We start from the raw sequence: 144,179 nt of genomic DNA on the forward strand, positions 1-144,179 counted from the left end.
CAAGCAACAACTAATCTAATAAACAGACAGGTACTCCTGTTTCTTTTTGGAATATTAGCAGTCATTGCGGAGAAGGCAATGGCACCCCACTCCAGTGTTCTTGCCTGCAGAATTCCAGGGACGGGGGAGCCTGGTGGGCTGTCGTCTATGGGGTTAACACAGAGTGGGACATGACTGAAGCGACTTAGCAGTCACTGATGCTCGATGAGTATATCCATTATTCATCAGTGGTTGCAAAATGGTGATATTCCATTTCTATCATTTATGAAACGTAATAGTTGGAGTCTTTATAAGGAGAACTTCCCCACATCTCTTTGGTTCTCCAATGGTAGAGTTCATAGAAGAAAATTAAGATAAATGTCTAATTCTTTCTCTTTGTTTTTATCAGTTTTAAAGATGATGAATTGGTTTTCTATCAGAAGGCACCTGAGGTTTAAAGTATTATTATACTCATGAAACACACACACACACATATAGATATATACATATATCTACATGTGTATACATGTGTGTATATAGACATATAACACCACATTCTGATCTTTAAAACTTTAAAAAATTATTTATTTTTTACATATATATGCATTTTGGTATTTAAAAATATATATTTAAATATTTTAGTTTTGGCTGCATTAGGTCTTAGTTGTGGCATGCAGGATTTTCTGTTGCAGCCTGTGGGCTCCAGATCACATGGGCTCTGAGGTGCAGATTGAGGGCTTAGTTGCCCTGAGGCAGGTGGGGTCTTAGCTCCCTAAGCTGGGATGGAACCCTGTCCTGTGCATTGGAAGGCTGATTGTTAACCACTGGACCACCGTGGAAGTCCCTAAAACTGTTTTTCTTCACTGTTTTTTTTGTATCCTTCCAGTAATATTCTACACATACAAAACCACTTATAAATGTTGATAGTTATTTGTTTCACTATTTTACTATTAAAAATATGGAATATCTTTAACATTTCCTTATATATAAATATATTTGTGGGATAACTTTCTAGAAGTGGAAATACTGCCTCTAAAATTTTCATAGATAATGCCAAATCATCTTCCACAGAATTCATACCAATTACATTGCCATCAGCAATGTATCAGTGATAAGGCATCTTTTCAAAAAATACTTTGGGTTGCAAGGCCAAAGCAAGGGGTCAGAAAAGGATTGGATTTTAATAGAGAGAGAAAGATGGGAAAAAGCCACGGTGGAGGTGAGAAATTGAAGTTGGGTAAAGAAATTATAGCCACAGGAGAGCAGATACTAATTCGAAATGGTATCCGAAGAATAAAGGGGTAGGTGAAAGCAAACAGAAAAGTTTAGTCTAGTACTGGCAGGTGTGGTGGTGTGGCAGGAACTATGTCCCACAGGTATTGTCACAGTAGCTTTAAGAGGTATTATTTCTGTTTTACAAATAAGAAAGAAAAGGCTATAAGGATAACAATACCTACTTCACAGGGTTGAAAGAAGGTTAAACAGTGTAATGTATGTGACCTCATGCTTCTTGATGGCATTTTTCTTGAACCTAGTGCAGTGGTAGGTACCTTCTAGAACTCAACAATTTGCTGAATGCTTTTAATGAATGATAGTAAAAGCGAAAGTCACTCAGTCATGTCTGACTCTTCACGATCCCATGGACTATCTAGTCCATGATTCTATGAGTATCTTCCCAACCCAGGGATCAAACCCAGGTCTCCTGCATTGTGGGTGGATTCTTTACCAGCTGAGCCACAAGGGAAGCCCAAGAATACTGGAGTGGGTAGCCTATCCCTTCTCCAGAGGATCTTCCGACCCAGGAATCGAACCGGGGTCTTTCTGCATTGCAGAGGGATTCTTTATCAACAGAGCTTCCTTAATGAATGATAGGACCTAACAAATAAGTTATGATTATCAAGAAATGGATATCGACTCTTTAAAGATCAGCAGCCAAAAGAAAAGTCTGGTTGGCTACATCACATTAGATTCTGGTACCTGTGCATAAGGGCTTGCCTGATGGCTCAGTGGTAAAGAATCTGCCTACTAAGCAGAAGTGGGTTTGATCCCTGGTCCAGGAAGATTCCCTGGAGAAGGAACTGGCAACCTGTGACTCATATTTGATGATTATCAAAAAAATTGAGAAAATGAATAATCCTGATTGAAAAAAACCACATATCTAAATTTCTCCTTTAGATAAATTTAGGGGTCTATATTTTATGTTTTACTTGGTAAAACACTTTAGGGGGGAAAAAACAGCACTTTACACATATTTTATTCATTCAATGATAGCAATCTCAATGAGCTGAAATTTAAATAGGTTTTTAAATTTGTATAAAAATTTACTTCACTTCCTTTCAAACCAATATAAGGCACTTTTATAATAAACAACACTATGTCATAATGTTAATAAAAATAGAAATAAAATTCAGATTACTTAAAAGGAGGGAGAAAACCATAAGGCCCAGTGCAGTACCTAAAACTGAGCATCATGTTTGGTTTGGGATTCCTTACAAGAAAAAGCAAAAACAGTCAACGATGCAGTTCTCATTATTAGAAAATAATTAAGCATATCAGTTTTAATAGGAGACGTCTCTCCCCACCCTCATATGAAATTATAAACAAAAAATTTTGTTGTACCTTGGGTAGAGGATCCAGAATAGGCAGTGACTTTAAAGGACAAATGCTAACTAGATAATACTCAAAGTTTTCCATCAGCTTTCTCTCCAACCTTAAGTTTCCAGAGTGTTTTTCTATGAGTCATTTTCCATTGAATCATTCTATCATCAATGGAGAGTACACAGAAAACAATTGATGTTTGTTGTATGAATTCTTGAATTAAAAGAAATGATATTGCCAGTCTTTATTTAACATTCAATAATAAAGGAGGCAGAATGGGGTAATAGACTCTGGGAGTTAAGAGTTATGGTCCCTCACATACTAACCTCAACTTTGTGTAAATGTGCATTTTGGGAAGACTTTTAGCACCTTTGGATCTAAGGTTTAGATCAGTGCTTTTTAACCTTGGCTTCACATTAGAATCACCTAGAGAATTTGAGAAAACTACTGATATGTGAGATTTACCCTCACAAATTCTGATAAATCTGGTCTGGGATGGGATCTAGTCATCAATATAATTTTAAAAGGTCCCAAGTTATTTTCTTTTTTGGTCCCAAGTAATTTAAAGAAGAAGCCCGTGGATGAGAACCACTAATTCAGATGTTTTCCATGGTCCCTTCCAGGTTGAAAATACTAAGAACTGATGAAACCCACTATTTAGAAATGAAATAACTGTCTTAACAGATTAATAACGGTAGTTGTAACTTTGAGGGTGGTTTTTAAAAATTATCTAAAAGAGTAAAAATCCTGGGACTTTTATTACTAAATGGTAACTCATGGAAGGTGACATGTTATAATATGTTCACAAATAATTTATCCATAAAACAATATGCTTAGGGGACAACAAAACAAAACAAATATGAACAAAGACAAAACTAATGTAGTACATTAATAATTAGATTTTAGGGAAAAAAGCATTAATAGCAATGAAACAAGACTTTAACCTTGAAATTGAGTTGTGTAGGTCTGTGCTTTGGCTCCCATTGGTCTGTGTTTTCCAACTCTTGTACTGTCTCTCGTCTACAGACCCCAGATTTGTGAGGTTAGGGACATTGTTCTTAACTCTGTCTGCCTCCCATCACTAGCACCAGGGACATCACTCTACCCTCTCTGCAGGTTCTGCACTGTTTGTCAGGACAGGCCACCTTATCCAAAGCCTTTCAAGACTGTTGCTCTGCTATGCCAACTGGCTCTTCCAATCAGTGTCCTCTTATTTCTAACATGCGACATTAGACATTAGACTGATGGTGACATTTTGCTCTCTAGGCTTGGGCTTAAGCCTTGCTGATGGAGAAATGGACATTCCTTGCACAAATGAAACCATTCTTGCTTCACCCGTGTACCTCTGGATTATTCTTCCTGGGTGCAGCTAAGAGGTCACAGGTTAGGAATGCAATAACTATAGCCTAAGAAGTTCTAGAGAAGACATGATTAGAATACATATTCTATGTTTATGTTAGAAAAGTCCAATGGCTAAATATAACTAGGAAATGACCTATTATTCACATTTTCCTGCATTCTCTGGGTAAGACTTGCATTTTTGGTAATTATCGATGAAACAGAGTAATAATCTTTGTTACTGGAAGCCAGTACTCATAATGGCACAATGGATGCATCATCATGAGTAAAGATGTAAAAGTGAAAGTGAAGTCACTCAGTCGTGTCCGACTCTTTGTGACCCCATGGACTGTAGCCCATCAGGCTCCTCCATCCATGGGATTCTCCAGGCAAGAATACTGGAGTAGGGTGCCATTTCTAACTTCTCCAGGAGATCTTCCCAACCCAGGGATCGAACCCAGGTCTCCTGCATTGCAGGCAGATGCTTTAACCTCTGAGCCACCAGGAAAGCTGAGTAAAGATGTAACCAGCATTAAATAAATGATATTAGGGAACCGTAGAGTTAAGATCTAGGAGAAGGCAATGGCACCCCACTCCAGTACTCTTGCCTGGAAAATCCCGTGGATGGAGGAGCCTGGTAGGCTGCAGTCCGTGGGGTCGCCAAGAGTCAGACACGACTAAGTGACTTCACTTTCACTTTTATGCATTGGAGAAGGAAATGGCAACCCACTCCAGTGTTCTTGCCTGGAGAATCCCAGGGACAGGGGAGCCTGGTGGGCTGCCGTCTATGGGGTCACACAGAGTTGGACACGACTGAAGCGACTTAGCAGCAGCAGAGTTAAGATCTATATAGTTCAGTACAATAGTAACTGTACTACTACTCTAATCACAGTGGGAGATATGAAATTAGCCAGGAATGGCACATTTGATAATAAAGAACATGAAGAGACTATATCCTTGGCCTATATACTAGGAAGACCCTTCACATCACTGATTGGGCAATAAACATACATCTTTTCCTTATCCATTATTCTAAATATTCACTGACAAACCACTATACCTTATATGGGACCATGGATTTTATTGTCCATTTAAAAATCAAATTGTTTATAAAAGCCCTGTAAAAAGAAAACAAAAAACCCTGCAGGCATGCCTGATTAGAGTCTAGGAGAAACCAGAAACCAAAAAAATGTTATCTTGGAAACAGAGTGCAAAGAGATCAAATAGAATACGGAATGACAAATCCGTTGGATTTGAGGGTTAGAAAACTACTAACACCATAGTCACTGGAGGTGGGGAGAGAGAACAAATTTCAGTAGGTTGAACAGTGAGTGACGTGAAATTTGACAGTGACTTTTTTTTTTGGTCAAGACTAGCTATATATTCCCTCACAGCTCAGTTGGTAAAGAATCTGCCTGCAATGCAGGAGACCTGGGTTTGATTCCTGGGTTGGGAAGATCCCCTGGAGAAGGAAATGGCAATCAACTCCAGTACTCTTGCCTGGAAAATCCCATGGACAGAGGAGCCTAGTGGGCTACAGTCCATGGCGTCGCAAGAGCTGGACACGACTTAGTGACTAAACCACCAGCTATAAACAATAATAGGCAGAAATGTGGGAGCAACTATTACATGGAGCATCAAAAAGAATAATGAGTGAAATTGACTGCATATCATTGAGAAAATAAAAATTCCTGAGTAAATACTGATGGAGAGTGGGAAAAACAGATTCATCTACCACTGGTAGACAGCTGTAGCTTTTTTTTTGGCCATGCTGCGTGACTTGTGGGATCTTAGCTTCCCAATCAGGGACTGAATCTCAGGTCCTCAGAGTGAAAGTGCAGAATCCTAACCACTGGACTTCCAGGGAATTCTCTAATACTGACTGTACTCTTTTTTTGGCTGTGCTGAGTCTTCACAGCATGCCTGGGCTTAGTTGCCCCATGGCATGTGGGAGTTTAGTTCCCTGACCAGGGATCAAACTTGTGTTCCCTCCACCGGAAGGCAGATTCTTAACCACTGGACCACCAGGGAAGTCCCCTGACTCTTTACTCTTAAAAAAAAGTACCCGAACAATAGAGATCTGGTGGGCAACATAGTAAGCAAGCAATCTTATTATCTGACATCACTAATAGTGGGGCCACTTGACATTGTGTCTCCTAATGTAATACAATATGAAAGGCACAACATAAGCCTATGAAATATCTCCGCCAAAATCCTAAATCTAATTATGTTCTAGAAAATGAGACGAGACGTAACTGAAAACCATGGAGTTACTTTAATGAAATCCTGGTTAAACATCAACAATTACAAGATGATGTAGGGACAAGTAAAAAAACTTAAATATGGGCTAGACATTAGATAATATTGAAGATGGGTATAATGGCAACAGCCCAAACAGAAAGGCAGGAGGCGGTGTTCATTATTTTCGGAGATTACAGGATAAAAGTTGTGGGTGAGGAGATATAGACAAGTCGCAAAGCATGGGTGTGAGAAGGCAAGGGAATACCAGGTGATCTCCATGAAGTACGAGGCAAGGAGAGTAGGTTGGTCGGTGGCATGAAGAGTGAAGATTTGGAGTAGCTGCTGTGGGGAATGGCAAAAGCAGCTGACCGGAGACACATAAATTTTTATGGGGTGCATGGACTTCCCTGGTGGTACAGGGGATAAGAATTTGCCTGCCAGTGCAGAGGATGAGGTTTTGATCCCTGGTCTGGGAAGATTTCAAATACCACGGAGCAACTAAGCTCATGTGCCACAACTACTGAACTTGAGTGCGGCAACTACTGTGGCCTGTGTGTCCAGAGCCCGTGCTCTGCAACGAGAAGCCACTGCAGTGAGAAGCCTGTGCGCCACAATGAAGAGCAGCCCCTGCTCAGCTACTACAGAAAACTTGTGCACAGCAAGAGATCTTTACAGGGCACAGGTGATGTGATGCTAAGGACTTGAACGTCTGGAAACTATTCCTCATTTTTGCTCATTATTAGCCCTTTAAGAATATCTTCCTATCATAGAACTCATTGATACTAATTGCTTGTTTATTCTTCTAGATCATGAAGAAGGGCCTTGAGGTAAAGGGCCTGGACTTTTGAGTTCCCAGCACCTAGCATGTAGTAAAGTGGAGTTGCTCAGTTGTGTGTGACTTTGTAATCCCATGGACAGTATAGCCTAGCAGGCTCCTCCGAAGGATTCAAAAAATACAGACTAAATAAAATAGTGACAGTTTCACATTTAATTGTCTTTATTGACCATTCTTCTGAGTCAAAGCCCACAGATGCTGCTGGGTTAACTGATTATCTACCATGCCCCCAGAGCAACATAAATGTACTATCCATTAAAAAAGTTCCATCATTGTGTTTATTGTATTACATTGAAATTGTCCATTATATTTCTGTCTTACCTAGTAGACTAAAATCTTTTTGAGATCAGTGATCTTGTAGCTTTGTATCATAAACCCAACAGTAGCTGGCAGGCATTTTCTGATCTAAGTTGAAGAACTTAGAAAGACTAAGTTTTGGTCTGCAAAAGCTTTATTTCTGCATGTATGTGTGATTTAACAAATACTTTTAACAAGCAAAATTAACAATATTACTTAAGTACAATCAATACAAGATAAAGTGCCAAATTATCTGAAATCAGATCATTCTGGATAAAACGCTAGGAAAAACAATGGCTTCCCTGTTTATAGGCATAATAGCACCTCTTTTCTATTTGCGTCAAGTCTTCAAAATGGTAAGTCTGCTTTCCATGACATTGGAGGCAGAGTTTCCAAAGAGACGTACCTTTAAAAGCTCAGAAATTGGGTTTAGGTGATATTTTGTGAGAACAATTCAGGAGACCAAGCACTTTTAGCTTCAGGTGCTGAAGGTGACCAATTTTCTGAAAATGGAAGGCAACATTTGACTTCCGCACAAGAACCACGTCCCAAAACTGACTCTTTAGAAATCCAGCCTGACCTTTTATTGTTACAGTCAGGAGTTTTCTGTTTTATAACTGCTGCTGTAAGCATATTCTTTAAATTTAACTCCTTCTTAATTAAGCATTTACCAGTTCTTTTCTTTACATATTTCAGTTTTTTTCTTGGTAACTCATTTTGATCAGGAGAATTATAAGCAGCATGGCATTTCTTTAGACCCATGGCCCGGAATCCAAGCATTTCTGAAGGAAACACTTTTTGTGTGGTAGGAGGGACCCATTCGTCAGCATCAGTTTCAAGGCATTCAGTGACAGGATGGTTGTTGGAGATCTCTGGTGGTGTAATACCAGATACAGTAGGGTTTCTGGATTTCTGGCTAGGTGTCTTTATATTTTTTTGACAGATAGGGGTGGCTTGCTGTGCATCATTTGCAGAGGAAATCCTTGTTTTTTTATAGTTGGCATCAAGGTCCAAATAAAAAGCAGGTAATTTTTGGAAAGCTCCTTTCATCCCATGAATCCTACTTTGGTGGAATCCAGTAACTGGAGTTGACTGTGAACATGGAACAAAGTCTTGGCTATATTCAAAATCATATTCTGAATCTGACTGAAAATGAGGTGGAGAGGGACAGGTTCTTGGATAGAGAGAGGCAGATGTGTTTTGCAAGGATAATTTTTGTGGTGACTGGCTGGAATTTTCAGAAAGTGATCTCAGTGAAAAATCAGATTCTATATGATGACTTTCTGCCAAAGACTTTCCCCACTGTAATAAAATATCCTGTGACCTTTTGGTCATTTCTGTTACAATGTTCATCTCTTTAGGACTATCATCAAAAAGATCCACAGAAGCACTGTAATTGCCTTCATGACCAGTAGAACAGTTCTGTGTTAGGTTATTACCAGTGTGTTCATAAAGCATTGCTCTCAATGTATTCATACTTCTGTCTGGAGTACTGTGAAGAGCTTCTAAAGGATATGTGAGTTTCCTGGAAATTGTCAAACTGTTGCCCTGATTCTTTGGCCACCTACAGCATTGTTTATTTTCTAAGCTGGGAAAGTTGGAAACAACATTATACCTCCCAGAATGCAAAGTTGTCAACTTTTCACTCATTTCTGAAAGTGATTTTTCTCCACATCCATTATTATATTTGCTGCTGAGACAAGAACGGTCAGCCTCTGAAGTATTCTGCTTACAGGAAATTTCAGTCTCATGTGGTAGAATTCTCGTAGACTTAAGAGCAACTGTTGTGCCTGAGCCTTTTGAAGATGGAAACAGAGCTGACAGATGAACATTTGGTAGAGAATGTTCAGAAATATCTCTTTTATTACCACTAAATGAGAGAGCCTCTGCTCTGTTCTCTGGCTGTGATTCCTTATGAACGCTAGGACTTGGATTTGCTTCATGGTTGGAAAGGAAGTTATCTCTGCTGGAGTTTGCTTTGACTGTTGCTGGTGGTGACCTTAAGGCTATATGTGGTGTATGCAAGGCTCCAGGGGTTCTTTGTGGAGTCAATGATAACCTGCTGTGGTCCACATGTAGTTTACTGATGTCATTATCTAGACAACATTTCCTGCTACTGGCATCTGTCTGGTTTATAGCGATTTCACTTTCGATAGCTGCCAGAAATTTGTTTAGGCTTTCAGAGAGTGGCAGGTCATCCCAGATTTTGAGGTCACAGTCCTGGGAACCACTGGCTATTTCCTCAAGTCTGAGTGATGAAGATGGATAACACATACATCTCTGCTGAAACGTGGTGGGGGTATCTACCTCCTGATTCTGGTGACATGTTATCTCATGCTGAGAATATGTAACTTCCACTGCACTGTGGAAGGATTTTGTATTCCTTGGTTCAAATCGCTCCTGTACTTTCATAGGGAATAAATTAGAGTCAGGAACTCCAATTTCATGATGATTGCTATGAACTGCACTTGGCTGATTAGCCTGTAGGCCAGGTTCTTCATCTAACTTTTGTGCTGAACTCTTTTTGTCCATATGTGAAACAAGGCTCCACGAACCCTGAATGGTATCAAGGCAGCTATTGGAACCAGTGGCCTCTGCAGAGGAGATGCACTTTCTGTTCTGGTGAAGAGTACCAATGGCCTTGCTTTGTTCTGAAGCTGAAAAACCATCATCTGTTAGTTGTGAAACAACAGAAGTGAGTTCTAGTGATAGCTGCCAGAATCCTGGAAAATAATCTTTGTCATGGGGCTCAAAACAAGAACTGCTGTCAGGGCCACATAAGTTGCTGAGATCGCTATTTGAACTTTCTAAAGCAAGTAAGTGGCTATTAGGTGTCTGGGAGCCACAGTGAAGTTTCCTGACAGCAGAAAGCTGCAAAAGCCGACGGAAATAGTCAATGACAGTGAAGCCTACAACACTTGGGTCTGGTGGAATGATCTGGCAAGCTACAAGTGCTTTAACTACTCTCTTGCGGTCTGAGCACTGCTCTGAGAAGTTACTGGAACCTGAACCATTTCCATGCTGGTTTTCAAAATTCTGTGAAAGAAGGAAATGAATTTAAATGAGAATAAATTTTTTTCCCTTTGACTTAAACATGAAACAGGGATTTAAAAGGCTAAAACAGATGTAGCTATAACTTTCACCCCCATAATTCAATTATTCTAGCATGATAGGGTTATATAGGGAATTGTAATTATGGGGAAATAAACCTTGGAGTAAAGAGACTTGTCTTCAAATTCTGTTCCAAACATTTCCTAATGTGGGGACTTTAGATAAGTTATTAGGAGCCTCAGTTTTTTCATTCATAAAATAAGGATAAAAAGGCAGGATTATTATATTAGCAATAACATACAAAAAATTGTGGTGCTTAGCAAATAGTAGTTGTTCAATAAATGGTAGTTACTATTACATTTCTCACTAGCTTTGAATGTTTAAAGGAATGTTCTTATATTGTTAAAAACAAAAAAGGAGAAAAAGAGGCATCTAAGATTTTAACACAGAAAACCTCTGTAGCTCCTAGTTTCAACTTCCCTTTGGGTTTTCTCACTGTTCAGTTGTGAAGTGCTGTGTTCCCTTTTTTAAAGCCCTGATTGCAATACAGGCAAAATATTCATTTGCTCCCATTAGCATACAAGAGACAGAAAAGGATTATTCCTTAAGAGTCAGCACATTCTTTAGACCTTTTCTACAGTACTTTTATATTTAAGACCATCCCTCCTAACCTATTCTGAGAGTTATCAGTACTCAGTTACTTTGCTTTTAATGTTACTTCCCTCCTCCTTTTTGTAGATAAGAGTTGATGAAAGTTTTACTATAGAATCTAAACCGAATTTAGAGAGCACAGTGAATACCAAATATCAAAACAAAATATCTAACACTTGTGAATTTATAATAAACTTAGATTTCTAAAGCTCTGAAAGCCTTTCAGCAGTGCTCTTCTAGCTTTTGAAAGAGGAACTTGTCATATACATGATGTTTTAAAGGATCACTTATAGCCTATTTTTATGTAGTTTAAAGGGTTTCTACAGGCCCTCACATTTATGACTCCTAAAAACTATTTAGAAAATTAAAATAGTTTCATTACAATGGAAATATTAGCATAATACTAAGAACAAAACTAGTCTCAATTACCGTCACTCCAAAAACAAAGTTTTGTCCAACAAAGCAAGTTTCCACTGCTTTAGTTAATAGGTTTTGAGTTGTATCACTGCCCAGAGTTTCTGGAATTTCACTGGGATCCTGAATGTACCTTAATTGAAAAGAAAATAAAAAATGGGAAAGCATGAAACTTTTGAGTTACATATAGAAAAAAGAAGTGTGACTTTAACAGCTAGGTGTTCTGCAATGGCACCCCGCTCCAGTATTCTTGCCTGGAAAACTCCATGGACAGAGGAGCCTGGTAGGCTGCAGTCCATGGGGTCACAAAGAGCCGGACACGACTGAGCGACTTCACTTTCACTTTTCACTTTCATGCATTGGAGAAGGAAATGGCGACCCACTCCAGTGTTCTTGCCTGGAGAATCCCAGGGACGGAGGAGCCTGGTGGGCTGCCGTCTACGGGGTCGCACAGAGTCGGACACGACTGAAGCGACTTAGCTTAGCAGCAGAAAGACAAAAGCAGTTGATCAAGTGTGAATAAAGTAGATGCCTGTCTAGTAACCAGGCCTAACAACTATTCCAAAAGTGGCAGTGGGAGAAGTGGTGGGATTATTAGCCCTTCTCCTCAATGCAGAGGGAAGTCTTTCCTCATCACTGGCAATCCTGGCTGTGATCCTCGGCTTTTCCTTTCTTCAAATCAGTCTGCTCACAGCTACAAGGAGATGGACAGAGATTTTCTCTCTCTCTCTATACACTTACACTGTCAGGACACCATCTTAACAGGTCCAATTATGCAGATGAAGTTGCAACACAAAGGAAATAAATGACAAAATTCCTACTTCTGATATGTAAATGTTCCTTCAAATAGCTTCTTCTTCCTCAAGAGACCTTAGCCACTTGATTTGAATAATCCTTCAGTTTGAAATGATTTTACTTTCTTCATCTGTATTTCTCTAACTCAGATCAAAGTTCTGTAATTTAATACTCTAATTACCGTTTAGTTGGTCTGAATAAAAGGAGCATGGTTTAACATCATCACAATATGTATTCAGAAAATAAACATCTTTTTCTTTCTTTCTTATCTTTTTAAATGAACTGATGATTTGAGGTTGAGTGGTCATCTGTTTACTAAATGCATATTACTTTAAAAACACATATCTTCAAACTTGACGTACGCGGCTAGGAAAAAGAATGCTTTAAATATTCTTACCTGTGCAAACCAGTGGCCGTGAGACCAAAAAATGCATCTAAGCAGCTTCCAAACACAGTAATGCCAAATAATTTGTCTGATTCTGCAACTTTTAAGGAAAGCTTGTATCTGTAAATGGCATTTTCAGCTTCACCAGTAGAGCCACATTTTGGACAGTTAGACCTGGAAAAGTGCGGGGAAAAAAGAGATGTTCACTAACTTTTTTTGTGATGTAAAAGAAATCTGGCAAAGTAAAGGTTAAAAATATTTTCTGTACAAAATGTACAACTTACATTGTAAAATGATTTCAGATCAACCTCCTTTAAATTTTCTCTAAGTTACTTTTACTGGTGGGGGCAAACTAAATATAGTGAAGTAAATGCCACACCAAGAGAAGACCTAAAATTTAATGTCTATCTTCTGTTCAAAGAACAATGAGTAATCTTTAAATATTTATAACGTTCCTAGTCATATTTTTCTCACTATGATAAGGATAACTTAACTTTTTAAAAATTCATTGAAATATGTTGAGAATTTATTAGATTACAGAAACTAGGTACAAAACATCTTGTTTAACTTGTGTTGCAATTATGGTCAAAGTCTTTCTTATAAAAAAATACTGTGTTAAGTATAACACTACTGTAATGTACTAGCTCTCTGGTCTCGGGATACATATTAAGATCTTTAAACTTAAACTTAATCACCTGTGAAATCCAGGATTGAAGAAGGATAAAATGAGGCAAAGTATAAGAAAAGAAAGTTAAAGAGTCTAGTACAGATCTGGTCAAGTTACTGTGTTTAGTCTGCTGCTCTCTTATAATTAAACATTGCTTTCCTGCCACTTCTGCTTCTGTTTCCCTCTTTTCCAGTTGTTTGTACTGCTATCCATCTTTAACATTCTTAGTTTAGCAAACTGACCCCTTAAAACATCTATGGGAATTGTTAATCCTAGAATGTTTTTTCTTCATGTCGCTAGTGATTTGGCTTAAAAAAGGTGTAAAAGTGCAAACAGAAAATAATGTTAAAAGACAGCTGTATAAATTTGATTGCTTCCAGATAGCCACTGCTGCTGCTGCTAAGTCGCTTCAGTCGTGTCCAACTCTGTGCGACCCCATAGACGGCAGCCCACCAGGCTCCCCCTCCCTCGGATTCTCAAGGCAAGAACACTGGAATGGGTTGCCATTTCCTTCTCCAATGCATGAAAGTGAAAAGTGAAAGTGAAGTCGCTCAGTCGTGTACAACTCTTAGCGACCCCATGGACTGCAGCCCACCAGGCTCCTCCATCCATGGGATTTTCCAGGCAAAAGTACTCGAGTGGAGTGCCATTGCCTTCTCTGAGATAGCCACTAGGGGGAGCCTAAATTCCATGACTCACAAGGTTGACTATTTGAACAAAGGTTAATCCTTCATAGAAGTTACTGATTCACCTTCATTATATCTGTGCTAATTATTTTTTTATCCACAATGATAATGGAGCTGTGACATCCATTCATATAATCTTAACCAAACTGGCTGCAGTTTGTGTTGTATTCTGGTCATAGAATAAGTGAAGGTAATCCACTTACTAGGGTGATAAAACCTCACCAGTACCAAGCTTTAGTGAAATGAATTAGTGTTTTAAATGTTTTAAACATATATTAGAACTTGTTCAGAAATTATGTATTAATAATGCATTAGAGTTAATGCAAAATTCTTAGCAAATCTTAGAATTAATATGCATCAGTGTTTTACAATTTACAAACGTTTTCACGTCCAAGGTACGAGAAACCCAAGTAAGATGGTAGGCTCTGAAAGAGGGCATCAGTGGGCAGACAGACTGAAAAACCACAATCACAGACAACTAGCCAGTCTGATCATACGGACCACAGCCTTGTCTAACTCAATGAAACTAAGCCATGCTGTGTGGGGCCACCCAAGATGGATGGATCATGGTGGAAAGGTCTGACAGAATGTGGTCCACTGGAGAAGGGAATGGCAAACCACTTCAATATTCTTGCCTTGAGAACCCCATGAGCAGTATGAAAAGGCAAAATGATAGGATACTGAAAGATGAACTCCCCAGATTGGTAGGTGCCCAATATGCTACTGGAGATCAGTGGAGAAATAACTCCAGAAAGAATGAAGGGGTGGAGCCAAAGCAAAAACAAAACCCAGCTGTGGATGTGACTGGTGATGAAAGCAAGGTCCGATGCTGTAAAGAGCTATATTGCATAGGAACCTGGAATGTCAGGTCCTAATGAATCAAGGCAAACTGGAAGTGGTCAAACAGGAGATGGCAAGAGTGAATGTCGACGTTCTAAGAATCAGCAAACTAAAATGGACTGGAATGGGTGAATTTAACTCAGATGACCATTATATCTACTACTGCAGGCAGGAATCCCCTAGAAGAAATGGAGTAGCCATTATAGTTAACAAAACAGTCCAAAATAGAGTACTTGGATGCGATCTTAAAAATGACAGAATGATCTGTTTGTTTCCAAAGCAAACCATTCAACATCACAGTAATCCAAGTCTGTGCCCTGACCAGTAATGCTGAAGAAGCTGAACAGTTCTATGAAGACCTACAAGACCTTTTAGAACTAACACCCAAAAGATACCTTTTCATTATAGGGAACTGGAATGCAAAAGTAGGAAGTCAAGAAACACCTGGAGTAACAGGCAAATTTGGCCTTGGAGTACAGAATGAAGCATGGCAAAGGCTAATAGAGTTCTGCCAAGAGAAGGCACTGGTCATAGCAAACACCCTTTTCAGACAACACAAGAGAAGACTCTACACATGGATATCACCAGATGGCCAACACTGAAATTAGACTGATTATATTCTTTGCAGCCAAAGATGGGGAAGCTCTATACAGCCAGCAAAAACAAGACTGGAAGCTAACTGTGGCTCAGATCATGAACTCCTTATCGCCAAATTCAGACTTAAATGGAAGAATGTGGGGAAAACCACTAGACCATTCAGGTATGACCTAAATCAGATCCCTTATGACTATACAGTGGAAGTGAGAAATAGATTTAAGGGACTAGATCTGATAAGAGTGCCTGATGAACTATGGACAGAGGTTGGTGAAATTGTACAGCAGACAGGAATCAAGACCATCCCTAAGAAAAAGAAATGTAAAAAAGCAAAATGGCTGTCTGAGGAGGCCTTACAAATAGCTGTGAAAAGAAGAGAGGCGAAAAGCAAAGGAGAAAAGGAAAGGTATACCCATTTGAATGCAGAGTTCCAAAGAACAGTAAGGAGAGATAAGAAAGCTTTCCTCAGAGATCAATGCAAAGAAATAGAGGAAAATAACAGAATGGGAAAGACTAGAGATCTCCTCAAGAAAATTAGATATCAAGGGAACATTTCATGCAAAGATGGGCTCAATAAAGGACAGAAATGATACAGACCTAACAGAAGCAGAAGATATTAAGACGAGGTGGCAAGAATACACAGAAGAACTGTACAAAAAAGATCTTCATGACCAAGATAATCATGATGGTGTGATCACTCACCTAGGGCCAGACATCCTGGAATGTGAAGTCAAGTGGGCCTTAGGAAGCATCACTATGAACAAAGCTAGTGGAGGTGATGGAATTCCAGTTGAGCTATTTCAAATCCTAAAAGATGATGCTGTGAAAGTGCTGCACTCAATGTGTCAGCAAATTTGGAAAACTCAGCAATGGCCACAGGACTGGAAAAGGTCAGTTTTCATTCCAATCCCAAAGAAAGGCAATGCCAAAGAATGCTCAAACTACTGCACAATTGTACTCATCTTACACACTAGTAAAGTAATGCTCAAAATTCTCCAAGCCAGGCTTCAGCAATACGTGAGCTGTGAACTTCCAGATATTCAAGCTGGTTTTAGAAAAGGCAGAGGAACCAGAGATCAAATTGCCAACATCTGCTGGATCATCAAAAAAGCCAGAGTTTCAGAAAAACACCTATTTCTGCTTTATTGACAATGCCAAAGCCTTTGGCTGTGTGGATCACAATAAAATGTGGACAATTCTTCAAGAGATGGGCATATCAGACCACCTGACCTGCCTCCTGAGAAACGTATATGCAGTTCAGGAAGCAACAGTTAGAACTGGACATGGAACAACAGACTGGTTCCAAATAGGAAAAGGAGTACATCAAGGCTGTATATTGTCACCCTGCTTATTTAACTTATATGCAGAGTACATCATGAGAAACGCTGGACTGGAGGAAACACAAGCTGGAATCAAGATTGCTGGAAGATATATTAATAACCTCAGATACACAGATGACACTACCCTTATGGCAGAAAGAGAAGAACTAAAGAGCCTCTTGATGAAAGTGAAAGAGGAGAGTGAAAAAGTTGGCTTAAAGCTCAGCATTCAGAAAATGAAGATCATGGCATTTGGTCCCATCACTTCATGGGAAATAGATGGGGAAACAGTGGCTGATTTTTTTGGGCTCCAAAATCACTGCAGATGGTGATCGCAGCCATGAAATTAAAAGATGCTTACTCCTTGGAAGGAAAGCTATGACCAACCTAGACAGCATATTCAAAAGCAGAGACATTACTTTGTCCCCAAAGGTCTGTCTAGTCAAGGCTATGGTTTTTCCAGCGGTCATGTATGGATGTGAGAGTTGAACTATAAAGAAAGCTGAGTGCCAAAGAATTGATACTTTTGAACTGTGGTGTTGGAGAAGACTCTTGAGAGTCCCTTGGACTGCAAGGAGATCCAACCAGTCCATCCTAAAGGAGATCAGTCCTGGGTGTTCACTGGAAGGACTGATGTTGAAGCTGAAACTCCAAAACTTTGGCCACCAGATGTGAAGAGTTGACTCATTTGAAAAGACCCTGATGCTGGGAAAGACTGAAGGCAGGAGAAGCAGACGACAGAGGATGAGATGGTTGGATGGCCTCACCAACTTGATGGACATGGGTCTGGGTAAACTCCGGGAGTTGGTGATGCACAGGGAGGCCTGGCGTGCTGTGGTTCATGGGGTTGCAAATGTCGGACATGACTGAGCGACTGAACTGAACTTACATATTTTATTTGTTTTTGACAGGTAAACAAGGCATTTAGCCCCATTCACATAACTGGGAAATTGTGGTGAATTGTTACCCAAGGTGACAAAGTTAGTGATTTTTATGACGAAATCCAAGGCTTTGGATTCTTTGCCAGGAGTTCTTTCTTGGATGAAAAATATAAGAATGGTATGGTTAAGAATGAACTATCTTATAAATAGAGAATATCAACGATAGCCTAAGAAAGACTAGGATTAGCACATTACTAGTGTTAATGCATTATTAGCAATTATGAATATATATACTAAATTATATATTTTTATATTAAAAGTAAAATGAAAGTATTTATTTATACAATTTCCTTTAATCCTTTTGGGAATAAGCTAAGCCTTAACTGAAATAAATGTTAGTGTGGAGTAGATTAGAGCTTTACAAACTTCAAGACGCAAACCAATCACCTGCTGCTAAGTCGCTTCAGTTGTGTCCGACTCTGTGCCACCCCATAGACGGCAGCCCACCAGGCTCCCCCCGTCCCTGGAATTCTCCAGGCAAGAACACTGGAGTGGGTTGTCATTTCCTTCTCCAAACACCTAGGGATCTTGTTAAAAACAAAGATCCTGATTCACTATTCTGGGACAAGGCCCAAGTTTCTGCGTTTCTAACAAGCTCCCAGGTGATGCCAATGCAGCTGTTCCTCAGACCACATTTTGAGAATCAAGGGTAGAGACAACACATTCAAGTCACAGTCCCTGATTTAATTTCTAGAGGCACTCCTATACCCAAAATGTCACTTGTTATGGAATAGCAGTGCACTGAATATGCCAGTAAATTTGGAAAACTCAGCAATGGCCAAGGGACTGGAAAAGGTCAGTTTTCCTTCCAATCCCAAAGAAAGCTCAAATTACTGTACAATTGCACCTATTTCACATTACCAAGATTATGCTTAAAAGCCTTCAAATTAGGCTTCACCGGTACATGAACTGAGAACTTCCAGATGTGCAACCTGGATTTAGAAGTCAGAGAAACCAGAGATCAAACTGCCGACATCTGTTGGATCACAGAAAAAAGCAAGGCAATTCCAAAAACACATCTACTTTAGTTTCAATGATTATGCTAAAGCCTTTGACTATGTGGATCATGAGAAACTAGAACATTCTCAAAGAGATGGGAATACCAGATCACCTTACCCGTCTCCTGAGAAACCTGTATGCAGGTCAAGCAGCAACAGAACTGGACTTGGAACAACTGACTGGTTCAAAGTTGGGAAAGGAGCACATCAATGCTGTATATTGTCACCCTGCTTATTTAAATTATATGCAGAATATATAATGCAAAATGCCAGGCTGGATGACTCACAAGCTGGAATCAAGACCGCCAGGAAAAATATCAATCTCGGATATGCAGATGATGGCACTTTAATGACAGAAATCAAAGAGGAACTAAAGGACTTCTTGATGAGGGTGAGAGTGAAAAAGCTGGTTTAAAACTCAACATTCAAAAAACTAAGATCATGGCATCCAGTCCCATCACTTCATGGCAAATAGATGGGTAAACAATGGAAACAGTTGCAGATTTTATTTTCCTGGGCTCCAAAATTGTTGTGGATGGTGACTGCAGCCATCAAATTAAAAGATACTTGCTCCTTGGAAGGAAAGCTATGATAAACCTAGAGAGCATATTAAGAAGCAAAGACATCACTTTGTGCCAAAGGTCTATATAGTCAAAGCTATGGTCTTTTCAGTAGTCATGTACAGATGTTGAGAGTTGGACCATAATGAAGGCTGAGAGCTGAAGAATTGATGCTTTCAAACTGTGGTGCTGGAGAAGATTCTTTTAGAGTCCCTTGGACTGCAAGAAGATCAAACCAGTCAATCCTAAGGGAAATCAATCCTGAATGTTCATGGGAAGGATTGATGCTGAAGCTGAAGCTCCAATACTTTGGCCCCCTAATGTGAAGAGATGACTTGTTGGAGAAGATTTTGATGAGAAAGATTGAAGGCAAAGGAGAAAAAAGCAGCAGAGGGTGAGGTAATTAGATAGAGCATCACCAACTCAGTGGACATGAATTTGAGTAAACTTCAGGAGACAGTGAAGGACAGGGAAGCCTGGCGTGATGTAATCCAGGGTTGCAAAGAATCAGACACGTCTTGGCAACTAAATAACAATTACTAGTTTGAGCTGGGTGGATGGCTTATATGGACAAATGAGTTGCCTTCTTTGCTTGTAATTTATGTATATGTTAAGTTTGTTCCTTCATATGAAATTATCATATTCATACACACACACACATATGAATATGATAATCTTCTCAAATGAAGGACCAAACTTAAAAAAAATTTTGAGGGTTAGTTTAAGTTTTGATTTATTTGGCTGTGTTAGTTCTTAGCTGCAGCAAGCAGGCTTCTTTGTAGTAGTGGTGTGCGGCCTCTAGAGCACGCAGGCTCAGTAGTTGTAGTGTACAGGCTTAGTTGCCCCACTGCATGAGGGATCTTACTTCTCCGACCAGGGATCAAACCTGCATCCCCTGCATTGGAAGGCAGATTCTTAACCAGTGGACCATCAGGGAAGTTCCCCCCAAACTAACTTTATACAGCTGACCCTTGAACAACACAGGTTTGAACTGCAGAGGTATACTTAACCATGGATTCCACCCCCCCGCCCCCGACCCCAACAGTGAATACTATGGTACTGTATATTCTGTGGTTGGTTGAATTCTTATATTTTCCTTCTCAAACTTTCAGGCTTTATTTTTACCTTTTGGAGACCAGGATTAACCGAGAAAAGCACTTTTGACATGAAGGATATATAAAACTAGAATTCTGGAGAGCAAGAACTGAGGCAAGAAGAAATTTTCTTCTTCTATTCATGTGTTCCCACTGTGGTCTGCAAAACAAAGTAGCCGTGGGATGAATGGCAAATCTTTAATTACATGTGAATAACTCAATTCTTAGGAAAATCACCTAACCTTCACTACAAAGTCAATAGATGTTTTTTGTAGTAAGTGTCAGTATATTGGAAAACTAATTTTCTTTTTCTACATAGTTAAGAAAGTAAGACTTAAAACAGAGTAGCTCAAGCAAATATTGGTAATTTAAGAAAGAAGAGCTATACAGAACTTGTTCCTACCATTAACAGGAAAGAACGTAAATGAACTTACATGAATGTTTAAACCTGAACTGGTGGGAAACAGTTCTTTTTAGCGGGAAAATATCACTTCATTAGATTTCAGTATTTGGGCTGGGTACATTTTTATACAACCTGAAGAGGGAAAAAAAGACATTTTAGAGTGTACAAATAGAAAAATAAAAATCAAAAGAGAGTTCAAAGTGCTTTATGAGCCTTGTATAAAACACATCAGAGAAGTAAAACAATAAAATACCAATTCACCTCTTTTATATTTTTTAAAAATTCAAATGTTGGTTTATCAAAATTTTAAAACTGATTAGTTTATATATAGCATAATGTAAATGCCCTGAAATAAACATCTCTGTAGATGTTCAAGATAAAGCTATATCAATAAATTTTCATTTGTAAACACATGGCAAAAGCTTTCAATTTCTGAAAATGGGTGAAACGTTCTGAGACTGGCATCAGTAAATTTTGATAAAGTGGAAGTCATTAGTCTAAAATCATAAAAAAATCTTTTACATATAGCTCATCCTGAGGATGATCGCAAATTTATAAGTGTGATTTTGGAATGGATATCTTAAAGTGACATTAATCCTGTCTATCAATCAGAATATTTCTGTGAAAATAAAAATCTTGCCACTGAAGGCAGTAAGATGGAAACTTACAAAGATTATAGATAAATGGATTTACATAAATCACTGGTTTATGTTATTAAAGGGGGCATAGGAAACAAAAAAAAAAGAAAAAACAAAGACATTTCACCCTGCTTAATTCTTGTTGAAGTCCTTGCTTCTGTACCCTTAGGTATACATGACTAATAAGGTTCTACCAAAAGCAGATATGTATTCCTAGATTTGGCTGTCACCTTAGGCCACATGGCAATCTCTAAGGATAAGGTAGAAGAGGTGACACAGTATAAAGGCAGGCCAGGGAACACTGCTATTATTAGTGCTACTGACTTCAAGTTCCTTCTTGCCAAGTGGCAAATGATGGAATGTACGTCAGTAAATGCATCTTCTCTGAACATCTCTAAAATTCAGTTTGGGTACAGTGTTAATATGGTGGTACAGCTACCTATGTGCTAAAAAGTGAAGTGTTAATTGTTCAGTCATATCTGACTCTTTGCAACCCCATGGACTGTAGACCACCAGGCTCCTCTGTCCATGGGATTCTTCAGGCAAGAATACTGGAGTGGGTTGCCATTTCCTCCTCCAGGGATTCCTGACCCAGGAATTGAACCTGTGTCTCCTGCACTGCAGGCAGATTCTTTACCATGAGCCACAGCAGAAGCCCATATATGAGCTAGGGGAGATAAAACAGGGCAAAACTCCCTCCTGAAAATGTGGTCTTTTATCTGCTTAAAATCTTGTAGTTTGAAATGAAGCCTCAATTCCCCACAATGCCTGTAAGGCCTTAGCTCATCTAGCACCACCTCTTTGACCTCACCTTGTCCCACTTGCCCTCTTTAATCACTACACTTCAAGCCAAGCCAGCCTTCTTTCTGCTCCTTAAATGCACAAAATAACTTCTCTTTTCAGGCTTCTGTTCTTACTTTTCTCTTTGTCTATAAAGCTTTTCCCTTAGTTCTTCAAATAGTTGGCTCTCATTCTCGTCATTAAATCTTTAATGTTAACCTGAAGAGAGCCCCTTTTCATTTCAATAAATACTCTCTTCTGCTTGGTTTCCATGATATCATCCATTTTATTCCTTTAACCACACTTGTGATATATGCCATCATGAAAATGTACATATGCTCCCTTGTTTCTGTTAGTTCTACCCTCATTAGTCTGAAAGTTTCATGAAGATGGCGGCCTGGTCTATCAAGTCACCAGTAAATGCAAAACATATATAAGCAGAAATATTTGGGAATTAATTTCTAAATTAATTGTGTAAGCACTAATTGCTATATTTTAAAGGCAAGAAATTGGTTAAACTGTTATTGTTTAAGGGTTTATTGCCCTCTAGTGGAGAAATAGGCTCAGAAAACTATAACAATGGTAAATTTGAGAACTGAAATGTAAAAGGTCATTAAGATATTTTTATTATTTGCGTTTCATTTGGTAGACTCAGCAAACGGCAAAAAGACTTTCCATCCATTGGCAGTGGACAAATACGAAATCAGATCCTTTTAGGCAGTCACTATTAGTCATTCCCTTTGCTGTTTTCATAGTATTTCCTTATGATTTTGGTCATCTAGTTTGTTTTGTCTCTCTCTCTCTCTAGTGTCTGATTTCAAGTATTGAATTTATGTTTGATGGACAACTGAATGAACCATGAGGAATGAGCAAACACTAAAGTTAGGAAAACATGATCACAGACTTGGGAACAATTCCATATGTGGTATCCACCTGCGGTTTATCTTTCTTCTTGATTTTATTGGGGAGGATGGTAATACAGCATTATATTGCTTTCAGTTCCACCACAGTCAACAAACCATATTCCAATTTAATAAGTTCAATATGTGCTCAGTCACATCTGACTTGTTGTGGTCCCATGGATGTAGCCCACCAGGCTCTTCTGTCCATGGAATTTTCCAGGCAAGAATACCATAGCAGGTTGTCATTTCCTATTTCAAGAGATCTTCCAGACCCAGGGACTGAACTTGCGACTTGTGTTTCCTGCATCGGCAGGCAGATTCTTTACTACTAGTATCACCTGGGAAGTCCAAGTTCAATATACTTACTTATTTATCAATTTATTGTGCAGCTGATAAATACCAGCTGATGGGAATAATATAAGTGATCAACAAAATAGACAAGGTCTCTACCTGGTCACTAGATCTATAGCCTAGTAAGAGATAGGTAGAAAATTCTATACAGGCAAAGTACATTATACCATGAGAAAATATAACAGGAGACTCATTTAGTCTAAGATTGTGACCAAAGGATGAAATCACTCCTTTAAAAAACTGGGCCACACTTCTGACGGCATACAGAAAAGGAGATATGACTAACTCCTCTCCCTTTCTTCATTCCTCCTCAAACTGCTCTTGCTTTGCAAGAAAATCTTTGTCATTCTGTTGCTCTCAGATTTCTCATTTCATATATTATAGGACAGACTCTTCAGCTATGGAAATGGTAGTTACTTTGAGTTGCTTTATTAAAGCTGTCTAATGGTCTCCCTCCAAGGGTGCATACTTTGTCTAATCTTTCTAAAGGCAGTCATAACAAGTCCCTGAGAAATGATCTTCTGACATTAAAATGAAAATTCTGGAAAAGGGAGAGGGAGGTAGGAGATTAAAAAAAAATCAAATAAGCAAAAAAGACAAAACCTCTTTTGTTTGGAGAAATACTGATGAAAAATATTTTTAAAACATTACTCAGGAAACTCTTAGTGAGTATCAAGCACAGTTCATTGCACTTACGACAGGTAAAGTTCCAGAGATGGGGAAGGGGACAGGGTTACAGATAGAAAAAAATCACCTCATGCAGCTGTCCTTTCTGAATACATTTCAGCAACACTGGCCTTTTCTTAGTTTCTTGAACATTAAGATGCTAAGTTCTTTCCTGCTTTAAGGCCTTTACATAACCTGTTCACTCTGGAATTTTCTTCCTTTCTTCTATTGCATGGCTAGATCATTCTCATCTTCTAGGCCTCAATTTAAGTGTCAACTCCTCAGAGGCCTTTCCAAACAAACCTAACTCAAATAGATTCCACTTCATTCTTTTTAAGCCCACACACAAAAAGTTTAAGTTCCGAAGGATTCTCACATCTTGTTCACCATTGTGATCCTAGTACTTAGAAGTTCTTGGCACAGAGGGAGACAGTTAAAAAAACTATCTGTAGAATGAGTAAGTAACTACTGGGTGCTTTGTGACCCAATTTTGCAGGATGATGAAAGGCCTCCTGATAGAAAGCTTCATAAATTGAGACCTAAACAATGATTAAGAACTAGGTGGGATGGGATTCAGATGGGGTCTGAAGGTGAGGGAGAATGGTGCATTTGAGGGACTCAAGAGGACATTCCATGTGGTTGGAGCATAGGGCTGGAGGGGTGAAAAAAAGAGCTGGAGTACTAGGCAAAGGCCAGACAAGAAGGGCCCTGTTAACCACTTTAAGGACTTTAGACTTAAACCTGAGGGCAAACAGGAGTGACCAAAGGAAAGGTTTTTAATGGGGAGTGCCCTGATCAGATTTGTACTTTATCAGCCTAGCAACGTGGAGACTGGATTGGAATGTAAGGAAATTGAAAGAATCAGCTGGGAGGCTACAGTCATAGTTATGAAGCAGTTGTGCTGAACCAAAGTAAAACTGGCGAGAAGCGTATGGTTTGAGATATTCAAGAGGTTGGTGTGGCTTGATGTGAGAGACAAGGAAGGTACCTAGAAAACTTGTTTCTGGTTTGAACACTCTGCTCAGTGAGCACTTGTCCCTCTGAGTCATCAAAGCAGTTTGGAAAAGATCCCTTTTCAGCAGGTACTACTGGGCATAGCCGCCCGCTGTGTACGAGCCTCCGAGCACCTCAAAAATTGCAGTAGCACCTTTTCCCTCCCTGTATTTCGGGTTCCAGACACTTACTCGTTTCCAGGTCGGTGGCACACAAACGCTCTCTGACTGACTGCAACAGCACCGTCTAAAATGAAAAGAACTGACCTCACTCTTCTCTCACAACCGCCCGTTTATAGACGAGACTGACTCCTGAAAAAAAAAAATAGAATGCTCCGAATGCTCACTCAGAACGACGTTCAAGGGTCTTCTTAGGAGTCTCCGGCCCTTGCTCCCCGAGAATCTCCTCCCGCACCTTCTCACCTGAGGCAGAGGACCAGGAACCTGCCCGGGCGAAGCTCAGTGACGCGGACCCCAAGACTCAAGCGGCTAGAGAGTGTCTTCCAATCGAATCTCCCGCGCCTCCTTCCGCCGGAAGTGACGCCATGACCGTCTGGCCTTAGAGCCAATCAGAAGACGACACCGCCCAGGTTGGCGATGTAGCTCGACAACCTGTGAGGTTTTGGGAACAACCATTTTTGTCCGAGAGGCTTAGGCAAGTGTCCTTTCCCAACTGATTGAGCAGTAGTACAGTCTGTACAGTTGGTTTTGAGGCAGCGTTGAGCCAGCCAGGCGTAGGTGGGTGGGAGCGCCCCTCAGACCGAGGTTCACCTGGCTGACTGGAAGGAGAAGCGGAAGTTGGTGGTGAGGGAGTCACGAGGACCGAAAGGGACTCCGCCCGCTGGGGCTGGGACTGCTCCCAAGGAGAGGGGAAGGCGGGGTCCGAAGCTGGGTGCCGGAAGACGGAAGGGGGCGTAGCTTGGAAGCTGGGACCGGGACCTCGTGGGATTCCGGGGCGACCTCCGTTGAGAAGTGGACTGTGTGGATTTCACGCATGTGTAGGGGTGACTAACCGACAGAGTGCCCTAGGAGGTGATTAGGCTGACATGGAGGTGGCGGTGCAAAGGAGCCAGACCTAGTGGGGATAGCTTAGTAGTATACATGATTTTAGTGAAAAAGGCAGGGTATGAACACATTAACACGGATTGGCAGATGCCGCTGCCAGTCAGGAGGAGCAGCTCTGTACCCTGAGCTCCTCTTTTCAGGGTGTTTTGACTGTCAGGGCTGAGTGACTAGTGAATGATTTAGTCCTTGTAGAGCTGGTGGCGAGTGCCAGTTTTAAGTTGGCAGTAGCCCTTCCTGGGGCTTCCCTGGTGGCTCAGACGCTAAAGAATCCGCCTGCAATGTGGGGGACTTGGGTCAAATCCTTGGGTTGGGAAGAATCCCCTGGAGGAGGGCATGGCAACTCCCTCTAGTATTCTTGCCTGGAGAATCCCATGGACAGAGGAGCCTGGCAGGCCACCGTCTATAGGGTCGCAAAGAGTTGGACACGACCCAAGCGGCCTGGCACGTTTGCACGCATGCACACACTATTATTATGTAGGATTTGCGGAGGACAAGGATGTGGCGATGAAATAGAGGTGGACAGGGCAGGGTTTGGCAGTGACGATAAAGGGGGAGGATATAGGGTGCGGAGAAAGTGTTTGTGTGTGTGGGGGGGTGATATAGTTAAGAATGGGGTTCAGAGGTCAGATAGGAGGGGCCCTGGGATGGTAAAGGTAGGCTTTGAGTTGGAAGGGAATAAAGGTGAACTCTATATAATAAAGAGGGGACGGTACAAGAGGGAAATGAAACCTGGCGGCGCCCTGTGGGACTGGGACGGGGTTTGGAATGGCTTTGGCAACTCGAATTTGAGAGGCTTTGCTGAGGGGCGGGGTAGCATTGGGTTTCCCCCGGGAAGGAGGGGCCTGTCTCTGGGCAGGAGCTGTGGGCTGGGCGGCGCTGCGTGCATCTGCCTGTCTCCCTCCTACCCGCTCTGCAGCCACGGTCCTGAGCCATGGGGCGCTGCTCCCTCCTGCTCCTGCTCCTAGCTTCCCTGACTCCTGGGGCCGCCAGCCCCGTATCGCCGTCACTGAGGGCCCCTAGCAGCCTACCCTGGTCAACGAGCTTCAGATCTCGCCCTACTATTACCCCGAAGTATTCGATTCGCTACATCCAACAGAAGGTAAGGCCAAAAGGGTTGGGGTGTCCGAGTGGGTGGCGAGGACTGGGGTTTTGTGGTTTTCAGGCACCGAAGCTCATTGAAATTGTAGAACCCTAATGCTGAAGACTTGTCCGGTGGCCCAAGTCCCATCTGTTTAAACTCACCTTCCATCACCAATAATTTATTGTCATTTCTGGCTCTACACTCCCTTCTGTGATTGACCATCACAGTCACTTCAACTCCTGCTTGCAGAGGATGCCCTAAAATTCCTTTGACCTCCCGCCAAATTCAAATTATTTAATGCCAGCTCTGGAGCCTACTTCGCGGTGACAGTCATCTTTTGTCCCAAAGCAGCCCCTAAGTTCAAGTTTCTAATATCTTACCAGATAATATATAATATTTTTTCAATCTAAAATGTCAGTCTGTTGTCTTATGCTCAGCTCAGAGTTGCTTTTGTAGCCCTTTTATTAAGAGTTTTCATCTTTCCCTGGAAGTTGTAGGAGTCTGTCAAAATTTGGAGTGGGGAGTGAAGGTGAGCATCTCTATAGTTCTGAATTTTGAGTTCAGAGGTTTAAGGTAGGCATGATGCCTTTGTGCCTGGCTGAAGCATGAGGTAGGTGTTCCCTGAGAAGCCTGGATGAGGAAGTACATCTTTTGTGAAATGACAATATCATTTACAGTTCTGGGAGCCTGTGAAAAGATAAATGACCTTCCCAGGTGGCACAGTGGTAAAGAATCTGCCTGCCAAGGCAGGAGATAAAAGAGACGGGGGTTTGATTCTTGGGTGGGGGAAGATCCCCTGGAGCAGGAAATGGCAATCCACCCCAAAATTCTTGCCTGAGAAATCCCGAGGACACAGGAACCTGGTGGGCTACATTCAATGGGGTCTCAAAGAGTTGAACACGACTGAGCAACTGAGCATGCATGTGTGCATGCATGTGAAAAGATAGGCAAAGATTTGGGAAACATTGGGATTAGAACTTCAAGAGTCTGAGGTTTGGCTTTAGGAGTTAGATAGATCAGAATTCCAATCTATTAATACTAGCTCTCTGACCTTGGGAAGTTTCATATACCTCTCTGAGCCCAATTTCTTGACCTCTGGGGGATTTGGTGGTGGTTAAATGAGAATAGATGACATATCCCTAACAAAGTATTTGGTCTTGAGCAGACATTTAGTAAATTGATGGTTCCTAACCCAAGTCAGTTTTGAATGGGAATTTGATAGAGAGGGATGACGTGAACTTCTAGTATAAGAAATCATTTTTAACCCAGAAATTTAGAGATTATGAAGAGAAAGCATTCTAGTTTTAGCAGGAGTACTAGGAAACATCTTTTTCTTAGGCAGTTCTCTAGGCTTCAGTTTCCTCATTTGTAAATTGAGAGGTTTGGACAAGAACCAATGTGTTTCACATTTTACTGAAAAATTAAGGCTTTGGGAGAGCTGTCTCAGAGGGATGGTGAAGGCCCATATGGAAACCAAGTTAGGGTACCCCAGAACCCCTCCCCCTGACTTCTTTCAGCCTGAGATTTATATTTTTATTTGTGCTATATGCTGGGATTTTGCAGAGTTCCATAACTAAAGTTAAGTTGAAGGGAAACTACTGGAATGGATATCTATAATCCTTTTAGGAATGGTGAGAGAACTGTCAGCAGAAAAGAGGGAGAATGAAAAGGTAGAAGAGACTGAATGATCTCTTAGGTCCTAATTTATATTTCTTCATTGTAAATTTCTTTCTTGACCACTTCACTCTTTAGATATAAAAGGCCAGTTCTTTTTCCATTTGTGGTGATTTACAAGATCTGTTTGGCCTTATTCAGCCACGTTTTGCCCTCTGGCTTATATTTAGTTCACATTTTAGGACTCAGATTCCACAAATGGATTTATTACCATAATAGTAATTTTATTTGCATCAACTCCAATTGAGTTTTATTTCACTGTTTTGAGAAAGACTTTCACATATATACAAATGTGTTGTATAATAATTATTGCACAATAATCGTTTTATAGTAATTGCCAGTTTTTCTGCACCATAAATTTTTAGTTGGGATTGAAAAGTATGTGTAAACTCAACTTTAATTTTTTTTTTAAGTTAGAGCAGATGAAGTACTTTCATGCCTTTTAATGATAAACATTATTATTGTACTTAAGACTTAGTCTTTATTCAAGGTTTAATTTTCATTCAACTTTATAATGATTTCTTTATCTGTGTTATATCTGTCTAAGCTATTCCCAATTGTTATTATATTCATGCAAACTCCATGAATGGTCTCAGTATAAAGGCTTAGCCCTCCTTCGTAACTCTGATTACTTGCAGAATAAAGGTCGAAGTCCTTCGTATTTTTTCTTATCGCATGCTGGTCTTTCAGCTTCATATCCTGCCATAGATCCCCACCTCCTTCCACCTTCTCCACACTTTTAGCAACATAGAACATAGACTCAATTGAAGTTTACTGTGTCAGAAATTCTGTCTGGAATTACCCCCCTTTTCTCCGCTAGTTAAATGCATACCTCTGTCCCAGCTGAAATATCACCTTTTCTGTGAAACTTTCCTGATTTTAGTTGGACTTTTTTCACATTTACTATTTTGTGTCTCCTCAGCTAGACAGCATTATCCATTACCCAGAAGAGCCCATAAAAATATAAAGTACAAAATAAATATTTGTTGAGGAATTAAATGGATGACTACCCAAAAAAAGCCCGAACAAGGTCTACTGTCATTTAATTAATGACACAAATCATCTATTTATTTTCCTTTTTAATCTTTTCCTTTTAATTTTTTTTTACCATTTATATTTCCTTTTCTTTCACAGTCTTCAAATGTTGATTTAGTAGGAATGTTTGATTTTTTTTTTTAATCAAAAATAACTGAGTCAGGAGACCAGAGAAAGGATAACACATCATTTGGGCACATCAAGGGCTCTGCATGTATGTGTGATAGGGCTTCCCTGATAGCTCAGCTGGTAAAGAATCTGCCTGCAATGCAGGAGACCCCAGTTCAATTCCTGGGTCTGGAAGATCCTCTGGAGAAGGGATAGGCTACCCACTCCGGTATTCTTGGGCTTTCCTGGTAGCTCGGCTGGTAAAGAATCTGCACCTGGGTTCGATCCCTGGGTTGGGAAGATCCCCTGGAGAAGGGAAAGGCTACCCACTCCAGTATTTCTGGCCTGGAGAATTCCATGGACTGTATTTTAGTTCATAGGGTCGCAAAGAGTCGGACCTAACTGACTGACTTTCACTCACTCATTCACTCGTGTGATGCGAATGTTGTAAAGGGCTCCTTGAGATGCGTGACTTGTGTTTATTCCATTTCCATGGTTCTCATTACTCTCTTACTCCCATGCTAGTCCCTCAGATCTGAATGTGAATCCTGAAGGCATTTTACTGTGTGATGTAATGGGGAAGGAGAATGGGTCTTTTCAGGCTGTTACTTTCCTCACTGGTGAAAATAGAAATCAGTATCTACTTATTAGTCAGGGATCTCTAGAGAAACAGTTAGTAGGGTGTGTGTGTATATCTCTTTCTTCACAGAGAGAGATTGATTTATTTTAAGAAATTGACTCATGTTGTTGAGGAGCTTTGTAAGCTGCAGCATAGGCTGGTGGACTGGAGACCCAGGGAAGAGCTGCAGTTTGAGTCCCAAGGCAGTCAACTTGCATAATTCCTTGCTCAGGAGTAGTCAGTCTTTTGTGCTCTTCAGGCTTCACCTAATAGGATGAGACCCACCCACATTATGGAGGGTAAAGCTGCCAGACTCTAAGTCTACTGTTTTAAATGTTAATCCCATCCAAAAAACCCACCTTCACAGAAACATCTAGAATGTTTGAGCATTCTGGGCACCACGGCTCAGCTGAGGTGACATGTAAAATTAACTGTTACATCTACCTACGGCTGTTGTGAGCGTTAAATATGGTAATTCAGGAAAGCACATGCACAGTGCCTGGAACATTAGGAAATTGAGGATCTTAATGAAGTAAATGGTGGTTCCTCCGCTACTCTGTCTTTAAACCACACTGTCTGTAGTGCCATGCGTTTCAGGTTGATCTACATGCTGACACTTGTGGTAATGCCTCTTCTAGAAACCTAGTGGTCAGTCATCTATACTCAACTATTCTTATTTAACTACTGACCAGTGTTTATGTGAGAACTGTGCATCTTGGCCCAGCACTGAGCTCATGGCTGCTGACTCCTGCAGGGCCTTCCTACAGCTCCTTCCTCGTCTGTGGTGAGACCATCATGGTAGATGAAGCAATTTTGGTTTATAGCTTACAGTTCTCCTTTCTACCCTTACAGTTCTACTTTCAGTTCCTATTCTGGGTTTCCCTTTCTTGTCATGGTGGCCCTAGTGAATGTCTAGTAAAATGGAACTGTGTCAGGTGCCTTGGAACGGCCTATCGCTTTTTCTCCTCCTGTTCTTCTTTTCATTTTTCCTTTCTCCTCTTCTTACTGGTTCATCTATTGATGACCTTTTCCTTAAGCCTGGCGCATACTGCCACAAATATTATATGAATTCTGAACTGATTTCTATTTTTATTCACAGAATCATTGTCAGAGGGGGTCATGTAGTTCACCCCTAAGCTATGATAAATTGATCTTGATCAAAACTTTTGAGGATTAGGAACTTGATAGAGCTTGACAATCATACAGGTTTGAGAATGCATTCTGTTTCTAACACTACCTGAGTAATTTCAGACAAGTTACTGTGAGCTTCTATTTTTGTAATCAGCAAAATAGGGACAATTATACTATTCATCTCACAGATTTGTTGTGAAATAAGCTGATATGTGTAAAGTGTTTATTTAGCACAGTTTAGATCCCTTGGTAAACACTTAGTAAATGGTAAATGCTATTTTTATTTTATCTTGCAGTTTTTTCATATGGCTTTAATTTCTTCTCTGGGGGCTTCCCAGGTGGCTCAGTGGTAAAGAATCTGCCGGCCAACGCAGGAGCTGCAGAAGTTGGGGATTTGATCCCTCGGTGGGGAGGATCTTCTGGAGGAGGAAATAGCAACCCACTCTAGTATTCTTGCCGGGATCATCCTGTGGACAGAGGAGGGTGGGTTACAGTCCAGGGGGTCACAGAGAGTCGGACATGACCGAGCAACTGAGCACGTACCTCCTCTCCACTCAGAATAAAATATATAAGTCATTCCGTATCATATCTAAAATAGTTATTCTGGTAAATATGAAAGTCTTTGTGAATTCTTTTCTGTTGCTTAACTAGTACAAATGTTTCTTTTTTTTTTTCCCAGTGGGATGTAGTATAGTACACTTGTAAATAAGGCATAGAAATTAACTTTTTTCCTCACTGAAATTATTTTCTTTCACATAAGACTGATACATAAAAAATGGCATATGAAGCTAATTCCACTTTTTTCCTATACTATTTTTAGTTTTGGTAAATTGTGGAGAGAAAAATGTATGATAATAATTGTATCCTTTCAGATTTTTTCAAATACCTCCTTGATAATACTAAATCTAACACTGTCTTTCTAATAGCTGAGTTTTTAATATTTTACCAATTAATGCTAAAATGTAGTTTCAGCAGAAGTTAATTTTAGAGTTTATACTGTCAGGTGGTACAATGGTGAAGAATCTGCCTGCAATGCAGGAGACACAAGAGACTCAGGTTTGATCCCTTGGTCAGGAAGATCACTTGGAGTAGGAAATGGCAACCCACTCAAGTATTCTTGCCTGGAAAATTCTGTGGAGAAAAGAGCCTGGTGGGCTACAGTCCATGGGGTCACAAAGCGTTGGACACACTGAGTGACTAAGCATGCATGTTTATATCTATATGCATATTACAGGGATTTTATCCTTTAGGTACATAAAACACAACATTTTCAAAATTTGGTTGCTAGTATCAGCCCTGCTACTAACTTGTATTACTATGTTGGGCAAGTTGCTTCACTCTAGATTTCAGTGTACTAATATGTAAGATGAAAATATTAGATCTGCTGATCTCTGATGCACCTGTAATTCTGTTCATGAGTGCCTCCTATCTATAGGGAATTATATCAAGAGTGGATATATATTAATATATCAGGTAGGGATGTGGGCACAAGTTCTGTTTTTTGCCTTACCATTAATTGTCTTTGGTAAATGCTGCTGCTGCTTCTAAGTCGTTGCAGTTGTGTCTGACTCTGTGTTACCGCATAGACAGCAGCCCACCAGGCTCCTCTGTCCCTGGGATTCTCCAGCAAGAATACTGGAGTGGGTTGCCATTTCCTTCTCCGGTGTATGCATACATGCTAAGTTGCTTCAGTTGTGTCTGACTCTGTGCGACCCTGTGGACAGGTGAGACCTAAACGATTCTTCCATCTCAACTTTGAGTAAGATACAGACTCAGATCATGTAAAATATTTTTTAAATTAAAAATTAGCTCTCCCACTGATACAATATTTATAACATAGAGCATTGTATTTATGTTTATGTAAACATTTCACACATATTAGCTCATTCATTCTCCCGTTGATCTCATGTGGTTATGGTACTGTTATTCCCAATTTACAGATGGAGAAACTGAGGTACCAAGTGTATTCTAATCACTACCTCACTCTGCCTCCTAATATTTCTACTTGAATCTGTAGTTCTTTTTTTTTTTAGGATTTGTTTTGTCACTTAATTTTTTTAATTGAAGGATAATTGCTTTACAGAATTTTGTGGTTTTCTATCATACATCAACAAGAATCAGCCATAAGTACACCCATGTTCCCTCCTTCCTGAACCTCCCTCCCGTCTCCTTCCCCATCTCACCCTTCTAAATTGTCACAGAGCCCCTGTTTGAGTTCTCTGAGTCATATAGCAAATTCCTGTTGGCTATCTAGCTTACATATGGTATTGTAAGTCTCCATGTTACCATCTCTGTACATCTCACTCTCTCTCTCCTTCCCTCCCCCCATAGGTCTGTTCTCTATGTCTGTTTCTCCATTGGTGCCCTGAAAATTAATTCATCAGTACTATCTTTCTAGATTCCATCTATATGCATCTGTATATAATATTTATATTCCTTTTTCTGACTTACTTAACTCTATATGATAGGCTTTAGGTTCATCCATCTCATTAGAACTGACTCAAATGCATTCCTTTTTATGGCTGAGTAGTATTCCATTGTATATATGTACCACAGCTTCTTTATCCATTCATCTGTCGATGGACATCTAGGTTGCTTCAATGTCCCAGCTATTATAGATAGTGCTGCAGTGAACATTGGGGTACATGTGTCTTTTTCAGTTTTGGCACTCATGCCTAGGAGTAGGATTGCTGGGTCACATGATGGTTTTATTCCTAGCTTATTAAGGAATCTCCATACTTCTTCCATAGTGGCTGTATCAACTTACATTCCCACCAGCAGTGTAGGAGAATTCCCTTTTCTCCTGGATCTATAGTTCTGACTCAGAACTGGACTCATCTGGTTAAATGACGACTTTCTCCTTGTGGCACTGTTACCATTTTTTAAATGATCCAGAGAGATGATATGGGGTGGGAGGTGGGAGGGGGGTTCAGGATTGGGAACTCATGTACACCCGTGGCTGATTCATGTCAGTGTATGGCAAAACCAATACAGTATTGTTAAGCAAAATAAAGTAAAAATAAAAATTAAAAAAGAAAGAATTACTGAGAGTCTATATATATGGCAGGCATGGTTCTTGAGACAATAGTTGGACTGCTCATGTGGAACTTATTTTCTGGCTAGGAAGTAGATAATAAGCAAATAAACATTAAGTAAATAAGATAATTATAGACTGTAATGATTGCATTGAAGGAAATAAGCAAGGTGATGTGTGCTCGGTTTTGTCTGACTCTTTGTGACTCCATGGACTATAGCCCACCAGGCTCATTTGTTCATGGAATTTTCCAGGCAAGAATACTTGAGTAGGTTGCCATTTCTTACTCCAGAGCGTCTTCCTGACCCAGAGATCGAATCTCTGTCTCCTGTGGCTCCTGATTGGCAGGAGGATTCTTTACCACTGTGACACCTGGGAAGCAAGGTGATCAGTTCAGTTGCTCAGTTGTGTCCTAACTCTTTGCGACCCCATGGACTGCAGCATGCCAGGCTTCCCTGTCCATCACCAACTCCTGGAGCTTGTTCAAACTCCTGTCCATCAAGTCAGTGATGCCATCCAACCATCTTATCCTCTTTTATCCCTTTCTCCTCCCACTTTCAATCTTTCCCAGCATCAGAGCCTTTTCCAATGAGTCACTTCTTCCCATCAGTGGCCAAAGTATTGGAGCTTCAGCTTCAGCATCAGTCCTTCCAATGAATATTCAGGAAAAGAAAAAGAAAGTGAAGTCACTCAGTCATGTCCGACTCTTTGCGGCCCCATAGACTATAGCCCACCAGGCTCCTCCATCTATGGAATTTTCCAGGCAAGAGTACTGGAGTGGGTTGCCATTTCCTTCTCCAGGATAATAATCATGAATATTCAGGATTGATTTCCTTTAGGATGGACTGGTTTGATCCATATCAAACTGGTTGCAGTCCACGGGACTCTCAAGAGTTTTCTCCAACACCACAGTTCAAAGCATCAAATTCTTTGGCACTCAGCCTTCTTTATGGTCCAACTCTCACATCCATACATGACTACTGGAAAAACCATAGTTTTGACTAGATGGACTTTTGTTGGAAAAGTAATGTCTCTGTTTTTTAATATGCTGTCTAGGTTGGTCATAGCTTTTCTTCCAAGGAGCAAGCATCTTTTAATTTCATGGCTGCAGTCACCATCTGCAGTGATTTTTGGAACCCCCAAAAATAGTCTTTCACTGTTTCCATTGTTTCCCCATCTATTTGCCATGAAGTGATGGGATAGGATGCCATGATCTTCATTGTTTGAATGTTGAGTTTTAAGCTGACTTTTTCAGTCTGTCCCTTCACTTTTATCAAGAGGCTCTTCAGTTCCTCTTTACTTTGTGCCATAAGAGTGGTGTCGTCTACATATTTGAGGTTATTGATATTTCTTCTGGCAGTCTTGATCCCAGCTTGTGCTTTGTCCAGGCTGGCATTTCCCATGATGTACTCTGCATATAGGTTAAATAAGTAAGGTGATATGTATATATACATATGGGTGTACAGTGGAATGGAAAGGCTTATCTCAGTAAGGTTTCCCTGAATCTTTTTTTTAAAAAAATATTTGTTTAATAATTGTATCAGGTCTTAGTTGTGACATGCAGGTTTAATTGTTCTGTGGTATGTGGGATCCTAGTTCCCCAACCAGGGATCAAACCCATATCCTCTCTACTGCAAGGTGGATTCTTATCCACTAGACCACCAAGGAAGTCCCTGGAAGAGTCTTAACTGGTCCTCCTTGAAACCTGTTGTTCCTCCTCCAGTGCAGTCCCCATGGGCCACATTAATCACCTCCCCTTCAGTCAAACCACTCTTCTTCTCAGGACCTGCAATGTTTCCTGATTTTTTGCTTTCTCAAGAAAAAAATCCTGTAGTGTTTGAGGCCTTCCACTCTTTGGCTCCAACCCACCTTTCCAGTTTGCTAATCTGTTCTCCACACATGCCCATCCTGTTTCTGTGTTTTAACCCACATTGTTCCCTTTGCTTGGAATGCCTCTCCCGTGCCTCTTTCCTCCTTTATCAACCCCTTCCATTTTTTAAGCTCCATCTCAGACACTCCTCCTCCAGGGGCCAGAAAGTGTGTGATTGGTCAGATCATTCTTTGTACTTCTCTCATGGCATTTGTCTTAACTCTAGCCTTGTGTTAAAACCTTTTGTTCCCCTTTCAAAGCAGGAAGCGTGTCTTGTAAGTATCCATACCCCTTCACAGCCCTTTGCCAATTGTTTTACTTAGAATATCGTCTGCACAAATGTTTTTTGAATCAATATCTCTCTCCTTCCCTTTTCCTGCTTCCCTGCACATTGAGGTAAGGAAGGGGTGTGTATGCATAGGGAAGGGAAGAGTATGGAAACTTGATTCCTAATCTTCTAAGATGCTTTGATGGAACAAGGTAGGAAGCCAGGCAAATAACAGTCCTACTTGTTTTCATCCTCTTATTTTGATGATCTGGAGGTGAACTGTACTGACCTTTTTCTCAGCATGTCTACAGAGAAGGGTCATGGGAGGGAGTGCAGCAGTCCCTATATGTATATGAATGTGGGCTGAGGAAGGGTGAAGAATGAACATTTCAGGAACAATTTCTCCTTAAAAGCTACTTCTGTGGTGATTGTGAAGTGCCTTTGTTTAGAGAGCTAAAGTAAAGGCAGTATTTTTATGTTGTTTTTTTTTTTTTTTTGCTTTTCATTTGCAAACAGAGGCTAATTAACCATGTGTGTTTGTAAATCCTTGCTATCTGTTGTGTATGAGTCAGTTAGTTCCAAGTTGCCTGTGGTGCTGTGAATGGAGAGAAACAACTGCTGTGTCTCTGTCAGGCTCATGATGTTTTCTTTCTTGCTATTTATATTGTGAGAACTGTCCACATGGCATAAGGAAAAGACAGTTTTATTAAAGTCAGATTTCTTTAGGAACTTTCCCACAGCGGCCCTGCAGTTTGGTTGTGTGATAGAATTTACATGTTTGAAAGTATAACTATAATAGAAGTTATGAATCTAACATTAGTAAAGCAACACAGTTATATATTCACTTGACACGTATTTATTGAACTCTTCCTATGTGCCATATTCTCAGTAGTTAGGGATAAGGGGAAAGCAAAGACATACCTCATGAAGCTTACATTTTAATGGGAAAGAAGATAGTGATAAGTAATTACAACTATGATGTGTGTTTTAAGGAAATAATATGTTGTGGGAGCCACAGTAGGGTCCTGAGTCTTGGATATTAGGAAGTCCTCTGATCAGCAATGGTGTTAAAGCAGAGGCAGGAAGCTGAGGAGGAATTATTGACCAGGAGAAGGGAGGTGATTGAGATTTCTGTCCAAGTAGAGGATATATTGTGTACAAGATACTAATTTAGAAATGAGTAGGAGGAATTGAAAGGAGGTCAGTAAGACTGAGACAGGGCAGAGGTGATGAGGCAAGAGGTGGGCAGTCAACACTGTGAAGTCAATGTTACTATTTCCACTTACACACTCGTGGTGTGGATATTCCTTCTTTGAAGTTTTCATTGACTTTAAGAACATGACTTGGTGTTGAGTTGCTGTGAGACATCGCACTGCTCTGTTCACCAGGATATGACACAGTCACCTTGTGACAGGTACTGCTCTTCATATGCTTATCTTTAACCCTGCACAGAGCTACTGCATCTTTTTACAGAGGAATAAAGGGCTCAGAGATGAAGTAAATTTATCCATGATCACATAGCTGATAAATGATAGCATCAGAATTTAAACTGAGCTTTGGTGTCATCAAAGCCTGTATTTCACTTTGCCTCTTTACTAGCTGTATTTCTGGAATAGATAGAAGATTTTATAATTTATGATTTAGAGATAGTTGTAGAAGTCACATTTGTAAGGAAATCCAGATTAGACATTAATAAATAATGTCTTATTATCTTTTTTACTAGCAAGTTGGGTAATTTTGGAGAGTAAAAAAAATCATAACAGAGGTTTTAACAATACAGAACTTTCTTCTGGCCTTGGTTTTATGTTATGGAAAGAAGAATTTAAATGAATGAGTTTGAAGGATCATATGATAGTTATATTTTAAATGGAATTACCATATGATCCTATAATCCCATGCCTTGGCATATACCTGAAGAAAATCATAGTTCAAAAATATACATGTACTCCAAGTCACCTAAATGTCCGTCAACAGAAGAACAGATAAAGACATGGTGTGTGTGCATATATATACACGCACACACACATACACATACACACACACACAGTGGAATATCACTCAGCCATAAAAAACTATGAAATAATATTATTTGCAGCAACATAAATAGACCTAGAGATTGTCATACTGCGTGATGTTAAGTCAGAGAAAAACAAATATTATATGATATCATTTATATGTGGAATCTAAAAAAATGTTGCAAATGAATTTATTTACAAAACGGAAATAGTCACAGATGTAGAAAACAAACTTATGGTTATCAGGGGGGAAAGCGAGGTAGGGATAAATTGGGAGATAAGGGATTGACATATACACTCTACTATATATAAAGTGGATAACTAATAAGGACCTTCTGTATAACACAGGGAATTCTCAATATTCTATAATGACCTACATGGGAAAAGAACTGTGAAAAAGAGTGGATATATGTATATGTATAACTGATTCACTCTGCTGTACATCTGAAACTAACACAACATCGTAAATCAACTATACTCCAATAAAAATTAATTTAAAAAATGAATGGGAACTATTTTAGTAGCAGAAAGGGACTATGCCACCTAGGGTAAAACATACTAGGAGATATATTTGGGTGACTGTATACATTCTAGAGCAAAATATGTTAAGAGACATCCATTGATGATCACTAAAAGGCACTCTGGAAATAAGAGGACATCCCTGATGTCTCAGATAGTAGAGAGTCTGCCTGCAGTGCAGGAGACTGGGTTCGATACCTGGGTTGGGAAGATTCCATGGAGAAGGAAATGGCAACCCAGTCCTGTATTCTTGCCTGGAAAATCCCACTGATGCAGGATCCTGGCAGGCTAGAGTTCATGGGGTCGAAAAGAGCTGGACACAACTGAGCTACTTCACTCTCTCTCTCTCCATGGGAATAAAGAAATAAGATCACTACTGTAGAATTTTGTCCCCTTAAACTTGGCACTTAATGTAGTTTACCATAAATGCGTTAACAGATCCTCCATTTTAAGCTTTTTAAGCAGTCCATGTACAAAATTTGGCTTGGAATAAGTTAATTAGAGTTCCTATAAAGGTCCCTAATCTATGCTACATGGACTAGTCCCTGGCATATCTTTTCCACTCCACTTGCAGAGGTCCTTGAATGTCCCCCCTCCTACCCAATAACTCCAAAGGACACAGGTCACTGTTTGGCACTCTGCTTTTGAAAGTCTCCCAGTCCATGGATTAGGGAGTCAAGTCCAATTAATTCTACCTAAGTATTTTGTTTTCTTTAAAAGTCTGGATATTAGTCTCATCTTTAAACATAGTGTTTAGAATAATAGTACTATTCTCCCATTTATTTAATAAAGTGTTATTGTTTTAAAGGATGTTAGACTGAAAATTTAAGCTAATCTCTTTAATCACTTTTATGAGAAGTCCAGCTGTTTGAGCCATTGTTTTCCCACCTGGGAGGAAATAAGTAGTTCCTTGAGATAGGGATTTATAATCTTTAGCATATGAAGTGATGAAGAGGATATCACAGATTATTTAATTTCTTTATAAATCAGTTCAAAAATCTAAAATTGCCATGTTTCATTGCTGCAGTATGTACCTTTCCTCAGAGCTACATTATTTGTACAGCAATGAACGTGTACTCCTGGGTTCAACCCCTAGATTGGGAAGATCCCCTGGAGAAGAGACTGGCTACCCACTCCAGTATTCTGGCCTGGAGAATTCCATGGACTGGATAGTCCATGGGGTCTCAAAGAGTTGGGCACGACTGAGCGACTTTCACTTTGCATACTAAAATATATTGTGCTGTAGCACTGGTTACTGGTGATTGGACAGAAAGTCAAAAGCAAAAGCATATCCCATACTAGACCACAACATATTTGGTGTTTAAGAGGCTCTTAATGTTACCAAGTCACTACCCAAGAGAGCTGAAAAGTTTGTTTTTGTTAAATTTTACTTTGTTAGATCATTGAAAAAAAATTTTTTTTTAAATTAGTTTTGGCTGTGCTGGGGTCTTTGTTGCTTTGTATGTGGGCTTTCTCTAGTTGCTGAAAGCGCGGACTACTCCTCATTGTGATATGTGGGCTTCTCATTGCAGTGGCTTCGCTTGTTGTAGAGCTCTGGGTGCTTGGGTGCTTGGACTTAAGTAGATAAACACAGGCTCAGTAGTTGTGGTGCACAGGCTTAGTTGCCCCATGGCATGTGGGATCTTCCAGAGCAGGGATCAAAACTCGTGCTCCCTGAATTAGCAGGCGTGTTCTTATCCACTGTACCACCAGGGCAGTCCAAGGTCATGGTTTTTTAAGTGAACACTAAGAATAAATTGCTAAGGTTTCATATTACTAATTTCTTCCTCCTAAGTGGCAATATTAAACACATGACACAAATCATTGTGTATGTTTCTGTGTGTGTTTGAAAGTGGTTTCAGAGTTGGGAGGTGAATGCTAATAATATACAACAAAATATATAAATATACCAAGTTCTTACTTCCTGTAGGCCCTTGGTGGGCACTTGCATGAATTTATTATCCAAGTTAATCATCACAAGACACATCTGGGTCAGGAACAAGACAACGGTGCCCACTCTCACCACTACTATTCAACATAGTTTTGGAAGTTTTAGCCACAGCAATCAGAGAAGAAAAAGAAATAAAAGAAATCCAGATTGGAAAAGAAGAAGTAAAACTCTCGCTGTTTGCAAATGACATAATCCTTTACATAGAAAACCCTAAAGACACCACCAGAAAATTAGTAGAGCTAATCAATGAATATATTGCAGGATATAAAATTAACACACAGAAATCCCTTGTATTCCTACACACTAACAATGAGATAACAGAAAGAGAAATTAAGGAAACAATTCCATTCACCATTACAACCAAAAGAATAAAATACTTAGGAATAAATCTATCAAAAGAAACAAAAGACCTATATATAGAAAACTATAAAACACTGATGAAAGAAATCAAAGATGACACAAATAGATAGAGAAATATACCATGTTCATGGATCTGAAGAATCAATATAGTGAAAATGAGTATACTACCCAAAGCAATCTATAGTTCAATATAATCCCTATCAAACTACCAACAGTATTTTTCACAGAACTAGAACAAATAATTTCACAATTTGTATGGAAATACAAAAAAACCTTGAATAACCAAAGCAATCTTGAGAAAGAAGAATGGAATTGGGGGAATCAACCTACCTAACTTCAGACAATACTACAAAGCTACAGTCATCAAGATAGTATGGTACTGGCACAAAGACAGAAATATAAATCAATGGAACAAAATAGAAAGCCCAGAGATAAATCCATGCACCTGTGGACACCTTATCTTTGACAAAAGAGGCAAAAATATACAATGGAGAAAAGACAATCTCTTTAACAAGTGGTGCTGGGGAAACTGGTCAACCACCTGTAAAAGAACAAAACTAGAACACTTTCTAACACCATACACAAAAATAAGCTCAAAATGGATTAAAGATCTAAATGTAAGACCAGAAACGATAAAACTCCTAGAGGAAAACATAGGCAAAACACTCTCTGACATAAATCACAGCAAGATCCTCTATGACCCACCTCCCAGAGTAATGGAAATAAAAGCAAAAATAAACAAATGGGATCTAATTAAAAGCTTTTGCACACGAAGGAAACTATAAGCAAGGTGAAAAGGCAGCCTTCAGAATGGGAAAAAATAATAGCAAACAAAGCAACTGACAAATAACCTCAAAAATATACGAACAGCTCATACAGCTCAATATCAGAAAAATAAACAACCTGATCAAAAAATGGGTCAAAGAACTAAACAGACATTTCTCCAAAGAAGACATACAGATGGCTAACAAATACATGAAAAAGTGCTCAACATCACTCATTATCAGAGAAATGCAAATCAAAACCACAGTGAGGTACTATCTCACGCATGTCAGAATGGCTGCCATCAAAAAGTCTACAAACAATAAGTGTTGGAGAGGGTGCAGAGAAAAGGAAACCCTCTTACACTGTTGGTGGGAATGCAAACTGGTACAGCCACTATGGAGAACAGTGTGGAGATTCCTTAAAAAACTGGAAATAAAACTGCCATATGACCCAGTAATCCCACTGTTGGGCATACACACTGAGGAAACCAGAATTGAAAGAGACATGTGTACCCCAATGTTCATCACAGCACTGTTTACAATAGCTAGGACCTGGAAACAACCTAGATGTCCATTGGCAGACAAATGGATAAGAAAGCTGTGGTACATATATACAATGGAATATTATTCAGCTATTAAAAAGAATGCATTTCTTTTTAATAATGCATTTTTAAAAATAATGCATTTCATCTGTTCTAATGAGGTGGATGAAACTGGAACCTATTATACAGAGTGAAGTAAGTTAGAAAGAAAAACACCAATTCAGTACATTAACACATGTATATGGAATTTAGGAAGATGGTAATGATGACCCTATATGTGAGACAGCAAAAGAGACATATAAAGAATAGACTTTTGGCCTCTGTGGTATAAGGTGAGGGTGGGATGATTTGAGAGAATAGCATTGAAACATGTATATTACCATATGTGAAATAGATGACCAATCTGGGTTCAGTGCATGAGACAGGACACACAAGACAGTGCACTGGGACAACCCAGAGGGATGGGACAGGGAGGAAGTGGGAAGGGGGTTCAGGATGGGGGACTCATGTACACCCATGGCTGATTCAGGTGAATGTATGGCAAAAACCACCACAATATATGTAGAGTAATTAGCCTCCAATAAAAATAAATAAAATTTTAAAAAAAGGATTGAGAGGGAGGGGATATATGTATACTTATAGCTAATTCATGTTGTACAGCAGGAACTAACACAATATCATAAAGCAATTATACTCAAATTTAAAAATTAAAAAAAAGAACATCTGGGATAGTCATTATTATTTTTAATTTTACTTTTAAGAAGACAAGCCCAAAGATATGAAGTACCTTGTTGAAGTTCAGATACCTCTAATCGATGGCGGAACTGACATTCAACTCAAATCTGTCTTCAGATTCCCTTCGCTTTCCACTTCATCACAGAACATTTGTGATTTTTAGGAGGTTAAAAAAAAATAACCCAGATTTTTGAAAGATGTCCTTGGTACTGGCTAGATTTTATTAGTGCAAAAGCACTTGTGTATGTGTGTTTAGGCCTTGACACACTTTGGCATTTTTGATAAGTTTTCCTGTTATATGACTGGCATGTTTGGTCAGCATCATTGTGATATAATAACCTAATTTAAACAAGGAGCTGCAACCCAAACAATGGCTGTGATTCAGCAGATAGGAAAGTGAGGAAGTACTTGTTATCATTTGTCCGTTAATTTTTATTTTTATGCAGTTTGAACCAAGGGTCACACTGCAGACACCGTGCTTGAAAACTGTCGGAAACCTCTGTCACTTCCTGAGCGCTGATGGCCTCTTCCTTTGAGGGCGCCGCTCATACAACAACTTTGGAAAGCAGTGGTGATGACTCCCTTCTCCTTGGCATCGGATGCTTCCTTTCTCTCAACAATGTCTGGCACAGCCAGTGCAGAGCAAAGCAGGCTTTTTTTTTTCTTCTTATATAGTCTGGACTATTTAAATATTCAGAAAATGACCACACTTTAAAAGAGAAGGGAATTCATATTTACTGAGCATCTCTCCATGGTCTCCTCAAAGGCAACCTTGAATTTCGCTAATCTGTGGATCTGAGAGGACACAGCACCAAGCTCTGTACATGTGAGACTGAGCTGATGCAGTGAAACTGCATGTTATGTCCTGTTTTATTGCAAACATTAAATGCAAATATCTGACCTTAGGCAAGGTGTGGAAGGATCTGTTGCTGTTACTTATATACCCCCAGTGCTTTGGTCTATCTCTGGAGAATGTGAGTGTTACTGTGGTGAAATAGATGTTGGCTGAGATTCCAGGGGAATTACTTTCCAAAAAATATGGATCATGGTCTTTAAAGATTTCCAGAAAGGGTTTTTGCAGTCAAATGTTGTAACATTGCTAAACCCTTTTAGTAATTTGCATTGTTAGTCATTTATCTGTAGTCTCTCTTCTTCATGTGACCTTTCTCCACTCCATATCCCAGACATACTTACTCTTTCCTTTTGGTCTTCTTGCAAAGCTTTATTCTCGAAATACTTCTTCAATTTTGAATGTATCTGGTCTGTTTAACACTCACTTGTTCCCTTCTGTTAAAAAAAAGTTCCCCTTTCAGGAAACTAATGGAAAAGTAGTGATGTCCTCTGTTGTTATTTTGCTCCTAATGCATACTCCAGTTCATTTACTGTCCTACTCTTATCTTTGATTACATATATCTAACAAGTACAGGCAACTCTAGTTGATGTGTGGATTCCATGTTACTTCATTTTAAAATAATAAACTGACTGACCCCATGCCTCTCAGGATACCTTGACTGTTTCATCCCTTGCTTAGCTCGTGTAGGCTTAGAAAATGGAAATGAATTTTAGGCTTAACCTTTAAAAACATAGCAGTTCAGTTCAGTCACTCAGTTGTGTCCGACTCTTTGTGACCCCATGGACTGCAGCACGCCAGGCTTCCCTGTCCATCAACAAATTCCGGAGCTTGTTCAAACTCACATCCATTGAGTCAGTGATGCCATCCAACCATCTCATCCTCTGTTGTCCCGTTCTCCTCCTGCCTTCTATCTTTCCCAGCATTGGGGTCTTTTCCGAGTCAGTTCTTCGCATCAGGTGGCCAAAGTATTAGAACTTCAGCTTCAGCATCAGTCCTTCCAATGAATATTCAGGACTGGCACTTGTAATTATATTTTACCTAGTGCTACCAACATGGCATAGATACTGCCCAGTCAAAGCAGAAATGAGTCATAGAGCTGGGACATCTTGCAAAAGGTTAATTCTTTAGGTCTGCAGATGTGGAGAAGAAACTGGGACGGCATCACTTGAGGTGCTAAGGTAATTATTTTGCCAACAGATATGGTGTTTCAGTATCTTAAGAACTGGCTGAGTGTCAAGCCTTGGTTCTTCCAGATAGTGAGTGCCTAAGAATAGTATGCTGCTTATATTGCTTAGTAGCCCTCACATGGCTACGGAGGTACAACTCAGGGGTATAAGCATTCAGAACAAGATAAACTTTTATAACAAGCATTAATGTTTTATTACAGATTGCATTAGACTCCCTTCTAAATTTCCTTTGATTTTTTTTTTTTTTTTTTTTTTTACGTTGCTGTTAATGGCACCACTCTCTTCCTGGTCATGCAGGATAAAAAACTTCTGAGTTATTTGATTGCCTCACTTTTGCCTTTATGCCCAAAATCCAGTCAATCACCAAGACTGTCCATGATTCCTTTCTAGTTTTTGCCCCTTCCTTTACACCCCCAGGGTTCTTACCTTGTATGGGCCCAAAGTAAACTACTATATTAGCCTCTTGAGTTTCTCTGTTCTTTCCGCTTCAGTCCAGGCTAGCTGGCATTGTTTGTTTTTTTTTTTTTTAACCCTCTTCTCCTGTTTTCTAATGCAGGTCTCACTGGGAGTTCTTTAAGCCTCACTTCCTCAGGAAAGCCTTCCATAATTGACTCAGCTTAGCATGAGCTATCCTTCTCTGGGCTTCCCTGGTACTTAATGTCTGTAATATTTGTTTGGCTGTTAGCTATGCTCTACGTTGTGAAATGGCTCTTGTTGCCTGAATTGCATTTACATCTTGGAATATGATTTAATAGGTAATTCTCCCTCAAGTAGAACGTCTGAGAATTAATATACCCACAAGAGCATAATGATTCAGGCTATAGATTTAAAAAAATTTCTTAATAGACATAAATTCTGTAGCTGGCTTTCTGAATAATGTGCAGTTTTGTTAAAGAGAAATGCTGACTGTGACCCACTAAATTGAGTTTATAATCCACTATTAGATCACAACCTCCATTTTATAAAACACTAAACTATATGGGCCTTACAAAGATGAATCTTTGTCCTGTAATGGAGAGGTTAAGTCCTGGAAGCAAAAATCTTTACTACAGGGTGAGTGTAAAGTATTGCAGGCATGGTAGGTAGCAGGGTAGTTCAGAGGAGAGAGAACTTCAGGGTAAAAGCTGCTTCCTACTGTAGGAAGATGAGTCTCTTTGGGGAAGAAGGGACTTTGGTATCCCTTACAGATTTTTCCTTTGGTAGTTAAATAGTCCCTATCAGGTTTTTTTTTTTTTTTTTTTCTTTTCACAAGGGCATGCGAGAATAATACATATTCATTTACTCTTTACTTACTTATTGTCTTATTTTCCTCTTCAACATTTATGTGCTTGTATAATAACAGGACTTGTAATTTAAGTTTCCTGATGTGAATTGTATTTCTATTTTTTTTTGACTTCTCATATTGTTTATTGTTTTTAATCACAAGACGCAGGATATTTTGCATTCATATCAATTACAGAACTGTCAGAGGATATTGATGTTTCACATGGTTTTTTAAAAAAATATAAATTTATTTATTTTAATTGGAGGCTAATTACCCCACAATATTATATTAGTTTTGCCATACATTGACATGAATCCGCAGTGGGTGTACATGTGTTCCCCATCCTGAAACCCCCTCCCACCTCCCTTCCCATATCATCCCTCTGGGTCATCCCAGTGCACCAGTAAGCAAAAGCAGAATACCATAAGGGAGAAGATTTATTTCTTGTTTTAGACTCATCCATTTTGTGGATGAACCAAAAAAAACTTTTTAAAATGGGAAACTCTTAAGAGGTACTAGGCTCTGAGATGAAAACACCATCACTTGCGAAGAGTGTTATTTACCTTTTCACTGTAAGCTTCTTGAACTGTAGTTTTAAAGGGAGGGAATGTTGTATAGTAAGTAATATTGACTTGAATTCCTACTCCTGAGTAATTTCCCTCAGAAGATTTTATTTTCTATTGATTTTTTTCCTTTTCTTTTTTTTTTTTAAATTTATTTATTTTTGGCTTTGCTGGGTGTTCATTCCTGCCAGCTTCAGTAGTTGCAGCTCAGAGGCTCAGTAGTTGTGGCTCCCAGGCTCTAGATCCTAGGCTCAATAGTTGGGACACACGGTCATAGTTACTCCTTGGCATGTGGGATCTTCCAGAATCAAAGATCGAACCCATGTCCCCTATATTGGCAGGCGTATTCTTTATCACTGAGCCACTAGGGAAGCCCTCCCTTTTCCTTCGTTCTTTATTTTTTTAAATCAAATGAGACTTTGAAGTGAAGCTTTTCTTGGTTATATACATTGTAGCAGACTAGACCTTGGCCTCTTTGAGAGCAAAGATTGTACCTTTTATTCTTCTATCTAGTGTAGCCATGTACTTGCTGCTCTTCTACCCTTTCAAGGTTGAGCAGGATTTTAACTTGATAATTTTAGGATCTGTTCACAGTTCCTGAGGTTATGTTATGTGTGTTAGTTGCTCAGTTGTGTCCAACTCTGTGACCCCATGGACTGTAGCCTGCAGACTCTTCTGTCCATGGAATTCTCTAGGCATGCATACTGGAGTGGGTTGCCATTTCCCACTCCAGGGGATTTTCCCAACCCAGGGACTGAACTCTAGTCTCCCTCATTGCAGGCAGGTTCCTTACCATCTGAGCCATCAGGGTAGATCCTCCTAAGGCTAACACACCTGATAGAAAGCTAACAGAGCCTTACTGGTGGCTCCAGGGGCCCAGAGCAGTGTTAACTGATGTGGCCCTCGCCCAGCCTGGGTTACTTGGTCTTTTGATGTTACATCACACTTCTCCCTTTTTCTCCTTAATTGAGCTCAACAGTCATTGATGAAGCAAGTCCTATGCCCATTGTACTTTTTGCTGTGGGGTTCAGGCATGAACAAGTAAGGGGAGACAGTATGGCATGGTGGGAAAAATGCAGCCTCTTTACTTCCTTTGATGAGCAAATGAAAGAATGTACATTTAGCCCTTAGTGCAGTCCTTACCCTATTCACAGGGCAGGTGGGAATAACACGCATGGTTTTAATCAATAGATTCTAGCATCTTATTGGATTACTTTAGAGTTTTTAATAGTATAGCAGGTGTACAACATATGTAAATAACTAACTACAGAGCAAAAGCTACACTTGAAAAGCATTATAATAGAGCTAAAAGTACCATGGACACACAAAGCAGGAAGGCAAAGGAATGCTTCGTGTAGGAAGTGGCGTTGAATAAAATCCCCTTTTTACACGGTTGACATACCTGACTGAAAGGCTGTGGAGATTAAAGGCTTCATTAACTTTTGCCTGCTCTGAGACCTCTTTTCTGACCACCCTATTAAAATTAAGCTCTCTGTTATATTCTGTGCAAAACTACAGTTTCTTAGTATTTCTTTATTGTATATTTGCTCCTTTATTACTTGCCTTTCATTAGGTTATAAGCTGTGTGAAGGCAGTAGTCATATCTAGCTTGTTCACTGTTTTATCTCTAGCACTAACCATTGGTAGGCACTAGAGAAATACTTATTAAATGAATGAATGTCTTTAACCACTGACTGTCATTTATCTGTATATCCTATTAGCACCAGGGCAGTTGCTATACAGGATGGTGGCACAGTGACAGAAGCACCTGAAAGTAATCAAAGGAGCTACTCGGTCATGTGTGAACTTGCTGTCATTGTTCTGAGCTTTTTGGTTTCAGCTGAGGATATCCTTTTCCTTTCCTTTATCTTTCTTACAGTGCCCTTATCATTCAGACCGGATGACTGCTGAAAACAATGAGTAGTTTATAGAGTATATTTTTAAGGTGATGATTACGAGTCTCTAGAACCCATTTTATAGTGACACCGGGACTGAAAATTGGATGTTGGAGTTCCCCGGAGGAAAACTGCTGCTACTTTCTTCAGTTGCTTTCTTTTGTGGAGGATCTTCATGTGGACATATTGTAAAGTTTAATTTGGAATGCTAAAAACCTTTAAAGTCATGTATTAGTTAATATAAGAAAAACTTATTTTAAGTAATCTCTAAAGAGAGAATGCTGTAAGTTGTCTGTTTCAGCAGTTCTTACAGTATTATTCACAGAAGATCCTTTGTGGGGCAGGAGGAGTTGTATTTTAGCATTGTGTAGTAGTATCTTATTGTATGCATTACTTAAAAAAACAATAGTTTATTTATTGTTTTGGCAGAGGTAACTAGGTAGAGATTGTGGCCCCTGATGTCTTTTATCTCACCAGAGAGAAACAGAGACAGTCAAGTTTGAGAACAATTAGATTCTCACTTTGTATAATTTCTTGAAATAGGTTTTGAATAAAAAGGGTAGAAGTAAAATCTGCTTTGTTAATTTCCATTAAGTGCTACTGGGAGCCTGATGGCCTTGGAACTCTTTCACCATTTACTGGAGTTCTTATATTTATAGTGGACAGAGTCAGTGCAGAATCAGTTATTAAAGGATGATAGTGGTGGTTACAGCTGTTCAGAAGACTTCCTTTTTGCTGTTTTGCAAATACTGCTGATGTCATACACTGGGTCCTTTTCTAAACTGTGATCTTTCCTGGGTGTTTTATGATTTTAGAAAGTGGTGTATTATGTTATATGTGTTATATATAAAGAAACCTGGCTTACTAGCCTTGCCATAATCTCTCACCTGGAACTTTCAGTAGCCTTCTGTTTACCCTTCTCCCCGCCTTTTTTTTGTCATCTCATTCTACAGGCCAATCTCTACAGTATAGCCAGAACAATCTCTTTAAAATACAAATGAGAATAAGTCTTATAACTCTTTAACACTTTGTCATTGCTCTTCATGTTAAATTTAAGCTCCATATTGTGGCCTGCCTGGCCCTGAGTCTCATTCCATTCCGCAGTGCTTCCCCTTGTTCACCATGCTAGAGAGACTCTAGTCTCCTGTTTTAACAACATGCCAAGTCTCTGAGCCTTTGTATTTTCTGTTACTTCTCTCCAGAGTTCTTCCACTGGCTGGCTCCTTCAGGCTTTACTCTCAATGCCGCCTCCATGGAGGACCATCTCTGTTAGTATTTTAGGGCTGCTGTAACAAAGTACAACAAACTGGGAGGTTTAAAATAACACACATTTATTTTCTAACAGTTTTGGAGGCCAGAAGTTCAAAATCAGGGTGTTGGTGTAATTGGTTCCTCCTAGGGAGAATCTGTTCTCTCTCTCTCCTGGCTTCTGGTGGTTGCTGGCAATGCTTAGTGGTTTGTAGCTGCATAATTCCAGTGTCTTCTGTCATCACGTTGTTGTCTGTCTTTTGTAGTCCTTCTCTGTCTTCACATAGCCTTCTCTCTGTGTCTGTCTGTGTTTCTTTTCTTCTTAAAAAGGTAACCAATTATATTCGATTAAGGGCCAAGCCTACTCCAGCGTGACCTCATCTTAATTAATTATGTTTGTAATGACCCAATTTCCAATAAAGTCACATTCTGAGGTTCCAGGAAGACCATGAATTTTGGGGGATTGCTCAATCCAAAACACCTTCCCTGACTCTCAATTTAAAGTAGGCTGTGTTGGTGGAGCTATACCTATAAACATACTCACAGAGTTATTGGTTTCTAGCCATGGGTGAGCATGGCACTTCATTAGACCACATTTCACGTATAACACTCAATTCTGGGTATGCCATCTGTGAGAGGGAAGATAAGTGTACTAGGACGTGAATGGAGTTGTGAGGATTTTAGAAATCATGCTATATGGGTAAGAACTGGGGTTTTGCTCAGTTGGAGAGGTGTAGATCTGGGAAGTACTCATGGCCCCCTGCAGGAGGACCTTCCTTCAGAGGAGGGGATATAGAAGACTGGATTATAGATTACTTGTATCGCAGGTCTGTATCCTGAACTTTAGAAGCATGGTTTCATCTTTTTAGGGTTGGGGGTCTTTATCCATTACATTTGACTAGATACCAGCCTCATCTCTTCCATCATGAAGAAAGAAAAATATTAGTAATATGCCATACCATACTTGACAAAGTAAGAGAATATAAACCTGTGAAGCTTCGTTTGATAATATTATATCATTTTTAAAAGATTATTAATGAAATGTTTATATACTGTCCCCCTCATCTGTAGTTTTTCTTTCCACAGTTTGTTACTTGCAGTCAACCTTGGTCCAAGAATATTAAATGGAACATTCCTGAAATAAACAATACGTTTTAAATTGTATGCTGTTCTGAGTGAGTAGTGTGATAAAATCTCACACCTTTTGCTCCATCCTTCCAGGACCTGAATCATCCCTATGTCCAGCATATTCATGCTGTATATGCTGTCTATTTGTTAGCATAGGAAAAAAAACATAGAATATATTCCCTTGGGATCCACAGAGGATTGATTCCAGAACCCCTCTAAGGATACCAAAATTCATGGATGCTTAGGGTCCTTAGATATCATACTGTACAATGGCATACTACAACTGGCTCTACGTATCTGTAGATTCTGCACCCATGGATATGAAGGGCTGACCGTATAGGGTTTGCTGACTCTATAGGATTCAGCATTATTTGCAGTTTCTGACATCCTTTGGGTTCCAGCAAGATTTTTCACTTTTTAAAATGGAATAAATATAACATAATTTAGATTCCCTTACAATTCAACAATGACATTTTGGCAGTATTTGCCTATGAAGGAGAGGACCTCATGGCTTTGGGTATGGTTGCAAGGACATCAGGGATGACCTCAACTCTCTTGTCTCTTGTGTATTATGTCACAGTACTTTAGGAAGTTCCCATCCGGGTTTTATCCAGCCACTAAACTTCTTTACTATCCTGGGTGGTGGATGTTTGCTGAAGCAATCCCACAACTGAAAAGTTTGCCTGCAAATTTAGCCTCTGAACTCAGGGATCCAGTGGAGGCCTGAGCACCAGTTCCTTCTTCCATGCTGTACTTTTATCTTCAAATCATTGCTACACTGTACCCTTCTATTCTCCTTTAATAGATAGCTTTGCTCCCTACTTCACTGATTAAACAACTTTGTTGTTGTGTGAGAGATGTTTTAGCTATAACCCCTTCAGTTTCTTCCTTCTCCACCTAGAGATGTAATTCCTTCTGCGCCCATCTGTTTCCCAGCAGAGGAGGGGTTCCTCCTATCCAAATCAAATCCCTCCGTCTGTGTCTTTGGCACCATTTTCTCGTGTCTCCTTAGAATCTCCAGGCATTACTAATCCCCCTCCCACCTAGAGTCTTAACTATTCCCTCTAATTACTTTTTGCCTTTGGACCTTATACCTCTCCCATGTTTCTTCTTCTTTGTAAACTCTTTGCTGGAAAAATGTATCTTACACATTGATCAAATCGACGTTTGGCAGCACATTTGATTTACTGAACACTAGTATGCTGCTCACCCCACTCCAGTACTCCTGCCTGGAAAATCCCATGGACGGAGGAGCCTGGTGGGCTGCAGTCCATGGGGTTGTGAAGAGTCGGACATGACTGAGTGACTTCACTTTCACTTTTCACTTTCATGCATTGGAAAAGGAAATGGCAACCCACTCCAATGTTCTTGCCTGGAGAATCCCAGGGACGGGGGAGCCTGGTAGGCTGCTGTCTATGGGGTTGCACAGAGTCAGATACAAGTGAAGTGACTTAGCAGCAGCAGCAGCAGCAGTATGCTGCTGAATGAGCCAGTATGATAGACATTTTATAGGAAGCTGTCATTCAGGTTAAATAGCTGTGCAGTGGTCAAGAACCACAGCTTTAAGTGCTTTCCAGCACTAGAAAATGTGACTATAACCCTGTCACACCTACTGCACAGTTGCACTCATTTCCCAAGCTGGCAAGGTAATGCTCAAAATTCTCCAAGCTAGGTTTCAACAGTACATAAATCAAGAACTTCCAGATGTTCAAGCTGAATTTAGAAAAGGCACAGGAACCAGAGAACAAATTGCCAACATCTCTCTGTTGGATCATAGTAAAAGCAAGAGATTTCCAGAAAAACATCTACTTCTGCTTCATTGACTATGCTAAAGCCTTTGACTGTGTGGATCACAACACATTGTGGAAAACTCTTAAGAGATGAGAATACCAGACCACCTTACCTGCCTCCTGAGAAATCTGTATGCAGGTCAGGAAGCAGCAGTTAGAATCAGACATGGAACAACGGACCGGTTCCAAACTGGGAAAGGAGTATGTCAAGTCTGTATCTTGTCACTCTACTATTTTAACTTATATGCAGCGTACCTCACATGAAATGCCGGGCTGGATGAAGTACAAGCCGGAATCAAGTTGCCAGGAAAAACATCAATAACCTCAGCTATGCAGATGACACCACCCTTATGGCAAAAAGTGAAGAGGAACTAAAGAGCCTCTTGATGAAGGTGAAAGAGGAGAGTGAAAAAGTTGGCTTAAAACTCAACATTAGAAAAATGAAGATCATGACATCCAGTTCCATTCCTATCTCTTCATGGCAAGTAGATGGCGGAAAAGTAGAAAGAGTGAGAGACTTTATTTTCTTGGCCTCCAAAATCACTGCAGAAGGTGACTGCAGGCCTGAAATTAAAAGACACTTGCTCCTTGGAAGAAGTGAAAGTGAAAGTCTCTCAGTCTTGTCTGACTCTTTACAACTCCATGGACTGTACAGTCCATGGAATTCTCCAGGCCAGAATACTGAAGTATGGGTAGCCTTTCCCTTCTTCAGGAAATCTTCCCAACCCAGGGATGAAACCCAGGTCTCCTGCATTTCAGGTAGATTCTTTACCAGCTGAGCCACAAGGGAAGCCCAAGAATACACGACAAACCTAGATAGTTCATTAAAAAGCAAAGACATTATTTGCCAACAAAGGTCCAAAAAAACATAGTCAAAGCTATGGTTTTTCCAGTAGTCATGTATGCATGTGAGAGCTGGACCATAAAGAAGGCTGAGCACCGAAGAACTGATGCTTTTGAACTGTGGTGTTGGAGAAGACTCTTGAGAGAGTACCTTGGACTGCAAGGAGATCAAACCAGTCAATCCTAAAGGACATCAACCCTGAACATTCACTGGAAGCTGAAGCTCCAATACTTTGGTCATCTGATGTGAAGAGCCCACTCATTGGAAAAGACCCTGATGCTGGGAAAGATTGAAGGCAGGAGGAGAAGGGGACAACAGAGGATGAGATTGTTGGATGACATCACTGACTCAATGGACATGAGATTGAGCAAGCTCCAGGAAACAGTGAAGGAAAGGGAAGCCTGGCATGCTGCAGTCCATGGGGTCGCAAAGAGTCGGACACCATGAGCGACTGAACAACAAAAACCCTGTCTCAAAGTCACCCCTAACCTTTTAGCTTATATACTTCAGCAAAATGCTGAATAGTCCTTCCCCTGCCCATCTAATCAGATTTGCCTGCATTAATTTGGACTTATTTATCTTCCTGTTTCTCCTCCCAGCAGAGGGCATACAGTTCTGGTTCCTCAGCTGCCTGGGTAAAGCTAAACTATTATGAGTCAGGTTTAGATTTTATGTTTGGGTTCTCCCTCAGAGATGTGATTTGTCTGGGCAAAAGGTACATCTGACTACAGCATTCTGTAACTCTTCCAAAGGCAGTAACAGACCCTTGCAATAAATGAACCTGCACAGACTTGACCCTGGGAACTTTGATTTGCATTCTCATTGCTTTGAGTCATGTTTTTCTCTGAAGCTGTGTTGGGTTTGTTTTAATACCAATTGCAGAGCTAGGATGTGTACATTCATTCTATGTGTATTCATTGATCCCCCTCCCCCCGCCTTGGTGGCATCCTGTGGCAAGCAGGATCTTAGTTCCCTGACAGTGGATTGAACTCAGGACTCCTGCAGTGGTAGCGTAGATTCTTAACCCCTGAATCACTAGGGGAATCCCTATTCATTGATCTACCATGTGCCAGACCTTATTCTACTCACTGGGGTCTTAGCAGTGAACAAAACAGACAAAAATCTCTGCCTCATTGAAGCTCTATTGCTCATGTACCTATTTCACTTACTGTTGGTTTAGAGAGGCAATCTCAGATTTCAGGTTTCTCTTTATAGGGAGATTTTAGGTATTAGCCTGGTGAATCTAATCTCATCATCTCTTAAATTATGTATCCTCTGCAATCTCAGATTTCAGGTTTCTCTTTATAGGGAGATTTTAGGTATTAGCCTGGTGAATCTAATCTCATCACCTCTTAAATTATGTATCCTCTGCTACAAACAACAGTAGTTCCTGAATATGCTTGTTCTGCAGAGTTCATCATACTCTTTGCTTGACACGCTTTTCTGTACTTGAAAAAATTCTTGTTACTCTTCAGAGTTCAACTCAGGTATCACTTCCTCAGTGAAGCCTTCCATGATTCCCTTGGGTCAGACTGTAACCTATCAGCTCCCACAATACTTTGTATGTGGAACTTACCATCTTGTGACTGTTAGTTATGCTCATCACTTTTTTAGATTAAAAACTTGAGAAATGGAATTGTGTCTTAGTTCTCTTTCCTAATGCCTGTTACTTAATGAGTACTCAATACACATTTTTAAGTGAAAGAGAAGTTAAATATAGATGTGATTTAGTATAATTTATGTATGACTATAGTGAAATAGGAGCTTCCCTGGTGGCTGAGACAGTAAAGAATCTGCCTGCAGTGCAAGAGATCCAGGCTTAATCCCTGGATTGGGAAGATGCCCTGGAGAAGGAAATGGCAACCCATTCTTGCCAGGGAAATCCCATGGACAGAGGAGCCTGGTGGGCTACAGTACATGTGGGTTGCAAAAGAGTGGAACACGACTTAGTGACTAAAGAACAACATAGTGAGGTAGAAATACAGGCATGTACATTATAAAATAAAAAAATGTATCTTAAATGTAGTCTCAAGTGTTTACAAATCTATTTGCTAATTATCTTACTAAGTCTCTTCAGTCATGTCCAAGTCTTTGTAACCCCATGGACTGTAGCCTGCCAGGCTCCTCTGTCCATGGGATTCTCCAGGCAAGAATACTGGAGTGGGTTGCCATGCCCTCCTCCAGGGGATCTTCCTGACCCAGGAATCGAACCCACGTCTCTTTTGTCTCCTTCATTGTCAGGTGGGTTCTATACCACTGAGCTACCACGGAAGCCCTAATTATCTTACAAGTATAGAAGAAATGCACCAGCTTAACTCTAGAATCCTCTAATTCTCTTTTAGAGTCACCTTCCGCCTACAAGAGTAATCACTATTCTGACTCCTAACAACAGGTATTTTGAACTCTGATATTAAGCTATGTGAATACATCTTTGTTTGAAAAGAAAGATGTAAAATAATTGACATCTCTATAACTCAGGTTTTTTTCATTTCAGACTTAGGACTTGAGATTTAAGTTCCCTTCCTGTCCTAAAATTTTATGACTCTAATATTTAAAACGTAACAGTTCTCCCACTTTATTGCTTATACAATAGTGCCCTCTGATGATGTAATATTTCCTAAAATTTAAATAGATGATTTCAAACTTGAGAGCTTAGGCTGTGGTCAGGTAGTTCTAGTGGCACATAGCTTCCTGAAGCCACAGTAAGTTATTGACTGTGTGGTGCTGTCATAGAGTTGTTTAGCCAATAGATGGTACCGGAATCTTGCTCTGCTGGAACACTTGACTATTCTTTGACAAAACGTGTATTGATTTACTGGAATGTTTTGGGTCTTCTAAAGGACAGGACATAAACACAGCATATTAAAAAGGAGAGACATTACTTTGCCACCAAAGGTCCATCTAGTCAAGGCCCTGGTTTTTCCAATAGTCATGTATGGATGTGAAAGTTGGACTCTAAAGAATGCTAAGCGCAGAAAAATTGATGCTTTTGAACTGTGGTGTTGGAGAAGACTCTTGAGAGTCCCTTGGACTGCAAGGAGATCCAACCAGTCCATCCTAAAGGAGGTTAGTCCTGAGTGTTCATTGGAGGGACTGATGTTAAAGCTGAAACTCCAATACTTTGGCCACCTAGTGTGAAGAGCTGACTCATTGGAAAAGACCCTGATGCTAGGAGGGATTGAGGGCAGGAGGAGAAGGGGACAACAGATGATGAGATGGTTGGATGGCATCACCAACACAATGGGCATGGGTTTGGGTGGACTCCGGGAGTTGGTGATGGACAGGGAGGCCTGGCATGCTGTGGTTCCTGGGGTCACAAAGAGTCGGACACGACTGAGCGACTGAACTGACTGAACTGAAAGGGCAGGATATCTTCATCTTTTAATATTAGAGTGCAAAATATTATGATGTCATAGGATTTTGGTAATTTAGAATATGATTTTCCTTTTGGGGTTCAAAGTCCTGGTTAGGGGAAAGAAGGCTTCCTGAGCACTGTAAAATTTTGCTGTACCCATTTTCCGACCAAGTATGTACTGTTAAAAATATAATTAGATGCTGTTGTGATATTTTTTATACCATTATTGAGTTTGTAATAGCTTCTCATATTTTCTCAAGCACTAGCTTGATATATAAAATGTCTATGAAAATTTAACATTAACAAGAGGTCCTTATACACAGAAATGTGGGAAACCACATTTAGAAGATTTGAACTGCATTCATTTAATAATTATAAAGTATCTGTCTTGTAGAGGGGCACTATGGTAGCTATTGTGTTCTTGCCTTTCTAACAATCTCTTTATAGGCGCAGGAAGTTGGATAGCCAAACTTTTTTCCGCAGTGGAGTCTCTCATATCCTTTTATTCTCTTCCCAGTTTGTTATTTTACCTTTAAGTAAATAATTTATATCTAAGAGTTTCTTCTTTGAGACTAAGAGCAGGTTACAGATAATATGTAGAAGGAAAGAATACAGTTCTCTTGTGTATATTAATATGCACAGAAAAATGTTTGAAAATATGCCACATCTTGTTACATAGAAGGATGATTTGATTTGAAGGATATCTCTGAGCAAACATCCACCTTCCTTGTTAAAATAAACTAGATCTTCTATGATTGGCAATGAAAGGAGCATCCCTGTGGGGAGGGAAGGACATTCCTGTTTCTTAGACTCACCTTCCTCTTGGAGGGACTTGTGATGATTTTCTTTATCACCATCTCCACTCTGTCATCAAGGGACACTGTTTCCTTTTAAATTCTTTAAGTCAAATTTACCCTCCAGTCTTTCCTGGTATCTTCAGAATAAGCAACAGTTAGAACCAGATGTGGAACAATGGACTGGTTCCAGATTGGGAAAGGAGTATGTCCAGGCTATCTTGTCACCTTGCTTATTTAATTTACGTGCGGAGTACATCATGAGAAGTGCCAGGCTGGATGAAGCACAAGCTGGAATCAAGATTGCTGGTAGAAATATCAATAACCTCAGATATGCAGATGACACCACCTTTATAGCAGAAAGCGAAGAGAAACTAAAGAGCCTCTTGGTGAAGGTGAAAGTGGAGAGTGAAAAAGCTGGCTTAAAACTTAACATTCAGAAAACTAAGATCATGATGATAGGAAGGTGTAGTCGCTCAGTCGTGTCCGACTCTTGCGACCCCGTGGACTGTAGCCTACCAGGCTTCTCCGTCCATAGGATTCTCCAGGCAAGAATACTGGAGTGGGTTACCATTTCCTTCTCCAGGGGATCTTCCTGACCCAGGGATCGAACCCGGGTCTCCCACATTGGAGGTGGACGCTTTAACCTCTGAGCCACCAGGGAAGCCCAAGATCATGATGATATCTGGTCCCATCTCTTCATGGCAGATAGATGGGGAAACAGTGGAAACAGTGAGAGACTTTATTTTCTTGGGCTCCAAAGTCACTGCAGATGGTGACTATAGCCATGAAATTAAAAGATGCTTGCTCCTTGGAAGAAAAGCTATGACCAACCTAGATAGCATATTAAGAGGCAGAGACAATACTTTGCTGACAAAGGTCCATCTAGTCAAAGCTATGGTTTTTCCAGTAATCATGTATAAGAGTTGGACCATAAAGAAGGCTGAACACCAAAGAATTGATGCTTTTGAACTGTGGTGTTGGAGAAGACTCTTGAAAGTCCCTTGGACTGCAAGGAGATCAAACCAGTTCATCCTAATGGAAATCAGTCCTATCACTGGAAGAACTGATGCTGAAGCTGAAGCTCCAATACTTTGGCCACCTGATGCAAAGAGCCGACTCATTAGAAAAGACCCTGATGCTGGGAAAGATTGAAGGCAGGAGAAGAAGGGGACGTCAGAGGATGAGATTGTTGGATGGCATCACCAACTCACTTGACATGAGTTTGAGTAAGCTCCGGGAGTTGGTAATGGACAGGGAAGCCTGGCGTGTTGCAGTCCATGGGGTTGCAAAGAGGCAGACACAACTGAGCAACTGAACAGCAAGAACTTCAGAATCAGTTCAGTTCAGTTCAGTTCAGTTACTCAGTCGTATCCGACTCTTTGCGACCCCATGAATCGCAGCACACCAGGCCTCCCTGTCCATCACCAACTCCCAGAGTTCACCCAAACTCATATCCATCGAGTCGGTGATGCCATCCAGCCATCTCATCGTCTGTCGTCCCCTTCTCCTCCTGCCCCCAATCCCTCCCAGCATCAGAGTCTTTTCCAATGAGTCAACTTTTTGCATGAGGTGGCCAAAGTACTGGAGTTTCAGCTTTAGTATCATTCCTTCGAAAGAACGCCCAGGACCGATCTCCTTTAGAAAATACAGATGAATAAAGGTAGTATTGCCGAAATCTTGACTCTGTGCACCAATGCTGAAGATAAATACAGAGACAGAGTTTTGGAAGGATAAGAAAAATGGCTTTATCTTTGCCCAGCAAAAGGGAATACACAGCAGTCTAGTATCTCAAGAACTGTGCCCCTTTTCCCTCGACAATAGGTAGTTTTATATCATTCTGAAGGTCTTGTATTTATTTATTTTTTTTCCTTCTGCAAGTTTTCAAAATGGCCACAGCTGGCTTTAGGCAACCCAGCAACCAGGACTGGTGTCACTGAAGTTATCTAGCCCATGGCCTTTTTGAAAATGCAGAATGTTACAAGACAGTGTAGGGGGAAGAAGAATGTCAGGTGCCAAGTACAATCAGAGAGTAATTCGTTTTGTTTAGCTTTGTCAAGGGCAAGTCTAGCTATAAGTGTTTGTTAGTAGTAATAGCTAGAGAATAACCAAGGTTGTTTAAATTTTTGCAGGCCTGTTTGACAAGTATGTATGTAACAAAGGCTGTTCACTCATTTTTGTTTTTGCTGCAACAATAGAACATTCAAAGGATTCTTGAAATCTTCTGACATAATCAAGTGAAAATAAGCCCAGAGTCACCCATGATCTGATTCATAATATATAGCTTGCTCTCCCGTCTAGTCCCAGCTCGGGGGCTCCTCCTGGGTGAGGGACAGCTCCACTTTTCTCCACCCACAGACCCGGAACCTGGCAAAACCCCACCATCCTTTCAGATTTTGGTTCATTCTGGAAGTTGTGTCCTTCTACCATGAAGGTGTCTACCTCTTCAGGGGAGGTCCAGCTTGCCCAGAAACAATGTTAGTCTCCATTTAGGAACTCTAGTTCCAAATAGGAAAAGGAGTATGTCAAGGCTGTATATTGTCACCCTGCTTATTTAACTTCTATGCAGAGTACATTATGAGAAATGCTGGGCTGCAAGAAACACAAGCTGGAATCAGATTGCTGGGAGAAATATCAATAACCTCAGATATGCAGATGACACCACCCTTAGAGCAGAAACTGAAGAGGAACTAAAAAGCCTCTTGATGAAGGTGAAAGAGGAGAGTGAAAAAGTTGGCTTAAAGCTCAACATTCAGAAAACGAAGATCATGGCATTTGGTCCCATCACTTCATGGGAAATAGATGGGGAAACAATGGAAACAGTGTCAGACTTTACTTTGGGGGGCTCCAAAATCACTGCAGATGGTGATTGCAGCCATGAAATTAAAAGACACTTACTCCTTGGAAGGAAAATTACGACCAACCTAGATAGCATATTGAAAAGCAGAGACATTACTTAGCCAACAAAAGTCCGTCTAGTCAAGGCTATAGTTTTTCCAGTAGTCATATATGGATGTGAAAGTTGGACTGTGAAGAAAGCTGAGCACTGAAGAATTGATGCTTTTGAACTGTGGTGTTGGAGAAGACTCTTGGGAGTCTCTGGGACTGCAAGGAGATCCAACCAGTCCATTCTAAAGGTAATCAGTCCTGGGTGTTCTTTGGAAGGACTGATTATAAAGCTGAAGCTCCAATACTTTGGCCATCTCATGCGAAGAGTTGACTCATTGGAAAAGACTCTGATGCTGGGAGGGATTGGGGGCAGGAGGAGAAGGGGACTACGGAGGATGAGATGGCTGGATGGCATCACTGACTCAATGGACGTGAGTCTGAGTGAACTCCGGGAGTTGGTGATGGACAGGGAGGCCTGGCGTGCTGCAATCCATAGGGTCGCAAAGAGTCAGACACGACTGAGCGACTGAACTGAACTGAACAGAATGTCATGCCATAAATCCAAAATTATTACAGGAGATGCACATCAAATGGAGGAAAGGAAGTCTTATCTCATTTCAATGTCTCTGGTCTAGAACTGGACACCAGAGAGCCCTCTTTCAAGCTACCTTAATTTGAAGTGTGCCTTTTTTTTGCCCTGTGTATTTTAGTAAAATTTTGTTGTTATTGTATATCTGGATATGTAAATGAAATCAACTATAAACCAATTTTTCTAAAACTAAAGCCTACTGAGTAAGAGTCATCATTGTTTTCTTTTTATATAAGTAGCCTATTTAAATGAGTTAAAAACAATATAGTAACAATTACTGAGTTAAGTCAGTGAAAACACCATGTTCTTCAGTAAAACTGTTAGTATATGGGTGGTAATATGTACTTCATTTTGCAAATCTAGGAGAGAGATGCCCTAGTGCCCCCTGCTGACGATTGAAGTTTGTAGCCAGCCCTATCTGCAGTAGTGTGTTACAATGAAAAAAGCAGACTGGATTTTGTGAGAGGTAGGATTGGGTAGTGAAAAACACACATGAAGAAGAATTGTATTTACTTTTATTTATTAGTTATATTACCTTAGGCAAGTTATCTGACCTCTCTGAGCTTTCATATCCTTATTTATAGGACTGGTGTAATGAACATGCCCCAGAGACTGATGGGGAGGATGGTAAGGTGATCTGTGTAAAGCACCAACACAGTACCACACCCAGAATAGGTGTTCTGTGTTACGTACCTCCCCCACCTTTCTCCAGGTTGCCACCAAAACTGCTTCTAGTAGGTGTGATGTTCTTACAGGCTTTTCTGGATGTAAATTTTATTTTTGAGCAGTTTTAAAGTCCACGTAGTTATTGTTGTCACAATAAACTATTTAAAGGATGTTCCCTTTGTTTCTTCCTGTCTACCCATTCTCATGGATCTCTTTATCCTCTACAAGGTGAAGGAGGGAAATATCTCTTGAAATAGGACCGTATTGTAGAGAGAACTGCTGCATGTGACTAGAGGTGTTTTCCCTTTTTGAGATCATGTTTGCATGGCTTTTATGGTGCTATTATTTTAGTTATCTCAATATACCAAATTGAAAAGATAATTAAAAATTCCAGGTTTGCCTCTGACTTGTAACCTTGGCCAAGCCACTTGACCTCTTTGAGCCTGGTTTTTTTCAGTTGAACAGTGCAGATCAACTGGCTTCTAAGTCCCTTGTCTCTGTTTCTGTTGTTGTTTATAAAATTTCTATTCAGGATCAAATAGCTGAAAGTGGTATGCAGCCCTCAGCTCTCCACAGCAGAGGGCACACTGTACCTAGTGTGCCAGGCCATTAGGTATTGGGATCTGTCTACAGTTGTATAGTCTGAAGTGGGTATCCCTGATGATTAGGAAGAGTCAAGAAAATTCTGTAAATGAATATTTTGCAAAGGATATTTCACTACTTGTTTCTAGCTCTTTACTATTTAGCTGAAGCACTCAAGAAATAGGAGGTTTTGATGTTCTAGTGGGATGTCCTGTAATTCTATGAAGAGCTTCGTCACTCTCCACCTCACTTACCTCATCTTGATATCCCATTCTTGGAACTGGTGTGCAGATGGGGTGGAGTGGAGAGCTAACATTCCTTGAGCATGCATTATACATTAGGGACTCTTCCTGGTACTTTAGTTATGTTTAATCTTCACAGTAATCCTTTGAGTTGTGTGTTATTATCTTTATTTTATATAGGATGAAAATGGGGCTCATACAGGTTAAGTGGCTTGCCTGAGGCCTCACAGTAACAATTCAAGTTCACATCTGTTAACTCCTGAATCTGCTTTCTTTCTGTCATACCAGAGTTCCACCCACTTTCTCCCAAATTAAACAATTGGGGATTGCTAGGAGCAGGATTGCCCTGAGAGTGGCCATATAAGGAAGTTTGGCTTTCTCTAAAGTTTTTGTGGCTCTTGTAATTCTAGATATAAGCCTTTTCTCAAAGCTCGGCTCTAAAGTCAGTGGGTAAATTGAAAATCACTATGGCAGAATTATCTTTGAGAATACCAGGAGGAAGTAGTCATCTTGTTAGAGAGCCATGTACTTCCTTTCTTTAACTCCAGCACAGCTAGTCTTTCTTCCTTTGTTGAAACAGATCATGGTTTTTCCTGTTGAGCTTCAAATGATGCAGTTGGCATGTATTTAGGGGCCATGGTGGGTGGTAATTCACATCTTCGAGCATCAGAGTCTCATTCAGCATTGTGTGTGTGTGTGTGTGTGTGTGTGTGTGTGTGTGTGTGTGTTAGTCACTCAGTCGTGTCTAACTTTGCAACCCCATGGACTGTAGCCTGCCAGGCTCCTCTGTCCATGGCGATTCTCCAGGCAAGAATACTGGAGTAGGCTGCCATTCCCTTCTCCAAGGGATCTTCCCCACCCAGGGATTGAACCCAAGTCTCAGCATAGTGAGAGGCTTACATATTAAAAGTATTCTGAAACTTCAATCAAGAGAAGGAAGAGCAGATTCATGTCTTATTTAGGGGCTTAACTCATTTGTTCTCAGAACATTAGTTGTACATCAGAGTTAACTTGGTGTGCATGTGTGCTAAGTTGCTTCAGTCATGTCTAACTCTTTGTGACACTAACGACTGCAACCTGCCAGGCTCCTGTCCAGGGGATTCTCCAAGCAAGAATACTGGAGTGGGTTGCCATGCCCTCCTACAGGGGATCTTCCTGACCCAGAGGTTGAACCTGTGTCTCTTAAGTCTACCTGCATTGGCAGGCGGGTTCTTTACCACTAGCGCCACCTGGGAAGCCCCAGAATTACTCGGAGGCCATGTTAAAACACAAGTTACTGGGTTCTACTCCTCACAGTTTCTAATTCAGTAGGCCTGGGAATTTGCATTTTTAACCAGTAGGCCAGAGAATTTGTATTTTTAACAAGTTCCTAGATGAAGCTGATGCTGGTATCTAGGGACCTTACATGGAGAAACACTATATTAATTTGAACGGAAGCAAGTGGAATCACTTGTCTATCTTTCCTTCACTGTTTGTCTATTTCTCTTGCTCTTTTTTACTTTGAGGCTTAGTGAGTGTAGTTGAATTAGTTTGAGTTAAATTAAGGAGCTGTGGCTCAGTCACTTCTTTATCTGGTTGCTTAGTTTACTTCTTGGCTTAGAACAAGTACTTGGCCCATTCAGTTGATGCTTGTTGAATAAGTGATTGAGTGAGTTAATGTATGTCATGTGTGCTTGCTAAGTCGCTTCAGTCACGTCTGACTCTTTGTTGAACCTATGGACCCCACCAGGCTCCTCTGTCCAGGGGACTCTCCAGGCAAGAATACTGGAGTGGTTGCTGTGCTCTCTTCAAGATATGTCATAGGAGGGTTTTTTGTTTTTGTTTTTTTTTAGCACATGGATATCATTATTATATACCTGCCCCATACAAACTGCTATTTTACTGAATGGTAAATAGTCTTTATATTAGAATAGCCTATACTTTAAGACCATATATGGTAAAGATTGTGGACATTGGGAAGTGTGCATAAGGTGTAGAGTTGAGAAACTTGCATTTTGGAACTTGTGGTATGAATGTGAAGCGTGTGTGTGTGTGTGTGTGTGTGTGTGTGTGTGTGTATAGATGGAGTTCCATTTCTTTTGGAATGGTCTAGAGAAATCTTGCAAGGTCTGGGTTGCTGCTGCTGCTGCTGCTGCTGCGTCGCTTTAGTCGTGTTCGACTCTGTGCGACCCCATAGACAGCAGCCCACCAGGCTTCCCTGTCCCTGGGATTCTCCAGGCAAGAACACTGGAGTGGGTTGCCATTTCCTTCTCCAGTGCATGAAAGTGAAAAGTGAAAGTGAAGTCACTCAGTCGTGTCCGGTCTGGGTTAGGTCAGAACTAACTCCTGCCCCAGGGAGGTTGGAGCAACACTGGGTCAGCCTATGTGTACCCCAGACCAGACCCTGCATTCTCACTCGTGTCCCTCTGGAGTCCTGAGGAATTCAGACCCTGTGATCCTAAAGGCTTGGTAGGCTCTGTCTGTTGTAACTCTTTAAATTCAGATAGTTGTATGTGAACTTTACCATGTTATAGCATTTAACAATTGTATTTTTTAAGTGGTGAGTTCATTTAGTGAAGTTTGAGTTAAGCTCAAAATTGTGTCATTTTGACATAATTTGTATTGTATCTGGCAAAGTCTCAGTATCCAGTGTCTTTTTGTCTCTTTTAGTATAGATTAAATTTTTTTCCTTTAAATTCACTTTACTTTAACAAAAATTAAAAACAATTTTTAAAAATACTTTTTGGCTGCATCTTACAGCACGCAGGATCTTAGTTCCCCAACCAGGGATTGAACCTGTGCTCCCTGTAGTGGAAGTGCGAGTCTTAACTGCTGGCTCAGTCTAGGACGTTCCCATTTTACCTTTTCACTTTTTTTATGCTGAAGTATTTTTTTATTCTTTTCTTAAATAATTTTATTCATTTATTTGGTTGTGCTGGGTGTTCATTGGTGCACGGACATTTCTGTTGTGGTGGCGAGTGGGGGCCGCTCTTTAGTTGCGGTGTGTGGGCTTCTCATTGCTGAGCACAGGTTTTAGGAGTTGTGGCATGTGGGCTCAGTATTTGTTCTGAGGCATGTGGGATCTTCCTCAACCAGGGATCAAACCTGTGTCCTCTGCATTGGCAGGTAGATTCTTTACCACTGAGCCACCAGAGAAGTCCTAAGCTGAAGTATTTTCAAGTAAATTAAAACAGCATGATATTTTCTCTCTAAATCCTTTATATACAGCTGTAAAATAGAAAAACTTTTTCTTATGTAGCCAAAACAATATCACTTCTAAGAAAATTAATGTTAATAAATCCTAGTTTGAACAAATAAGATATAAATCACGATTTAGGGACAACTGGGTTAATTTAAATATGGACTAGGTTTGTCAAATACCATTTTTCTAATTCTGTCATTGCTTGTGCATTTGCTGACATTTAATAAAACAGAGCTGTTTTTCATCAGTTGGGACTATTTAGTACCCTGAAATACAGTTCTGTTGGAAAGGCAAGTTAAATGTTGAGTTCTTTGTTTTTTTATTTACAACTTCTAAATGAGGAGTTGGCTTAATAAATAAATGGTGAAGAATAAATATTTTTCTTGCTTTCTCTTTTTTGATATCCTTATGGAATAATGGATTTTCATGAATCAATTAAAATATGAAATCAAATGTTTTAATTAGCTACAATCATTATTCTTTTTATGTTTCATTTGTTTCATGTTCAATTAATTAAAACTTCAGCCAATGACAGTCCTTTGTATAGTATGAGATACCAAGATCCTGGCCCTTGCAATGTCAATTGTTATTGGGATGACAATGTTTATAGACCTCTTCAATGGTCTTTCTAGTCCTTGAATTTCAATATTGAATGTTTCAATAATGAAAATTCAAGTAGTAAGGAATGTCTGTATTTTAAAAATTACTAAGTTCATATTACTATTTCCAATTTAATTTTAACATTATTGTATTTTTAAGTGGCTACTTGATTTTATAATTATATATTTTACACTGAAAATCTTGACCAATAATATTGCTTTATCTTAAAATATGAAGAAAATGATTTCAAAATAATATCAATGTTACTCAGTTCAGTTCAGTTCAGTTCAGTCACTCAGTTGTGTCCGACTCTTTGTGACCCCATGAATCACAGCACGCCAGGCCTCCCTGTCCATCACCAACTCCTGGAGTTCACTCAGATTCACATTCATCGAGTCAGTGATGCCATCCAGCCGTCTCATCCTCTGTCGTCTCCTTCTCCTCCTGCTCCCAATCCCTCCCAGCATCAGAGTCTTTTCCAATGAGTCAACTCTTCGCATGAGGTGGCCAAAGTACTGGAGTTTCAGCTTTAGCATCATTCCTTCCAAAGAACACCCAGGGCTGATCTCTTTTAGAATGGACTGGTTGGATCTCCTTGTGGTCCAAGGGACTCTAAATAGTCTTCTCCAACACCACAGTTCAAAAGCATCAATTCTTCAGCTCTCAGCTTTCTTCACAGTCCAACATTCACATCCATACATGACTACTGGAAAAACCATAGCCTTGACTAGACGGACCTTAGTCGGCAAAGTAATCTCTCTGCTTTTGAATATGCTATCAATATTACTACTACTAATGAAACCAAATGAAGTTTGAAGTTTTTAAATTTTTGTAGCGTAGCTTGATTTGAATGGAAGAATAATATATGTACTTTTTAGTTTTTAATTACTTTCCTTTGAAATATGTCTTATCTGTTTCTTTTTTGTCATAGGTTGATCACTTTGGATTTAATATCGATAGAACTTTTAAACAGCGGTACCTAATAGCTGATAACTACTGGAAGGAAGATGGTGGATCAATACTTTTCTACACTGGTAATGAAGGGGACATTATTTGGTTTTGCAATAACACGGTATGTGCAGATTTGTGAAACTCTTGTGCTCAATTTTTTTTTATTATGATCAACTGGAAAAAAATCTTTTGTAGTATATATGACCAAATAATTCTGAAGTTCTTTAAAAAAAAACAAAAAGATAAACTCACAAATAATAGAGAAACAGCAAAAGTAGGTGAATAGGCAGTTTACAAAAGAATAAATACAGACATCCAATAAGCCTGTTCAGCCTTAAAGAATTACATGTGAAAAGAATGAAATATGATACTATTTTTGGACAACTGAATTTTAAAAGATGAAAAAATATCCCAGCTTATTTCACAATTGAACAAGGATATGGGAGAAATGGGAGTAGGGATGTCATAACTATGTAATAAATATAGTTTATTGTTATTATTACAGTCTAGAATGAGAACACAGGGGCAGGAATTTTTGTTTGCTTGTTCAGTGTTGTATCCTAGATCCAGGACTGTGTTAGGCATATAGCAGGTACTCAATAAATATTTGTTAAATGAATTAATTAATAAAATCTAAACAAAGCCAGTGCAAATTAAAAAAATGGAAGTTTAATTTTCAAATAGGAATGGATGAAGGTATATTTTAGCTTTCCTGTTGTACTATTTTTCTTATATTTGTGAGGATAAAAAATATTGTAGCTGTTAGCTTGCTTCTCTTGACTATATATTCTATCTTCTTTTATAATAATGCTTGAATCTGTTAACAAAACTTAAGACAAATTAAAGCAAGAAATTTTCCTTTTAATCAGCCAGAGCTAAGACTAGAAAATGTCAGCTTTATACTAGAAAGCTAGTCTGTGAACTACCTTAGGGTGGGGACTGAATCATATTTTCTCCACTGCCAATGTCTGACATGGTGCTTGGTATTCAAAAGGTCTTAGTAAATGTTGAACTGAACTACATTAAAAGCAAAGATATGAACCCAATTATATTCTGTTATTGTATTCCATATTTATAATTATTTCCTTAGGAAATAACATTCTTTAGGATGTTATTAGTCTAAATATGTTAGTTGAAAATAAAATAATTCCCTAAGAACTGATCTTAGATATCTATTTCTCTTAGATGAGTGACAGATAAAATCAGAATTTATTTTCCATCAGATTCCTGCTCTGTAATTCTGTGAAACAACTGAGCTGCCTTGTCTCTCTTTCACTTCCTTGTGCAATTGCTCTTCTATGCCAAGGCAATGGGTCTTAACCAACACCACAATTCAAAAGCATCAGTTCTTCAGCACTCAGCTTTCTTTATGGTCCAGCTCTCATATCCATACATGACTACTGGAAAAACCATAGCCTTGACTAGACAGACCTTTGTTGACAAAGTAATGTCTCTGCTTGTTAATATGCTGTCTAGGTTGGTCATAACTTTCCTTCTAAGGAGTTCAGTTCAGTTCAGTTCAGTCGCTCAGTCATGTCTGACTCTTTGCGACCCCATGAATTGCAGCACACCTCCCTGTCCATCACCAACTCCCGGAGTTCACTCAAACTCACGTGCATCGAGTCACTGATGCCATGCAGCCATCTCATCCTCTGTCGTCCTCTTCTCCTCCTGCTCCCAACCCCTCCCAGCATCAGAGTTTTTTCCAATGAGTCAACTCTTCACATGAGGTGGCCAAAGTACTGCAGTTTCAGCTTTAGCATCATTCCTTCCAAAGAACACCCAGGGCTGATTTCCTTCAGAATGGAATGGTTGGATCTCCTTGAAGTCCAGGGGACTCTCAAGAGTCTTCTCCAGCACCACAGTTCAAAAGCATCAATTCTTCAGCACTCAGCTTTCTTCACAGTCCAACTCTCACATCCACACATGACCACTGGAAGTGCAATCACCATTTGCAGTGATTTTGGAGCCCCCCAAAATAAATTTGCCATCTATTTGCCATGAAGTGATGGGACCAGATGCCATGATCTTAGTTTTCTGAGTATTGAGCCTTAAGCCAACTTTTTTACTCTCCTCTTTTACTTTCATCAAGAGGCTCTTTAGTTCCTCTTCACTTTCTGCCATAAGGGTGATGTCATCTGCATATCTGAGGTTATTGATGTTTCTCCTGGTGATCTTGATTCCAGCTTGTGCTTCTTCCAGCCCAGTGTTTCTCATGATGTACTCTGCATAGAAGTTAAATAAGCAGGGTGACAATATACAGCCTTGACGTACTCCTTTCCCTATTTGGAACCAGTCTGTTGTTCCATGTCCAGTTCTAACTGTTGCTTCCTGACCTGCATATAGGTTTCTCAAGGGGCAGGTCAGGTGGTCTGGTATTCCCATCTCTTTCAGAATTTTCCACAGTTTGTTGTGATCCACAAAGTCAAAGGCTTTGGCATAGTCAATAAAGCAGATATAGATGTTTTTCTGAAACTCTCTTGCTTTTTTGATGATCCAGCAGATGTTGGCAATTTGATCTCTGGTTCCTCTGCCTTTTCTAAAACCAGCTTGAATACCTGGAAGTTCATGGTTCACGTATTGTTGAAGCCTGGCTTGGAGAATTCTAAGCATTCTTTTACTAGCGTGTGAGATGAGTGCAATTGTGCAGTAGTTTGAGCATTCTTTGGCATTGCCTTTCTTTGGGATTGGAATGAAAACTGACTTTTCCAGTCCTGTGGCCACTGCTGAGTTTTCCAAATTTGCTGACATAGTGAGTGCAACACTTTCACAGCATCATCTTCCAGGATTTGAAATAGCTCAACTGGAATTCCATCACCTCCACTAGCTTTGTTCATCAGAGAAGGCAGTGGCACCGCACTCCAGTACTCTTGCCTGGAAAATCCAGTGGGCAGAGGAGCCTGGTAGGCTGCAGTCCATGGAGTCGTGAAGAGTTGGACACGACTGAGCAACTTCACTTTCACTTTTCACTTTCATGCACTGGAGAAGGAAATGGCAACCCACTCCAGTATTCTTGCCTGGATAATCCCAGGGACGTGGGAGCCTGGTGGGCTGCCATCTATGGGGTCGCACAGAGTCAGACACGACTGAAGTGACTTAGCAGCAGCAGCAGCAGCTTTGTTCATAGTGATGCTTCCTAAGGCCCACTTGACTTCACATTCCAGGATGTCTGGCTCTAGGTGAGTGATCATACCATCGTGATTATCTGGGTGGCGAAGATCATTTTTGTACAGTTCTGTGTATTCTTGCCACCTCTTCTTAATATCTTCTGCTTCTGTTAGGTTCATAGCATTTCTGTCCTTTATCTAGCCCATCTTTGTGTGAAATGTTCCCTTGGTATCTCTAATCCTGAAGAGATCTGTAGTTTTCCCCATTCTATTGTTTTCCTCTATTTCTTTGCATTGCTCGCTGAGGAAGGCTTTCTTTTCTCTCCTTGCTATTCTTTGGAACTCTGCATTCAGATGCTTATATCTTTCCTTTTCTCCTTTGCTTTTCGCTTCCCTTCTTTTCACAGCTATTTGTAAGGCCTCCTCCAACAGCCATTTTGCTTTTTTGCATTTCTTTTCCGTGGAGATGGTCTTGATCCCTGTCTCCTGTACCATGTCACGAGCCTCTGTCCATAGTTCATCAGGCACTCTGTCTATCAGATCTAGTCCCTTAAGTCTATTTCTCACTTCCACTGTCTAATCATAAGCAATTTGATTTAGGTCATACCTGAATGGCTTAGTGGTTTTCCCCACTTTCTTCAATTTAAGTCTGACTTTGGCAATAAGGAGTTCATGATGTGAGCCTCAGTCAGTTCCCGGTCTTGTTTTTGCTGACTGTATAGAGCTTCTCCATCTTTGGTGGCAAAGAATATAATCAATCTGATTTTGGTGTTGACCATCTGGTGATGTCCATGTGTAGAGTCTTATGTTGTTGGAAGAGGGTGTTTGCTATGACCAGTATATTCTCTTGGCAAAACTCTATTAGCCTTTGCCCTGGTTTATTTTGCACTCCAAGGCCAAATTTGCCTGTTACTGTAGGTGTTTCTTTACTTCCTACTTTGCATTCCAGTCCCCTGTAATGAAAAGGACATCTTTTTTGGGTGTTAGTTCTAAAAGGTCTTGTAGGTCTTCATAGAACCATTCAACTTCAGCTTCTTTAGCATTAGTGTTCGAGGCATAGCCTTGGATTACCATGATATTGAATGGTTTGCCTTGGAAATGAACAGAGATCATTCTGTCATTTTTGACATTGCATCCAAGTACTGCATTTCAGACTCTTTTGTTACTCTGATGGCTACTCCATTTCTTCTAAGGGATTCCTGCCCGCAGTAGTAGATATAATGGTCATCTGAGTTAAATTCACCCATTCCAGTCAATTTTAGTTCATTGATTCCTAGAATATCATCATTCACTCTTGCCATCTCCTGTTTGACCACTTCCAGTTTGCCTTGATTCATAGACCTAACATTCCAGGTTCCTATGCAATATTGCTCTTTATAGCATCGGACCTTGCTTCCATCACCAGTCACATCCACAACTGGGTGTTGTTTTTGCTTTGGCTCCACCCCTTCATTCTTTCTGGAGTTATTTCTCCACTGATCTCCAGTAGCATATTGGGCACCTACCGACCTGGGGAGTTCATCTTTCAGTGTTCTATCTTTTTGCTCTTTCATACTGTTCATGGGGTTCTCAAGGCAAGAATAGTGAAGTGGTTTGCCATTCCCTTCTCCAGTGGACCACATTCTGTCAGACCTCTCCACCGTGACCCATCCATCTTGGGTGGCCCCACATTGCATGGCTTAGTTTCATTGAGTTAGACAAGTCTGTGGCCCATGTGATCAGATTGGCTAGTTGTCTGTGATTGTGGTTTTTCAGTCTGTCTGCCCTCTGATGCCCTCTCTCAGCACATGCTGTCTTACTTGGGTTTCTCTTACCTGGGACGTGGGTTATCTCCTCATGGCTGCCGCTCCTGACCTTGGATGTGGGGTAGCTTGCGTCCAAATTAATACATTTGCTTCCTCTCAAAACCTGAGGTCAACTCTTCTGATTCCTTTGATGGATGATCCTTTCTGTTAGGAAACTCATACTCTGGTAGGGTCAGACACAGAGAAGCAAATGTTGCAACAAAGTAATAGAGATCCATACCTGTCGAGAGTGGTATTGATAGGAGGGCATGGTCAGCAAGTCAAGAGGGCAGGCAGAGGAGGGCATCTTGAGCTGGGGTACAGATGTCTGTAGATACATGGCAGGGGTAGAGAAGAGCAAGGTGTTAAGAGAGAAAATAGTGTTATTGAAACCATCACAAATATAGGTTAAACTCTCTGTCCTCACATGCATACAGCTCTTTTAATTGTTCATTTATTGGTCAAGACAAAGAAAAAATTTGTCTTAGTCTTTGTTAGGATCTTCACAGGTGGCTCAGTGGTGGGGAATCTATCTGCAATGCAGAAGACCCAGGTTTGATCCCTTGGTTGGGTAGATCGCCTGAAGAAGGGATTGGCAACCTACTCCAGGATTCTTGCCTGGAGAATTCCATGAACAGAGGAGCCTGGTGTGCTATAGTCCATGGGATCATAGAGTTGGACCCAACTGGATGACTAACACTTTCACTCAGTCTTTGTAAAGGAATAAGAGCTCATTAAAAAGGAATAATGTGCACTAGGAATGACAAGCAGTTGTAATCTGTGCTAAATCTAAATCTGGGACTTCCCTGGTGGCTCAGTAGTGAAGAATCTGCCTGCCAATGCAGGAAATGCGGGTTCAATCCCTCAGTCTGCAGGATCCCCTGGAGAAGGAAATGGCAACCCCCTCCTGTATTCTTGCCTGGGAAATCCCATGGGTAGAGGAGCTTGGTGGGCTACAGTCCATGGGGTCGGAAAAGACTAAATAACAACAGCAAATCTAAATCTAGTTAATTGATGTTGGCCACCTAGAATGCTTTGTTAAGAAGGATTCTGAGGTCACAATTTTAGGTAAGTGAAAAAATTGCAGCTGTTGAGTGACCAGCATTATGTGTCGAAATAAGGAGGTTTGCACTTGATGATTGTATTCTGGAGCTAGGTGGTGTGTGCTTGAATGTTGGCTCTGCCACTTTCTCGCTCTGTGACTGTCATAGGTTGTTTAAACTGTGTCCTTGCCTGTAAAGTAGAGATAATCAAAGTGCTTATCTTTTAGATTGTTGTGATAACTAAGTGAATTAATATATGTAAAGTGTTTAGAATGGTTTTTAATAAGTCATAGCACTCATTAAAGCGAAAAGCAAAGGAGAAAAGGAAAGATATAAGCATCTGAATGCAGAGTTCCAAAGCATAGCAAGAAGAGATAAGAAAGCCTTCCTCAGCGATCAATGCAAAGAAATAGAGGAAAACAACAGAATGGGAAAGACTAGAGATCTCTTCAAGAAAATTAGAGATACCAAGGGAACATTTCATGCAAAGATGGGCTCAATAAAGGACAGAAATAGTAGGGACCTAACAGAAAGAGAAGATATTAAGAAGAGGTGGCAAGAATACATAGAAGAACTGTACAAAAAAGATCTTCACCACCCAGATAATCACGATGGTGTGTTCACTCACTTAGAGCCAGACATCCTGGAATGTGAAGTCAAGTGGGCCTTAGAAAGCATCACTATGAACAAAGCTAGTGGAGGTGATGGAATTCCAGTTGAGCTATTTCAAATCCTGAAAGGTAATGCTGTGAAAGTGCTGCACTTAAAATGCCAGCAAATTTGGAAAACAGCAGTGGCCATAGGACTGGAAATGGTCAATTTTCATTCCAATCCCAAAGAAAGGCAATGCCAAAGAATGCACAAATTACCTCACAATTGCACTCATCTCACACACTAGTAAAGTAATGCTCAAAATTCTCCAAGCCAGGCTTCAGCAATATGAGAACCGTGAACTTCCAGATGTTCAAGCTGGTTTTAGAAAAGGCAGAGGAACCAGAGATCAAATTGCCAACATCTGCTGGATCATTGAAAAAGCAAGAGAGTTCCAGAAAAACATCTATATCTGCTTTATTGACTATGCCAAAGCCTTTGACTGTGTGGATCACAATAAACTGTGGAAAATTCTTCAAGAGATGGGAATACCAGACCACCTGACCTGCCTTTTGAGAAACCAATATGGAGGTCAGGGAAAAACAGTTAGAACTGGACATGGAACAACAGACTTGATCCAAATAGGGAAAGGAGTACGTCAAGGCTGTATATTGTCACCCTGCTTATTTAACTTCTATGCAGAGTACATCATGAGAAACACTGGACTGGAAGAAACACAAGCTGGAATCAAGATTGCCGGAAGAAATATCAATAACCTCAGATATGCAGATGACACCACCCTTATGGCAGAAAGTGAAGAGCAACTAAAAAGCATCTTGATGAAAGTAAAAGAGGAGAGTGAAAAAGTTGGTTTAAAGCTCAACATTCAGAAAACTAAGATTGTGGCATCCGGTCCTATCACTTTTATCTTTATGGGAATAGATGGGGAAACAGTGGAAACAGTGTCAGTCTTTATTTTTGGGGGCTCCAAAATCGCTGCAGATGGTGACTGCAGTCATGAAATTAAAAGACGCTTACTCCTTGGAAGAAAAGCTATGACCAACCTAGATAGCATATTCAAAAGCAGAGACATTATTTTGCCAACAAAGGTCCATCTAGTCAAGGCTATGGTTTTTCCAGTAGTCATGTATGGATATGAGAGTTGGACTGTGAAGAAAGCTGAGCACCGAAGAATTGAGGGCTTTTGAACTGTGGTGTTGGAGAAGACTCTTGAGAGTCCCTTGGACTGCAAAGAGATCCAACCAGTCCATTCTAAAGGAGATCAGCCCTGGGATTTCTTTGGAAGGAATGATGCTAAAGCTGAAACTTCAGTAGTTTGGCCACCTCATGCGAAGAGTTGACTCATTGGAAAAGACTCTGATGCTGGGAGGGGTTGGGGGCAAGAGGAGAAGGGGATGACAGAGGATGAGATGGCTGGATGGAATCACTGACTTGATGGACATAAGTCTGAGTGAACTCTGGGAGTTGGTGATGGACAGGGAGGCCTGGCATGCTGCGATTCATGGGGTCGCAAAGAGTTGGACACGACTGAGCGACTGAAGTGAACTGAACTGAACTGAAGCACTCAATACTAGCTGTTGTTACCTACTATTTATCTTCATGTAAATAAGATTAATAATCAAAGTACCTATGTCTTAGATTTTTATGATAATTAAGTGAATTGATACATATAAAGTGCTTAGAATGGTATTTAATGAACTGTAAGCACTCAGTTAATAGTAAACCCAGGGGAATCAAATATGTTTATTTGTACTGTTGTCTTTTATGTTATAAATAAAAGTTATTTGTGAGTATGTAGATAGCTTATTGATCCTGCTCTTTCCTAGATTCTTTGGGATAGAGTGCAGTTTGAAGGCTATTTTAGACATAATGTTGATTCCGAGGCTAGAGTGTCAGAATAAGGAGAGTTGAAATGATTGGTAGTTGTGCAATGTGGTCTTATTTTGAATTGTTTCATTCTGAACAGTATGAGTTGGATGTGCAACAATGAAACAGTTATATCATTTATCTGTAGCACAAATACGAATTGTCCAGATTCTCAGAGAACTCTTTTTGGTATGGTTTAACATCCATTTCATATGAGTTGCAAAAAAATTAAGACTTTTTTCGCATCCTAATTTTACCCTGTGAATTTGTAAATTCCTTCTAGGGGTTCATGTGGGACATAGCTGAGGAAATGAAAGCCATGTTGGTGTTTGCTGAACATCGGTACTATGGAGAGTCCCTACCCTTTGGTGCTGACTCCTTCTCAGTAAGTGTGTCTTTTAAGTTTAGAACATTTTCTAATCACATGTTCCACTGTAAGAAAAATGATAGCTTTAACTTGAACTGACTGAAATTTTAGTAACTTGTATTTAACCTTTTCATATACAATTTGAAACCTTTTTGTATATAATTTCATATATAATTTTAAAGTCTCAATTTAAAAAACTGTATTCTTTTTAAATAATCATATTATTTTAAAAATTATTTGAAAAATCATATTATTACCATTTTTATAGTGTTGATCAGTCTTTAACTCAATGTGATGAGGCTAGCCTTTGCCAGGTAAATCTTAATCTAAGAATGTGGAGATTGGAGGGAACTTTTCATTGTTTAAAAATATCAATATATAATCCTCTTTATAAATTATATATGTAAATTATTGGGTCTATCACTGGAAAAAAATGTTAGGAGTACACAAATACTTGTTTAGTAAGGTGTTTTTCAATAAAATAAGTTCAGATCATCTCTATGATTCAGAGAGGTCAACTAGTGACTAGATTCTCTCCTGGCCTTTCTTTTCTCTCAAGGAACTTTGGCCTTGGCCACAGATCTACACTTCAGTAAACCAAGACACCCTTTCCTCAGCTGAGTCACTTATGTACTACCCTTGTGTTTCTGACTATATGGATTTGCCATCTGTATTATTCACTATTTTTCTTTAAGTAACTCACTTTTCGAACTTAGTACTTTTTAAATAAAGGCTTTATGTACTATTTTTTCTAAGTTATATTGAAATAAAACAAGTATTAAATTAAAAATATTTGTGCACTACCTAGGATCATGATGTATACCACCTTTATACACATACCAGGCATTTAAAAAAAAAAGATTTCTTTCTTTTTTTTTAATGTGGTCACTTTTTTTAAAAGTCTTCAATTGAATTTTGTACAACACTACTTCTGTTTTATGTTTTGATATTTTTGGCCCTAATTCATGTGGGATCTTAGTTCCCTGACCAGGGATCGAACCTGTACACCCTACTTTGGAAGGTGAATGGACCACCAGGGAAATCCCCATACAGTGATTTTTGGAGAAATTTGAGTTAGAGTAACTTGGGTCAGTCATTTTCTAGGCTTCCAGTTTTAAAAGAACTTTTTATTTTCGGAAATTTTATTATCTTATATTATAAATAAATAAAAAGTTCTTGTGTTATAAATGAAAACCAGAGTAATTGTTGCATGGGAAACTCTATTCTTTAGTTTATTTTGCATAATTATCTGATTAGGAAAGTTGACAGGTTTTGAAACCATTGGAAAGTAGTTTGTTGCAGATGAAAACACAACCTTCTTTCCTAGTTCCCTGTGGTCCATACTCTGCTAGGAAAAAGGAGGTGAGGGCTCTCTATGCTATGCTTCCTTCCCTTCATGTGCTTGCAGAATTTGTCAGTAGCATGGGGGAATATTGCAAATGTGTAAGATTGGGAAAAAACCGTACTCAGCTATATGTCGTGCCGTGAAAACTGAAAGTAAAGAACAGTGACAGACCATGAGAGAGAAGTTAAGAAGTCAGAGAAGATACATCTTGGATAAGAGGAAAGGTTAAAGGAGTAAGTGACATGCATAGGAGAGAGGACAGATGGGCCTCTGTGGTTCCAAAATATACCAGGTGATGGGAGTAGTCAGAGTGGTGAGACCAAAATATGAAGGTTAAATAGGATAGTCCGATATGGATATGTGGCTGTGTTAGTTATCTATTGCTACGTAAGAATTTACCTCAAACTTTAGTGGCTTAAAACAACAGTGAACATTTATTATTTTCCAGTTCCTGTGGGTAAGGAATTTTGAGTGACTCAACTAGATGGTTCTGTTTCAGGGGATCTCATGAGGTTAAGACGTCATTTAGTGCTTCAGTCACCTGAAGGCTTGACTGAGGCTGGAGGACCCTCTCTACTTATGTGGAGGATCCATATGAGTGACAAATTGGTGCTAGGTGTTAGCAAGATGCTTTAGTTTGTCCTCTCTTGGGTTTTTCCAAAGGCCTGCTTGAGTGGCTTCATGACATGACAGCTAGCTTCCCTCAAGGTTGGCCATCTAAGAGAGCAAGGTGGAAACTGCAGTGCTTTTTTTTTTTTTAAGTCTTTATTGAATTTATTACAGTATTGCTTCTGTATTATATTTTGGTTTTTTGGCCACAAGTCATGTGGGCTGCAGTCCAAAGGGTCACAAAGAGTCAGACACAGCTGAAGCGACTTAGCATACATGCAATATGTGGGCTCTTAGCTCCCTAAGCAGAGATCAAACCCACACCTCCTGCTTTGGAAGGTGAAGTCTTACCCAGTGGACCACCAGGGAAGTCCACCTGCAATGCTTTTTACGACCAGACTTTGGAAGTCATATATCATTTCTGCCACGTTCTATTTGTGTTAGAACCAAGTCATTAAGTTGAGACCAAGTTCAAAGGGGGAAGAATTAGCCTTCACCTTTAAAAAGGAGACTCTTCTTTAATCTTCTCAGCTTACCAGGACTCCGTTTGAATTCCATCTTCCTACATTGCAGTGAGGAAATTCTCCCTAGGCAGATAACTAGATGATCATGAAACTTACTTCCTGAGTAAGTAAGTCACAGCTATGATGTTTCCAGTAGTCATGTACAGACGTGAGAGCTAGACTTTAAAAAAGCCAGGCAATTGATGCTTTTGAACTGTGTTCTGGAGAAGACTCTTGAGAGTCCCTTGTAAAGCAAGGAGATCAAACCAGTCAATCTTAAAGGAAATGAACCCTGAATACTCTTTGGAAAGACTGATGTTGAAGCTGAAACTCCAGTCCTTTGGCTACCTGATGCAAACAGCTGACTCATTGGGAAAGACCCTGATGCTGGGAAAGATTGAAGGCAGAAGGAAAAGAGGATGACAGAGGATCAGATGGTTGGATGGCATCACTGATTCAAAGGACATGAACTTGGGCAAACTCGGGGAGATGGTGAGAGACAGGGAGGCCTCGCGTGCTGCAGTTCATGGGGTTGCGAAGAGTCAGACACAACTTGGCGACTGAACAACAACATTCTTCTCTCAGGAATCAAAGTCTTGTGTTGCTTTTCCAATGTCTGAAAAAGGTTGTTCCATATCTTGTTTTTTTTTTCCTTAACTCCAATTTTATAGTTGTACAACAGGCAGGCTGACTTGTTCCAGTTGTTGGTATATCAGGCATAATAATCTTTCTGATGAGGAAGGATGATTCTTCCATTTTTCACAAGATTTAGTTTACCTTTGCTTTATATGGTAGCCTTTGTAAATGTTTCAAGATTTGAAATAAAAATTAGAATAGTTGTCTGTTAAAATTAGTATTGTATGCTATCACATCTGTTGTTAAATGTTACTTCAGGTTTATCTCTGTTGTTTCTACTACCTCAGCAAAATCTTTGGTAAATAGCATTTAATAGAACTTACATTTGAATGCAAAAATATATTATTTTCTTCCCACAAACGTAAAATCACTTTCCATGAGTTGAAATTAGCAGTGCTAATGCTTTAACTGGGTGTTTTAACTCAGTTGCCTAGAAATTCTATTTGGAGAAAAGCTTATCTGGCTTTTTTCTGGATCTGTGTTATACCTAAGCTGCTATTATGTGCACATTTATACCCATGTTCTTTGTTATTTTTCTTTAGGATTCCAGACACTTGAATTTTCTGACAACGGAACAAGCTCTGGCTGATTTTGCAAAGTTAATCAAATACTTGAAAAGAACAATCCCAGGAGCTAGAAATCAACCTGTCATTGCCCTAGGGGGCTCTTATGGTGGCATGCTTGCAGCCTGGTTCAGGATGAAGTATCCTCATTTGGTGGTTGGGTAAATGCATTTATGTTGGATGTGAGCACTTTCTTAATGATTGGCAAAGCGAACATAGAGTGTTTTTTTTGGGGGGGTGGGTGGGGGGGAAGGTAAAACATATCCTATTCTATTGTACTGAGATTTCTAATTTCTATTTCACTAAGAGTTGTAGATTTTTCTCACCACTCTTGTTCAGTATCAGTTTCAATTTTAAAACTTGAATTCTGTGAGTTACATTTTTTTCTTTTCTCTTTCTTTTGGTCTTCTTACCATTTAGAGCTCTTGCATCCTCTGCCCCCATCTGGCAGTTTAATGATCTGGTGCCTTGTGACGTATTTATGAAGATTGTAACTACAGATTTTAGCCAAAGTGGCCCAAATTGTTCAGAGAGTATCCGCAGGTCCTGGGATGCCATTAATCGACTTGCAAAAAAGGGTAAGCTTTAATTAAGAGAATGGAATCATGTTTTGTTTTTTTTTGTACCTTTTAAGTGCTAAATCTAACACTTTGCACTTTTTCAGTAAACTTTTTATTTAAATATAACATACATAACTGAACGACTAACACTTTCTTTTATTTCACTTTACATATTTAAGTATAACATATAGAGAAGTACACAAATCAAAATATACAGCTTGGTGAATTTTTGCAAAGTGAATACATAGTGTATTCAGCATGCAGATCAGGAAATCCCTCCCCATCCCCACCCCCAAATCCCCTCTGGCCCTTTGCAGTTACTACCTATGTGCTCATCAAACCTGTTGCTATACTGAATTCTAGAACCGTAAATTAACTTTGCTTACTCTTGAATTTTTTAATAATCGGAATTGCATAGTATGTATTTTTTGTCTCTGCTGTGTTTTACTCAACACTGTGAGATAAATCCATTTGTTTTATTAGGTATAGTTTATGCATTCTCCTTGCTGTATAGTGTTTCATTTGTTTATTTACAAATGACAGTGATTGAGAATACTAACTCTGGTAAGCCCCAGGAAAATAGGCAACTTATCTATCATGAGATTAACCAGTTGCTCTAAAGATATTTTGTTGAATGTTGAAAAAGCCTTTTTGGAGAAACTACATAGGAGACTGAGTTTTCTAAAACACAAGTGAAGAATAAATGATCTGTAAAACCCTTCTGTTGAGCTTTTTTGATTCCGACAATGTGACTCTATTCTCAGGCCCTGGCTTGCGTTGGCTTTCTGAAGCCCTTCACTTATGCACTCCATTAACAAAATTGCAGGATGTTCAGCATTTGAAAGACTGGATTGCTGAAACCTGGGTGAATCTGGCAATGGTGGACTACCCTTACGAATCCAACTTTTTACAGCCTTTGCCTGCTTGGCCTGTCAAGGTAACAGGAAGATATCCTTTCATCACTTTTAATAATGTCACACGAGTGTATGTTCCTCGGTTCTTTGTCTCATCACAACAAAGATTTGGAGCGATGGGCATTAAAGCCCTCGGCGCGTCACAGCTCTCAGGACAAACTGTGTTATAGCTCTTAGGCAAATCAGTGTTACAGCTCAATTTTATTTAGAAGATAGCAGGAGAATCCATCCTCGAAGCGGGAGGGCATGCCAACCCAGAGACTTGAAGAGAAGAGAGTGGAGGAGTGCGTGGGGGAGGGAGAGAGAGAGAGGGAGAGAGAGAGAAAGAGCACACGCACGTGGGAGAGAGAGAGAAAGAGCACACGCACGTGGGAGAGAGAGAGAGAGAGAGAGCAAGGCTTTGGCTCCTCTTTTTGTGTTTTTTCCTCCACCTGGGCCTGCCCTATGCAAATTGGGCTTAGCCAGGAGTGCTGTTTGTTCTACTTGAAGTCTTCACTCTGGTCCTTGGACCTTCTTTTGTTCTATTTTCGTGGGCTTTTCCCTTCCTTGTCTTTTAGCCACCGCCATTTTGGACTCCTTTTCCCTATTCTACCTACCTTACAATAACATACTTCTCTCTCTTCACCGGCCCCCACCCCCTGCCTCTCTTTTTTTTGATGTGTTCTCTGACTTTCAGCATCAGAGGAAGTCTCAGTGACAAGGGACTCTGGAATTAATCGAATCTCAAACCTAGGTAGGAATCCTGGTTTTACTCAAACTTGGACGTGGTACCTAACTCTTCTGAACTTCAGTTTCCTCATTTAAATAATGGAGGTAAAATGCATAGATTATAGAGTTGTATGAATTACAACTCTTAGAACTAAAAAACTAACTCTTAGAAATAAGAACAATAGTTGCTGTTAATGAAATAGTTACTATGTGCCCAATTCTGTGCTGTATATTTGTATATGTGAGTCACATAGAGCTATATGTAATACATGGTCAGTTCAGTCACTCAGTCGTGTCTGACTCTTTGCGACCCCATGAATCGCAGCATGCCAGGCCTCCCTGTCCATTACCAACTCCCGGAGTTCATTCAAACTCATGTCCATCGAGTCAGTGATGCCACCCAGCCATCTCATCCTCTGTCATCCCTTTCTCCTCCTGCCCCCAATCCCTCCCAGCATCAGAGTCTTTTCCAATGAGTCAACTCTTCGCATGAGGTGGCCAAAGTACTGGAGTTTCAGCTTTAGCATCATTCCTTCCAAAGAACACCCAGAACTGATCTCCTTTAGAATGGAATGGTTGTATCTCCTTGCAGTCCAAGGGACTCTCAAGAGTCTTCTCCAACACCACAGTTCAAAAGCATCAATTCTTTGGCGCTCAGCTTTCTTCACATGGTCAGTGCTTGATAAATGGCAGCTGCTATCATGGTGCTATGATTCAGTCAACTGCTAAATGTAATCTAAGTACTAGAGACATCATAAAGGCTGCATACATACAGCAAGGTGGAGTACAAAGAGTGCTGACTCTGGATCCTTATCCAGAGCTACCCTCTACCAGCTGTGTGGTCTTTGGCAAGTCTCTCCTCTTCTTAGGCCCCCAAGTCTTCCTCTGCAGAATAGGATAATGATACTTACATTCTCAGTAGGGTTGTGCTGAGGATCAAATAAAATACTGGATGTGAAAACGCTCTGGAAAATTTAAAGAAACATGACACAATAAAATTTAAAGTTCTTTTCATGCCAGAATTCTTTATCGTATGTATTCTTGTTAAGCATTCCTTTGTAAAGAGCATTCGTCATAGTTTTAGAAACAAAGGCTGACCAACTTGATGGTTATTAAATTCAGAAATATAACAGATTCTATAGCTAGAATGAGTGCTGTAAATGTAGAAAGAATTGGTAATGTAAGAACCAGATTTCAAAAGCAATTTTAATTTAGCTGTTCTTTTGAATTATTAAATGCACACCGTGCTTAAAACTTTGTAACCCAAATGAACTAAGATCATTTGCTACTAGAGAGATTTTTCTTCATCTAAAAAGTAGAATAGCCAGTGGATAACTTGCACACAGTAAGTCAGAGGTAAATGTGTATTTGAATTAAATTGAATTTTGACACTACAAAATTATTTTAAAGAGTAGATCTCTCTTACATGGTAAGAAAACCTAAATCAAAATAATGAGAAAAAACTAAATCTGAAACCATTAGTTGCCATAAATGTATAGGTGCTAATAATGTCTTATCTTTCTATATTATTTTATATTTATAAAGCACTTTCATATATGCTATCTCATTTAATCCCCACAGTCGAGTTATAATTCCAGTTTTATGGAGAGGAAATTTAAGCTCTACGAAGAGGTGGCGGAAGTGGTTTTGAATGCGAATCTGCCGTTGTTCAGAGCCCATGATCTTCTCACGTATTGCATTGAACTAGTAATGGAGGACTTGAGGGAAGAGTTGGGTAGATTGCTGGCCGCAGTGTGACAACTTAACTTTATAGTCTGTGTACCGAGTGAGAATTACATTTACATCTTTATGCCCATTTGGAGAATGAGTTGTCAGATGATAAAAACATATGGGGACTTCCTTTGTTATTTAGAATAGGGGCTGGCAAACTTTATTTGTAAAGGACTACATGGTAAATATTTTAGGCTTTGTGAACTGTATAGTTTCTGTGACAGTTACTCGGCTTTGTAGCTTTGGCAAGAAAGTGACCACAGACAATATTTAAATGAATGAGGAAGGCTATGTTCCAACAGTATTTATAAAACAGGCAGTGGCTGGCTTTGGCCTGGGGCCTGTAGTTTGCTGACCCAACTTAGGATAAGTGCCAGAGGAATACATCTTTAATGTTCATTTATGATTTGGAATAGTAAACAGCCTAACTGGTTTTGTCTCTGCATCTTTAATATTCCTTTTGAGATATTTTGCTGTTGAATCTTAACTGTAAATATATAGTCTTGTCTTTTGTCTCTCCTAAGTAATCACTCAAAATTAGTGGAGTATATCTCAAATATTTTGTCATGTGTTTTTGATTTAGCACAGTCTGTTTTATCTTTTGTGTACTTATACATATTTTAAAAGTTTATTTTTAAGGCAAAGTAACTTTGTGCCTTTGCCTCATAATGACCTTTTACTTCTTTTATCTAGGACTTGTTCTTGTCATTTCCTTCAGTTTTTGTTTTGTTTTGTTTTGTTTTTGTTTTGTTACCAACTTTATCCTTTCTTTTGACTTATTAAGGAACTCTTGATTGTTTATGATATGTTTATAAATCTCTTTCCTGCCTGCATCCCACCAAAAGTAACCTATCTTTGCCTCTTGCTTGAGAAACTTCCTTTGCCTCCATCTACCTCTAATTTTATCCTATCTGATTTCAGAATTTTTCCAGTACATGTCTCCCTCCCAAGCTTTTAGTTTCAGATCACTTTCTTTCACTGTTCATTCTGTTTCTCCTTTCTTGACCCCCTCTCTGTTCTCCCAACCCCCTAATCCCTGGAACACTACCCAGTTGGAGACTGCTCTTTCACTTGGATAGTTCCATTTAACCAGGACTCCTCCTCCCTCTGATACACTTCCTCCTTTTTAAAGGCCTAACAAACAGCGTTCCTTTTCTGAGTCTGTAACTCAAGCTTAGGATGGTGAGATGATATGTAATAGTTATGAAAAAATGCAGGTGATTTCCAGTGCTGCCTGGACTTGCACGGTTCTGAAGTATCCATATGGGGTGTCTGAATGCCATTTTCCACGTCAACTCAAGTATCATTGTTTCTAATTTATCTTTGAGCCATGCACACTCAGACTCCATTTGCTTTTGTTTACTGTTAACAGAAGCTGCAACATTCATGCAGAAATAATCACGGCCTTGGCTGATAGAACACAAGGAAGAGGAGAAAAGGGAAATAGAAAACCCCTCTGTCATTTGACTGCTCTGTCAGCATAAAAACTGCTAGCTCTCAGTTCTCAGTTTCAAGAGCAGTGGTAAAGGATACTATAGTTTGTTTATTTTGGAATCATTTTTCAGCTGATAACTCACCAAATCTTTTGGCTTAGCGTCCTGAGCATGCAGATAGATACAGTGAAATAATAAGACATAAGATGGAAAATCTCTTCTGTTTGTCTTGGTGTTTGATAATGTATTCGACCTCTCTGGGTGGTTTAAGCGGTTTAGGTGCATTCTATGAAAAGGGAGCTTTTAATGACAAAACTAATGTGATTATCTTAGTGAGTGTGAGAGGGGTATTGAAGCCTTAGAGAAAGAAAATCTGTTAGAAAAGCTGAATGTATCTGCTTAATCCTTTCTCTAATGTGGATGGGCCATCCTATCTGAGAAGAGATAGTTTTGTGTTTTTTTTTTGACCTATCTTCTTTAAAAGCATTTCTTTGCCTTCTTTTTCTTTCTGTTATTCAAATACTTATCTTCATAGGTAGAGGGACACTTAAAGCTTTTCAACAACTCATTATCTTTACTTTCTCTGGTGTACGTGGCATTATATTTGGGTTAAGAGCTGATCAGTTTGGAATGGACATTACAGTGTTCTACTATCTCCATGATTTCTACACTATTTAAAACAGAATTATTAAAATGGACCTCTTATGCTCTTGTTATGTTTTTTTCCTGAATGTTCACATTTGTTCTGAGAAATAGTGAATTAAATCTGTCCATTTCTTAAACCTCGTTTTACTCTACTGCTTTACAGTTTTCTTTTTACTATTTCTTAATAAAAAGTTTTTTGTAATTTTACATTGCCACAGAATCCCTTCTCTAAGTTTTTACCTAAAACAAATGCACTTAGAAAACTGTAACGTGAGAATAAAAAAAAATTAAGCCTGAGGCTGCAGGTATGTTTAGTCACTGTTTTTGTTGTTACTTGACTCATATTGTGACTTCAGAGTCGAGTGTGTGTAGTGTAGTGGTTACACATGGTATCTTCAGAGTTTTCTGCATTTGAATCCCAGTTCTGTTACTTTCTGGTTGTATGACTTTGCAGAAGTTTCTTAACCTCTCTCTGCTTTGGTTTCCTCATCAGCAAAATGGGGATAAAGAACTATAATGTTTATTAGAGTCGGTATGAGGACTTAATAGGACCTGCTGTATGGTAAGCACTAAATTGATACTGCTGTTGCTGCTAAGTCGCTTCAGTCGTGTCTGGTTCTGTGTGACCCCATAGACGGCCGCCTACTAGGCTCCTCTGTCCCTGGGATTCTCCAGGCAAGAATACTGGAGTGGGTTGCCATTTCCTTCTCCAATGCATGAAAGTGAAAAGTGAAAGTGAAGTTGCTCAGTCGTGCCCGACTCTTAGCAACCCCATGGACTACAGCCTACCAGGCTCCTTCGTCCATGGGATTTTCCAGGCAAGAGTACTGGAGTGGGGTGCCATTGCCTTCTCTGAAATTGATGCTAGTTATATGCATATGATTGTTACTATATAATATATATATATACATATCAAGAAGACATTGTTGTACCAAGAGTTTGTAGCCAGATTCTGGGTTCAGAACCCGTATTCACTATTTTAAATTTGTGTATCTGTAGTTAGACCTCTCTGAGCTTTTTCCTTCTCTGTGAAGTGGGGATGGTTATTATGTTTCTCCCTGGGTCACTATAGGGAAAACACCTGAGCTCAAGGAATAGTCAATAGTTTTACTAGCAGATTCAGCCCCAGCTGTTCCCATATCAGTGGATTTATGGTCTAAGTAGGAATGCTATGTCATATGTAGAAATTATTTAGAAAGCATTGTTTGTTAGTGTCTACAAAATAAATAGACAGTATAATTAATTAATTCAGTTGCTCAGTCATGTCCAACTCTTTGTGACCCCATGAACCGCAGCATGCCAGGCCTCCCTGTCCATCATCAACTCCCGGAGCCCATCCAAACCCATATCCGTTGAGTCGGTGATGGCATCCAACCATCTCATCCTCTGTTGTCCCCTTCTCCTCCTGCCCTCAATCTTTCCCAGCATCAGGGTCTTTTCAAATGAGTCAGCTCTTCTCATCAGGTGGCCAGAGTATTGGAGTTTCAGCTTCAACATCAGTCCTTCCAATGAACCCTCAGGACTGATCTCCTTTAGGATGGACTGGTTGGATCTCCTTGCAGTCCAAGGGACTCTCAAGAGTCTTCTCCAACACCACAGTTCAAAAGCATCAATTCTTCTACTTCATAATACAGGGGCTATCTTAATGCTGAGTATTTTGAATAGAAGTGGTTGGCAGAGAATTTTTCTTTGATTAGATCACAGTCCCTAAGTATACAATTAACAGACCAAGTCATATGGGTAATAATTGCAAATTTCAGGCGTAAGCTGAAATATTATATGAGATTGAACCAAATATGCCAATATTTGTGTTTGACTTATAAGCATGACAATTTCCTATGATTCAGCTTAACATTTACATAGGTGTTTCATGCATCTTATAGTAGTTTAACAAAAGTTTATGAATACTTCTTTTGAATTACCAGTTTTTGAATAAACATGGGAATGGTGCTGAGGTTTTGCTAATATACGTGTTTTGGGGAAAACTTTATTCACTCTTGGCTATCCCAAAATTCTTAATGGAATATAGTCTTCCCTTAGTATCCATGGTAACTTCAGGGGATTGGTACCAGGAGCCCATGTTTCTATAAAAATCCATGAACGCTCAAGTCCCTTATATAAAATGGCATAGTACAGTCAGTGGGCTTCCCTGGTAAAGAATCCACCTGCTGATGCAGGAGCCATGGGTTCGGAAGATCCTCTGGAGAAGGAAACCCACCCCAGTATTCTTGCTTGGGAAATCCCATGGACAGAGGATCCTGGTGGGCGACAGTCCATGGGGTTGCAGAAGAGTTGAACACGACTTAGCGACTAAACAACAGGAAGTAGGGTTAGTGGGCCTCTTTATCCATGGGTTTCCCATAAGTGGATTCAGCCAGCCTCAGATGGAAATTTCCATCCATGGATACCAAACTTGTGGATATGGAGGGCTGACTGTATATTTATTGAGAAAAATCTTTATAAATGGACCTACTCAGTTTAAACTTGTATTTTTCAAGAGTCAGCTGTACATAGAGATATGTTAGGCAGTGTGTCTTGTAAGCTAGAGGATGATACTTAGATTCACAGAATCTTTGTGTTAGAAAGGAAATTTAGAAACACCTAAAATAATCAAATTGTCTTATTTCAGTTAATTTTTGTTTGGCCACACTGTGTGGCTTATGGGATTTTAGTTCCCTGATCCGGGATGGAATTCAGGGCCCCAGTAGTGAGAGTGCTGAGTCCTAACCCCTGGACCACCAGGGAATTTGCGGCAAACATATTTTAAGTGATATTTTTCAGGCCTTCTATCTAGCCTTGCTAAGTGCTAAGTTGCTTCAGTCATGTATTGCTCTTTGTGACCCTGTGGACTGTAGCCCACCAAGATCCTCTGTCCATGGGATTTTCCAGGCATGAATACTGGAGTGGGTTGCCATTTCCTTATCCAAGGTATCTTCCCGAACCAGGGATTAAACCTGTGTCGATTATGTCTCCTGCTTTGGCAGACAGATTCTTTACCACTAGCGCCATCGATCTATGGCAAACAAATTTTAAGTGATATTTTCCAGGCCTTCTATCTAGCATACTGGTAGCATTATAAATTTATACTTCCTTTCTATAGGGTACTTTGACATGTAGCAAAAGACTTAAAAATGTTTATTTCTTTCAAGCCAGTGATTCCTCTAAGAATTTATCTCAAGAAAGCAAGGGTAGATAGATAGATTTAGCCCCAAGGATATTTATTATAGCCTTACTTGTAATAATAAAAGATTGAGATAATACAAATTACCAATTTGTCCTCAAATCCCCATGCTGATTGCTGCCTTCTGAAGTTTCTCATGTTGGTCATTGTCCTTATTAGAGTGTGGTGCTCAGAACTGGACACAGTACTCTAACGGTGCTCTGACCTCACAGAGGACAGTGGGCCCAGGATTGCCCTTAATCTGGACATGGAATTTCTATCAGCAGAGGCCAAGTTTCTGATCATGATGTTCTCTCTGTGTAAGTGGGGCTGCCAAAACCCGAGTATTGTCAGCTGGTGCCGGTCTCCAGCCATGCTTGTGTCTTTTAAGGAGTGACAGTAGCTGTTTGCATAGATGACTATTCATGGAGACGCCTTTTCTTTGCCTGACAGAGGCCCAGTGTTCTTGCTCTGAGAGGGGATCTGATGCCAGCATGTGAGTCACACTCACTTGTTACTGTTCTCTTCAAGAGTTTTAGGCCACTTGTTGCTGCACATCAGCACCCCCTTCTCCCTCGGCCCAGCTTGCATTGTCACCCTGCCTCATCTGCCATGCCGTGCTTGAACATAATGCTCTTCTCTGCATTCCATGGGTCTGCTCTGTAGTCTTGTGCTGCATTTTGAAAGAGCTAAGTCCACTGGGGGAATCCACATGCACGAAAGAATGATGATCTTTGCTATCTATACATGATCTATTGTGTGGCAGTAGATAGTTTAATAATTCTATGATTAGTTCTTAATTTTCATATATTCTTGAGAGTTTGATTGGTTTGTGTCTCAGGAACATTGTCTGAGAAAAGCGCTATACAATTAGGTATTTTTGACTTACCATGAATGATGGAGAGTTGTCAGAATAGTAAACCACTCTTTTGCTTGTTTTCTTCAGCTTTCATTTCCTTATTGCTTTAAGCTTGATAAGTTTGTGAATCTTAGTTTCTGACTTTCTCACACTCAGCATTTCCAAAAGCTTATTGAGAATAATCACATTCTATCTCGCTTTTGGAAAGTCACGTTGCAGTTGAGCATGTTAAAGGCTCTGAGAAATCCTGTAGTTAAGAATACTGTTCACATTTGCTGCTACAACATTTCCTAAAATTATTTGACTGTAAATCTTTTTTCACAAAGTATCATTTAACATTCCGTAGACATATTGTTGTGCCAAATAAATTTGGGGAGAGGTATTAAAATTTCCCTGTAATTTATTTTTTCTGTCTTTTCAAGCTTCCCTTTTTCTCAGGAAGGCGTTGCTGGAAGCTGGTGCTAATCAGAACTGTGATGAGAGACCAGCTTTGCTTGTGACTGCTCATCTCCTTTTGCAACTTTCCTGTCTGTGGGAACATGTCCCTAGATGAGGCCTTGTTGCTCCTGCTGCCCAGAATTTCTCTCTGAAGTGGGGTAACTGGGTTCTTCCTTGCCTGGCTTCATCTTCTCTGGACAAGTCTCTTTTTTGTCAGAACTTGCCTTTTTGTATGTATCTTTTCTGTATGCAATGAGAGGGGATCAGATCACTGAATACATGTCAAGATGTTAATAGAGCATGCAAGCTTAATGTATTTTTTTGCCATTGGGGTATTTGCAGTTTTATAAGGGGATGCCTCCTAAGCTGCATAATAGATAAGATATGTTTTACAACCAGAGAGACCTGGAGTTGAAAGAATCTAAGTTCTATCATTTACTAACTAGATGACCTTGAATAAAGTGATTTAACCTAAGAATCAGTTTATTCATGTAAACTAGTAGACAAATATATATCTAGTGAGATTGTTGGAGGATTAAATGATGTAATATTTGTAAACCCAGCAATCAATAATTAGTAGCTACTGCTGTTGTTGCTACTGTCTCTATTTCAGCTGAATCTGTTGCCTATGATTTTTCCCCAACATTTTATTGTGAAAATGTAAGTAACATTTTGTAATGGACATGAACTTGAGCAAACTTCAGGAGATGGTGAGGAACAAGGAGACCTGGCGTGCTGCAGACCATGGGGTCACAAAGAGTTGGACACGACTGGGCTACTGTACAACAACAGCAACAACAATATTATTTTTGCTATATTGTATTTGCTTATAATATATATATTCACTTATCCACCCCCTATCTATCCTTCCTTTTATCTTATTTTTTAAATTCATTCAAAGTATGTTGCAGATATCAGTACACTTCTTCCTAAATACTGTGATGTGATTTTATTTTTTTAAATTTAATTTATTAAAACTAAACAAACAAAAAACCAGTTCATTTATTTCTCTCCACTGCTGCCCTCCTCCTGTCTCCGGCAGCCATTAATCTGTTCTCTTTATTTATTAGTATAGATTTTTAAATTAAAAGAATATTTTTTAGATTCTACATATGAGAGAGCTTACAATATTTGTCTTTGTTTGACTGATTTCACTTAGCGTAATGCCCTTAAAGTTTATCCATGTTGTCACAGATGACAAGATTTCATTTTTTAATGGCATAGTAATATTCCATTGTATATATGTACCATATCTCCTTTATTTATTCATGCACTGATGAACTCTTAGATTGTTTCCATATCTTGGAAAATCATTGCCAAGACCTATGTCATTGTAAATAATGCTACAGTGAACATGGAGATGCATATATCTTTTTAGATTAGTGTTTTTCTTTTCTTTGGGCAAATGCCCAGAAGTGGGATTGCTGGATTATATGGCAGTTCTAAATTTTTGAGGAACCTCCATACTGTTTTCCATAGTGATGTATCAGTTTACATTCCTACCAACAGTGCCCAAGAATTCCCTTTTCTCTGCATCCTTGCCAACACTTGTTACTATTTTTCCTTTTGATAATAGCCATTCTTATAGATGTGAGGTGGTATCTCATTGTACTCTTGATTTGCATTTTCCTTTTAATTAATGATGTGGAGCATCTTTTTATATACTTGTTGCCCATCTGTATGTCTTCTTTGGAAAAGTGTCTGTTCAGATCTTCTGCCCATTTTTTAATCGGATTTTTTTTGTTTTTTGGCTGTTGAGTTGAGTTCTTACATATTTTGGATGTTAGCCCCTTATCAGATATATGATTTGCAGATATTTTCTCCCATTCAGTAGGTTGACTTTTCATTTGTTGATTGTTCCCTTTGCTATGCAGGAGCCTTTCAGTTTGATGTAATCCCACTTGTTTAGTTTTGCTTTTGCTGCTATTGCTTTTGTGTCAGATTTAAAAAATCATTGCTAAGATCTATGTCAAGAAGCTTACTACCTGTGGTTTTTTTTTCTGTTAATTTTATGGTTTCAGGTCTTACATTCAAGTCATTCAACTTGAGTTAATTTTTGTGTTTGGTGTAAAATAGACATCCAGTTTCATTGTTTTGCATGTGGCTGTGCAGTGTTCCCAATACCATTTATTAAGAGACTATTTTTCCCCCAGTGTATATTCTTGACTTTTTCATAAGTTAATTGATCATATATGCATTGGTTTACTTCTGGTTTCTCTATTCTGTGTCTTTGTTTTTATGCCAATACCATATTGTGTTAATTAAAATAGCTTTGTAATATAGTTTGAAATCAGAGAGTGTGATGCCTCTGGCATTTCTCTTTCTCAAGATTGCTTTATCCACTAGGGGTCTTTTATGGTTCCACACTAATTTTTAAATTTTATTTCTGTGAAAAAGCCATTGGAATTTTGGTAGGGATAGCATTGAATCTGTATATTGCTTTGTGTATGGATATTTTAACAATATTAATTCTTCCAGTCCATGAGCATGAAATATATTTTCATTTATCTTCATTTTTTAAATTAATGTCTTGTATATAAAAAATAAATTTGGTTGCACTCTGTGGCATGTGAGACCTTAGTTCTCTGACCAGGGATCAAACCTTTGTCCCCACATTGGAAGGTGGAATCTTAATCACTGGACTACCAGGGAAGTCCCTTGTATTTTTTTAATGTACAGGTCTTCCATATCTAAAATACTTCCTCTCAGGTATTTTATTCTTATTAATGTAATTGTAAATGGGACTGTTTTATTAATTTCTCTTTCTAATAGTTCATTATTAGCATATATAAGTGCAACAGATTTTTGTATGTTGATTTTGTATCTTGAAACTTGATTTTGTATCTTGAAAATTCATAGTTTTCTTAGTGGATTCATTAATTTTTCTAACAGCTTTTCTTTTTTTGCTACACCACAGAGCTTGTAGGGTCTTAGTTCCTTGACCAGAGATTGAACTAGTGCCGAACCTCCAGGGAATTTCCTCTAACAGTTTTTGATGGAGACTTTTTGATTTTCTATACATAATTTCATGTCACCTGCAAATAGAGACAGTTTTACTTATTCCTTTCAGATTTAGATGCCTTTTATTTATTTTTCTTAACTTACATTCTCTGGCTAGGACTTCCAGTACTATGTTGAATAAAAGTGATGAGTGTGGACATCTTTGTCTTGTTCCTGATCTTAGAGGAAAAGCTTTCAGCCTTTCACTGTTGTGTATGGTGTTTGCTCTGGGCTTGCCATGTATAACCTTTATATGTTGAAGTATGTTTCCTCTATGCCCACCTTGTGGAGAGTTTTTATTATAAATGGCTGTTGATTTTTGTCAAATACTTCTTTGGCATCTATTAAGATGATCATATGATTTTTATCCTTTATTTTGTTAATATGGTGGTTCACATTGACTTATTTGTGGATGTTGAACCATCCTTGAATCCCTGGATACATCCTACTTAATCATGGTGTATGATGCTTTTAATGTATCATTGAATTTGGTTTGCTAATATTTTGTTGAGGATTTTTGCATCTGTGGTCATCAGAGATATTGGCCTGTAATTTTCTTTTCTTGTGGCAGGCTTACTAGTTTTGGTATCAGGGTAATGCTGGCCTTGTAAAATGAACTTGGAAGTGTTCCCTTCTCTTCTATTTTTTGGGGAAGAATTTAGGAAAGATTGATATTAATTCTTCCTTGAATGTTTGGTAGAATACACTAGGGAAACCATCTGGTTCTAGACTTTTGTTTTTTTGGAAGGTTTTTGGTTACCGATTCAGTCTCTTTAGTAGTATTCAGCCTGTTCAGATTTTCTGTTTCGTCATGATTCAGTCTTGATAGGTTGAATGTTTCTAGGAATTTATCCATTTCTCCTAGGTTGTTGAATTTGATGACATAATTATCATTAAGTTATATCAATAACATCAATAACAAACTATAATAGTTGTTTGCTATGTTCCTTTGTATTCTTGTGGTATCAATTGTAGTATCTTCTCTTTCATTTCTTATTTTATTTATTTGAGTTCTCTCTTTTTTTCTTGGTCATTGGTCATGCTGGCTAAAGACTTGTTAATTTTCTTTGTCTTTTCAAGGGTTCAGGTTGTTTTTTGTTTTTTTTTTTTTTCCTATTGCCATGTTCCAGACTGCAAGTGTTTCCTGGAAGAGAGTTTTACATATGTCTGGTGTCCTGATTTTTATATATGATGCTCCAGTTTTTATGGCTGCCACCCTTGGGACACCCCTTGATCACCTGGCCCTGGTGGCTGGGATGGACTAGGGCTTGCATTCTTGGGTCCCGTGAGACTGTGTAATTGGAGGTATGATTTTTGACAGGTTGCCACCCTCAGAGCACTGCACAGATAGCAGGTTGGGGCACATTGCCCAGTATTTTTGTGAAGGAGACGTCTTTGCTAGTTTGGGGCTTCTGCCTGCAGGGCAGGCTTCAGATTTGACACATATTTAGTGGCCTTCAAGGCTGCTCTTAAAGAATGTAGGTTGTGGATGCCATCTTGGTGCTTTCATTCTGCCTTGCTGTTATCACCTATTAAAGAGCTTATACACTTACCTGGAGCCCATTTTTTGTGACTGCCCAGTGGACACTTACAGATCATCCAGCTCTGGTGGCCAACAGGACTCATGCTTGCAGTCCCACAGGACTGTATATATTTGCATATTTTTAAAAACTGTTGCTTGAGAGTCTGGCTTCTAGTCAGCCTGAATCAAAGAGCTAAGGTTCTCCCTTTTGGGATGTTGACAGGTTGTGGCATGTCTTCAACTACTTGGAGTTATTAAGACTATAGTAGGCTGCTTGGATAAGCACAGAGATTTGAAAGACAACCAAGAGTTAAAGCAGAGTTGAACAACAAGATTTGTCTCCTATATGAGGCCACTCCTTCAAGACTGGGAGAGGTGGTTGTTTCATCTACTATATAGAAATTGAAACAGAGAATCAAACAGAATGAAGAAACAAGAAGAATATGTTCCAAGAAAGAAGAATATAAAACTCAGAAAAATCTTAATGAGAGAAATATTAATTTATCTGATAAAGAGTTAAAAGTAATGATTATGAAGATGCTCACTGAACTGGGGAGAAGAATGAATGAACACAGAACTTCAAAAAAGACATGGAAAATATTAAAAATGTACCAAATAAGATGTTACAAAGCTCAAGAATATACTAACTGATAAAATTACACTGGAGAAGATCAACAGCAGATTAGATGAAACAGAAGACACGATCAGTCAACTCAAAGAGAGGGCAGTAGAGCTTACTGAATCAGAGCAGCAGAAGGAAAACAGAATGAAGTAAAGTGAAAATAGCTTAAGGGACTTATAGACTAACATTTACATCAAATGGTCTAACATTCACATCATAGGGTCCCCAGAAGAAAAAGAGAAACAGAGGCAGAAATCTTATTTGAAGACAAAACAGCTGAAAGCTTCCCTATCTTCTAGACCTAGGAATCTCAGAGAGTTCCAAATAAGAGGTATCCAAACAGACTAATACCAAGAAAAATTACAATTAAAATGTCAAAAGTCTTTACTTCTCTGGTGGTTCAGTGGATAAGAATCTGGCTGCCAATGCAGGGGACGTGGGTTTGATTCTTGGTCCAGGAAGATTCCACATGCCATGGGGTACCTAACCACATGTGCCACAACTTCTGAAGGCTATGCATCTAGAGCCTCTGCTCTGCAACAAGAGAAGCCACCACAATGAGAAGCCTGTGCACCGCGATTAAAGGTAGCCCCTCATTACTGCAACTAGAGAAAGCCATACACAGCAACAAAGACCTTGTGCAACCAAAAAAAAAAAAAAAAAGAAGTTAAAGATAAGAAGAAACTTTATACATATTTTTACACAGATTATATTATTATTTTTAATTGGAGTATAAAAAAACTGGCAATGGGAGTATAAAAACAATTTGCACTGCTTTGTCAGTTTTTGCTGTACAGCAAAATGAATCAGCCATAGGTATACATCTGTCCCTTCTTTTTTGGATTTCCTTCTCATTTAGGTCACAGAGCACCGAGTAGAGTGTCCCGTGCTATACAGTAGGTTCTCATTAGTTATCTATTTTATACATAGTAGTGTATATATGTCAATCCCAGTCTCCCAATTCATCTCACCACCACCCCTTTCTCTCCCTTGGTGTCCATACATTTGTTCTCTACATCTGTGTCTCTATTTCTGCTTTGCAAGTAAGATCATCTACACAATTTTTCTAGATTCCACATATATGTGTTGCTGCTGCTGCTGCTAAGTCGCTTCAGTCGTGTCCGACTCTGTGCGACCCCATAGACGGCAGCCCACCAGGCTCCCCCATCCCTGGGATTCTCTAGGCAAGAATACTGGAGTGGGTTGCCATTTCCTTTTCCAATGCATGAAAGTGAAAAATCAAAGTGAAGTCTCTCAGTCGTGTCCGACTCTTAATGACCCCATGGACTGCGCCTACCAGGCTCCTCTGTCCATGGGATTTTCCAGGCAAGAGTACTGGAGTGGGGTGCCATTGCCTTCTCCATATATGTGTTAATATATGGTATTTATTTTTCTCTTAAGTTACTTCACTCTGTATGACAGTCTCTCAGTCTATCCATGTCTCTGCAAATGGCTCAATTTCCTTCTTTTTTAAAGCTGAGTAATATTCCATTGTATATATGTACCACAGCTTCTTTATCCATTCCTCTGCTGATGGACAGTTAGGTTGTTTCCATGACCTAGCTATTGTAAATAGTGCTGCAATGAACACTGGAGTGCATGTATCTTTTAAAATTATGATCTTCTATAGTGTATACCCATCAGTGAAATTGCCAGGTCATATGGAAGTTCTATTAAGGAGAAAATATTAAAAACAACAAGAGAAAGTAATTTCTTACATGCAAAGAAACTCCCATAAGACTATGAGCAGATTTTTTAGCAGAAAGTTTTCAGGCCTAAAGGGAATGGCACAATATATTCAAAGTGTTAAAAGGAAAAGAACCTTTAAACCAGGAAAACTCTATAGAACAGATAGAGTTTACCAGATAAGCAAAAACTAAAGGCGTTCATTACCGCTAAACCAGCCTTAGAATAAATGTTAAAAGGGACTTCTTTAGGCTGAAATGAAATGGCACTAATTAGTAATGAGAACTCATATGAAAAGTAAACCTCACTGGAAAGAAAAATACATACAGGAAGTCCCCTACATTCAAACAAGTTCCATTCTAAGAGCACAATTATAAGTTCAATTTGTTTGCAAATCCAACAAAGTTAGCCTAGGTAAACAACAAGCACAATTAGCTCCATAGTACTGTACTGTAGTAGGTTTATAATACATTTACATCTTTGAGTTCACAATCTGAAGATTCATATGTAGGGGACTTACTGTGTAGTAAAGGTAGGGGATTAATTATGTACAAAGCTAGTATGAAGGCTGAAAAAGATAAAGGTAATAAAAATAACTATGATTACAATAATTTGTTAGGTATGCACAAGATAAAGATGTAGAATGTGACTTCAAAATCATAAAATGAGGGGGGTAATAATGTTGCGCTTTTCAGTGAGATCAAGCTTGAGTGTTATCAACTTTGACTGTTGTAGATATAAATTGTTATATATAAGCCTCATGGTAACCACAAAACAAAAACTTACAGTAAATATATGAAAGATAAAGAGAGGAATATAAGCCTACCACTAAAGAAAATCTTCAAGCCACAAAGAAAGAGAGCAAGAGAAAAAAGAAAGGAGCTAGAGAAACTACATAAACAGCCAGAAAACAATGAACAAATTTTCAATAAGCACATAACATATCAATAATTACTTTAATGTAAATGGACTAAATTCTTTAATCAAATACATAGAGTTGCTGATTGAATTAAAAAAACAAGACCCATCAATATTATTGCTTAGAAGAGAGTCATTTTAAATGTAAGGACACACACAGACTGAAAGTAAAGGGTTGGAAAAAGATACTCCATGCAAATGGAAACCAAAATAAAGCTGGAGTAGCTATTCTTATATTGAACAAAACAGACTTTAAAATAAAGACTTTACTAACACACAAAGAAGTGTGTTGCATAATAATAAAGGAGTCAGTTCAACAAGAAGATATAACATTTGTAGATATTTATGTGCCCAACATAGGAGCACCTATATAAGTAAAGCAGATATTAACAGACCTAAAGGTGGAAATAGACAACAGTACATGACAGAAGGGGACTTTAATATTCCACTTATATTGATAGTTCATCCAAGCATAAAATCAATAAGGAAATATTGGCCTTAACACATTAGACTAGATGAACTTAATAGATATTTATAGAACATTCTCTCTGAAACAGCAGAATATACATTCTACTCAAGTGCACATAGAACATTTTCTAAGATAGATCAAATGTTTGGCCACAAAACAAATCTTAATAAATTTAAGAAGATTGAAATTATATGAAGCATCATTTCCAACCGGAGTGGTATAAAACTAGAAATAAATTACACAAAGAAAATGGAAAAATTCACAAATATGTGGAGATTAAACAACATGCTATTGAACACTCAATGGGTCAAAGAAGAAATTAAAAGAGAAATTTAAAAAAAAAACATAGAGATAAATGGAAATGTAACATACCAAAATTTATGGGATGTAGTGAAAACACTTCTGGGAGGGAAGTTCATAGTGATAAATGCCTATCTCAAGAGATAAGAAAAGTCTCAAACAACCTAAATTTATACCTCAAGGAACTAGAAAAATAACAAGTGAAGCTCAAAGTCAGTAGAAGGAAAGAAAGAGCAGAAATAAATGAAATATAGACTATATACTTCAGCTTTAACAACATTATCTAGAGTTCAATATTTGTTTATCATTTTTTGAAGTGAAATTTATGTACAAATCATAAATGTGCTACTTGTTGTATACTAGGCCCCTACAGATAAGAAATATTTTCATATCCTTGAAAGTTCCCTGTGTCCCTGACTAGTCAGTCCTGTCTTCACTCCCAACCCCAGGTATTACCTGTGATTTTTAGCACTGACTATAGTCAAGTGTTAGGAGTATTTGGACCTGGGGAGCTGCCTGAGATGCTTCTTATAATGCTACAGATATAGGAGCTTGGTGGAGTTTTTCCAAAAGAAATTTAATAAATTTTTCATTTTCATAAAAAGATAGTCATTTAATCAGCAAGCACTTAGTTTCCAGATGCCTTGCTAAGTGCTGAGGGAGACATTCAGGAATCAAATGGTGTCAGCATTACAGGGGCTCTGATAGAAATAGGCACAGGATGCAGTGGAGGCACAAAGAAGAAAGTGATTTAGTTCTTCCTGCCTTGAAGGCATAGGCAAGTGGCCTCAAGGAGTAGGTCATGCTTGAGCTGCATCGAGGAAGACGAGTTGGTATTTGCCAGGCACTACTGCATTGGGAGAGTGGGAACAGGGCATTTCAGTGTGAGCGATGGCAATGAGGAGGGCAAGAAGCTGGTGTGGTAGAAATGGTTTTGCTAGACTAGAGCAAAAGCTATGGAAGATGAAACTAGAGTGGTAGGTGGGGAGGACTTTGCATACCTTGCAGATAATTTTGGTTTATTTCTATAATTTGGGGGCTAATTGTTTTTTTGACTGTGCCTAGTTTTAGTTGTGGCACATGGGATCTTCAGTCTTTGTTGTGGCATGTGGGTTCTTTTAATTGGGTTATGTGGAATCATTAGTTGCAGCATACAAACTCTTTAGTTGTGGCTTGTGGGATTTAGTTTCCTGAACAGGGATTGAACCTGGGCTCCCTGCATTGGGAGCGTGGAGTCTTAGCCACTAGACCACCAGGGAAGTCCCATGGGGACTAATCTTAAAGGTTTATTCATTTATGAAAGTGGTTATACTCAATAAATAGAAATTGTCAAGCAGTGAAGTTAGATTGTAAAGACTGTTTATGATCAAATCAGAATCATGTTTCTTCTTTGTTTTAATAAACTGTGATTTTATATTTATATTTGATTCTTCTCCCTTTTATCTCTCTAAAATGACAGGTAGTATGCCAGTATTTCAAATATTCCAATGTACCTGATACCCTGATGCTGCGGAATATTTTCCAAGCTCTGAATGTGTATTACAATTATTCGGGCCAGGCTAAATGTCTGAATGTTTCAGAGACAGCAACTAGCAGTCTGGGAGTCCAGGGTTGGAGCTATCAGGTAAGTGTGTATAATTTCCCCAATTGGAGCTTACTTTTCACTGTTTTGGTCTGGTCATACTATAACAGAATCCTCAAGATCTTGTCACCTAACCTGGATCCAAATCTGGGTTCTGTTACCTTACACTTCAAGACTGTGGATGAGTTCCCTCATTGATTCATTAAATACCAATTCAATTTTTAAAAAATTTTATTGAAGTATAGTTGATTTACAATGTTGTGTTAATTTCTAATAAACAGCAAAGTGACTCAGTTATATATATGCATATTCTTTTCCATTATGGGTTATTGCTGGATATTGAATATAGTTTCCTCTTCTATCTTAGGACCTTGTTGTTTATCTATCCTATATATACTACTTCAGTTTGGTATTTAAACATCACCAAATATATTCTGAGTACTTACTGCATGTCAGGCACTATTCCAGGCTCCAACTATACAAATTGGATATAAATTTATTTAATTATAAATAAAATATGATCTAATCATCAAATGTAGCTTGGTGGAAAATATAGGTAGCTAAACTAATATTACAATAGATCTTAGTAAGTCCTATAAGGGTAGCATTTTATGGACACAGAAAAGAAGAGGGAGTCTAACTTGATTCTATCTGAGCCTCCATTTTTTTCATCTGTACAATGAGAATAGTAATAATAATAGCAATATGTTCCTCCAGAGTTGTTTTGAGAATTCAATATGATAATAGATATGAAATGAAATAGTTTGTGAAGAAGGAATATATAGCCCCAACTTCTGTGACTTCTCAGCTGAGCCTTAGGAATAAAGAGAGGTGGTATGGAGTAGAGAACAGGGGCTCTGAAGCCAGACTGCTGAGTTCAAACCCTCACTTTTTTGCTTCTGAGCTGTATGACCTTGGGGAATTTATTTCACTCTTTGTGCTTCATTTTCTCACTAGAATCTTCCCTGATTTGCTTTTTCAGGCCTGTACAGAAATGGTCATGCCCACCTGTTCTGATGGTGTTGATGACATGTTCGAACCTCACTCGTGGAACATGAAGGAATATTCTGATGACTGTTTTAAACAGTGGGGTGTGAGACCGAGGCCCTCTTGGATCCCTACTATGTATGGAGGCAAGAACATCAGTTCACACACAAACATCATTTTCAGGTGAATTTTTGTTGATTCAAAGAAAATTCTGGTTGATGGAGACATTTGTAGAATGGATGAGAAAAGAAAACCAGGAAAATGTTGCACAGTTAAAACAATGTAGAATATAGCAGTGGTATCTATCATATTTTTCTACTCCTTGAAAGATAAAGGATTCTGAGAGGTGATATGATTTTTTGTTCTATTGCACTATGTTTAAAGGCTTAAAAACAACAGCAGCAAAGTTAAAATATTTTAAAAAGTGTGCTCAAAAGAAAAGGAAGCATCATCTGTTGTTCTCAGTTTATCTCATGATTGTTTTTATTGTTATCAATGATAATAAAAAATCTTCAGTATATACCTAACAAACACTTTTGAGGTGCCCACTGTGTTCTGTCCTAGGCACTATATGAGGCACTTTAAATAAATCACTTAATTCCCACAAAAACTTTGAAAGAAGTTTTTACAGTCTCTATTTTACTGAGGAGGAAAGTGAAAGTCAGTGTGTACAGTCACTTGCCAAAACTTATCCAGTTTTGTTTTAGTTACCAAGTGATAAAGCCAGTTTTCAACCTTGGCCCATCTGACTACAAAAACTGTTTATTCTGTAAAACTGTTTCTCTAGAAGAATTATATTTGGTATTGGTTCATATTGGAGTTAATCAAGTAGACTCTAAATGTGCCTGATTGTGACTTCAAAATTTCCGTGTTTTGGCTTGAACATTAGGTTGTTAGTTATTAAAATAGCAACCATTTAATAAGAAATTTCCCCAAGTTTATGTGGAAATAGTAGAGAGATATCCATACATATCTCTTAACCAATTGTTTAAATTGTAAACGTTATTCTTTTACAAATTCTTCTAAACAGAGTCACATTTGACTTTTGAGACATGACTGAAAGCTCTTAGGAAGGAGCAATGCTATTTTAGCTGAAAGATCACTCTCTGGGTGTAGGCCAGTGACACTGCCCATTTTGCAAAAGAACCTTTTTCTTGTTGGATTCATGCTAGTTTCTCACTCAGTAGGATACCCTGCTGCTGCTGCTGCTGCTGCTGCTGCTGCTAAGTCCCTTCCATCGTGTCCAACTCTGTGCGACCCCATAGACGGCAGCCCACCAGGCTCCCCAGTCCCTGGGATTCTCCAGGCAAGAATACTGGAGTGGGTTGCCATTTCCTTCTCCAATGCATGAAAGTGAAAAGTGAAAGTGAAGTTGCTCAGTCATGTCCAACTCTTTGCGACCCCATGGACTGCAGCCTACCAGGCTACTCCACCCATGGGATTTTCCAGGCAAGAGTACTGGAGTTGGGTGTAGGATACCCTCCCCTCCCTCAAATGTGAGACACTAAATGCAAAACTTAAAGATTCTTTTTGTTTAATTCCCTAGAATTATTTACCTTGTCCTCAGTAGAATTCTTCAAAACTATACTTTCAGCTCAGCTTTTTGAGGTGATAGTTGAGCAATTAAGTATATTTAGGGTAGGAAACTGTACCAAATTAGGATGTTTGAAATCAGGAAAACATGAAAGGACTGAGAGGACTGAAAAGGCTTAAATGTAAGCCTTGGGTATCAAGCTCATCTTTGTTCCCTCAGAGAAGGAAATACTTTGTCATTTTCTTGTTTTTAGAAACTTACCTCCAGATAGTACTCATATGGATTTCTCCGGCATGTGGAGGCTATAAGCTCATCCTTATTTGCTTTGACCTCATAAAGCTGAAGTTCAAGTTGACTTGTAAAGTCTTTGAGTCTTATCTATAAAGGTTTTGATATCTGAGTTTTGGTCAAATACTTTCTGCTTTTTTGTTGGATTCAACCATTACATGAGTATTTTAGTTGCCCATTTATCCTTTTATACTTATTTTCCTCCAGGTATCAAAATAAGTTATTGTCATCGTCATCATTGGGGAAAGGTTAGATTTTGTTGAAAAAAGTTTGGAGTAGAACTGAAAGAGTAGGTAAAAAATATGGCTCAACATTAAAAAAAAACAAAAGAAACTTTTGGCTAGTGTAAGAAAGGACTTCCTAACAGAGCTATGCATAGTTAGAGTGAATTGTCTTAAATTATTTAAGCTTTTGATCCTCAGTTTTCTCTTAAGTAAAATGAGAATAATAATGCCAGTCACCCTATAGAGTTGCTGTGATGCTTAAAAGAGTTAACCCAGTGAAATATTTAGCCCAGACTGTGGGCAGGAATCCCTTAGAAGAAATGGAGTAGCCATCATGGTCAACAAAAGCGTCCGAAACGCAGTACTTGGATGCAGTCTCGAAAATGACAGAATGATCTGTTTGATTCCAAGGCAAATCATTCAATATCACAGTAATCCAAGTCTATGCCCCAACCAGTAACGCTGAAGAAGCTGAAGTTGAACGGTTCTATGAAGACCTACAAGACCTTTCAGAACTAACACCCAAAAAAGATGTCCTTTTCATTATAGAGGACTGGAAAGCAAAAGTTGGAAGTCAAGAAACACCTGGAGTAACAGGCAAATTTGGCCTTGGAATACGGAATGGAGCAGGGCAAAGGCTAATACAGTTTTGCCAAGAGAACACACTGGTCATAGCAAACACCATCTTCCAACAATACAAGAGAAGACTACACATGGACATCACCAGATGGTCAACATCGAAATCAGATTGATTATATTCTTTACAGTTAAAGATGGAAAAGCTCTATACAGTCAGCAAAAACAAGACCAGGAGCTGACTGTGGCTCACATCGTGAACTCCTTATTGCCAAATTCAGACTTAAATTGAAGAAAGTAGGGAAAACCACTAGACCATTCAGGTATGACCTAAATCAAATCCCTTATGATTCTACAGTGGGAATGAGAAGTAGATTTAAGGGACTAGATCTGATAGATAGAGTGCCTGATGAACTATGGATGGAAGTTCATGACATTGTACAGGAGACAGGGATCAAGACCATCCCCATGGAAAAGAAATGCAAAAAAGCAAAATGTCTGTCTGAGGAGGCCTTACAAATAGCTGTCAAAAGAAGAGAAGCGAAAAGCAAAGGAGAAAAGGAAAAATACACGCATTTGAATGCAGAGTTCCAACGAATAGCAAGGAGAGATAAGGAAGCCTTCCTCAGTGATCAATGCAAAGAAATAGAGGAAAAACAATAGAACGGGAGAGACCAGAGATCTCTTCAAGAAAATTAGAGATACCAAGGGAACATTTCATGCAAAGATGGGCTCGATAAAGGACAGAAATGGTATGGACCTAACAGAAGCAGAAGATATTAAGAAGAGGTGGCAAGAATACACAGAAGAACTGTACAAAAAAGATCTTCACCACCCAGATAATCACGATGGTGTGATCACTCATCTAGAGCCAGACATCCTGGAATGTGAAGTCAAGTGGGTCTTAGAAAGCATCGCTATAAACAAATCTAGTGGAGGTGATGGAATTCCAGTTGAGCTATTTCAAATCCTGAAAGATGATGCTATGAAAGTGCTGCACTCAATATGCCAGCACATTTGGAAAACTCAGCAGTGGCCACAGGACTGGAAAAGGTCAGTTTTCATTCCAATCCCAAAGAAAGGCAATGCCAAAGAATGCTCAAACTACCGCACAATTGCATTCATCTCAAACGCTAGTAAAGTAAGTCTCAAAATTCTCCAAGGCAGGCTTCAGCAATATATGAACCGTGAACTTCCAGATGTTCAAGCTGGTTTTAGAAAAGGCAGAGGAACCAAAGATCTAATTGCCAACATCCACTGGATCATGGAAAAAGCAAGAGAGTTCCAGAAAAACATCTATTTCTGCTTTATTGACTATGCCAAAGCCTTTGATTGTGTGGATCCCAGTAAACTGGAAAATTCTGAAAGAGATGGGCATACCAGACCATCTGTCCTGCCTCTTGAGAAACCTGTATGCAGGTCAGGAAGCAACAGTTAGAACAGGACATGGAACAACAGATTGGTTCCAAATAGGAAGAGGAGTACATCAAGGCTGTATATTGTCACTCTGCTTATTTAACTTCTATGCAGAGTACATCATGAGAAACACTGGGCTGGAAGAAGCACAAGCTGGAATCAAGATTTCCGGGAGAGATATCAAGAACCTCAGATATGCAGATGACACCACCCTTATGGCAGAAAGTGAAGAAGAACTAAAAAGCCTCTTGATGAAGGTGAAAGAGGAGAGTGAAAAAGTTGACTTAAAGCACAACATTCAGAAAATGAAGATCATGGCATCTGGTCCCATCACTTCATGGGAAATAGATGGGGAAACAGTGGAAACAGTATCAGATTTTATTTTGGGGGGCTCCAAAATCACTGCAGATGGTGATTGCAGCCATGAAATTAAAAGACGCTTACTCCTTGGAAAGAAAGTTATGACCAACCTAGATAGCATATTGAAAAGCAGAGACATTACTTTGCCAACAGAGGTCCGTCTAGTCAAGGCTATGGTTTTTCCACTGGTTATGTATGGATGTGAGTGTTGGACTGTGAAGAAAGCTGAGCGCCAAAGAATCGATGCTTTTGAACTGTGGTGTTGGAGAAGACTCTTGAGAGTCCCTTGGACCATAAGGAGATCCAACCAATCCATTCTAAAAGGAGATCAGCCCTGGGATTTCTTCGGAAGGACTGATGCTGAAGCTGAAACTCCAATACTTTGGCCACCTCATGCGAAGAGTTGACTCATTGGAAAAGACTGATGCTGAGAGGGATTGGAGGCAGGAGGAGAAGGGGATGACAGAGAACGAGATGGCTGGATGGCATCACTAACTCGATGAACATGAGCTGGGTGAACTCTGGGAGTTGGTGATGAACAGGGAGGCCTGGCGTGCTGCAGTTCATGGGGTCGCAAAGAGTCGGCCACAACTGAGTGACTGAAGTGAACTGAACTGAACTGGCAAATTATATGCCAAAAAAATTCCCATTGAATGAATAAGTGGAAGTATACTCACAGCCCTGTACTTTAGCTTTGAGCTAGCAGGGAACTACTTGTCTCTGAATGTCTTTTTCCTTCCACTTTTTTTCCTTTTCTTAAGACCGCGGCATCCTCAAGGAAACCTTCCCTGACATCTCCAAGGAGGTTATGTTTCCCCTACACACTTAGCTTCTCTAAAGCCTGTGACTGTCCCTTAGCACTCTGTGTGGAATTTACCTGTTTGTGTTTCTCTCTGCCCCTCACTCATTTCTCAGAGAACAGAGAAATCTCATTTCTCTGTTGAAATGAGATTATGAACTTCTCAGTGACAGAGAATTTTTCTTAATCATCTCTGTGCCTTTAGCACCTGCCACAGTGACTGGCACATAGTAGATGCCCAATTAGTGTGTGTGTTGATAAGGATGAGAAATGACATAAAGCTCAGGAAAACTTCAGAGGCATGTGAAAGTATAAAGGCAGAACTATATAAAAATGCTGGTTTATTTTCCTGCGGTGGCAAATATACTTTTAAAAAGAAATTTTTTTCCCATGTACTGCTAGGTGTGAAGAATTCAATGTAAAACTTACCTTATTTAAAAATTCAAAATTTTCTATTGCTTTTCTGAGGAAAACACATTCCAAAAATAAAAAAGCAGCATTAGGTTCTGTCTACTGAGTGGCCATCAGTTACAAAATATTTATGGTTGACGATAAGAAAATGTCCAAGGAACCATGTGGAAAGCATATTTTATGTTCATACTTCTCTCCTTAAGGCATCTCACACACATCCAACTGTGACTACTTTTTTTAGTTAGAAAGTTCAGTCTGTTTTTAACTGTTGAGTTAGATATCTGCAAGTTAAGAGCTTGGGCTTTGAAGTTGGAGAGACCTAGGTGTCATTCTGCTTCTGTTAACCATGTGCCTTCAGGCAAATTGCCAATTTATATCAGTTAGAAATAATAACTATCTGCCAGAGTTACTTCAAGGAGTAGATAATCATAGAAGTGAGCACTATGAGGGTAGAGATTTTTGTCTGTTCACAGTTGAGTTAACTGTACTGAGTCAGTACCTGATACATAGTAGGCAGTCAGTAAACATGTTGAGCAAATAAGAATTTAATAGTAGCTATTAATAGTTCCATTTCAGCAATTTTCTTATTCCACAGTATTTTTGTTGGAAGTATTTATTTTTTCCCCAAAACCCAGTTGTTGAGAAATTATCTTACCAATGGTCATTTTTAGTTATTTAAATGTAAATTCAAAAAGGAGTCCCTGAGAAGCTGGTTAATTTAACATAATTTTTCAGGGAAATTAATTGTTGCCAGCAATTAAGTGAGGCTCACCGTTGGGAATTTTATGCACGCATCTAGGTTCTCTCATGAAAGCCAGTTTTTTTTCTCCTGTAAATTTCCCATTGACTGATTTAGCTTTCTCATGTCTAGGACCAAGAAATTCAAGTCCATGTGCATTTTAGGTCTCTCAGCAACTCCAAACACTGTTGCTAAGCCACTGGGTGGATTCAGATGACCTTTTAAATCAAATGCAGTTTGCTTATTATGTAGCTGTTGGGATGGCTTTTTTGTTTTGCAAATAATGGAGAGTTTCCTATCTTGGTTGGTCCTGTCAAATTGAAATAATGATAAAGGCCACTTGTTCATTTAAGAAAATCCAACCCCTTGTGTAGTTTACTTTAAAAATTTATCTCAAAAAAAAAATTTATCTCATAGTTGAAAACTAACATCCTATTTTGCATGTGAGTTTTTCCTCTTGTTTTTAATAAAACCAAAAAAGGTAAAATTTCAGAGTGATTTCTCCCCCCAAGAATGATGTTAAGTTGCAACTGAATTAATTTCTTAAAAAACCAAAAATATGGTTAAAAGTGTGGTCAGGCTAGAACAGGGATTTTAGACTTGTATTTCAAGCACATATATATTTAATGTACCTAAATCCTTATTTCCTTTTTAACTTGAACATTTACCTAGAAAATTGATTGCATGCATTTTTCTGACCAAATTTCTGTGAGAAATGCTGTGGCATCCCTTTTCATGTTTCATTTACCTCTCAGAAGTATTAACACTTCTCATGCTTATAGAATGTGATAATAATTATAATAATACTGCACATTCGTGTGGTATTTTATAGTTTATACCTTATTTCCAAATGTATTATTCAAGTGGAACCTCACAGTGTCTCTGTGATTGAAGGGCATTATCTTTAAAAGTTATTTTTTTGGTCATACACATGAGAATTAGATTCAGAGGGGTCAGATAACTTACCCGAAGTCATGTGGCTTACTGGGGTATAAAACTTAGACCTGCTGACTTAGTTCATTGTTTCTTGCCAGTATTATACCTAGCTGAATGTCACTGTCTGTATATTTACATTAATCACATTACCTATGTGAACTCTACTTTTCCATGTAAAAAGTACTGTAGTGATTTACATGTTCCTGAACTCACAAGCATATATGTATAGACATCTTTTGTGCAGGGCATCTGATATAAGACTATAAATAACTAGATTATTCTTTTTTATTCATTCAGTAAATATTTGTATAGCTCCTAGTGTATGCCAGGCACTGAAGATACAGTAATAAAACAGACAAAAAACCGTGCCGTTGGGAAGCTTTAGTTTGAAAGATGGGTAAAAATAAGATAGCACTTATAAGAATGTTAGAAGGCGATAGATGCTAAGGGGTGGGGGGAAATAAACCAGGGAAGAAGGCTATGAAATGTTAGTGGGGGTTGGGGGGGAGTTTGAATTTTTGATGAGGTGGCTAAGAAAGACCTCTACTACTAGATATCTACTATGGTGGGCAAAAATCCCTTAGAAGAAATGGAGTATCCCTCATAGTCAACCAAGAAGTCTGAAATTTAGGACTTGGGTACAATCTCAAAAATGACAAATAACCTTGGTTCGTTTCCAAGGCAAACCACTCAGCATCACAGTAATCCAAGTCTGTGCCCCAACCACTAATGCAGAAGAAGCTGAAGTTGAATAGTTCCATGAAGACCCATAAGACCTTCTAGAACTAACACCAAGAAAGATGTCCTTTTCATCATAGGGGATTGGAATGCAAAAGTCGGAAATCAAGAGATACATGGAGTAACAGGCAGGTTTGGCCTTGGAGTACAAAATGAAGCAGGGTAAAGGCTACACAGAGTTTTTTCAAGAGAACACACTGGTCATAGCAAACACCCTCTTCCAACAAGACAAGATACAACTCTACACATGAACATCACCAGACGGTCAATACTGAAATCAGATTGATTCTGTTCTTTGCAGCCAAATGTGGAGAAGCTGTATCAGTTTAGTTCAGTTGCTCAGTTGTGTCCAACTCTTTGTGACCCCATGGACTGCAACATCCCAGGTCTCCCTGTCCATTGCCAACTCCTGGAGTTTACTCAAACTCATGTCCATTGAGTTGGTGATGCCATGCAACCACCTCATCCTCTGTTGTCCCCTTCTCCTCCTACCTTCAATCTTTCCCAGCATCAGGGTCTTTTCCAGTGAGTCAGTTCTTTGGATCAGGTGGCCAGAGTATTGGAGTTTTAGCTTCAGCATCAATCCTTCCAATGAATTCAGGACTGGCACTTGTCTTATTATATTTTGCCTTACTTGCCTCCTGAGAAATCTGTATGCATGTCAAGAAGTAACAGTTAGAACCAGACATGGAACAACAGACTGGTTCCAAATTGGGAAAGGAGTATGTCAAGGGTGTATGTTGTCACCTTGCTTTTTTATTTTTTAACTTATATGCAGAGTACATCAGGCGAAGTGCCAGACTGGATGAAGCACAAGCTAGAATCAAGATTGCAGGGAGAAATATCAATAACCTCAGATACGCAGATGACACCACCCTTATGGCAGAAAGTGAAGAGGAACTAAAGAGTCTCTTGTTGAAAGTGAAAGAAGAGAGTGAAAAAGCTGGCCTAAAACTCAGCATTCAAAAAACTAAGATCATGCCATCTGGTCCCATCACTTCATGGCAAATAGATGGGGAAATAGTGAAAACAGTGACAGAGTTAATTTTGAGGGGCTCCAAAATCACTGCAGATGGTGACTTCGGCTATGAAGTTAAAAGACTCTTGCTTCTTGGAAGAAAAGCTCTGATGAACCTAGAGAGCATATTAAGAAGCAGAGACAATACTTCGCTGACAGAGGTTTGTCTAGTCAAAGCTATGGTTTTTCCAGTAGTCATGTATGGATGTGAGAGTTGGACTGTAAAGAAAGCTGAGTCCTGAAGCATTGATGCTTTTGAACTGTGGTGTTGGAAAAGACTTTTGATAGCTCTTGGACAGCAAAGAGGTCCAACCAGTCAATCCTAAAAGAAATGAGTCCTGAATATTCATTGGAAGGACTAATGCTGAAGCTGAAGCTTCAGTACTTTGGCCACCTGATGCGAAGAACTCCTTAGAAAAGACATTGATGCTGGTGAGGATTGAAGGCAGAAGAGAAGAGGATGACAGAGGATGAGATTGTTGGATGGCATCACTGATTTGATGGACAAGAGTTTGAGCAAACTCTGGGAGTTGGTGATGGACAGGAAAGCCTGGCATGCTGCAGTCCATGAGGTTGCAAAGAGTCAGACACAACTGTGTGACCTAATTGACTGAAGAGATAATTAGCATTTTAAAATATAGGTGTTTTTTTTTCCCCCTTATCACTAATATTTGGGTTCTAGGAAGGAAGGAAACAGGTTTTAATTGAGGAACTCCTTCGTACCTAACAGTTATTCAGTATATATACATGTACTATCTGATTTAACCTTTAAAGCAACCTCCTGAGGTAGGCCTTGTTAACTCTGCTTTACATATAAGGAAACTGAGACAGCTAACTTATGTAAGGTCAGACAACTTTTGAGTAATGAAGCCAGGATTAGAATTGAGTCTTCTCAATTAGAAGTTCCAGTATAGTCTAAATTGATTGATGGGGCATCCCTTTCAGGGTTCTCTGGTCCTATTCCTTGTCCCTGGTTACAGAAGTATTGTCAAACTCCAGGATGAAGCACCTTTCTATATGACAGATTAAATCCTCAGATCATATTCCCTAGTTCATAAGCTTATAATTTTAGGTGTTATGCATATAATAGGTTTCTCCTATCTTATATTTTATGTAGATATGAAAAACTAGCAATCTGATTTTTTTTTTTCTTTCCCTCACTTAGCAATGGTGAACTAGACCCCTGGTCAGGAGGTGGAGTAACCAAGGATATCACAGACACCTTACTTGCGATCGTCATCCCAAATGGAGCCCATCATCTAGATCTCCGAGCCAGCAATGCCTTGGATCCTGTCAGTGTGCAGTTAACTCGCTCCTTGGAAGTTAAATACATGAAGCAGTGGGTCACTGATTTCTATGTCCGTCTGAGAAAAATGAACTGAGTAACTTTTGATAATTTTCAGTTTCTTCTTTTAAGTTCATTCCACCTACATTTCCATTCACTTTGGCTTTCTGTGCATAATTACTTCCCCTTGTTCATTAAATTTCGTGTGGTGAAGACTGAGATAGAGCAAACGTGATGGTGGGGATAGCAGCCATCCCACGACCCGAGTCCTCGCCATCCTTGTGCCACCTCCAGGAAGAATCTCTTCACCACAGCTTTCCCACACCATCCACGGCCTTCATAACTGGAGCAGAGTATTGATTGCCTTTCACAAGAGGGAGAATCCCTTCTTTTATTTCTCTGAAAGCAAGGATTTCTCTTGGTTTTGAAGTTGAAGTCTCTTTGGCCCATTTGTCACTTGTCCCTTTTCTACCCTCCCAAAAGGAAAAGAAGAAGATGGATAAAAATGATGTAATTGCAGCTGGTAGGAAGGATATCCAATGCCAAATCAGGAAATGGGAGTCGTTTCTTTTGTGCTTGATTCAATGACTTTGAACTGTGCTGTAAATAAAGAATAGGGCTGAACCTTATACCTGTGTGTTGCTTCTGAAACTTGCTCCAGCTGTTAGGAATGCTGTGTGTGCTGGGCTTGGCTGTTTTTAAAGGAAAGTCCTTTAATTTTCTCTCTTCTATTTGGCAGCTTTTCTTATTCTGGGATATTTGCCACTGGTACTGCCAGTAAGAAATCTGGCCTTTTCTGCCCCATTTCTCTTTGTTTCTAAGGTAAGTTTTGTGGTAATTTGGTTACATTTTGCCAGTTTAGGAAAATGACTCTGTTTTCGTTTTCTTTTTACATCTAAGCAAGCTTTTATATTCTCCAGTCATTGATGATACTTCAGTAAGAAGCCTTTAAAAATTGATCTATCAGCTATTCAGAAGGTAAAACATAGTAGTGTTCAGTGTTTTGTTTTTTAAATTTCATTTTCTGGTGGTTGTTATGTTGTCATTAAAGCCAGAAGTGTCAGGACACTAAGAGGCAGGTGCAGAAGAACTTTTCTGTATAGCTTCCAAAAGACAAGCTAACTAATTCATGCAGGCAGCATATTTGACATTAATAAATGGCTGAGCCGTTCTTATTTCCAAGGGGTTGGCTTCTTTTAAGCAGTTCTTACACTGAGACCTTTCTTCAGAAGAGCTTTTCTAGGATAACAAATAGGGTTGGATCAAAACCTTTCAGGGACACAGAGATTCTAACAGTTTCTACTCTGTTAAAAGATTTCTTTCCCCTTGTTTCTTTTTATTTTCTCTCAATTTTTTTTCTTCATTCTGCCTTGGTAACATTTTCTGCTTTTTAAAAAACTGTATCTTGAGCTTGATTATTTCTAAAGCACTTATTTTTTTTTAATAAAATGCAGATATAGTGTTTGTTCTTGGATGGGAGACCAAAATATTTCTCTTACTTCGCCTGGCATATGGGAGATACAGAAAAATCTTTGTCTGGTTTCAGAAGCCTTCAGTTCTCATTGTAGTGAGTTGTCCATCAAAGCATTTGGTCACTATTTTCATTTCAGCATCAGAGAAGTCTACTGGGGTGAGAATTTAAGGGTCAAAAATAAAAAGTACTACTTTTTATTCTTTGCCAACTAATAAGTTTTATAATGCAGCATTTATGGGCTTAATGGAGGATATTCTTACTATTTATTTTAGGATATATTAATTATAGAATATTTTCATTGAAACCTTTTTTACTTAGAATCTTTAAAATATACATTGCCATTTCACTTAATATTGATTGTTTGCATGAACTGCATTTTTGTGGAGAGACTTGTTGCTCCCAAATGACTATTTTTCTGCAAGTATAAGTTGGTTGTATGTACATGTTTTTTCTATGTACATTTCATGACAGATAGCAACCTTAACTAAAGCTGGCCTAATTATAATATACTAACATCTTAAAATTTAAATTGAAAAACAACTGAAGCATCAAATAAGCCTTATTTAAAGCATCCGTCTAATGATTGATGCTTTTGAAAGACCAGGAAAGAGAGAGAGTTGGAGTGTTTTTTATTTTCTGTATTTGTTACTCTCACTACCTAGAGTAACAGGTATAACTGATGGGAACTAAAGAAACTTCGAGGTCTTTCTTAGGGGATCTGTGAAGTTAAGAGATTATCCAGAGGAGCCAGTGTCTAGCCGAGCATATTAGAGGGTTCTGAAGACATCGCAGGTGTCATCCAGGCCAATCACATCATTCATAGGTGATGCCGTCATGACCCAGAGAAAAGGGCCTTGTCTAAGGCCTCACAGCTCATTTTTTAGCAGAACCAAGCCTTGCATCCCAGTTTCTTTGTTGTTGCTGTTGTTTTCATTTTATTGGTGTAGCTTAAGTCTTTGTTTGAATTAAAGCAACAAACCCTCATTAAACCAGCTGAAACAAAAGAAAAAGTTTATTGAAGCTATGTAAGAATAGCTCCAGGACTTGGGTAACTAGGAATTGTGAAAGAATGGAATTAGGATCTGGAAAGTCATTAAAAGTCAAGATTGTTACTTTCTGTTTCTCTTGCTCACAGCAGAGGTCATCAGTTGTCAAATTGTGAGTAAGATTTGGTTCTCTTATTATTTGGCCACCAATCTAAAATGTGCATGTGCATCACAGTTACCTGAAGGGCTTGTTAAAACATTAATTGTTGAACCCAACTCCAGAATTTATATAATACATCTTGGGGTGGATCTTGAGAAGTTGCATTTTTAACAAATTTCCACACGATGCTGGGGGAGTACACTTCAAGAACCAGTAGTTAAGAGAATTCTGAATTTGAATTTCTTCTAACAGGGAAGAAGAATTCTCCTCACTCCTGTTGAACTACATGATCCCATTTGAGTATGGGAACCTTGCCAGATTCTTCCTTCCCCATGGCTACTTCATCTCTGCACACCAGTTTCCTCTTTTCTGCTCATAGAAGACCTGCAATGACTTCCCAGAATGGTGTCCTCAGGCCCCTTGGACTGTACCACCTCACAAGCTCACAACTCTCAGGTGGTTAGGGAGGGATGCAATCATAAAGGCATGACTTCAGAGAGACACCGGAGAAGGCACTGGCACCCGACTCCAGTACTCTTGCCTGGGAAATCCCATGGACAGAGGAGCCTGGTGGGCGGCAGTCCATGGGGTCGCTAAGAGTCGGACACTACTGAGCGACTTCACTTTCACTTTTCACTTTGATGCATTGGAGAAGGAAATGGCAACCCACTCCAGTGTTCTTGCCTGGAGAATCCCAGGGACAGAGGAGCCTGGTGGGTTTCCATCTATGGGGTCGCACAGAGTCGGACACGACTGACGCGACTTAGCAGCAGCAGCAGCAAGAGAGACACAGTGTTTAGGATAAGGATGAAGGAAGAGCAGTTCAAGCAATTCATTGTGTCTGCCAAACAGTGTTTCTTGGAATACAGGTGTCCCCCCACCCCCAAAAATACATGACTTATGTAATAGATTCATAGTTAATCCAAGTTTGGAAAATGATGGGTTAAACAAAGTTAAATAGGTTTTTTTTTTTTTTTAAGTAAGTAGGCATTGTGACTTTCCAAATTGGTAATCAAGAATACAACTTCTCTCTGTCTTACCTACAGAGCACCTACAAGGCATAAGATGTTCTTGTGAAACCTAGAGGATACAGTGGTGAAAAAGCAAACACATTATCTGTCCTAAGAAGGTTTATATTCCAGTGGGAGGAAGACATGAAATGTCAAATTATACAAAAAGTGTGTACAATTGTAAATGCTATGAAGAGTGGGGATTAGTCGGAAATTTAGCAAGGAATAATCCGAGCTGGTCTGTGGGAATAAGAGAATGCTGTTTTGAAATGTGACATTTTAGTGTTATCTAAATGGGGCTATACTAGGAGTGGAGAAAACGGCATGTGTAAAAGCCCTGAATATAGTATATTCAGGGAACTGAAAGAAGCCCTTTGTATGGGACAGAACATGACCATGTAACCAGAGAGAAAATGACATAAGATAAATCTGGAGACTTGGATAGGGAGGAAGCTCATTCAAGCAGACCATGATGAGGAGTCAATATAAAGAATGAAAAATCACGGACTGTCCTTATTCAGGGGAGTGACATGAACAGATTTTCGTTTAAAAAGACCACTCTGGCTATAGATTGGGGTTGTCCCTGGTGGCTCAGATGGTAAAGAATCTGCCTGCAAGGCAGGAGACCCAGGTCCCATCCCTGGGTTGGGAAGATCCCCTGGAGAAGGGAATGGCAACCCACTCCAGTATTCTGGCCTGGAAAATTCCATGGAAAGAGGAGCCTGGTGGGCTACAGTCCATGGAGTCTCAAAGAGTTAGAAAAGACTAAGCGACTAACACACACACACACACACACACACACAGATAGATTGGAGTGTGCATTGGAGAGGGCAAGCATGTTATATAGAAGACCACTGTTGTAGTTGTCTAAGTAAGAGAAAGCTTTGACTAGGGTGGTAGAGGTGGAAATGAGAAGTAGATGAATTTGAGAGAGATTTGGTAAGAAATGTCATTGGGATTTGGTGATGGATCACATTTGAGATGGGAGTTGGGCAGATGTTGAGGCTGATGATTTCTGACTTGTGTACTTGGATAGATGATGGTGCCATACACTGGAAAGAGAGCTACACAGGGTGACCAGGTATGGCAGGAAGATTATGAGTTCAATTTGTCATGCTGACTTTTATATACTTTTGAAATAACCAAGTCACGTTAGCTGTCAAGTTGGACTATTGAATATAAAGATCTGGAAACCAGTCTGGGCTGGGGAGCCATGGTGAATAGATGGTAGTCACAGCATGAGCTGTGAGCTCAAGGAGCTACTGTTCAGGAATATGCTTCAGGAGCTGCTGCTGTACTGTACCTACCATGACACATTCTTAAGAAAACTCTGAACACTCCAGTTCTACAGCTGTAGTACATTTGACTCCACTGAGCCAATCCATCACTTGATCGCTGATACAACCTTTGCTAAAATTGGGATCTGTCTCTGTATTCATTTCCCATTCTTATTGCTGTCTTTCACTTTCCTAACACCCTGCACTTCAGCCGCACCAAATTTTCTGTTACTCTAAAACTCTTCTCTTCTCATCACTACCCTGCAGTATGTTTTCACTGGCAAACTTTGCATCCTTCAAAGCCCAGATCAACTTGATTATCTCTCCTGTGAAGTCTTTCTCAGCTTCCCCAAAGGAGTAGTTCTTTTAAATCTATGCTGTCACAGAACAAGTTTCACACCTAGGTTGTCAGCTAGAATGTAAACTTCATCACGGTATAGATTGTCTGTCTTGTTCATTTCTGCATCTTCAGTAGCTTTCAACAGTGCCTGACCACCTCTAATTTAGTACACATACCCCAAATTGTGATATATTGCAAAATGTTCTCACTCTCTTTTTAGTTTCACCAAGCCATCTGAGAGCAGGGACTAGGCCTCATTTCTTCTAGTAATCAGCTTCTAGTATGGAGAAGGCAATGGCAACCCACTCCAGTACTCTTGCCTGGAAAATCCCATGGACGGAGGAGCCTGGTGGACTGCAGTCCATGGGGTCGCTCAGAGTTGGACACAGCTGAAATGACTTAGCAGCAATAGCAGCAGCAGTAATGGCATGGGGCCAGGCAGCTGGTCTCAGTAGGCCCTCAGTAAATTTATATGAAAACACTTTCCAGGTGAAGAGGCCAAGCTTTCTGTCTCTCTCTGTAGCCAAGCATCTTTCACAGCTCTGATGTTCTCCTATGACTTCCTCCTCTAGGCTTCCTTAGATTTTTGGAAAGGGGATCTCCAAGTATGCAACACATCTACAACTTGTACTCACTGATTTTCCCTCACTTCAACTACTCATGCCCGAGGCTCCTTTTCCCACTACATGAGCCTGGTACTTTTTGTCAAGGGAGCTGAATATAACTATGATGTTATGTTGGAATAAAACACTGACTAGAAACAGTTTGCTGTAGTCCATGCAGTCACAAAGAATCAGACATGACTTAGCAACTGAACAAGAAACAGCCATGCAAATGGCTAGATTTCTCTGGGTCCCCATTTTAAAGCAAGTGGGTGAAGGAAGGGTCTGTTTTTAATAGATTTTGCTGCTTAATAGTGGAGATAGATACAATATTGGAACTGGAATAGATAAATACAATATTGGAAGACAAGATACAAGACTGGAAAGCAGTCTTGGGATCATTTAGCTCTACATGTGTGTTTAACATAGCTTGCTTCTTTAACCCAGGCCTGGACTGTGAAAGTTATTCCCCAAGGTTTATAGCTAACATGTTTATTTATTACTTATTTTCTTAAAAAAATTTTTTGAGGGGTATAATTTACATTGTGGTGTTACAACAAAGTGTATCTGTTATACATATACATATAACCACTCTTTTTTGGCTTCTTTTCCCATATGAGTTCAGTTCAGTTGCTCAGTCGTGTCCAGCTCTTTGGGACCCCATGGAGTGCAGCATGCCAGAACTCCCTGTCCATCACCAACTCCCCGAGTTTACTGAAACTCATGTCCATCGAGTCGGTGATGCCATCCAACCATCTCATCCTCTGTCATCCCCTTCTCTTCCTCAGTCTTTCCCAGCATCAGGGTCTTTTCAAATGAGTCAGCTCTTCACATCAGGTGGCCAAAGTATTGGAGTTTCAGCTTCAACATTAGTCCTTCCAGGGAACACCTAGGACTCATCTCCTTTAGGATGGACTGGTTGGATCTCCTTGCAGTCCAAAGGACTCTCAAGAGTCTTCTCAACACCACAGTTCAAAAGCATCAGTTCTTTGGTGCTCAGCTTTCTTTATAGTCCAACTCTCACATCCATACATGACCACTGGAAAAACCATAGCCTTGACTAGATGGACCTCTTGTTGACAAAGTAATGTCTCTGCTTTCTAATATGCTGTCTAGGTTGGTCATAACTTTCCTTCCAAGGAGTAAGCATCTTATAATTTCATGGCTACAGTCACCATCTGCAGTGATTTTGGAGCCCAGAAAAATAAGTTCTGATACTGTTTCTACTGTTTCCCCATCTATTTGTCATGAAGTGATGGGACTAGATGCCATGATCTTCTTTTTCTAAATGTTGAGTTTTAAGCCAACTTTTTCACTCTCTTCTTTCACTTTCATCAAGAGACTCTTTAGTTCTTCACTTTTTGCTGTAAGGGTGGTGTCATCTGCATATCTGAGGTTATTGATATTTCTTCCAGCAATCTTGATTCTAGCTTGTGCTTCATCCAGCCCAGCGTTTTCCCATATAGGCCTTTGCAAAGTACTGAGTAGACTTCACTTGCTATTTAGTAGGTCCTTATTAGTTATCTATTTTATCTATAGTGGTGTGTATGTGTCAATCCCAATCTTCCAATTTATTTTCCCATATTACCTCCTGGTAACAATAAGCTTATTTTTTACATCTCTAATTCTGTTTCGGTTTTGTAGGTATGTTTGCTTGTGGTCATCTTTTATATTCCACTTATAAGAGATAATATATTTATCTTTCTCTGACTTGCTTCCCTCAATATGGGAATCTCTAGTTCCATCCATGTTGCTGCAAATGACATTGTTCTGTTCTTTTTTATGACTCAGTAATATTTTACCGTATATGTGTCTCCTGTCATCTTTATTCATTCTTCTGTTGATGGACATTTAGGTTGTTTCCATGTCCTGGCTGTTGTAAATAGTGCTGCAATGAACATTGGGGCACATATATCTTTTTGAATTATGGATTTCTCCAGATATATACCCAGGAGTGGGACTGTTGGATCATATGGTAGCTCTATTTTCAGTTTTTTAAGTATCTCCATACTGTTCTCCATAGTACCAATTTATATTTCTAGCAACAGTTAGGAGGATTCCCTTTTCTCCACACTCTCTCCAGCATTTATTGTTTGTAGATTTTTGGATGATGGCCGTTCTGACTGGTATGAGGTCATACCTCATTGTAGTTTTCATTTACCTTCTCCAATAATTAGTGATGTGGAGCATCTTTTCATATTCTTTATAACCATCTGTATGTCTTCTTTGGAGAAATGTCTTCCACCCATTTTTTGGATTGCGTTGTTTGTTTTTTTGATATTGAGCTTCATGAACTATTTGTATATTTTGGAGATTAATCCCTTGTTGGTTCCTTCATTTGCAAATATTTTCTCCGATTCTGAGGGTTGTCTTTTTGTCTTATTTATGGTTTCCTTTGCTGTGCAAAAGCTTTTAAGTTTAATTAGGTCCCACTTGTTCATTTTTGTTTTTATTTTCATTACTCTAAGAGGTAGATAGAAAAAGATCTTGCTGCAATTTTTGTCAGAGAGTGTTCTGTTTATGTTTTTGTCTAAAAGTTTTATAATATCTGGCCTTACATTTAGGACTTTAATCCATTTTGAGTTTATTTTTGTGTGTGGTGTTAGGGTGTGTTCTAATTTCATTCTTTTACATGTAGCTGTCCAGTTTTCCCCATATCACTTGTTGAAGAGAGTGTCTTTTCTGTATATTTTTTGCCTCTTTTGTCATAATTAAGTGACCATAAATGTGTTGGTTTATCTCTGGACTTTCTATCCTGTTTTACTGATCTCTGTTTCTGATTTTATGACAGTACCATACTGCTTTGACGATTGTAGCTTGGTAGTACAGTCTTCGGTCAGGGAGCCTGATTCCTGCAGTTCTCTTTTTCTTTCTCAGGATTGCTTTGGCTATTCATAGTCTTCTGTGTTTCTATACAAATTGTAAATTTTTTTGTTCCAATTCTGTAAAAAAAAAATGCCACTGGTAATTTGATAGAGATTGCAGTGAATCTTTAGATTGCTTTGGGTAGTATAGTCATCTTCACAGTATTGATTCTTCCGGTCCAAGAACAAAGTATATCTCTCCATCTGTTTGTGTCATCCTTTATTTCTTTCATCAATATCTTATAATTTTCTCTATACAGGTCTTTGCCTCCTTAGGTTGGTTTATTCCTAGGCATTTTATTCTTTTTGATACATGGTGTATTGCATTTTTTCGTTAATCACTCTTTCTGATCTTTTGTTGTTAGTGTGTAGGAATGCAAGAGATTTCTGTGTATTAATTTTGTATCCTGCAGGTTTACCAAATTCATTGTGAGTTCTATAGTTTTCTGGTAGCATCTTTAGGGTTTTTTATATATAGTGTCATGTCATCTGCAAACAATGACAGTTTTACTTTTTCTTTCCCCATTTGTATTTCTTTTATTTATGTTTCTTCTCTGATTGTGGTGGCTAGGACTTCTAAAACTATGTTGAATTAAAGTGATGAAAGTGGACATCTTTGTCTTGTTCCTGATCTTAGAAAAAAATGCTTTCAGTTTTTCACCGTTGAATATGATGTTAGCTGTAGGTTTGTCATATATAGCCTTTATTATGTTGAGGTAGTTCCCTCTAACCCTACTTTCTGGAGAGTTTTTATTATAAATGGATGTGGAATTTTGTCAAAAACTTTTTCTGCATATATTGAGATGATCATATCTTTTATTCTTCAATTTGTTAGTGTGGTGTATTACATTGATTGATTTGCATATACTGAAAAATCCTTGTATCCCTGGAGTAAATTCCACTTGATCATGGTGTATAATCCTTTTAATGCATTGTTGAATTCATATTGCTAGTTTTTTATTGAGGATTTTTACATCTATGTTCATCAGTGATACTGGCCTGAAGTTTTGTTTTTGTGTGTGTGTGTGATATCTTTGTCTGGTTTTGGTATCAGAGTGATGGTGGCCTTGTAGAATGAGTTTAGGAGTGTTCCTTTCTCTGCAATTTTTTGGAATATTTTCAGAAGGATAGGTGTTAACTCTTCTCTAAATGTTTGATAGAATTTGCCTGTGAAGCCATCTGATTCTGGACTTTTGTTTGTTGGAAGATTTTTAATCACAGTTTCAATTTCAGTACTTATGACTGGTCTGTTCATATTTTCTGTTTCTTCCTAGTTCAGTCTTTGAAGGTTGTATCTTTCTAAAAGTTTGTCCATTTCTTCTGGGTTGTCCATTTTATTGAAATATAGCTGTTTGAATAATCTGTTATGATCTTCTGTATTTCTGTGGTGTCTACTATAACTTCTCCATTTTTATTTCTAATTTTATTGATTTGAATCCTTCCCCTTTTTTCCTTGATGAATCTGGCAGAAGGTTTATCAATTTTGTTTATCTTCTCAAAGAACCAGCTTTTATTTAACTTTACAATATTGTATTGGTTTTGCCATACATTGACTTGAATCTGCCATGGGTGTACATGGTAGATTAGTTGCATGTTCCCCATCCTGAACCCTCCCTCCCCATCTTATCCCTCTGGGTCATTATCAGAGAAATGCAAATCGACATGACAATGAGGTACCATTTCACGCCAGTCAGAATGGCTGCTATCCAAAAGTCTATAAGCAATAAATGCTGGAGAGGGTGTGGAGAAAAGGAAACCCTCTTACGCTATTGGTGGGAATGCAAAGTAGTACAGCCACTATGGAGAACAGTGTGGAGATTCCTTAAAAAACTGGGAATAGAACTGCCATATGACCCAGCAGTCCTACTGTTGGGCATACACACTGAGGAAACCAGAATTGAAAGAGGCATGTGTACCCCAATGTTCATCGCAGCACTGTTTATAATAGCCAGGACATAGAAGCAACCTAGATGTCCATCAGCAGATGAATGGATAAGAAAGCTGTGGTATATACACACAATGGAGTATTACTCAGCCTTTAAAAAGGATACATTTGAATCAATTCTAATGAGATGGATGAAACTGGAACCTATTATACAGAGTGAAGTAAACCAGAAAGAAAAACACCAATACAGTATACTAATGCATATATATGGAATTTAGAAAGATGATAACGATAACCCTGTATATGAGACAGCAAAAGAGACACAGATGTATAGAACAGTTTTTTGGACTCTGTGGGAGAGGGCGAGGGCGGGATGGTATATTTATTATTTATTTGGTTGCTCCATGTCTTAGTGGCAGCGTGGGATCTTCAGTCTTTGTTGTGGCGTAGCATACAGGATCTGTAGTTGCTACTTGCAAGATCTTTAGTTGCAGCATGCAAACTCTTAGTTGCAGCATGTGGGATCTAGTTCCCTGATCAGGGATCACAAACCTGGGCCCCTTGCATTGGGAGCTCAGAGTCTTAGCCCCTGGACCACCAGGAAAGTCCCAGAACCATCTTTTAGTTTCATTGATCTTTGTTTTTGTTTTCTTTGTCTCTATTTCATTTATTTCTGCTCTGATATTTGTAATTTCTTTCCTTCTACTAACTTTGGATTTTGTTTGTTCTTCTTTCTCTAGTTGCTTTAGGTGTAGGTATAGATTGTTTATTTGAGATTTTGCTTACTTCTTGAAGTAGCATTTTATTGCTATAAACTTCTCTCTTAGAACTATGTTTGTTGCATCCCATAAGTTTTGGGTTGTCCTTTTATTTTTTTTTAATTTCCGCAGTGATCCATTGATTATTTAATAACATTTTTTAGCCTCAATATGTTTGTGTTTTTTAGGTTTTTTTCCTGTAATTGATTTCTAATCTCACAGCATTGTGGTCAGAAAAAAATGTTTGATATGATTTTAATTTTCTTAAATTTACTGAGGTTTGATTTGTGACCCAAGATGTGATCTATCCTGGAGAATGTTCCATGTACGCTTGAGAAGAAATTGTTTTCTGCTTCTTTTGGATGCAGTGTCCTATAACTATCAATTAAGTCTATCTGGTCTAATGTGTCATTTGTCTTGTGTTTCCTTATTAATTTTCTGTCTCGATGCTTTATCCATTAGTGGAAGTGGAGTGTTAAAGTCCTCCACTATTACTGTGTTACTGTAAATTTTCCCTTTTATGGCTGTTAGCCTTTGGCTTATGCATTGAGATGCTCCTATATTGGGTGCATAAATATTTACAGTTTTTATATCTTCTTGGATAGATCCCTTGACCATTATGTTGTATCCTACCTTGTGTCTTGTAATGGTCTTTAATGTCTACTTTGTTTGATATGAGCATTGCCACTCCAGATTTTTTTAATTTCCATTTGCATGCAATATCTTTTTCCATCCCCTCACTTTTAGTATGTATGTGTCCATAGGTCTGAAGTGGGTCTCTTGTAGATAGCATATACATGGGTCTTGTTTTTTTATCCATTCAGCCAGTCTGTGTCTTTTGGTTGCGGCCTTTAATCCATTTACATTTAAGATAATTATTGATATGTATGTTCCCGTTGCTTTTTTTCTTCACTGTTTTCATTTGTTTTTGTAGTTCATTTTCTTCTTTTGTTTCTTGCCTAGAGAAGTTCTATTAACATTTGTTGTAAAGCTGTGGTATTGAATTCTATTAACTTTTTCTTGTCTGTAAAGATATTTATTTCTCTGTTGAATCTGAATGAGAACCTTATTGGGTAGAATATTCTTGGTTATAGGTTTTCCCCTTCATCACTTTAAATATATCCTGCCACTCCCTCTGGCCTGTAGAGTTTCTGCTGAAAAACTGACTGATAACCTTATGGGGATTCCACTGTATATTATTTGTTGCTTTTCCCTTGCTACTTTTAATATTTTTTCTTCATGTTTAATTTTTGTTAGTTTGATTAATATGTTTCTCTTGTGTGGGACTCTGTACTTCGGTTACTGTTTCCTTTCCCATGTTAGGGAAGTTTTTTGACCATAATCTCTTCAAATATTTTCTCAGACCTTTTGTCTTACTCTTCTTCTGGGACCCCTATAATTCAGATGTTAGTATGTTTAATATTTTCTCAGAGGTCTCTGAGACAGTCCTTATTTCTTTCCATTCCTTTTTCTTTATTTTGCTCCCTGGAAGTTATTTCTACCATTCTATCTTCCAGCTCACTTGTTTGTTCTTTCTCAATTATTCTGTTATTGATTCCTTCTAGTATATTTTTTATTGCATTTATTGTGTTGTTCATCATTGTTTGTTTGTTCTTTAGTTCTTGTTGCTGTTGTTTGGTCACCAAGTTGTGTCTGATTCTTTGTAATCCCATGGACTGTAGCCTGCCAGGTTCCTCTGGCCATGAGATTTCCCAGGCAAGAATACTGGAGTGGGTTGCCGTTTCCTTCTCCAGGGGATCCTCCTGACCCAGGGATCGAACCCATGTCTCCTGCATCACAGGTGAATTCTTTATCACTGAGCCACCTGGGCTGCTAAGGTAGTAAGTCACCTCAGCCATGTCTGACTCTTTGTGACCCTGTGGACTGTAGCCTGCCAGGCTCCTCTGTCCATGGGACAGATGTCCATTGGATTCTCCAGGAAAGAATACTGGAGTGGATTGCCATGCCCTCCTCCAGGAGATATTTCTGACCCAGGGATAGAGCCTGTGTCTGTTGCATCTCCTGCATCAGCAAGTGGGTTGTTTACCACTTTAGGTCCTTGTTGAATGTATCTTGCATCGTGATCCGTACTTCCATTCTGTTTCTCAGATCTTGGACTGTGTTTACTATCACTCTGAATTCTTTTTCAGGGACATTGCCTGTTTCCTCTTCATTTATTTGGTCTTGTAGGTTTTTACCTTGCTTACCAACATATTTCTCTTTTTCATCTCATTTTATCTAACTTACTGTCTTTGTGATCTCTTTTCCTCAAGCTGCATGCTCCCAAAGCAGCTGCTAAAGCTAGATACATCTCAGTTGTGGAAGCACTTGTCCATTTAGATGTGCTGTGGACGCTTGGTTTACCAAGCTTATCATGGGGGTTTAATCCATGGCTTGTGCAGCTGCACAGAGAGATTTCAGTCTCTCTTCCTTGGTTGCACAGCCCCTGAGCCTTCTGCTTTGGTTTTGACCCTACCTCTGCATGTGGGCCACCCTCAGGCATCTGTTATCTGCCCAGGCAAGAGGCAGTGGAGGCATTGACTGACTGGGGCAGGCTTGCTCACTTATGTGGGAAAGGCAAGAGGTAGTGACTGACCGGGGTGTGTGTGCTCAGCTCCAGTGGGATTCCCTGTCTAGTGCCCATGGAGGCAGGGGCTGGTGTGTGGGGAGAGAGTCTACAATGGCGGCTCTGCCCCTTGTGCACCACTCAGCAATGGCCCCTTGCTTCCAAGGCAGCCTGTGCTTCCTCCAGGAGCATTCCTGGCTGCAGAGCTCCTCACACCTATCCTCTCGGGTTGTCTTCATGTAGTTGAGCTCCTCTCTCCCATCCCCTTAGTCTGTCTTCATATAGCCAACAGCAGCCCTCTCCATGGGTCCACTCTCCTAACTGCATGCTTCAGTACCCAGCCTCCATCAGCAATGGTGGATGTACGTCTCAGGCTGGGGCATGCAGGGCTGTAGCACACACCATCAGTGGAAGTCTCACTCTGTCCTGCCCAACACAGACCAGCTGCTGCACTTTCTTCTAGTAGCCCCTGAAGCTCCCCGCTCTATTTTGGTGTACTTCACTGGTGGTGAGGGAGCCTCCCTGGTGTGGTAACCTCTCCTCTCCTTCAGCTCTCCACCCACCAGGGATGCAACCCATCTCGTTCCCTTCTTTTCTTTTTCTTCCCTTTCTCTCTTTTGTTATGTGAGCATCTTTTACTTTTGAGGTCCTCTGCAAGTGTTCAGCAGGTACTCACTGTGAATTGTTCTACCTGCAGATGTATTGTTGACATGCTTATGGGGAAAGGTGAACCCCAGATTCTCCTCTTTTGCCATTTTGACCTCCTGTTTTTCAGTTTTTCCATATCTTGTTCTGAAAGGATTTCAGGTGATCTAAATATATATAGTAAGCACAGCATAAATCGGACAGAGAGATTTAAAAGGGATTATGATTGATGTAAAATGGATCCAGGAATGCAAACCATAAAATAGCATTTGTCAAACAGTTTCCACAGAATGATAGTAAGGCCAGATGTAAGTTGGTGTTACATAAAAGAGAGGTACATGATCAAACTGTTTGAACATGGCTAAAATAAATTTAAACAACTTATCTTTACTACAGAATCTCTCAGAACTATGTGCCATGTGCATTGTGAACTGACAAGAATGTGACATTTCCCATACTCATTTGATCTAGAGCCCCTTTTCCAACAACATTTGAGGAACTAATGCTCTGCCAAACACTCTCCGGGAAATGCTGCCATGGAATTCTCGACATTTTCTGTTGAATGAAGCCAAGAAATTTCTGTGCTTTTTATCAACCATTTGCAAGGAGGAAAATAAAGTCAGTTAAATAGTTCACACTGTGCTTAAGATAAAACCAGATCAATCAACCTGGAGACTCCCACACAGAAACGTACTGAAAGAATAAAAATGTAATGAATAAGATCTTCAGTTTCTCTATCAGTTTAGTCGCTCAGTCGTGTCCAGCTCTTTGCAACTCCATGGACTGCAGCATGCCAGGCTTCCCTTTCCATCACCAACTCCTGGCGCTTGCTCAAACTCATGTCCATCAAGTTGGTGGACTCTATACATACTGCTAAATTGTACTGAATTCATTCTGTTTTTAAAACATCTTTTAAAAAATTATCTATTTTTGGTTTTTGGCAGTACAATGTGGCATGTAGAATCTTAGTTCCCAGACCAGCGATCAAACCTACACTACCTGCATTGGAAGCTCGGAGTTTTAATCACTGGACCACCAGGGAGTTCCCTGTATTCATTCTTATATGATCTTTATCATATTCATTCTTACATGACTTTCCTTTGAGTATAAAGGAAAGTCATAATACAAAGGATAATGATTATACTATAATGAAGTAATAAAATAAACTACTGGTATGTATATATGTCAGTGTGTGTATGTGTGTTTCATGATCTGCCTTAATATAGAGAAAGAAATGGCAATCCACTCCAGTACTCTTGCCTGGAAAACTCCATGGACGGAGGAGCCTGGTAGGCTACAGTCCATGGGGTCGCAATGAGTCGGACATGACTGAACGACTTCACTTTCACTTACTTTCCACCTTACTTGGCTCACAGATGAACTGTGGAATCATTGGTAGCTCACCAGCCATGCGGTGGCAGAGCAGAGATAGGGAATCAGGTGTGTCTATGCAGAGATGTTTGCATCTGTTCTGTTACCAGACTTCCTCTTTAGCTTTCGGAGAGTGGCTTTAGCCATTTTTCTGTTTTGTAGCTCCTGAAATCTAGATGTAAATAGCCAAAGAAAGGCATGCAGAAAACCGTCAGTAGCTCCAAGATATTAAACTCCATGTGATTCGTTTTGATCAGGTGATATGTAAGATGCTTTGACACTGTGGATGTATATTAAATGCCCTTGAGTAAGTGCAATACAGTGATTTGATAAATGGCCTCTTTTTTCATCAACAGGCTATCGGATTATTCTTGTTTCAGAAATCTCATGCTCGACAGGAGGCGCTTCATGTGTTATCACAATATCAGTTTATTTAACTGATCTGCCTACCTTCAGAATAGAAGGTACAATGTTAACCAGTAAAGGAAACCATCTGTTTTATCTCTAAGGAACTCATGGTGAGAGCCACACCATCTCTTTTGTCTCCTTTTATGATGCCACAAAACCCTCACCTGCAGGAATTCATGCTTTAGGTCCATGTCAGTGGTTTTCAACTAGTGTCAATTTTGCCACCCAGGGGCATTTGACAATGTCTGGAGATGTTACTGGTCATAGCAGTAGGGGTGTGTGTTTGAAATGGGAGGGTGGGTTGTACTGGCATCTAATTTAGTGGGCATCCTACAATGCAAAGGACAGCCTCTCACAACAAAGAATTATCTGACCCCAAATGGAAATAATATTGGTGTTGAGAAACTCTAGTCTAATCTGAATCTTCTCCATTATAATTTAAGGCCCTTTCCTCAAGTTTTACCCAGCAAAGGAAATGAAATCCAGTGGTTAATTCAGTTTACCCAATAGTCTTACCCTCTAAACAACACAATAGCAAAGTGTATGGTACAGACTCATTCGTCTTTAAAATTTAACAACCTTTATTTTGAAATCTAATTATTAAGTTACCCCTTGAATTTCTCTTCCCAGGGCCAAATAGCTGCAATTCTTGAGATTGTTTGTTCATTTATCATTGATTCATTCAACCATGTATTGAATGGCTACTCTGTGCTGTACAGTGTTAGGTAGTAAGAATTCAAAGGCAAAACCTTATTGTTTTCAGGAATCTCACTCTTAATGGGGAGAAATGTTCACAATGTCAGATGATTAAATGCTTTGGGCTAAGAATTTGTGTTGCATTCAGGATTTTGTGGAAGCATGAAAGCTGAAGTGATGAATTTATTGTGAATGTTTCAGGAAGGCTTTAAAGGAAAAGTAACATTTGAGCTGAGACTTGAGGGATAGAAGTTTGCAGGGTGGATACAGCTTGGTGAGAAAGGCAGTAAAAGCACTATTTTAAAAAATATTAAGCTCTGCTATCATATACTAAAGGATAGACACCCATCATGTCTGAAAAGAATAGGCGTAGTTACTATCATCATGGGGGTTATTAAAGGAAAGCCAAAAGAAACCTACTCTGTAATGCTTGTATCACAGTTTATATGAACTCTGCCACCTTCCTTTTCTCATTTGAGCCCCTTAACCTCCCTGTGTGGAGAGTAAGGCAGATATTACCTACTTCCATTTTATAAGAAGGACCGTGAGGCCAAGAAAAACAAAGTGACTCTTCCACCCCCAGCCACTAGCCATAGATCTAGTAAATGGCAGTGGTCTGACCCCCAGTCCTGTGCATTTCTACTCTCCCCTGGTTCCAGTGCAATTTCCTGTGTCAGAGAGGCAAGCACACTTCTTTCTACCCCTTCTTTGCCCTGCTATCTTCATCTCTGTCTTAACAACTGTTTTTTGCTGGCGCTGTAGTTGGAAGTGTTTTAGTTTTCCCAGTTCTGATTGCCGAAGGACTGGCCAGGGAAGGAAGGAGTGAGAATTGCTCTCCTGCCACTGTCCACTTGCAAAATTATTTCTACCTCAATTTCCCAGATTTTTTGAGGAATAAGAAAAACTGAGATGTGGAATAGAAAATCCCTTTTGTTTGTCCTGGTGTTTGATAATGTATGCAACCTCTCTGGGTGGTTTAAGCGGTTTAGGTACTTTCTATAAAAGGGATCTTTTAATGACAAAACTAATGTGATTATCTGAGTGAGTGTGAGAGGCGTATTCAAAGCTTAAAGAAAATCTGTTAGAATAGCTGAATGTATCTGCTTAATCCTTTCTCTAATGTGGCTGAACAATGCTCTGGGAAGCCAGTGGTCCGTCCTTTCTTCTAGTAAATGCCTGTCTCCAGAGGTAGGGACTGTTTACAGCTTTTGATACCCTTACGCTTCACCTTCTCAGCTTCACAAAGGCACAGGAAAAGCCTGGAGGAGCCCAAAGCACTGGGAGAAACCAAGTGTCTCCTGAATGCTGAGGGCAGGACATACAGCACACACAGGCTTTCTCCGCCAGCCTGTGGAGAAGTGGCGGCTGCAGTAACCAGCAGGAATGGCATCTTGGAGAAGGGCCCATGCCTGGTGCCTGCTTTCCTTGGATGCTGGGTGAGGGATCACTTGGGGAAGCTTAGTATCTTTTACCTGACTTTTAAGAGTGATTGAGTTACTCCTTCTATGGGGAGGGTGTGGGGTAGGGGTAGGCAAGGGAAGCATAAGAGGGGAGCAAAGTGATAACAGTTTTGGGTTCTGCTAATTGCTCTGAATTTGGAGCAAAATCAAGGTTCTTTCTCTCATTTGTGAACTCAGAATAGTAATATCTGCCACATGAATTCACTGTGAGAACCAAAGTGAAAACATGAACATGAAAGTGAAAATGTCACAGTTACTCTAGAGTATGGTCAGATCAGATAACATGTTGTACACTTTTTAAAAAAATCCTACTTAAGATATCAAACCAGTCAATCCTAAAGGAAATCAACCCTGAATATTCATTGGAAGGACTAATGCTGAAGCTGAAGCTCCAATACTTTGGCCACCTGATGTGAAGAGCTGACTCATTGAAAAAGACCCTGACGATGGGAAAGACAGGGCTGGAGGAGAAGGGAAAGACAGAGGATGAGATGGTTGGATGGCATCACCGACTCTATGGACATGAGTTTAAGCAAACTCTGGGAGATAGTGAAGGACAGAGAACACTTGTGATGCAGTCCATGGGATTGTAAAGAGTTGGACATGACTTAGCAACTAAACAACAATAATTTAAAGTATTATTTTAAATTCTTGTACTTCTAAGAATACCTTTCTTTTCTAAATGTATAATTCAATTTGACATAGCAAAACATTTGTTTGTAGCTTACTATGTCCTGGGCACAGTCTGGGAATACAGATATGAATATAAGTTCCTGAACTTTAAGGAGATCACAATCTTGTAGGGGAGACAGGCATGTAAAATTCAGCTTGATAAATGCATCAAAAGTGATTAATTTTAACCTGACATCAATAGTGATAACTAAATCTTATACAGCACTCAGCTGGGAGCTGAGTCATACGTTTTACTAAGGTTACACCTCATTCAATCCTTGTAGCTCTATGAGGTAGAAACTAGTATGTTCATTTCACAGCTGAGGATGCTGAGGCTTGGTCAGATCATTTAAGTCATTTTTCCACAGTGGTAGGTGGTGAACCAAATCAGAGTCCCAAATATGGCTAACCAAACAGTTTAAACCCTTAATAGTGCTGGGTAAGAGTTTCAGTTTACCAATGAATTGAAAAGAGGATTGGATGAAGTAGATAATTCCAGGGAATGGGGATAAAATCCTTAGCCAAAGCTGTAGGTTCCCCGCTGGGAACTTCATGACAGGTCTCTTTGAAGAGTGGTGTTGAATATGAAAGTGAATGTCTTTGCTGAGCTGAAGCTGAAAAATGAGTTTGCCTGGAAAATAGACATAGGGGATATCTTCCTACATCTACTTACTAAATCTTTTTGGCTACTTTAAATGGGAGCTGAGTACAGATGTGAACTAGTTTTTGTCCTCATTGAGCTCATAGTCTGAAAAGATGGGACAGACAAGAAAACAGGTAATCACAACCAACTTGAACTGCTCATTAAAATAAGGTATAGGATGCTATGGCAGTCTAGAAGGGGCATGAGTAACTGTGTTCTGGATTGGTGAGGAAAAACTTCCTTGTGATGGTGGTGGGAGTGGAGGGTGGGCAGATAGTAGCATCTAAAGTAGGACCTGAAAGATGAACAAGAGTGCAGTATAGGAGAGGGCAAAGAGTGTTCTAGACAAGGGGGACAGTTTATGCAAATATCCCAAGTATTAATAATTTGGAAAAAGTAGTTTGACTGTACCATTCCTATTTGGTATAGCTGAAATGTAGTGTGTGAGGTGGGGGTGATGTGAGTTTTTTTCTCTGACCTCAACTTCTTCAATATGCAAGGTTACATATACAGGCAGTTTACTAGAGAGTGTCACAATTCTTGACGAAAACAAATGTGTTTGGGAGTAACACAGAGAGCAGGTGTTGATGTGCTGGGAGCCCATGAAACAATTGCACTAAACAAAAACTCCAATGTTTCCCCTCCCCATTTCACTACAGTCATCCCACTGACCTGAGAACCAGCCTTCCCAAAGGAACTAATTCTCGCCTCTAAGCCAGAAAACAAAAGGCATGAAATCAATGCTCTGAATGTAAACTAGACAAATAAATGTCAGTGCAGCAGGAGGGGAGAGCAATAAAGTGAGCAGGACTGAGTGATGGTGGTAACCTGCTGAATTCTCAGGTCACAGAGTAATTTACTGACTGGTCCTAGGCCACTAGATAATTATCCAGACAGACCTGATTCTGGTGCGAAGCCTCCTGCTGCTTATGTTATTAATACCAGCAACAATCAGCGGGCGTTGGTGAGAGCAGAGAAGAGCAAACCAAGTCGCCAGGCTGCTGAATGAAGGCATAGGCACCTGCCAGGGCCCTCTGAGCTGAACCTCACCGGGAAAATTGGTTGACTCCAGCATTCAGCTCTTAGCCCTACAGCTGTGTGATCCCCAGGGAGAGGCTCCCCAAAGGTGCCTGAGGGCTTGGGCAAAAGAATAGTATACCCAAGTTCTGGAGTTTGACCAGCGTGTGCAAAGAACCTCTCCCTGTTCCCCCTAGGAGCTGACTGGAAAGTGATTTTGAGGCCTCCCCAGAATACCAAATTAATATCCATGGAGCAATGTCAAACACTCCTCTTTGACATGGCGTGGGAATTAGACTCCACTGCACTCATATGGGGCCAGGGAAAGTGATGGTGTCTGTTCTAGGGTTTAATCATTTGGGAGCTTGACCTCAGGTCAAGGGGTTTCAGGGGGCAGTCAGTATGGGAGTGGGGCTCTCTTATTCCATATCCCTCTTTAGAATATGATAACATATGTAAAGTGCCCAGCTCATAGTAGACATTTTCAATCAATGTGACTGTATTTCTCTCTTCTTCCTATGAGATTACCTGGTGACTGGCCTCTGACTGATCCTCATCTTTTTTTCCCTTTTGGACAGTGGTTCTCATCAAGGGACAATTTTGCTTCCTAGAGAACATTGCCAATGTCTGAAGAGACATTTTTGCTTTTATAACTGGGGATGAGAGCTAATAATAATGAGTAGGTAGAGGCCAGGAATGTAGGATGCTAAACATCCTACAATGCAAGGACAGTCCCTCGCATCAAAGAATTAACCAGTTCAAATATCAATAGTGCTGAGGTTAAGAAAACCTCTAGAGATTCTGCAAATTGAAGCCAGAGTAATCCTATTAAATACAAATCTTAAGTGGCTTTCTTGCTTAAGTTCCAGATGGTTTAATCATCATGAGTGCATAACTAATTATTGACTCAATATATATATATAGGTCCATGAATCAAGGTAAATTGGAAGTGGTCAAACAGGAGAGGGCAAGAGTGAACACTGACATTTTAGGAATCAGTGAACTAAAATGGACTGGAACAGGCAAATTTAACTCAGATGACAATTATATCTACTACTGTGGTCAAGAATCCCTTAGAAGAAATGGAGTAGCCCTCACAGTCAACAAAAGAGTCTGCAATGCAATCTCAAAAATGATAGAATGATCTCTGTTCATTTCCAAGGCAAACCATTCAATATCACAGTAATCCAAGTTTATGCCCCAACCAGTAATGCTGAAGAAGCTGAAGTTGAACAGTTCTATGAAGACCTACAAGACCTTCTAGAACTAGCACAAAAAAAAGATGTTCTTTTCATTATAGGGGACTGGAATGCAAAAGTAGGAAGTCAAGAAATACCTGGAGTAACAGGCATATTTGGCTTTGGAGTACAGAATGAAACAGGGCAAAGGCTAACAGAGTTTTGCTAAGAGAATGCACTGGTCATAGCAAACACCCTCTCCCAACAACATAAGAGACGACTCTACACATGGACATCAACCAGATGGTCAATACCGAAATCAGATTGATTATATTTTTTGCAGCCAAAGATGGAGAAGCTCTATATGGTCAGCAAAAACAAGACTGGGAGCTGACTGTGGTTCAGATCACGAACTCCTTACTGCAAAATTCAGACTTGAAGAAAGTAGGGAAAACCACTAAACCATTCAGGTATGATCTAAATAAAATCCCTTACAGTGGAAGTTGAGGATAGTCAATTCCTCATCAGCAGGTTGATGAGCAGTCTGGGGTCTCTGAGAAGGAGAAAGGGGCCTAGGGCTCTTAAGGAGGAAATAGAGGTCTGGAATTCTCAAGGAGAAGGAAAGGACAAAGGATTTTTTTTCTCTCTACATTTCTTAGTCTTAGTCACATAAAACATTTTTTTATTTAAGCCTGAAACTGATGATTACACAACAAGCAACTCAGTTTAAACTCTGTACTAAGAATTATATAACAACAATGTATCCTGCTTGAGGACAGTTTCTCCTTCTTGAAAACCTGACTAATCCTGTTATCTTAAAAATTATATTATGGGAGGGAGTCTGGTAAGATCTTTCTATTGTTAATTCTAATCTTGTCATCTTAAAATGTAAATTATAGGAGTGGGTCTAGTAAGATCTTTACAACCTTGAGACATTCTTTTGGTTTATTGTAATGACCAATTACAATAAATCAGGGCTTGCCTTGTGGCTCAGCTGGTAAAGAATCTGCCTGCAATGCGGGAGACCTGGGTTCAATCCCTGGGTTGGGAAGATCCCCTGGAGAAGGGAAGGGCTACCCACTCCAGTATTCTGGCCTGGAGAATTCCATGAGCTACATAGTCCATGGGGTCACAAAGAGTCGGACACAACTGAGCGACTTTTACTCACACTCAATGACCAATTAGGAGAAGGCAATGGTGACCCACTCCAGTACTCTTGCCTGGAAAATCCCATGGATGGAGGAGCCTGGTAGGCTGCGGTCCATGGGGTCGCTAAGAGTTGGACCTGACTGAGCGACTTCACTTTCCCTTTTCACTATCATGCATTGGAGAAGGAAATGGCAACCCACTCCAGAATTCTTGCCTGGAGAATCCCAGGAACGGGGGAGCCTGGTTGGCTGCCATCTCTGAGGTTGCAGAGTCGGCCATGACTGATGCAATTTAGCAGCAGCAATGACCAATTAAAAAGTATATAACTCCATTGCTAACACTAGCAGGGGAGCGCTCTCTGTCCTCCTTCTGATGTCTATGTCAGAAGTTTTCTCTGTACCTTTTCATACTTTAATAAAACTCTGCTACACAAAAGCTCTTGAGTGATCAAGCCTGGTCCATGGTTCCAAAGCTAAATCTTCTTCTTAGATCACTAATCACCATAAAGTGAAGATGCTCAGTCATGTCCAACTTTTTGGGACCGCATGGGCTGTGGCCTACCAGGCTTCTCCATCCATGGGATTTTCCAGGCAAGAATACTGGAGTGGGTTGCCTTTTCCTTCTCCAGGAGATCTTCCCAATCAGGGATTGAACCCGGGTCTCCCGCATTGTAGGCAGACAGTTTACCATGTGAGCCACCAGGTAGGTCTAGTCACCATGAGCTATCATCTAAGTGACAAATAGATTCAAGGGATTAGATCTGATAGAATGCCTGAAAATATGGACAGATGTTTGTGACATTGTACAGGAGGTAGTGATCAAGATCAGCCCAAGAAAAAGAAATGAAAAAAGGCAAAATAAATGGTGGTCTCAGGAGGCCTTACAAATAGTTGAGAAGAGAAGAGAAGAGAAGTGAAAGGCAAAGGATAAAAGGAAAGGTAAATCCATTTGAATGCAGAGTTCCAAAGAATAACACAGAGAGATAAGAAAGCCTTCCCTCAGAGATCAATGCAAAGAAATAGACGAAAACAATAGAATGGGAAAGGCTAGAGATCTCTTCAAGAAATTAGTGATAACAAGGGAAAATTTCATGCGAAGATGGGCACAATAAAGGACAGAAATGGTATGGACCTAATAGAAGAAGAAGATATTAAGAAGAGATGACAAGAATACACAGAACAACTGTACAAAAAAGATTTTCACGACCCAGATAATCACGATGGTGTGATGACCAACCTAGATCCAGACATCCTGGAATGCAAAGTCAAGTGGGCCTTTGTTCATTACGAACAAAGCTTCACTTGGGCTATTCCAAGTCCTAAGAGATGATGCTGTGAAAGGGCTGCCTTCAATATGCCAGCAAATTTAGAAAACTCAGCAGTGGCCACAGGACTGGAAAAGGTCAGTTCTCATTCCAGTCCTAAAGAAAGGCAATGCCAAAGAGTGTTCAAACTACCACACAATTGGACTCATCTCACATGCAAGCAAAGTAATGCCCAAAATTCTCCAAGCCAGGCTTCAACAGTATGTGAACTATGAACTTTTACATGTTCAAGCTGGATTTAGAAAAGACAGAGGAACCAGAGATCAAATTGTCAACATCCATTGGATCATCAAAGAAGCAAGAGAGTTCCAGAAAAACATCTGCTTTATTGACTATGCCAAAGCCTTTGGCTGTGTGGATCACAACAAACTGTGGAAAATTCTTCAAGAGATGGGAATATCAGACCACCTGACCTGCCTCCTGAGAAATCTGTATGCAGGTCAAGAAGCAACAGTTAGGACTGAACATGGAACAACACATGGTTCCAAATCAGGAAAGGAGTATGTCAAGGTTGTGTATTGTCACTCTGCTTATTTAACCTATATGCAAAATGCTGACCTGGAGGAAGCACAAGCTGGAATCAAGATTGCTGGGATAAATATCAATAACCTCATATATGCAGATGACACCACCCTTATGGCAGAAAGTGAAGAAGAACTAAAGAAAGAGCCTCTTGTTGAAAGTCAAAGAGAAGAGTGAAAAAGTTGGCTTAAAACTCAACATTCAGAAGACTAAGATCATGGTATTTGGTCTTATCACTTCATGGCAAATAGTTGGGGAAACAGTGGAAACTGTGACAGACATTGTTTTTTGGGGCTCCAAAATCACTGCAGATGGTGACTCCAGCCATGAAATTAAAAGACACTTGTTCCTTGGAAGAAAAGCTATGACCAACCTAGACAGCATATTAAAAAGCAGAGATACTACTTTGCCAACAAATGTCCATCTAGTCAAAGCTATGGTTTTTTCCAGTAGTCATGTATGGATGTGAGAATTGGACTATAAAGAAAGCTGAGCACTGAAGAATTGATGCTGGTGTTGGAGAAGACTCTTGAAAAGTCCCTTGGATTGCAAGGAGATCAAACCAGTCAATCCTAAAGGAAATCAGTCCTGAATATTCATTGGAAGGACTGATGCTGAAGCTGAAATTCCAATACTTCGGCCCCCTGATGTGAAGAACTGATTCATTGGAAAAGACCCTGATGCTGGGAAAGATTGAAGGCAGGAGAAGGGGATGACAGGATGAGATGGTTGGATGGCATCACCACCTCGATGGTCATGAGTTTGAGCAGTTTCAGGAGTTGGTGATGGACAGGGAAGCCTGGTGTGCTGCAGTCCATGGGGTCTCAAAGAGTCAGACACAACTGAGTGGCTGAACTGAATATACAGAGAGCACCTGCCCTGTGGCAGGCACTGTGAGATTGCACAGAAACATCTGCATAGACCCTGCCCTTGAAATGATGATTAGAAAACACCGACTTTCTGTCATCACCAGGTCAAAGTCCAACCAACTGAGGTTAGAAAGAGGTAATAGGGAAATGGAAAATGAGAACTTGGTTTTGGGACATGAGAGTGATTCTGCTTGTGGAACATCCAGGCAGGTTGGGCTGAAAGGGCAAGAAATATCATTCTAGGTGCAGCAGAACTTTGCAAAGCCTGAGGACTGTGTTTCTTGTTTCAGTGAATAGAACTCCTAGCCTCTCAGGTGCCAAGCCTGAAGCTTGGTCTTCCTTCTTGACCATTCTCTCTTCCTCAGATTCTTACTTTAAGTCTTTAAAAAAATGTATTTAATGAGGGGATTATGCCCCAATACTTAAAGTATCCATTATGTGTAATAAATTAACTTTTCTCCATTGTAGTTAGAAATGGCCCTAGATATGCATCATCCTTAAGATAATTTAAAATAAGGTCATTCAAAAATTTTTTTCGGTTCAGTTCAGTTCAGTTCAGTTGCTCAGTCACGTCCGACTCTTTGCGACCCCATAAATTGCAGCACACCAGGCCTCCCTGTCCATCACCAACTCCCGGAGTTCATTCAGACTCACGTCCATCGAGTCAGTGATGCCATCCAGCCATCTCATCCTCTGTTGTCCCCTTCTCCTCCTGCCCCCAATCCCTCCCAGCATCAGAGGCGTTTCCAATGAGTCAGCTCTTTGCATGAGGTGGCCAAAGTATTGGAGTTTCAGCTTTAGCATCAGTCCTTCCAAAGAACACCCAGGACTGATCTCCTTCAGAATGGACTGGTTGGATCTCCTTGCAGTCCAAGGGATTCTCAAGAGTCTTCTCCAACACCACAGTTCAAAAGCATCAATTCTTCAGCACTCAGCCTTCTTCACAGTCCAACTCTCACATCCATACATGACCACAGGAAAAATCACAGCCTTGACTAGACGGACCTTAGTCGGCAAAGTAATGTTTCTGCTTTTGAATAGGCTGTCTAGGTTGGTCGTAACTTTTCTTCCAAGGAGTAAGCGTCTTTTAATTTCATGGCTGCAGTCACCATCTGAAGTGATTTTGGAGCCCCCCAAAATAAAGTCTGACACTGTTTCCACTGTTTCCCCATCTATTTCCCATGAAGTGATGGGACCAGATGCCATGATCTTCGTTTTCTGAATGTTGAGCTTTAAGCCAACTTTTTCACTCTCCACTTTCACTTTCATCAAGAAGCTTTTTAGTTCCTCTTCACTTTCTGCCATAAGGGTGGTGTCATCTGCATATATGAGGTTATTGATATTTCTCCCAGCAATCTTGATTCCAGCTTGTGTTTCTTCCAGCCCAGCGTTTCTCATGATATACTCTGCATGTAAGTTAAATAAGCAGGGTGGCAATATACAGCCTTGACGTACTTCTTTTCCTATTTGAAACCAGTCTGTTCTTCCATGTACAGATTTAATTTTATCAGGGGGCTCCTGTTGAGAAAGATTACCATGCATCCTGTCTCCTGTCTCTAATGGCTTGTGTTCTAGTTGAACTCTTATTGTTATGATCTTACATATTTTTTCCTCTGAAGAAATGTCTATCCAGGTCTTTTGCCCACTTTACAATTAGGTTATCTGTATTTTTGCTACTGATTTGTAGCAGTTTCTTGTATATTTTTGGTTTTTAACCTATTATGAGATGTATGGTTTGCAAATATTTTCTCCCTAATCCAGGGCTTCCCTTTACATTTTTTTTGATTGTTTCTTTTGCAACTCGTGACACATACGAATTAAAAACAAGGAACTTAATTCTCCCTATTGAGAGTAAGAAGACAGACTTCTCCCCTTCCTTTTCCTTAGAGCATCTTCTTTAGAAAAATTATAAGTTCGTTCTCTACCCCTTTGAGATGTATATAAATCTTTTAAAAAAGCATTTTGCCAGGCATGTCTTTCAAGTACTTGGAAAACATCTCTCTTTTTAAAGTGGTGAAATATATATAATATAATATGTTAAAGTTTTTAAAGGGAGTAGTTTAGCAGCATTAAGTATATTCTTATTGCTGTGTACTGGCAGCACCACCCATCCTGGCAGCCTTCTCTTTAACAGGTAACCATCAAGGGAGACAGCCTCTGTCCATCCCAGTTTCTGGGGGAAGGTAAGAGCCTAACCTCAGTGGGTGCCCTGCTCCAAGTTGTAAAACTACCTTCTTTCATGAAGATTTGAGAAATTTATTTTTCCTTAGGATAAAGCCAGTTAGCAAATGTTTATAGATGGCCACCTCAATTACCAGGTGAATCTAAGATAAACTATGTGTGACAAGTCCTCTGATGTGAGGACTAGCTTTTGTTTCACCTGAGAACATGTTTGAAACGGATTGTATCTGCTTGGCTCTTGGTTTGTTAGGGCTGCCATAACAAAACCCCACGGACAGGATGGCAGAATGACAGAAATCAATTCCTCCGGGTTCTGTGGGCTGGGAGTCCGAGCTAAGGCCTTGGCCAGTGTGGCCTCTTCCAAGGCCTCTGGCAGACGATAGCGCCTTCTCGCCATGTCCCCACGTGGTTTTCCGTTGTGTACACACGCACAGCCTTGTGGCTTTTTGTGTGTTCAAATTTCCTTTTCTGTGGGACAAATTGAGGGAGTAGCATTGAAATACAAAAATTCAGTTCTATTCAGTTGCTCAGTCAAATCCGACTCTGAGACCCCATGGAGTGCAGCACGCCAGGCTTCCCTGTCCGTCACCAACTCCCGGAGCTTGTTCAAACTCGCATAGAGTCAGTGATGCCATCCAACCAGCTTGTCCTCTGTTGTCCCCTTCTCCTCCCGCCTTCAATCTTTCCCACCATCAGGGTCTTTTCCAAGGAGTCAGTTCTTCGCATCAGGTGGCCAAAGTATTGGAGTTTCAGCTTCAGCATCAGTCCTTCCAGTCAATATTCAGGACTGATTTCCTTTAGGATGGACTGGCTGAATCTTACCAGGTGTTTAATAGGTAGCCAGTGAGAAGTTGCTGTATAACATAGGGAGCTTCAGCCTGGTGCTCTGGGACAACCTAGAGAGGTGAGATGAGGGTGAGGTGGAAGGGAGGCTCACGAGGGAGGCAATATATATGTACTTATGGCTGATTCATGTTGTATAGCAGAAACCAATACAACATTGTGAAACAATTTTTAAAACAAATTTCTTCTTACGAGGATATTGGTCAGATTAGATACGGGCCCTCCTTTTAATCATCTTTTAAAAGGCCCTGTCTCCAAATATAGTCACATTCTGAAGTTCAAGGGGTTAGGACTGCAACATATAAATTTTGAAGAGAAAAAGATTCAGCTCCTAACAACTGTATAAATGGGTGAGATTTCTTTCTATCTCAGTAAACTCTTTAATGGGTTGTCTGTGCTTACATCATATTCTGGTTTAGTACTTATTCAATAATAAAATTGCTTTCTTTCTCTTTGGCCCTTATGGAGAAGTGTTCTGGGCAGGGGAAGATGTTTTGTTTTTAGTTATATTTCCCCAACAGTATAAAGAGTACAGAGAAGGGAACCAAGGTCAAATGTTTGGCGTCTGTGTACTATGGAAAAAAGCTGTATGAGTCACTGTATGGAGCCTTGATTTCCCAATCTTGATGGGCAAGTGAAAAGTTGTTCTTGATTGGAATTCAAGTGATTTTTTCAAATTCTATATCCTTTGGAAATTAAATCACTCAGTTATTTTTCTTATGAAATATATTAGTGGTACTGGGTCAGGGAAAGAGCAGGAGGGAGAAAGGACAGAGCAAGAACAGCCAAGGGTACATTCTCTAAAAGACAATTATCTGGATAAATGAAACTCCTTTTATCAGCATTCTCCAAGGGACCCCAAAACTCATAGAAATTACCCTGGGCCTAAGGACTCACTGGCTTGAGATGACAGCAGGTTGATTTCTTCTAAACCAATTTCTCAGTTTCACTCCTTTTTTAAAAAAATTGAAGTATAGTTGACTTACAATATTATAGTAGTCTCAGGCATAGAGCGAGTATGTGTGTGTGTTAATTGCTCAGTCGTGTCTGACCCTTTTGTGATCCTGTGGACTGTAGCCCACCAGGCTCCTCTGTCCATGGGATTCTCCAGGCAAGAGTACTGGTATGGGTTGCCATTTCCTCCTCTAGAGGATCTTCCTGACCCAGGGGTTGAACCCATGTCTCCTGCATTGCAAGTGAATTCTTTCCCATCTGAGCCACCGGGGAAGCCCTAAAGTGTTAGTCGTCAGTCAGTCATGTCTGACTCTTTGTGACCCCCATGGACTGTAAGCCAACAGTAGTCTCCAGCATAGAGCATAGTGATACAGTATTTTTACAGGCTATATGCCATTAAAAGTTGTTAGAAGATAATGCCTGTATTTTCCTGAGCTATACAATATCCTCTTATTGCTAATCTATTTTATACCTAGTAGTTTGTATCTTTTAATACCACACCTCTATCTTGTCTCTTCCTCCTTCCCTCTCCTCACTAGTAACTACTACTTTGTTTTTCAAATCTGTGAATCTGTTTTTCTATATTCATTCATTTTATTTTTTAGATTTTCACATATGAGCAGTAGAGTATTTGTTTTTCTCTGCCTGACATTTCGCTAAGCATAATATTCTCTAGGTCCATCCATGTTGCTGCAATTGGCATTATTTCATTGGCTTTAAGGCTGATTTAATATTCTATTGTATATATGTACCACATCTTCTTCACCCATTCATCTGTTAACGGATGCTTGGGTTGCTTCCTTATCTTGACTATTGTAAATAATCTTTCTGTGAATATTGAGATGCATTTTTTTTGATGTTTTTGTTTTTTCTGGATATATACCCAGGAGTGGAATTGCTGGATCATGTGCTTTATTGACTATACCAAAGCCTTTGACTGCGTGGATCACAATAAACTGGAAAATTCTGAAAAAGATGGGAATACCAGACCACCTGACCTGCCTCTTGAGAAACCTGTATGCAGGTCAGGAAGCAACAGTTAGAACTGGACATGGAACAACAGACTGGTTCCAAATAGGAAAAGGAGTACGTCAAGGCTGTTTATTGTCACCCTGCTTATTTAACTTCTATGCAGAGTACATCATGAGAAACGCTGGACTGGAAGAAGCACAAGCTGGAATCAAGATTACCAGGAGCAATATCAAGAACCTCAGATATGCAGATGACACCACCCTTATGGCAGAAAGTGAAGAGGAACTAAAAAGCTTCTTGATGAAAGTGAAAGAGGAGAGTGAAGAAGTTGGCTTAAAGCTCAACATTCAGAAAACAAAGATCATGGCATCCAGTCCCATCACTTCATGGGAAATAGATGGGGAAACAGTGGAAACAGTGTCAGACTTTATTTTTGGGGGCTCCAAAATCACTTCAGATGGTAATTGCAGCCATGAAATTAAAAGATGCTTACTCCTTGGAAGGAAAGTTATGACCAACCTAGATATCATATTAAAAAGCAGAGACATTATTTTGCCAACAAAGGTCCGTCTAGTCAAGGCTATGGTTTTTCCTGTGGTCATGTATGGATGTGAGAGTTGGACTGTGAAGAAAGCTGAGCGCCGAAGAATTGA

General features: G+C 39.6%; 2 protein-coding genes across 9 annotated transcripts; one reads left to right on the forward strand and one right to left on the reverse strand.

Annotated features, from left to right (window-relative positions):
- Positions 1-7,129: 7,129 nt before the first annotated feature.
- On the reverse strand, positions 7,130-25,821 carry DDIAS (DNA damage induced apoptosis suppressor). Of its 3 annotated transcripts, XM_069564894.1 has the most exons (8): positions 25,439-25,821; positions 25,208-25,327; positions 20,718-20,818; positions 20,315-20,443; positions 12,597-12,758; positions 11,659-11,884; positions 11,420-11,537; positions 7,130-10,324 (listed from the first exon to the last, which is right to left on the reverse strand). In XM_069564894.1, exons 6-8 carry the CDS (start codon positions 11,670-11,672, stop codon positions 7,718-7,720), a joined length of 2,739 nt encoding a protein of 912 aa, XP_069420995.1. In that variant the 5' UTR covers positions 11,673-11,884; positions 12,597-12,758; positions 20,315-20,443; positions 20,718-20,818; positions 25,208-25,327; positions 25,439-25,821; the 3' UTR covers positions 7,130-7,717. The 3 variants fall into 3 exon arrangements, with proteins under 3 accessions (XP_069420995.1, XP_069420993.1, XP_069420994.1); XM_069564892.1 differs by lacking the exon at positions 11,659-11,884; XM_069564893.1 differs by lacking the exons at positions 11,659-11,884; positions 20,315-20,443.
- Positions 25,571-113,329, forward strand: PRCP (prolylcarboxypeptidase). 6 transcript variants are annotated; one of them, XM_069564897.1, is made up of 10 exons: positions 25,571-25,670; positions 26,997-27,179; positions 68,388-68,528; positions 77,103-77,204; positions 80,822-81,003; positions 81,263-81,420; positions 82,167-82,339; positions 101,267-101,431; positions 102,372-102,559; positions 112,581-113,329. In XM_069564897.1, exons 2-10 carry the CDS (start codon positions 27,012-27,014, stop codon positions 112,795-112,797), a joined length of 1,494 nt encoding a protein of 497 aa, XP_069420998.1. In that variant the 5' UTR covers positions 25,571-25,670; positions 26,997-27,011; the 3' UTR covers positions 112,798-113,329. The 6 variants fall into 6 exon arrangements, with proteins under 6 accessions (XP_069420998.1, XP_069420996.1, XP_069420999.1 ...); XM_069564895.1 differs by having other exon boundaries at positions 25,632-26,047; XM_069564898.1 differs by lacking the exon at positions 25,571-25,670 and adding an exon at positions 25,856-26,013.
- The last annotated feature ends 30,850 nt before the right edge of the window (positions 113,330-144,179 follow it).

The sequence above is a fragment of the Ovis canadensis genome, chromosome 21 (assembly GCF_042477335.2).
Source record: "Ovis canadensis isolate MfBH-ARS-UI-01 breed Bighorn chromosome 21, ARS-UI_OviCan_v2, whole genome shotgun sequence".
Taxonomy (NCBI): Eukaryota; Metazoa; Chordata; class Mammalia; order Artiodactyla; family Bovidae; genus Ovis; species Ovis canadensis.

Coding starts and splice junctions, on each gene's coding strand:
- PRCP (XM_069564897.1), top strand. CDS start 27,012: ATGGGGCGCTGCTCCCTCCTGCTCCTGCTCCTAGCTTCCCTGACTCCT. Junction 81,004..81,262: donor TATCCTCATTTGGTGGTTGG/GTAAATGCATTT, acceptor CTTACCATTTAG/AGCTCTTGCATCCTCTGCCC. Junction 102,560..112,580: donor CACACAAACATCATTTTCAG/GTGAATTTTTGT, acceptor TCCCTCACTTAG/CAATGGTGAACTAGACCCCT.
- DDIAS (XM_069564892.1), bottom strand. CDS start 20,427: ATGAATAGAAGAAGAAAATTTCTTCTTGCCTCAGTTCTTGCTCTCCAG. Junction 11,538..12,596: donor ACGGCCACTGGTTTGCACAG/GTAAGAATATTT, acceptor TTTTCAATTAAG/GTACATTCAGGATCCCAGTG. Junction 10,325..11,419: donor ACTTTGTTTTTGGAGTGACG/GTAATTGAGACT, acceptor CTTCTTTCACAG/AATTTTGAAAACCAGCATGG.